General features: G+C 43.8%; 1 protein-coding gene across 1 annotated transcript; it reads right to left on the reverse strand.

The window, feature by feature from the left end:
• Positions 1-54,557: 54,557 nt before the first annotated feature.
• TM2D1 (TM2 domain containing 1) lies at positions 54,558-120,568 on the reverse strand. Its single transcript, XM_030206983.1, has 7 exons — positions 120,413-120,568; positions 114,176-114,249; positions 107,451-107,559; positions 103,209-103,300; positions 75,507-75,580; positions 64,096-64,213; positions 54,558-55,003 (listed from the first exon to the last, which is right to left on the reverse strand). The coding sequence occupies exons 1-6, from the start codon at positions 120,529-120,531 to the stop codon at positions 64,115-64,117; spliced, it is 567 nt and encodes a 188-aa protein (XP_030062843.1). The 5' UTR covers positions 120,532-120,568; the 3' UTR covers positions 54,558-55,003; positions 64,096-64,114.
• Between the last annotated feature and the right edge of the window lie 1,328 nt (positions 120,569-121,896).

The following is a 121,896-nucleotide window of genomic DNA, read 5'->3' on the forward strand; positions in this document are numbered from 1 at the left end:
TTAGAGTAATGCTGAGGCACATTGAGCACCCATGCCCTGATATGGGTCTCCGAAACATGGACCATGTTGGTGATGGGTCCGGTGCCAAGACTGTATTATGTTTTAAGCAAGTTGGGTTGAAAAATAAAAGCTTTGTATGAAGATCTATATTGAATCCTTAGTATTTATGTTCAACATGGAGGCATATTGAGAGTTTGCCTCCACAATTCGATTTTTTGGAGTGTTGGGCTTTTGTTTTGTTAATGATTAGAATAACAGCATCTTCTGGACCTCTTTGTCATGGTCTCTAACCAGACCAAGCCCTTGATGATGACCATAACTAGCCCTCTATGTCGTGATCTGTGAACGCTACCTCTGCAGCATCCTTCAGCCCCAGCTGACCAGGAGTGAGGGAGGCTAAACTCTGGAATCAGACTGCTTTTAACCCAATGCCAGACAAAAGTACCTACAATGGTCCAAATTCTAACTATGGCGCCTCAAAAATTGGTGCCGAAAAACCACACACTTTGCATGATTCTATAAAACGCATCTAAAGTTAGGCTTAGTTTATAGAATATGCTTAAAGGCCGTTCTTGCACCTAAAATTTAGGCGCACCCATTTAGGCCACCTAAAACCAGGCCTAAATACATGCACCTAAGTTGGGTGCAGATAGGATGTATTCTATAACAGTGTGCATACCTTTTAGAAACACTCATTCCACGCCCCCTTTTCGGCTGTGCACATTAGAATTGACAGACAGCACTTTATAGAATATGCCTAGAAAGTTGTGCACGTAATTTCTTATTGCTAATTAAGGCCTCTAATTGGGTATTAAGTGTCAATTATTGGCACTGATTGGCTTGTTACTCAATTAAGTCGTGCGCGCAATTTAGGGAATGTGAAAGCCCTGTCATATGGTATGGGGAAACATTTTCAACCAGAGCTATCTATCTGGGTAAATACTTATTTAGGTATTGGAGAAAGCTCATATATCAGACTCTAAAAACTCATTGTTAAATTCTGCCATTTTCAGAGTAGGGGGATAGACTAATGGTTAGAGCAGTGGGCTGAGAACCAGGGAAGCCAGGATTCAAATTCCACTAACACTTCTTGTGATCTTGGACAAATCAGTTCACCCTCCATTGCTTTAGGTACAAATATGACTCTCTGGGGACAGGGAATTACCTACTATACCTCAATCTAACCTGCCTTGATCTATTATGGAAAAGCTGTGAGCTAAATCCAATCTTTAATAAAAGTGGGGAAGGACAGTTACCCAAATAAAATGCCCTTCTCCAGTACAGCTAAAATTGCACTTCTGGTCTGCTTGTTTTTGCTATCATTTGGGGGGGGGGCATGTTATGGGCAGAGATCAGGCATTCCTAGCATGATACAATTAGCGTGTGCTAACCAGATAATGCAGGGGCCCTTTTACTAAGCCGCGTAAGCGTCTACGCGTGCCCAACGTGCGCCAAAATGGAATTGAAGCCTGACTACCGCATGGCTCCTGCGGTAATTTCATTTTTGGTGTGCATCTGATACGTGTGTCTGAAAAATATTTTTTTATTTTCGAGCGCGCATAACGGACACGCGCCAAGTGCCATTTAGCGTGTGTAGCTCATTACCACCCCGGTTACCGCGTGAGTCTTACCACTAGGTCGATGGCTGGCAATAAGGTCTCAGACCCAAAATAGACACGCGGCAATTTTCATTGTGCCATACGTCTATTTTTGTCAAAAATTTTAAAAAGGCCTTTTTTACAGGCACGCTAAAAAGTGGATCGGCGTGCACCCAAAACCCACGCCTACACTGCCGCAAGCCATTTTTCAGCGCACCTATGTAAAAGGACCCCGCAGTGTTTACATGGGAGCACCAAGCACCTCCTAAATGGGAGGCAGTAATTGCTCCTGCGTTAATCCCAGCAGGTAGTGTGTGTGCTGCATAAAAAATATATTTTTTAAAAAGTCTAAACCATACTGTGTAAAATCTAGTCAGCACACAGGAAAATCCTATGTGTAAAATTCGCCCTTTCCTTTCTGAGCACACTACCAGAACCCTCATTCCACACTCTTATCACCTCTCGCTTAGACTATTGAAGCTTGCTTCTCACAGGTCTCCCACTTTGCCATCTCTCTCCTCTTCAATCTGTTCAAAATTCTGCTGCACGACTAATATTCCGCCAGGGTCGTTAAGCTCATATTAGCCCTCTCCTCAAGTCACTTCACTGGCTTCCTATCCGTTTCCGCATACAGTTCAAACTCCTCTTATTGACCTATAAGTGCATTCACTCTGCAGCTCCTCAGTACCTCTCCACTCTCATCTCTCCCTACATTCCTTCCCGGGGAACTCCGTTCACTGGGTAAACCACTCTTATCAGCACCCTTCTCCTCCACTGCTAACTCCAGACTCCGTTCCTTTTATCTTGCTGCACCATATGCCTGGAATAGACTTCCTGAGCCGGTACGTCCAGCTCCATCTCTGGCTGTGTTCAAATCTAAGCTAAAAGCCCACCTTTTTGATGCTGCTTTTAACTCCTAACCCTTATTCACTTGTTCAGAACCCTTATCTTATTATCCTCACTTTAATATTCCCTTATCTCTGGTTTGTCCTGTTTGTCTGTCCTAATTAGATTGTAAGCTCTGTCCAGAGACTGTCTCTTCATGTTCAAGTGTACACTGCTGCATACGTCTAGTAGCGCTATAGAAATGATAAGTAGTAGTAGTCTTTGGGATTCCAGAATCTTGCTGCTCTTTGGGATTCTGCACAGAATGTTGCTACAGTGGGATTCCGGAATCTTGCTACTCTTTGAAATTCTGCACGGAATCTTGCTACTCTTTGTCCTTTTCTTTTCCCTTATTGTCCTGTCTATCCTGATTAGATTGTAAGCTCTGTCGAGCAGGGACTGTCTCTTCATGTTCAAGTGTACAGCGCTGCATACGTCTAGTAGCGCTATAGAAATGATAAGTAGTAGCAGGGCTTTTTTTGAGGGGGTACTTGGGGGTACTGAGTACCGGCACCTTTTCCAGTGTCTTCTAAAATTGACCCACGGATCACAAGGTTTAATGAAAGAGCTCAGGCTCAAGACACCAATTCTGCCTTGTCATAGATTCTGTGACTGGTTGCAGGGGGCTTGGCTATTGTGGAGTGAGTCCCTCAGTGATCACCCCACCCCTGAAGGGTGGCCTGGCATTTGAGTACCGGCACCTTTTTTGCTAGAACAATTGCGCTGAGAGTAGCTAAGCCCAGATTTCAGCGCACTTTAGTTAAAAGCCCCCCCCCCCCAATGAATTGCCCAAGCTTACAAAGAACTGTAGTGGGATTTGAACCCTGACTTCCCTCATTTGCAGCTCACTGCTCTAACCAGTCCACTATTCCGGACCCTTAAGTGCAGTGTGAGATGAGCTATGTGTGAGTCTGAAAAATGATGGCATGATAAAGTACAGAATTAGAGGAGAAGCAGTAAGGTTGGGGTGTCAGACGTAGTAAAAAAGAGGCTGCGGGGGAGGGGAGGAAAAGAGACACAGGGTGGGGGGGGAGTGGCAGAAGGAAGCTAGGGGTGCCTACATAAACCATACAGTAACACCATATTAGATCTATCTCTAGGTTAAGCATATATTATATATGCAGCTTCAGAGTGTAAAATATCACTTTATTAAGAATAATGCATTACAGATCATCTTTAGTCTCACTGGAGCTTTAGCACACAGTGGGTTGCAGGATCATTTTCTCATAAAATGCTAATAGATTTAATTTGGGGAAATAATCAGATTTTTTTTCTCTCTTTTTTCCCTGCATTTCTGTCTCTTGCTTCTTCTCTCTCTCTTCCCCATGTTCCCCCTCCCCAAAATTTTCCTCAGATTTCCATTTGGTTTCTAATTACATCAAGATTTCATTTAAGTTAATCTTTTCCACTTAGCAATCACAGCTTTTTGAATATCTCTCTTCATTACTCTCCCTCCTACAGACAATGCAAATTTATGAAGCCCTAGTTTAAAAGGTCTTTCTAGCGTAAAGCTCTGGTGAGAACTTCGGTTAACCAGCTTCTCCTTAAAGAAGAAATGTAAAGAGGCTAGAATAATTTCTTTGTTGGGGGAAAAAAAAACTGGTCCCTTTTGATACCAGGGTATAGTTGGACCATAAAACTTCAACAATATTATGCGATATGTGAGCTACTGAGAAATTTCTGACCTTGTGCTTTTACAAATGACCTTTGACATCCAAACCCCATTGTAAGAGTTTCTTCTTAATTGCAATCATCATATGCCTGATTCAAACCTTACAGTTCAGCAGATATCCCCCAGGCACAGTCAAGGAAAGGCAGAATAAGCCTATACAGGGTTGGCCCAACCATTAGGTGAGACTAGGCAGTCACCTGGGGCTGTAACTTCTAGTGAGATTCAAAGAGCAGCTGCAGTCAAAGCAAACTCAAACACACAATGGGCTCTAGCAGGGCCACCGAGAGACTGAGCCGCGCCCGGGGCAAGGCCGCAGGCAGCTCCCCCCCCCCCCCAGATCGTCACCGCCACCAGGCCCCCCCCAGGATCATCACCGCCGCCGGACTCCTCCAGGAGCCACCGCCCCACCCTCCCCGATCGCTGCTGCCGCCCGCCTTAACTATTAGGTACCTTGGCTGGCGGGGATCCCAAGGCCCCGCCAGCAAAAGAGTTCATCCTCCTTTTTCTCTCAGGTGGCGCATGAGCTGCCTGAGGGGAAAAGCAGCCTGCAGGGGAAGGCAATGTGGCAGACTGTAATGAAGAGCAGCCTGCTCTGTCTGTTCCTCCAGATCCTCCACAGCTTCCAAGAGGGGCCTGGCGCTGGAGTTTTCTCTCTCCTGCTCTTGTCAGGACATGATCACCCAGGTCCCGTCAGGAGCAGGAGAGAGGGACCCCGGCACCAGGCCCCCCTTGGAGGCCTGCGGAATTTCCCCCCCCCCCCCCCCCCCCCCCCCGGTCTTGGCAGCCCTGGGCTCTAGATAATGGTAATAGTATTCTCTCAGTTTCTCTGGATCTTTCTTCTGCCTTCAATCTTGTTGACCACTCTTTTTTACTCTCTAGGCTTTCAGACTTGGGTATCGCCGGGGCTGTTTTTGATTGGTTCTCTTCCTTTCTCATCGATCACTTATTTCAAGTCTCCTCTAGGTCTGGTACTTCTACTTCCTTTCCTCTCAGATGTGAGGTCCTTCAGGGTTCAATATTGTCACCACTTCTGTTCAATCTTTTCATTGGCCACTCTGATCCAGTCTTTTAACATTCAGTTTTTCACTTACGCCGAGGATATTTTATTCCTCTTCCCCATGTTGCCTCTCAACATTGACTACTTCCCCTTCAAAAATGCCTTTGTGCTGTGGCAAATTGGTTGAAAACTCATAATCGCAAGTTGAACCCAGACAAGACTACTGTTTCATGATACTTGGTTCCCTGGCGTAGCCAGCAGTGACTCTTTGATCTACCAGTTGTTCCAGTTTCATCTTCATTGCCTAGGTGTTTGGATAGACTTTGTTATCATTCTCTATGCAAATTTCTGAGTTACTAGTGCGTCTCTTGTTTTTTTTATAGAAATGGGTTCTGATAAAATGTATATGCACTTTAAAAGTTTTTAATGATGGATTAAGAATATTCAAAAAAGATTTGAACCAATGCTTACAATTTTCAGACACAGATGGAGGTTGGAACAATTCATATCTCCGAAAAATCAGAGTATGATGGTCCTTAATTTAAACTAAATGAAAATTACCATAAACAACACAGGAAACTGAAAAATGAAACTTTTTAGCAATTATCTTGGCACATTTCTGCTGTGTATTTCACAGTAATGGAGTGGAGGAGTAGCCTAGTGGTTAGTGCAGTGGACTTTGATCCTAGGAAGCTGAGTTCAATTCCCACTGCAGCTCCTTGTGACTCTGGGCAAGTCACTTAACCCTCCATTGCCCCTGGTACAAAAATAAGTACCTGAATATATGTAAACCGCTTTGAATCTAGTTGCAAAAACCTCAGAAAGGTGGTATATCAAGTCCCATTTCCCTTTCCCTATTTGAGATTCTAGATGCAATGTTGCTACTATTGGAGATTCTACATGGATTGTTGCTACTATTTGAGATTCTACATGGAATGTTGATATTCCACTAGCAACATTCCATGTAGAAGCCTGCCCTTGCAGATCAGCAACGCGGCTGCGCAGGTTTCTGTTTCTGTGAGTCTGACATTGTAAGGTGGTAGATGAAGATGGGTCTCTTATCGTTTATATATTTTCTATACCGTTTCTTATTGCATAAGAATCTTTTAGCTCTGAGCTGTTACTTATTCAAGTTTTTTAGGCTGTTTTAATGTAGTGAACTCTGACCCTTTTGGCAGCTGAGATAAATGTGTGAGTTTAACAGCATATGCAAATTCACCACATTAACGTGCTGTATGCTGGAGAAAGTGCTGATAGGTGTTTTAGACTTTGTTTTTGACTTTCCTTTGGTGACATCTTACCTGACCTACATATTAAGTACAGATGGTCAATAGTGTCATATTTTAAAGATGGTGTTTATATGAGCACTTGAAACGTATGACTTATTTTCTTTTTTTACTTATTTTTTAGCTTTCAACTAAGTAGGTGACACCTCTTAAAGATACCGCTGAGGCTTGTTGGCTCTTCATTCCATTTCTTATACATATTATAACTTTTATGTGGAAGCATTTTATTTTGTCTTCCAATTGATTTGGAATGATATATGGAGGGGTATTTTCCATATGACGTCTAAATCCAAATTTGGACGTTTTACTGAAAACATCCAAAAATCAAGTGGTAAATGTGACCAGTTTAGAACCTGAGCAACATCTATCTTTTTATGTGAAAAATGGTCATTTCCCAGATGTTTTTAGATGTTTTGTGCTCAGCGCATTTTTCTTTTGTGACCATTACATAAAATGTCCAAGGGAAAAACGCACAAAAACAAGCTGCTGGAACGTCTGGGGGGGGGGGGGGGGGCAGCATTCTTAGTAGATTGGCACCAGACATCCTAGCAAAGCAGTTGGGCACCCTGGGGGGGCGCTTCACTGGACTTCACATAAAAGATCCCAGGTACCATGTAAAATCAGTTTATCTTGTTGGGCAGACTGGATGGACCGTACAGGTCTTTATCTGCCGTCATTTACTATGTTACTATATGTTACTATGTACATATCTCTCCATTACCCCTTTATATTGTATGGTGAGCTCTCCAAAACCCACTAAAAACCTACTGTACCCAACTGTACACCACTACAATAGCCCTTATGTCGGCAGGTTCCGCCAGAACCGATATACTCATATCACCCCTCTCCTCAGGTCACTTCACTGGCTTCCGATCAGATACCGCATTCAATTCAAGCTTCTCCTTCTTACCTACAAATGCACTCAGTCTGCTGCCCCTCACTATCTTTCTACCCTCATCTCCCCTTACGTTCCCGCCCGTAACCTCCGTTCACAGAATAAATCCCTCCTCTCAGTACCCTTCTCCACCACCGCCAACTCCAGGCTCCGCTCATTCTGCCTTGCCTCACCCTATGCTTGGAACAACCTTCCTGAGCCCTTACGCCAAACCCCCTCCCTGCCCGTCTTCAAGTCTTTGCTTAAAGCCCACCTCTTCAATGCTGCGTTCAGCACCTAACCCTTACCGTTCGGTGAATCCAGACTGCCCCAATTTGACTGCCCCTATCGGACCGACCGTTCACTTGTCTATTAGATTGTAAGCTCTTTGAGCAGGGACTGTCTCTCTTTGTTAAATTGTACAGCGCTGCGTAACCCTAGTAGCGCTCTAGAAATGTTAAGTAGTAGTAGTAGGTGCAATCTATACGTGGGTACACTAGGTTTTTGGTGGATTTTGAACAGTTCACGCTTTCCACCACAAGTGTAACAGTTAGAGTGGATAATGGGCCTGGGTTCCCTTCTCTACAGTGCACTGTACCAACCACTAGGCTACTCCAGAGACCAGCTTGCTACTCTAATAAGACTGGCCATAACATCTGAAGCTGTTATAGAGGCTGGTATGTACTGTTTCATTCACATCTTTGGGGGGGGGGGGGGGGGGGGGAGGAAGTAATTGACCACAGGGGGAGTAAGGGAAGCCATGTTTTAATCCCTCCAATGGTCATCTGGTCATTTAGGGCACTTTTTTATGAATTAGTGGTTATTGAAACAGGTCTAGACCAAAACTGGACATTTTTACTTTGTTCCATTATGCCAGAAAAACATCTCAAGTTGTTGGCATGCCCAAATCCCGCCCCCAACACACCACTGACACGCCCCCTTGTGATTTGGACACACTGCAGATGAACTGCATAGAAAAAACGTCTTAAAATGTGTTTCAAAAATAGTGATTTGGACATTTTTGCAAGAAAAATAGCCTTCTCCCACTTTGTGCTGTTTTTTTGGACATTTTTCTTTTTTGGAAATGAGCCCCATAGTTTTTTAATTTTTAATTATATATATACATGTAAAGGACTCTGAGACCCTTTTACAAAGGCGCATAGGCACCAATGCATGTCCAAAGCGCATCAATTTTGGAACTACCTCACGGCTACCGGGAGCCCTGGGTGGTAATTCTATTTTTTACGCATATCTGATACACTCCAGGCTTATATGCTTGTACCATAACCTATACATACAAGTGTTTCTACAACCCCTGAGACGGGGGGGGGGGGGGGGGGTTATCCACCAAAACATGGTCTCGTGTCATTTCCATTTTGGTGCCAATAAAGGTTTTCTTCCTGGACAATCACCTGTGTGTGTTCTTCTTACATATACTCCCAGAGCTGATACTTCTGTTGTCTTCTCTACTTTTTTTTTTGTTGCTTTAGGATATTCATAGAGGTGTCCTCCTGCTGTTCGCTCTGTGCCATTAAACCATTTTTGTCTATGTGTTTTGTAATTTTATTCTTTATAATAGTTTCCACTATTTTGCCCAGCACCGACGTCAGGCTTACAGGTCTGTAATTTCCCAGATCACCCTTAGAACCCTTTTTAAAAATTGGCATCACATTGGCCACCCTCCAATCTTCAGGTTATCTTTCCCCCTAAACCAACCTCTCCTCCTCCCCCATTCTCTATTTCTGTGGATAACACTCTCAGCCTTCCTGTCTCATCAGCTCGTAACCTTGGGGTCATCTTTGACTCCTCCCTCTCCTTCTCTGCACGTATTCAGCAGACTGCTAAAACCTGTCATTTCTTTCTCTATAATATCACCAAAATTCGCCCTTTCCTTTCTGAGCACACTACCAGAACCCTCATCTATTGCAACTTGCTTCTCACAGGTCTCCCACTTAGCCATCTCTCTCCTCTTCAATCTGTTCAAAATTCTGCTGCATGACTAATATTCCGCCAGTGTCGTTATGCTCATATTAGCCCTCTCCTCAAGTCACTTCACTGGCTTCCTATCCGTTTCCGCATACAGTTCAAACTCCTCTTATTGACCTATAAGTGCATTCACTCTGCAGCTCCTCAGTACCTGTCCACTCTCATCTCTCCCTACATTCCTCCCCGGGAATTCCGTTCACTGGGTAAATCTGCACCCTTCTCCTCCACTGCTAACTCCAGACTCCGTTCCTTTTATCTTGCTGCACCACATGAATAGACTTCCTGAGCCGGTAGTCAAGCTCCATCTCTGGCCGTCTTCAAATCTAAGCTAAAAGCCCACCTTTTTGATGCTGCTTTTAACTCCTAACCCTTATTTTATCATCCTCACTTTAATATTCCCTTATCTCTTGTTTGTCCTGTTTGTCTGTCCTAATTAGATTGTAAGCTCTGTCGAGCAGGGACTGTCTCTTCATGTTCAAGTGTACACTGCTGCATACGTCTAGTAGCACTCTAGAAATGATAAGTAGTATTAGGTACTATCTTCAGCGATAAACAAAATTATTTTCCATGACTTGGAAGCACAGCTAGTCTGTATTTTCAATTTTATTCTAGCAGGGCACTTGATGGATCTATTTGCCTTGAAATGGCAGTAACTTTGTTGAAGGATTGAGTACTCCTTTAAGCTAATATAGCTCTTGTGGCACAGCCTCTTACTTCTTTTAATTGAATGTTTCCTTTCTCCTTGTGCTCCTCATGCTGATGAAATTGACAAGCCTCTCAATTTCACTCTTTGGCATGTCTATACCAGAATCTAATGGCTTCTGTAACACCTTTTTTTTAATCTTCACAAAAACACTTATGCTATGATTCAACCTTGAAGGTCATGACATTAGTACTGGGTTTTGTTTTGTTGTTTTTTCATTATTATTAAACAAGTCAGAATATCGTGCCTCTAGAACCATGCAGAGTAGGTCCTCCTGTTTTCTTATTTAAATATAATAAAATACAGGTGAATATTTAACAAGTTGTTAAAAAGTGCACACTTCCAATGTGACAAACTGGCGTGTTTCCCCCTTCCTCATCTGCAAACTTATGCATGTTTGTGTGGGACTGGTTTTGAAAAGACATCGTAAAATGTCTTGTTAGTGTGACTGTTACTGTGAGTCATGTGTGTGTATCTTTGTGAGTGTATGTGTTCATCTTTGTGTGTCTTTGTGAGTGTATGTGTATCTTTGTATTTGTGTGTCTTCTGTGTGTGTGTGTGTGTGTGTGTGTGTGTGTGTGTGTGTGTGTGTGTGTGTATGTATTTGTTTGCATGTGTTTCTTTGTGGTGTGGTTGTGCACTTATGTGTGTGTCTGTCTTTGTGTCTTTGTGTGTATGTTTTTTAATTAAAAATTTCCTGAATCGGTTTTTTTTAAAGCATAAATCAAAGCGATGTACAATCTAAAAATACAAACAATAATAGAAAAAGAATACCAGTAATTTATAGGATAGAGCACAAGCATACTAAATGACATTGTACACTGAACTGCACTGGACACCCTGCCCTTTCCAGGAAGTTACCCAGAATATGCTTTGGTGAAGATAAGTCTTCAAATTAACCTTAAATGTTTGAAGTGAAGGTTCAGACCTAATATTCAGGGGAAGGTAATTCCAAAGGAGAGGAGCCATAAAATAGAAGGTGCTCTTGCATGTTACCTCCCAATAAGCTTGTCTTGGACTCAGTAAAACAAGTCTATGATCATTCATGGAGCGCAGTCATCCCACAGATGTGTAGAGAATAGTTAGTTTCCCCAAATAGTCCAGAAGACCAGTATACAGTGGGGGAAATAAGTATTTGATCCCTTGCTGATTTTGTAAGTTTGCCCACTGACAAAGACATGAGCAGCCCATAATTGAAGGGTAGGTTATTGGTAACAGTGAGAGATAGCACATCACAAATTAAATCCGGAAAATCACATTGTGGAAAGTATATGAATTTATTTGCATTCTGCAGAGGGAAATAAGTATTTGATCCCCCACCAACCAGTAAGAGATCTGGCCCCTACAGACCAGGTAGATGCTCCAAATCAACTCGTTACCTGCATGACAGACAGCTGTCGGCAATGGTCACCTGTATGAAAGACACCTGTCCACAGACTCAGTGAATCAGTCAGACTCTAACCTCTACAAAATGGCCAAGAGCAAGGAGCTGTCTAAGGATGTCAGGGACAAGATCATACACCTGCACAAGGCTGGAATGGGCTACAAAACCATCAGTAAGACGCTGGGCGAGAAGGAGACAACTGTTGGTGCCATAGTAAGAAAATGGAAGAAGTACAAAATGACTGTCAATCGACAAAGATCTGGGGCTCCACGCAAAATCTCACCTCGTGGGGTATCCTTGATCATGAGGAAGGTTAGAAATCAGCCTACAACTACAAGGGGGGAACTTGTCAATGATCTCAAGGCAGCTGGGACCACTGTCACCACGAAAACCATTGGTAACACATTACGACATAACGGATTGCAATCCTGCAGTGCCCGCAAGGTCCCCCTGCTCTGGAAGGCACATGTGACGGCCCGTCTGAAGTTTGCCAGTGAACACCTGGATGATGCCGAGAGTGATTGGGAGAAGGTGCTGTGGTCAGATGAGACAAAAATTGAGCTCTTTGGCATGAACTCAACTCGCCGTGTTTGGAGGAAGAGAAATGCTGCCTATGACCCAAAGAACACCGTCCCCACTGTCAAGCATGGAGGTGGAAATGTTATGTTTTGGGGTGTTTCTCTGCTAAGGGCACAGGACTACTTCACCGCATCAATGGGAGAATGGATGGGGCCATGTACCGTACAATTCTGAGTGACAACCTCCTTCCCTCCGCCAGGGCCTTAAAAATGGGTCGTGGCTGGGTCTTCCAGCACGACAATGACCCAAAACATACAGCCAAGGCAACAAAGGAGTGGCTCAGGAAGAAGCACATTAGGGTCATGGAGTGGCCTAGCCAGTCACCAGACCTTAATCCCATTGAAAACTTATGGAGGGAGCTGAAGCTGCGAGTTGCCAAGCGACAGCCCAGAACTCTTAATGATTTAGAGATGATCTGCAAAGAGGAGTGGACCAAAATTCCTCCTGACATGTGTGCAAACCTCATCATCAACTACAGAAGACGTCTGACCGCTGTGCTTGCCAACAAGGGTTTTGCCACCAAGTATTAGGTCTTGTTTGCCAGAGGGATTAAATACTTATTTCCCTCTGCAGAATGCAAATAAATTCATATACTTTCCACAATGTGATTTTCCGGATTTAATTTGTGATGTGCTATCTCTCACTGTTACCAATAACCTACCCTTCAATTATGGGCTGCTCATGTCTTTGTCAGTGGGCAAACTTACAAAATCAGCAAGGGATCAAATACTTATTTCCCCCACTGTAAATTGCTTTGTGAGCTAAAGTAAGAATTTTGAACTGAAATCTTGAATGTAGAGGGAGACAGTATCGTTTTTTTCAGAACTGGAGTAATGCGATCTCCATGAGGGGCTGCAGTGTTTTGAAGTGTCTGCAATCTTTCTATTTCTAAATTAGGAATACCAGCATAAATAATATTACAACAATCCAACTGAGAACCAACAAATGCATGATATAAGGTGCACAACGCATTAAAATCCAGAGCACCTCTAACAGCTTTTAATTTTCCAAGGGCAAAAAAACACCCGCTTCAAGACTGAGGATATGTGACTTGATACACTTAATTTAGAATCAAGGCTAATTCCCAAATATTTAAATTGATTGACTGGCTGAATCGGGGTACCAAATAAAACAGGTATTATGGAAGGAATTGGTGCATAACCAGTAGTCTATCAAGCCGTCATCTTTTGCAGGTTTAATACTATGTGGTGTCCCTTGAGCCATGAGGATATACCACGTAAACATTTTTGAATTTGTTTGCATGCAGATTTTATGTGTGTGTGTGTGTGTGTGTATAATTCAGAGGAGGAAATGCACACATGTAAAAGGTGTCTTAAATATGTACTTTTCCAGCAAAGCTGTGCCTGCAGATAGATTACTCACATATTATATCATGGGAAACTCCAATGCCTTCTGTTTAGAAAATAGGTGCAAAAACCCACAGGTAAAAAACACATCCAGTTTTTGTTCCAAGTGTGGATGGGTTGAAAATTCCCTCTATAAATTAAGAACTACATTTGAATAACTACACTATATTGGAAGGTCTTTATTGCATGCAAAACCTGATGATTGTAATACACAATACATTCGTATTCTGTTCCCTAGAAATGCCAATAGAATAGAGGGCTTGTATCTGCCCTATTTCCCCCTATTTATATTGCCTCCCACCTTGCTGTACTGACAACCCTTGGTTAAGGTCAAACAGTAGAGTTCTTTCTGATCATTGTATTCATGACTCTTAATCTGACACCTAAATATGGCTCATCCCCCCCCCTCCTTCCCCTTTCAGAGGCCATAAAGACTGTTTTCCACATCATCTCCCAATCAGGGGAGCAGACTTGACCAGGAAATTCAGATCTTTAGCATGGAAGTGCACAGTACTGCTAGAAAACCACCTGGCTGGCTCAGAACTTTGCAGATGGCCTGTGGTCCTGACATGTCATCCATTTCTTATGTGGCAGTAGATTTTTCAATATACTAAGCTCAGTAAAAGATAAATTGTATGAGTGAAGGTTCTGATCATAAAAATTCAGTGAGTGGCACAGAGCACATCACGCTGATGTACTGATGGCACGAAGCTTTATAAAGTCAGTACAAAAACTGGGATCTGTCGGAATGGAGTTTCAGTGATAGGCTCAGGGCTGAATTTACATATAAACTAGAGAAGCAACAGTTTAGGGCCTAACATTGGAAGTCCAGGTACCTCATGCTTCACTAGCATGGAAAACTATTAAACCTACATTTTACTTCTTTCTTAAATCGATGGGAGCCTCTTAAATCTTATGGCTTAGGGGGCCACAGTAGACATAAATCCAACCCAATCGTGCTACACATGTCTTGTCACAAACTAGGAAATGGACCATGGGTACTATGACAAGCAAAATCCCACTGGAGCTTTGTCCTTTGGGCAGTTGATAAAAACAAATTCTGAAACCTGGTGGGGGGGGGGGGGGGGGGACGACTTTATTTTCTTTCTTTCCTACTTTAGTTTTAAAAAGTACTTTATTGACCCTCTTCTTGACCAAAGCCATTTACAGTGAAAAACAATATATTAATCACAATATCCAAAGTGATAATACAATACACATCCCTAAATATTATCTCCTACAATCGAAGTTGAGTTTCTCATCTCATCCGGCAATTTATTCCAGCCTAGTGCATCTGCTTGTCTAAAAGCCTTTTTACACCAAAGTTATATTTTAAAGATAGTTTTGTCAGGTATAAATTTATTTAGCTTTTAAATTAATTAGATTTTTTTTTCTTTAAAGAATGATAGCTCCCTGTATTGTGGGTTCTACTGCTGATAACCGAATGCCATAAAATCCACCATCTTTCACCAGAAAGCCTGACCTGGAGGTGATTATACAGTGGTGGAAATAAGTATTTGATCCCTTGCTGATTTTGTAAGTTTGCCCACTGACAAAGACATGAGCAGCCCATAATTGAAGGGTAGGTTATTGGTAACAGTGAGAGATAGCACATCACAAATTAAATCCGGAAAATCACATTGTGGAAAGTATATGAATTTATTTGCATTCTGCAGAGGGAAATAAGTATTTAATCCCTCTGGCAAACAAGACCTAATACTTGGTGGCAAAACCCTTGTTGGCAAGCACAGCGGTCAGACGTCTTCTGTAGTTGATGATGAGGTTTGCACACATGTCAGGAGGAATTTTGGTCCACTCCTCTTTGCAGATCATCTCTAAATCATTAAGAGTTCTGGGCTGTCGCTTGGCAACTCGCAGCTTCAGCTCCCTCCATAAGTTTTCAATGGGATTAAGGTCTGGTGACTGGCTAGGCCACTCCATGACCCTAATGTGCTTCTTCCTGAGCCACTCCTTTGTTGCCTTGGCTGTATGTTTTGGGTCATTGTCGTGCTGGAAGACCCAGCCACGACCCATTTTTAAGGCCCTGGCGGAGGGAAGGAGGTTGTCACTCAGAATTGTACGGTACATGGCCCCATCCATTCTCCCATTGATGCGGTGAAGTAGTCCTGTGCCCTTAGCAGAGAAACACCCCCAAAACATAACATTTCCACCTCCATGCTTGACAGTGGGGACGGTGTTCTTTGGGTCATAGGCAGCATTTCTCTTCCTCCAAACACGGCGAGTTGAGTTCATGCCAAAGAGCTCAATTTTTGTCTCATCTGACCACAGCACCTTCTCCCAATCACTCTCGGCATCATCCAGGTGTTCACTGGCAAACTTCAGACGGGCCGTCACATGTGCCTTCCAGAGCAGGGGGACCTTGCGGGCACTGCAGGATTGCAATCCGTTATGTCGTAATGTGTTACCAATGGTTTTCGTGGTGACAGTGGTCCCAGCTGCCTTGAGATCATTGACAAGTTCCCCCCTTGTAGTTGTAGGCTGATTTCTAACCTTCCTCATGATCAAGGATACCCCACGAGGTGAGATTTTGCGTGGAGCCCCAGATCTTTGTCGATTGACAGTCATTTTGTACTTCTTCCATTTTCTTACTATGGCACCAACAGTTGTCTCCTTCTCGCCCAGCGTCTTACTGATGGTTTTGTAGCCCATTCCAGCCTTGTGCAGGTGTATGATCTTGTCCCTGACATCCTTAGACAGCTCCTTGCTCTTGGCCATTTTGTAGAGGTTAGAGTCTGACTGATTCACTGAGTCTGTGGACAGGTGTCTTTCATACAGGTGACCATTGCCGACAGCTGTCTGTCATGCAGGTAACGAGTTGATTTGGAGCATCTACCTGGTCTGTAGGGGCCAGATCTCTTACTGGTTGGTGGGGGATCAAATACTTATTTCCCTCTGCAGAATGCAAATAAATTCATATACTTTCCACAATGTGATTTTCCGGATTTAATTTGTGATGTGCTATCTCTCACTGTTACCAATAACCTACCCTTCAATTATGGGCTGCTCATGTCTTTGTCAGTGGGCAAACTTACAAAATCAGCAAGGGATCAAATACTTATTTCCACCACTGTATGTTGGCAGAGATTATGGAACCCTTTCACTAAAGTGTGTTAAGCAGATAGTGAATACATATCCTGTTCTGGTGTGAGAAATGGGAGAGTTATGGGTGAGGAATGGGCATAGACTGAGTAGTGCATTTAGGGCCCCTTTTACAAAGCGACAGTAAGCCCAACGTGGGCTTACCGCTCGCTAAAAAGGAAGTACTGTCAGGCTACCACAGCAGCCCAGCAGTAGTTCCCACCCTGCACACCGTCATATCCAGCGCTATAAAAAATATATTTATTTTTGTAGCGCTGGTGTATACCCGGCAGTAATTGGGCAGTGTGTGCGCTGCCCAGTTACCGCCGAGTTCGTGTAGCAGCCCTTACCACCACTTCAATGGGTGGTGGGTAAGGGCTCCCCCCTAAAAATGGTCATTTCCTAAAAAAAAAAGAAAGACCTACCTTTTACCCGCTGCGGTAAAAGGGGGCCTCGGCGCGCATCAAAAACACGCGCCGACACCAGCGCAGGCCCTCTTTTGCCGCAGCTTTGTAAAAGGGGCTCTTAGCACACAATCACCACACGCTATCACTGGTGCAGGTAGCATGAATGCACTACTATTCCCCCAAGGTGCATCTGTTTTGTCAGTGTATATTCCACATAGCTGTAAATTCAAAGATCTGATTCACTTATTCATTCAGTTGTTAAACAAAATATAACGTGAATCAAAAACCACATTGATAAACCACTACTAATGTTTCTGTAGAAATCAGAGGAAAAAGCTTCATACTACCGCTGCTCCACTCGGTATGATAACCGGAATTGTTTCTAATTTTAGAGCACTACGGTGAAAAAGTAATCGTGAGCTAAAAAAAACCCTCTCTTTATTTAACTTCAAAAAGTTATCAGCAAAAGTACAGAACGATTCAAGGGTTCACTTCTCTGTATTGTGTGTAATAATGCTACTGCACCAGCTGTTACGGTACTGCTCTCATGTGGGGTGAGGTCCCGAGCACTTTTTGAGGTTAAATAAAGAGAGGTTTTTTAGCTCATGATTACTTTTTCACCGTAGCGCTCTAAAATGAGAAACAATTCTGGTTATCATACCGAGTGGAGCAACGGTCAGTGTATATTCCAGCCAGTAAAGAGATTTACTGTGCTGAGAGTGCCCCCAACAGCTAGCACACAGGTTTTGCACTTACTGGACTAGATTCAGTAAATGGTGCCACCTCCCTCAAATCTGCACGGAGTGCTGTTCTGTAAATGGCGCTCTGAGTTGGGCGCTGGTTATAGAATAGCACTTAAAGAGTGCATTTCCACACAAACTTTGGGTGCAAGGATTTCCAGAAACCTGGGGTAAATCCTGCTGCATAATTTAGGCGCTGATCCCTGGTATTTATTTTAAAAACGTATACCCCACCTAATAGTAACCCCCAGATTCTATGTAGTGTGCTGAAATCGGCGTGGATTCTATAACACCGCATGTAACTTAATTGGCTTAACAAGCTAATGAGCGTTGATATCAGCACCTAACAAGCAATAATGGGCACAAATTGGCACTGATTAGAATTTAGGCGCACAACTTGCTAAGTGTATTCTGCAATGATGTGCACCAAACTTCTAATGTGCAGAGGCAAAAAGGGGCGTGGTTATGGGCAGGGAAATGGGCGTTTTGTGGGCATTCCGAAATTTAGGCACCTAGTTATAGAATATGGCCCAGTGGACCTAAATCTGTGCGCTGGGATTTATGCCATGTTTTACTAGTGTAAGTGGATGCGCAGAGATTTAGGCACTGAAATATCAACTAAGCGTACTCTATAACTGGTGCCTAAGGTGCCGATTATAGAATACTAGTAAAAAAGGCCCGTTTCTGACACAAATGAAACGGGCGCTAGCAAGGTTTTCCATGGAGTGTGTATGTTTGAGAGAGTGTGTGTGAGAGTGACTGTGTGAGAAAGAGTGAATGTGCGAGTGTGTATGTGTGACAGAGAGAGAGTGAGACTGGGTGCAAGTGTGTCTGTGAGAGACAGAGAGTGTGTGTGATTCTCCTCTCTCCCCTGCCCCCCCCGTCAGCCACCCAGCGATTCTCCTCTCTCCCCTGCTCCTCCTCCAGTCACCCAGTGATTCTCCTCTCTCCCCTGCTCCTCCTCCAGCCACCCAGTGATTCTCCTCTCTCCCCTGCCCCCCTCCAGCCACCCAGCGATTCTCCTCTGTCCCCTGTCCCCCTCCAGCCACCCAGCGATTCTCCTTTCTCCCCTGCCCCCCCTCCAGCCACCCAGTTATTCTCATCGCTCCCCTGATTATCTCCGTTGAAGCGGCCGCGTTATTGAAAGCCCTGCCCGTCTGTAGCCTTCCCTTCGAGTTCATTCCCTCAGAGTCCAGCCCTTGCGGAAAGAGGAAATGACGTCAGAAGGCGGGACTCTGAGGGAACGAACTTGAAGGGAAGGCTGGAGACGGGCAGGGCTTTCAATGACGCGGCCGCTTCGACGGAGGTAATCAAGAGAGTGAGATGAATCGCTGGGTGGCTGGAGGGGGGGCAGGGGAGTGTGGAGAATCGCTGGGTGGCTGGAGGGGGACAGGGGATCAGTGCTGTTCGGGACGAAGTAACGTTTGTTTGCAGGTTGCTATGCAGCCTTCCCTTCCCTCCGAGGGCGGGGCAGTGAGAGCGAGTGCAATTGCCTGCGGTTGGTCCCTTCTCCTTCTGACGTCGTGAGGGCGGGGCGATTACATTCTGAAGCTAACTGTGGCAGCGTGGCAGCGAAGCCATGTAGTGTTCGTAGGGTTTGTAATTGCCCCGCCCTCGAGGGAACTCTGTGGTTTCTCTTCTGTTTCTGCAGTTCCTGTGGTCCCGCCCTTCTGCAAACAGGAAATGAGGGCGGGACCAGAGGAACGGCTGAAACACGCAGCTTCTGTACTTGCTGCACTTCAGTGTTGCCGGACGAGCAGGAGGTAAAACTTTTTAAACAGCAGCTGCCACATACGAAGGGCTGGGGCACACGCACATGACCTCCTTGCTGTCGGAGGCCACAGAGACAAAGGGAGGGAGGCGCTGGCTGGGGGAAATGGGAGGAGGGGGGCGCAGACATCAGAGGAGGGGGGGCCCGGATGACAGGGGGGTCCTGAGATGACAGGGGGGGTCCTGAGATGAGGGGGGAGGGGGTAGAGGAGGGGGGAGAACATTAATGGCAGAAGGTCATTACCTTGCTAGCACCCGTTTCATTTCAATGAGAAACGGGCTTTTTTTACTAGTATTCTATAAAGGAATAGGATAGACTTAAAATAGGCATGATATCCAGTTCCTAAAATAGGCGCCGTTTTCTGCTGTGGATGTGCTCCACCCTCCTGGGTAGATGAGCATTTAGGATTCCACATTTACTTCACCCCTCTCCTCCCATGTCTAACTACAAGCTTCACTTCACTTGTACCTTCCCTAATTGACTCTCTATGGATATGCTGCTCTTTTTATGTGTAAAGCTGCCTACTAAAAAAATTATAAAATGACGAAAGAATTGTGGATCTTGAGGACTGAGGTTGGGAACCCCTGTCCAATGGACATGAATTGTGCTATGGATGCAGCTGCCACTTGGCTTTTTCGTTCAGCATAAATTCCAGTCTCCAGAAATAGTCCCGTGGTATATAAGTACCTGTCCAAACAACTTGAAAACTGCTGGACAACAAGGGGTAGAATGGGAGAGTAAATTGCAAGTTTTTGGAGGCCACAACCACTGTGTAGTTCAAATAAAAGGTCATGCATTTGATTTGATATACCGCCTTTCTGCGGGTACAACCAAAGCGGTTTGTGGTTTACATATATATTATATGCAGCAGGGGCGTAGCCACGGGTGGGCCTGGACGGGCCCAGGCCCAGCCACTTTTGCTCCAGGCCCACTCAGCCTCTTCTGCCCGCTCTCCCCGTCCACGTGATCTTCTGCTCACTTTTACTGCCCTGAAGCGCCGTTCTCCCTCCAGCACCGGCGATTCCCATAGCCAGCCTTCTGCCAGCGCGCGTCATCGGGGCCTCTTCTCAGGCACGTCCCGCCTACTCTGCAACTTCCTGTGTCCCACCTTTGCGGAAAACAGGAAGTTGCAGAGTAGGCGGAATGCGCCTGAGAAGAGGCTCCGACGACGCGCACTGGCAGAAGGCTGGCTATGGGAATCGCTGGTTCTGGAGGGAGAACGGCGCTTCAGGTCAGTAAAAATGACCAGAACTGACCGTGTGCAGGGGGCTGTCGCGGGGGGGGGGGGGGGGTAGCAGGTGGAGAGGAAATGCGGCGGTGGCGGCAGGCGGATGGAGAGGAAATGCGGCGGCGGGCGGGCAGGGTGGGGTGGGGGGGTGGTAGCAGGTGGAGAGGAAATGTGAGGCCTGTGCCCACCCAGTCCACCTCCAGGCCCATCTAAAAATTAAACTCTGGCTACACTACTGATATGCAGGTACTTCTTCTGTCCCTAGTGGGCTCACAATTTAAGGCCCCCTTTTACAAAGCCATGTCGGGTGCAGTAATGCCAGCCGCTAGCGTAGTTCTGTAAAAAGGGGCCTAAGTTTATAGATGGGGCAACGGAGCGTTAAGTGATTTGCCCAGAGTCACAAGGAGCTGCAGTGGGAATCAAACCCACTTCCCCAGGTTCTTAGTCCCCTGCACTAACCATTAGGCTACTCTTCTGCTTTGAAGTTGAATTTCTTTTATTGGTTTTCAATACAAATATAAGCAAGAGCTCAGTGGAGTGGAGGAGTGGCCTAGTGGTTAGGGTGGTGGACTTTGGTCCTGAGGAACTGAGTTCAATTCCCACTTCAGGCACAGGCAGCTCCTTGTGACTCTGGGCAAGTCACTTAACCCTCCATTGCCCCATGTAAGCTGCATTGAGGCTGCCATGAGTGGGGAAGCACAGGGTACAAATGTAACAAAAATAAAATAGATACCATTGGAGATTCTACATGGAATGTTGCTACTAATGAGATTTTGTTGCTACTATTGGAGATTCTACATGGAATGTTGCTATTCCACTAGCAACATTCCGTGTAGAAGGCTGCGCAGGCTTCTGTTTCTGTGAGTCTGACGTCCTGCACATACGTGCAGGACGTCAGACTCACAGAAGCAGAAGCCTGCGCGGCCACTTTGGTGGAATAGCAACATTCCATGTAGAATCTCAAATAGTAGCAACAGTGGAGGAGTGGCCTAGTGGTTAGGGTGGTGGACTTTGGTCCTGAGGAACTGAGTTCAATTCCCACTTCAGGCACAGGCAGCTCCTTGTGACTCTGGGCAAGTCACTTAACCCTCCATTGCCCTATGTAAGCTGCATTGAGGCTGCCACAAGTGGGAAAGCGCAGGGTTCAAATGTAACAAAAATAAACATAACAAGCAAAATGCTACAAAGTATGGCAACACTGGAGCTCACATTTACGAAGTAGCAATCTACATCCAGAATCAAATTAAAACAAGAGGGAGGGAAAGGGGAGGGGGCTGGAGGATACAAATCAAAGCATAAAGCATGCATATGCCATAAAAGATATCAAATTTAGTACTTATCTTTGTACCGTATCAAAATAAGAGACAAGTGGTAGCCATTTTTCCCTATATGAAGCAAAACGAGAAGATTTCTTTGCGAGGTGTGATTCGAATTTGTAAATTTGGAACACTAAGTTCCACCATTCCTGGTGGGTAGCCTGATGTAAAGACTTCTACTTTTAACAACAGAATAAACAAACAGGGATGTTCAACCTCCAGTCTGCAAGGACACCAGTCCACTCAGGTTCTCAGAATATCCCTAATGAACATACATGAAAATCAAGTGGATTTGTGCCCACGTCAACAGGAAGTAGTTGACTGCTGTAGCTAAACATTTAAGAAAACAGGCCAACTGTCTTTTTTGGGAGCATGAGGCAAAATAAATAAATGCAAACCCTGCATATCTCGTGGTGTTCACCCACTTCCACATCTCTTGAATCTGGAAAAAGGAGCCGTCCACAGAAATACTTTTCTTCTGCACCAATATTCTATAAACACATTTACTTTACTTAATTAGGGCATCCCATTTCATGCTGAATCCAAATTTGAATGTGCAGCGAATGTGGACTCTCAGACACCGCCTATATCATCCTGCACTGCATTGCTGCAGGGCATGCCAGGAGCCACCGCATTTCAGCAGCCATCCTTTATTTAAAAATCCCTTTAGCATTTAACTTTATTACAGTAGGAATAGTCTAGCACTCCAAGTGACAAGGACTATTTCCCTAATTACTGTACTTAGATAATAGCATTTACCCTGGCAGTTCCAGTGCTATTCAATCAAGCAAGATTCAATAGGGGGAAAAAAAAGCTGATTTACCAAAAAAGAGATTAGCATAAGTACTCGGAGTCACATTTTATTTGCTTTTGAAGGTAACGCTATCATCCTTTGGCAGACTGGTTCCTTTTTCATACCCTTCTAATAATATGATCTCTTTTAAAAATTAATTTTAATTCTTTTAGAACAAAGAATAATGGAAAAGATGAATAAACATATAAATCTAGGGACATAGAGACTCTTAATAAACTATCTTAAGTGCTAAAACATGCTTAATGCAGGAAAAAAGGCTTATCGCAAAACGCTTTAATGCGTTTTGCAGTCATTTTCCCTTTTGCATGTGCTAACAGCGTGATTTTTTTTTGAGGGGACACATCAGGGGCAGAGAATAGGCATGAAAGTGTTATTCTGGTAATGTGCTCTTATTAGTGTGCGCAAACCGAATAACGCAGGGTTAATGCGGAAGCCCTTAGCACCTCCTAAATAGGAAGCAGTAAATGCTCCTACATTAATTATTTGCAGTTGCTGCATTCTAATGATGTTAGTGCATGACCTGCAAATAAAAAAATCAAAATTGCCCTATTTTATGGATGTGCTTCGTGCAGGAGAAAATCCCGTGTTAGCACACACTAAGCCCCTGATTCTATAAAGGTTACTGAAAATTGTGCACCAAGATTTAGGCTTGGTCCCGATTTGCACATGCAATTTAATAGGATAACAAGCCAATTAATGTCAATAATTGGCTTTTCTTCAAGAAATTATTGGCACTAATTAAATTTAATTGGATGTTATGCACGTAAAGTTAGGTGCAGGATTCGTGCCTAAACTTTACATGTGGCCTGAAAAAGGGGGCAGAAAAAAAGAAGAGATGGTCATGTGCTTTTCGGAGCAGAACAGGGGGCGTGGCTTTGAGTTACACACGTAATTACAGAATAACAGTGTTCCGTGCGTAAATTTAGGTGCAGGCATTTGCACCATATTTTCATTGGTGCAAATGGTCACACCTAAATTTAAGCATGACCATAATGCTTAAAGAGGGTTATTCTATAAACCATGCTGAACTGTATGTGTAGGTTATAGAATAACGCTTTGGCAGGTTTTTTTCTGCGCCCATTTTCTAGGCTTCATTTACTGAATCTACCCCTAAACCCATCGAGCATGGCTGTCATAAAGGGATTTTTTTTTCTATTTGTTGTATTTATGGCCATGGGCTAATGTTACCATTAGTGTGCAGCCATAGCGGGGATGGGACGACTTCCCTATGAAGAAAGACTAAGGAGGCTAGGGCTTTTCAGCTTGGAGAAGAGACGGCTGAGGGGAGACATGATAGAGGTATATAAAATAATGAGTGGAGAGGAACAGGTGGATGTGTAGCGTCTGTTCACGCTTTCCAAAAATACTAGGACTAGGGGACATGCGATGAAACTACAGTGTAGTAAATTTAAAACAAATCGGAGAAAATATTTCTTCACCCAACGCATAATTAAACTCTGGAATTCGTTGCCGGAGAACGTGGTGAAGGCGGTTAGCTTAGCAGAGTTTAAAAAGGGGTTACACGGTTTCCTAACAAACAAGTCCATAAACCACTGCTAAATGGACTTGGGAAAAATCCACAATTCCAGGAATAACGTGTATAGAATGTTTGTACGTTTGGGAAGCTTGCCAGGTGCCCTTGACCTGGATTGGCCGCTGTCGTGGACAGGATGCTGGGCTCGATGGACCCTTGGTCTTTTCCCAGTGTGGCATTACTTATGTACTTATATTTTTTTAAAAATTACCTCAGGAGCTCTTACCGCCTTCTATTTAGGAAGGGTTCCTGCATTATGACCGCACTAACCAATTAGTGCGGTGGTAATGTCAGCATGCTAGCTGATTAGTGCATCCACACGCATTCACCCCTGACACAAGTAAATAGCTTGGGCTTAGTGCACGAGTGGCAAGACAAAGGAAATATCCTACTCACTCCTCTACCTAAAGATGCAAAGAAAAATACAATTGACCTAACCAACTATATCGCCCAGTAGCATCGATCCTGCTGACACCAAACTCATGGAAGGCGCAGTGATGAAACAGCTCACTAACCACCTAAATAAACATTCAATTCTGCATGAATCTCAATCAGGATTTCGATCGAACTACAGTACCAAAACAGTATTAGTAACTTTAATGAATAAATTTAAACAAACAATTGCAACTGGCAACAACATACTTCTTCTGCAATTTGATATGTCCAGTGCCTTCGACATGGTCAACCATGGAATACTACTACACATCCTGGAATATTTTGGAGTTGGAGGCAATGTTCTTACCTGGTTTAGAGGATTCATGACAACAAGATCATACCAAGTAGCAACTAACGCGACGATATCAGCCCCATGGACTCCTGAATGTGGAGTTCCCAACGTGTAATTAAACTCTGGAATTCGTTGCCGGAGAAAGTGGTGAAGGCGGTTAGCTTAGCAGAGTTTAAAAAGGGGTTGGACGGTTTCCTAAAGGACAAGTCCATAAACCGCTACTAAACGGACTTGGAAAACTCCAAAATTCCAGGAATAACATGTATAGAATGTTTGTACGTTTGGGAAGCTTGCCAGGTGCCCTTGGCCTGGATTGGCCGCTGTCGTGGACAGGATGCTGGGCTCGATGGACCCTTGGTCTTTTCCCAGTATGGCATTACTTATGTACTTATGGATGCATTTTAGCTAAAACTTAACGCAGAAATAAACACAATGTCTTATACTCACCTCACAACATAACACAAATAAATTCTCCACCATAACCACCCCAAACTTTTCCCTTCCCGTCTCAAATACTCTAAAAAAATTCTTGGAGTCACCATTGATCGAAATCTCACACTTGAAAACCACGTGAAGAATACAACTAAGAAAATGTTCCACTCCATGTGGAAACTCAAAAGAGTTGTATCACCAATTGTATCTTTTGTACCCTGAAATGGCGATGCCATAACAGGTCTTTGTAAGCCACATTGAGCCTGCAAACAGGTGGGAAAATGTGGGATACAAGTGCAATAAATAAACTAACTAACGCAGAATGCCTTACTGTGGTCTGCATTGGGCCACTTTTGCTAGATTAGCTATGTGTTAATGCCTAGAACTAAAAGGGCCCCTAAAGAACTGATTGATTTATTTATTTGTTGCATTTGTATCCCACATTTTCCCACCTATTTGCAGGCTCAATGTGGCTTATATAATACCGTAATGGCGTTCGCCAACTCCAGTAGAGAAGCAAATACAAAGTGATGTTATGTTCGAATAAGGTTCATGTGATTACAGACACATTGTGGAATCGTAGAGAGGAAGAGTTATGTAGTGTCCATTACGAGCTTAATGTACCATGCGCTGTTTCCTAATGTATGTGTTAAACAAAATTACAGCCAATGCAGTAAACAAATAATTTTAAGAGGTTTCAACGTTAGGTTCAGAACTTAGTACAAGAACAGTGCTAGGCAGACTTCTATAGTCTGTGCCCTGAGCAGTGGCGTAGGAAGGGGGGGGGGCGGGAGGGGCGGTCCACCCCGGGTGCACGCGCTCGGGGGGTGCCGGCCCCGCTGGTTCCCTGCTCTCTGTGCCCCAGAACAGGTTACTTCCTGTTCCAGGGCAGAGAGAGCAGGGAACCAGCGGGGCCGACGCAGCTCCGAGTGACGTGCACTCGGGGCGGATCGGCCCTCCCGCAGGTAAGAATGCGGTCTGGGGGGGGGTTCGCACCATGCTGCACCCGGGGGGGGGGGGGTGCGCAGCGGCGACACGCCCCGGGTGCCATTAGCCCTCGCTACGGCACTGGCCCTGAGAATGGCAAGGACAAATCAAACTCGGCTATAAAATATCACATAATCTTGTTGGGCAGACTGGATGGACCGTACAGGTCTTTATCTGCCATCTATGTTACTAGCTTAGTAAAAAGGCCCCTTAAACCTTTGGTATCGCATTTGCTTCAGGCACATCTGTGGCTATGCGCATGGGCTGAACTCTGTGCCGCTGAATTTGTTACAAACAGTGGTTGTGGCTGAAGGAAGATGTTTAGAGTGGTTTTGGTGCTGGCTAGGAAGGTCCTTTCATTGAGCATTACTCTTCTATATACCAGGAAAAAGAACCTTTTTTGGTAACAAAACTGTAAGCGTTAGGTAATATCAGTTGAGATGGAACAATATTAGAAACCTTGGGCAGCAGCCAAAAGATCACTTTTCTTTTCTTGTTAGTTTATTTAAAAATATATATTCCACACAACCTGCAATTCTTGGCAGACTACAAATAAGACCTACAAATTCATACATTAAAACAACAAGTCAAACCATTTAAAACACCAAACAACGGGAGCAGTAAAATCCAAATCACAACCTGAAATGCAACCAGGTACATAATGGAGCAGAATGTCTAATTATCTGTAGATTGCATAGGGAATACTTTTTTTGAATGAATAAGTCTTCAGTTGTTTACAAAATGAAACCAATTGTTCTGGCTTGTGCAACTCGATCGGAAGTGTGTTCTATATGCCCATGGCATAGTTCGTATACTTTTGGCGTCACTTGAAAAGTACTAACCTGTAAATCATGGGTATTATTAGGAAAGGTATGGAAAACAGGTGTGAGGATGTTATAATGCCGTTATATCGCTCCATGGTGCGACCGCACCTTGAGTATTGTGTTCAATTCTGGTCGCCGCATCTCAAGAAAGATATAGTGGAATTGGAAAAGGTGCAGCGAAGGGCGACTAAAATGATAGCGGGGATGGGACGACTTCCCTATGAAGAAAGACTAAGGAGGCTAGGGCTTTTCAGCTTGGAGAAGAGATGGCTGAGGGGAGACATGATAGAGGTATATAAAATAATGAGTGGAGTGGAACAGGTGGATGTGTAGCGTCTGTTCACGCTTTCCAAAAATAGTAGGACTAGGGGGCATGCGATGAACTACAGTGTAGTAAATTTAAAACAAATAGGAGAAAATCTTTCTTCACCCAACACTTAATTAAGCTCTGGAATTTGTTGCCAGAGAACGTGGTGAAGGCGGTTAGCCTAGCAGAGTTTAAAAGGGGGTTAGACGGTTTCCTAAAGGACAAGTCCATAAACCACTACTAAATGGACTTGGGAAAAATCCACAATTCCAGGAATAACATGTATAGAATGTTTGTACGTTTGGGAAGCTTGCCAGGTGCCCTTGGCCTGGATTGGCCGCTGTCGTGGGCAGGATGCTGGGCTCGATGGACCCTTGGTCTTTTCCCAGTTTGGCATTACTTATGTACTTATGTAAGCTTATTGTGTGAAAAGAAGGCACATCCAATAGGCTTTTCCCGTCCGAATGCAATATTTGCAAAGGTCGATACATTTTCAGGGTTGCTGCTGTGATCAACAGCGCTTCGTTATTCAGGGACTTGTGAATCAATAAGCAAGTCCTTGAACTGAATTCACCATATCACAAGGAGCCAGTGAAGAGCAAATAGCACAGCCGTAATGCGTTCATATTTAGGACATCACGTCACTAGTCTTGCTGCTGCATTTTGAGCAACCTGCAGCACAGGTAAGACATAACTGTGCTAGAGTGGCCATCATGCACCCTTTACTTGGGTCTTTCCTGAGTGCTTACGCCATTTCTGATTTTCCATTTTCCAAATTAATGCCCATGCTCTAGTTGCCAGTAGCGTGTGGCCATTAACAAAAATTAGAGGTCCCTTCACTAAGCTATGGGAAACAGGGCCCTACGGTAGCTGTTTTTCCCATGCACCAGGGCCTTTTTTACTGCAGCGGGTAAAATACCAAAATAAATGGCTATGTGGTAAGATAACCCTTACTGCATGACCAGTGGGGAGCACTTACCGCCACCCATTGAGGTGGCGGTAAGGGCTCCTGCGGTAACCCGGCAGTAACCGGGCAGTGTGCAGCGATGCCTGATTACCGCTATGTTGGCACTGCGCTACAGAAAGAACAATTTGCGAAGCACCGGAAATGGCACATGCTGTAGCCGGAACTACCGCTGGCCCAATGCAGATTAGAGAGCGGTTAAGCCTGCATTGGGCTAACCACTGTTTTTAAAAGAAACCCTTAGTGTGTGAGCCCTTACTGCCACCTATTTTGAAAGCAGTAGGCTTGTGCACTAATCCTGTGCTGGTCAGCAAGTGGCAATGCTGATGCGCTAACTGATTAGCGCAAAAAAAGCCCACTCTCCACCCCCCAGACACTCACCCTCAGCCAAAAACTACAAAGTTTTTTTTAGTGCATAGGTAGCTCGTGCATATTTGAAACTTACTGTGGGACGCCTCAGCATACCTCTCATATTAAGCCCTTTTAAGCTGTGGTCAGCAGATGTTAGTGCTTACCACAGCTTAGTAAAAGGATCCCATAGAATTGCAACACTACATACAAAGAATTGCAATTATCAAAGTGTCTTAAGTGTCAGGACAAAAATAACATTTTCGGGTAACCTTTATGTTTATGTATTTATTCATTTTTATTTTGTTCACTTTTTGTAACTTTTTTTCTTCTCTGGGCTATATTTTTAGAATTTCTTTCTTCTCATTTGTACTAATTTTGTCTGCTTTATGTCTTTTTTTCATTTTTACATTTTTGCTTTTTGATTTGGCCATTGTGTGTTTTGTCTATTTTGTAAATTTTTTTTTTGCTTTGTTTTGTTATTTTCTTTCTCTCTTCCACCTTCATCCCAACCTTTTTTCTGTGCAGGCAGGGAGTAGCCTTCAGTTGCAATGGCTCTCCGGGATCTGCATATGCTGCAGTGGCAACAGCTTCTCCTCAGTGTGGACCAAATCCTCCACATTAGTGACAGCCTTTCCTGGCCTCTGGCAGGCCCTAATCACACATTTTAGGGAATTTCCCATCCCTAATTATACATATATGCATATATTTAACCAGATTCATCTAAGATTTTCCTTTCAGTTCCCCTTACATGTCTCTGTCAACCTCTTATCCTTGTCATAGTTGTTGCCATCATTTGGTGCCATCTTCCTCTGTACAGTTTCAACTCCAAAGCAAAGGGACTTTTCTTCCAGTTTCATCTACCTAATTCTATAGTGAGTATTCAGCCTGGAGAAAAGCCTTCATAATTAGTGGTAGAAAAAATATCACAAAATGTCGTCAGAGGTCAAACAAGCCACAGTGCCGTATCTTTCAACCTATGCGGCTTCCAATCAGGCCTGCTCTTTCTGAGACACAAACCTCATGGTTTTCAAGCTCCATGAAGATCTTGACTGCTTGTAGCAGAACCCCCAAGTGTTATTGTAAGTAGTATGTCAGCAGAGGTGGGTGTGGCTAGCAGGATGGATATTGATGTCATAGAAAATGGCTGCAAATATGAAACCACCTATTCTTGAAGTATGCTCAGCAACTAAGCATTGCCATCCCTTAATTCACGCAAGCTTCAAAAACAAAAAAAAGTGCTTTGAGCAACATATTTCTCCTCACAAACTATTAATTCTCCAAGATCCTTCAGCCGAAGAAAGGGATGAATACAAATACTGTTGCAAGCGCAGGAAATGCCAAACTTTTCTTGTAGCAAAGACAAAGATTTTAAAAGAGGGGCAAATTTTAAAATGCATAAACCTTGGATTCTCAGAGCCTGGAAGGGACAATGATATAACTGTTCCTGGGGAATAATATTCTTGCTTCGTAGAAGGAGGTGAGCCAAGATGCTTATAAGCTCTAGAGAACCTTTACCACAGGAAGCAATTTATCATAACAAGCTTGGTTGATGCTGCTCCCATACTGAACCAATTAGATTAGCCTATTTCGTCATACTTCATAACTTGGGATGATAGGTTTCCAAGCATGGTACAGTGTAGTAATTGAATTTTGATCAAACACACATGGCCCATAACCCTGTATGGATATTTAAAAGCTGTGAACTGTTCCGAAAATTTCACAGAGTCAACATCTTGCCAAAAGTACAGGATGTACTCGATGCAAGTGGGAGAGAAAGGAGGAGAGCTAGAACTTGGTACAGATGTAAACCAAATATTTTTGTTCTGTCTTTTTTTCCCCCTATTTTCCAAGAGGCTTTTGGAGAATGAAGGTGAATATTAAATCAATTTTTTTTCACAGCGCTCATGCTTTTTGAGGTACTAAATCCCTACTGTAACAAGATAATGTATTAATTTCCTTATAAAACATGATCTTAAGGTTAGAGTTTATTCCATAGAATGTTCTGTTAAGCATGCAAAGCTACAGTATAGTTTCCACTGTAAAATTTGCTAATGTGCTTTTCAGTAGGAACCAATCACAATTACTTTTTTAGTTTGCAGTTCATAGTTTGTATTTATTTGATATAGAACCCATCAACAAATATCAAAATGGTTTCAAGTCTGCTAAAAGGAAGGTATGGAAGAAAAGATGTGGGGCAGATACAGTAGGCAGCCTAGATTACAACAGAGTAAAATAAACAAAAAGTAACAAGGAAGTTACAAATAGCAGTGTAAGATACAAAAGGGAGGAAGAGATATGGGATAGAGACAAAACTGAAAAACTGGGAACAGAAGGCAGTCAGAGGTATGAGTGCTAGTTCTGTACGGTGTGGCCTGTCTGATCCAACTTTCTCTATATCCCTCCCCATCTTGTTGCCATCGGTTGTAGAATGCCGTGTCCTGCACACTCAAAAGACCGTGAGGTGGAAATGAATTGATTTCCACGTTCACCATGCAAGTTCAAAAGCCGAGGATGCTTTAACCATTAAGAAGGACCATCCCACAGGTGCCAACATAGGTGTGAAACAAATTAAGGCAAAATTCAGTGTGAGAATACACAACAGTAGGATCAGTTATAGTTTATTAAGACACATTCCCCCCCCCCCCCCCCCCATCTATACTAGTGCTTATAAAAAAAGTAAATGTAGCAATATTTAGGAGCACGTTAATAAGTGATCATTTCCCTGCAGACTGGGGCCTATTTACTAAACTATATTAGATGTTTAACATGGGTAACATAGTAATTGTCAGTGTGCAATAACTACTGGACAATGTTGGAAACAGGATGCTGGGCTTGATAGACCTTCGGTCTGTTCCAGTCTGGCAATACTTATGTACTGGATATTGATTTTGGAGGGTGTGGAGTATACCCCTGCCAGCGGTGTACCTACCTTATATGGCACCCAGATTGGAGCACAATCCCCTCCCCGGGCAGGGCGCACCTCACCCCCCTCCTCCAAGCAATGCGGTGTGCAGAGCAGGCGCGTGGCTGTCGGCTTTACTGGTCCCCTGCCCCCTCTGATGTCAACTTCCTATACGGGGCAGGGGACCAGTAGAGCCAACAACCTGCTCACCCCCCCCCTTGCTGTCAGCACCTGGGTGGACCGCCCCTCCTCCCCACTGTCCCGCCGCCCTAGGTACGCTAGAGCACCATGCCATTAAGTTGAAGGTCATAACTGTGAATTAACTGCAAATATGGCAGATAATGTGATGGTATACTTCACAGAGGATAACAAAAGCACAGAGAGGCAACGATCTGCAAACAATAATAATAATTATTATTATTAGCATTTGTATAGCGCTACCAGACGCACACAGCGCTGAACATCTGACATAAAGAGACAGTCCCTGCTCAAAAGAGCTTACAATCTAAATAATACAGACAGACAAGACAGACACGGGTGATGAAAAGTAATGGGTAATGAAGTAATAGGTGATAAAGAGTAAGGGGTGAGAAGGAAGGAAGGGACAAGGGGAGGGCAATTGAGTAGTAGCTAGGAACTAAAAGCAGCAGTAAGTAGGAAAACTCCAGGAATCAACAGAGCTGCTAAGTGTGCGAGCTTCAGGTTGCCATCTTACCACGCCCCCTTTTTTTTTAAACATTTGGCCTATTTTAGACCCTTCACTGGCCCTTGCAGGTCTGTTTCTTCTTTTTATGTCAGTAAACCTTGGCTATTCGCCTTTGTTTTGAACATACACCTTTTGGTCCATTCCTGCTTTTTTGTGTATTCATCATTCAAAATCATAGCGAGTTATAACAGTAATGCAGTAAAACAGCATTAATATATATATATATATATATATATATATATATATATATATATATATATATATATATATATATATATATATATATATATATATATGTATGTATGTATAAAGCAGACTCGTGCATTTGTTTGTTTGTCTGTGTCCAAACTCCTCCGGCCCCTGAAGAGCTATGGCCACCAAACCCGGCATGCAGACTCTATCCACTGTTGCCGAGGTCATTGTGTAGTTTGAAGCGATTAGGTTTATGGAGACACTCGGGAGGGAGAGCAATACCTCCATCCATTAAATGAATAGGCTGCAGGTCGGAAACTTCTTTCTTGCTGTTGCTAAGTGACAAACTGCTTGGGACAGGGTGAGGCTCAGAGACTGGTGGGAAGAAATTTGGACAGCAGCTATGCAGTTGTCCCTCTCTCATTCTCTAATACCCTCTTCCCTAACAATTTGAGTACAAGGGAGGTTCAGAGACTGCTGGGAATAGGGTAGGGAGAAAATATTGGGGTCAAACTGGGAAGTGTGTGTGAGCATGAATTCACTACCCCGCCAGGGGAACACTCCTCGAAAATGGTGGGAAACTGAATTTCAATATGCCCTTGAAAAGAAAGCTGTGTTTTGACAGGAAAACGGTGAAAGCCAAATGGCAGGCACTTGCTAGACTGAACGAAAAAACTAATCAAGAAAATTCACCTCAACCAATTGATCGGAAAAGAAAAGTTAGTGCTAGGTAGGGATCCAGTCTCCACATTTTCTGATTTAAGGGAGTATTAAACTCAATGTCAATGTCACCCTTTCTCACACACTCTTCAGCAAAACACACCAGCCACACTCAGCCATTCTCACACCCCCCCCACTCACACTCACCCATTCTAATATAGTACTCAGCAAAACACCTCACTTATACCAGTTCTCACACACCCCTCAGCAAAACAACCTTAATCACACACCCCAGAATAGCACACCCCCACTCGCTCACCCTTCTCTAACATACGCCCACTGACACTCACCTGTTCTCACACACCCCAGAGTAGCACACCTGCACACAAACTCACCACTCAGCAGTACACCCCCACTCACACACCACAGAATAGCACACGCCCACTCAACTCATCCGTTCTCACACACCCCTCAGCAAATACCCCCATTCATACTTATCCATTCTTACACACCTCTCAGCAGAAAACCCCCACTCAGCCATTTTCATACACCCCTCAGCACTGCCAATGTTTAAGGCTCACTTAAAGTAGAATATATTTAAAGCAGACCATAATTTTTGGGCCAGTCATACTTTGTATCATCTCTGTGATACTTTGAACCATACTTTCTAAGCCGCACTGAACCTACTCTATGTAATTATGTCATCTCTGTGATATATTGTTTCCATACCTGTATTATCTCCGTGATACTTTGTACCATACTTTGCAAGCCGCACTGAACCTGCTATCGAGCGGGAAAGAGCGGGGTATAAATGCCATAAATAAATAAATAAAAATCCCGATACTATCTGGTTTGTTTTCTATCCAGGATGGTTGAAACTACAATGGAAAATGAAATACGGCTTGCAGATCAGCAAAAAAGCAGGTTAAACTAGGAGTTGCTTCTTCTGGTACAGCTGCCACATTACTTCAAGGAGACCAAACTGCTCACTCAACTTTTAAAATGCCTCTTAACTTAGCTCATACTGAGAACTTAATTTGTTAAATAAACAAAGGAATAGGTCTAGCCAAATTATTACAACAATGTAGCTTCATTGGGATGAATGCACTATGGCTCCTAAGCATGCTCTAGAAGCAGTCAACAGAAGCCTACAAGACTTGAGAATTTGATGGGAGGAATTGTTAGTCTTTTTTGGTGACTTTCAACAAAACTTGCCTGTCATTCAAAAAGGTACAATGTACTATGAACTCAAAGCTTGCCTCAAGTCCTCCACCCTTTGGACTTCTGTGCAGCATCTAAAACTGATCAAAAATATGCAAACAAAAACGTTAGGCAACAAATCTGTTGAACTACTTTCAAAAAAGCTTCTGGAGTTCGGAGAAGGAAAAATTTGATGCTGGTGGACAAATAAGCAAATTTATGCAAACTTCAGTGGTGTACCAAGGGGGTCGGTGGGGGCGGTCTGCCCTTGTTGCATGCCGCTGGGGGGTGCTGCAGCGCGCGCCTGCTCCTCCAAGTTCGCAAAACTTCGCTTGTTCGTTGTAGCTGCCTCTGCCCCTGTTCCGGGGCAGAGGGAGCTGCAGCGGACGAACAAAGTTTAGCGAACTCGGAGGAGCAGGCACACGCCGCGGCACCCCCCCCCAGTGGCGTGCACCTGGGGGGTGTCATTTCACTGGACGAGGGGGAGGTTTCATCTAGTGGGGTGGCGCACTGCACCCGGGGGGGGGGGGGGCGCATCAGCGCTCCGCCCCGGGTGCCATCCACTGGCAAAATTGTAGAATAAATTAATAGTTTAAATGAAAAAATATTTCTAAACTTTGCAAATCATTATCAAAACCACGAATGGTTATGCAAATGAGCAATTCTAGCTGCAAAAAACAAACATCAATGCAATGATGCAATGCAATGCAATGCAATACAAAGAGTATTTGTCCATTGACACAATGCAAGATACTAATGACATTGTAAATGATCCGGTTGAATTTCTAAATTCACTGCATCCACCAGGAATGCCACCACATCAACTACATTTAAAAATTGGCCAATCATACTGCTATGAAACCTAAATGCTCCAAAGCTATGTAATGCACACATATAGCTCTTAAAACTCTAATGCCACACGCTATTGAAGCTACAATCTTGACAGGTTGTGCCAAAGGACAGCATATTTTTATACTTAAAATTTCTCTTATTCTATCTGACTATCAGATACAGTTCAAAAGACTACAGTTTCCAGTTCAACTAGCCTTTGCAATGTTGATAAATAAGGCTCAAGGTCAAACGTTAAAAGTCACAGGTGTCAACTTACAAAACCCATGTTTTTCACATGGCCAATTATATGTCGCCTGTTTACGAGTTAGCTCAAATAAGTCTTTATATATATATATATATATATATATGGTCCAAATCGAAAAACAAAAAATGTTTATCAAAATGCGCTCGAATGAGAACTTATTAAAAATTATATTAAACATATTTACTATTTATCTACTCCTGTGTGTTCAAAATACGTACTGATACAGTGTTATTACACACAAATAAACCTTGCTTTTCTCAGTTACAAAATGCTAACCTATCACTGAGCAACGCCAGTGGGGACAGCTAGTCACTTATAAAAATAGTTCAATAATAGAACCCCACAGCAATCCTACCGCATACTCACTCCTATTCACTTTTCAAAAGCCTCCAAAAATAAGTAAGCCTACATCCTTTTCAGAAGAATAGCAAATCTCATTCTCGATGAAGGACTAGAGACAAAGAGTTCCAAATTTTAGGGGCATTAATAGCAAAACCCCACTTCCAGATACCTTGGAGTTTTATCCCAGTGGGTACGTACAAACCAGCATATTGCTAAGAATGCAAATTCCCTGATGGAATGCAGGATATTAACAGACTTGCAAAATATTGAGGACCATTGTGAAATAGAACTTTAGAAATAAGACATACGGGGGTAAGGATATTTGCCTCTTAATGTGCTGTAAATAGCAAAATCATATTTATTTTTCCATAGAACACATTAGTTAAGGTCACCATGGACTGCATAATAATGAGAATCAAAGCATGCAAATTATACAAAGCACTTCATTATTATGCAAATCAAATAATGCAGTTTGTGTTGCACTCTGCAAACTGTGTAATTCATGGAACATTAATGCATCATTGAGCTGGTGTTTTTTTTAACCTCCCTGGAGCATCAAGCCACAAACTTATGGCCCAGTGCTCCAGACAAAATTCTTAAAAGGGCTGATGTCAAGTTGTTTGTGAGGAAAAGCCCTTATTTGGTAGCTTAAACTCTAGCAGTAGTACCAGGAAACTGTCACTAGGGGTCACTCAGTGCCATTTTGAACCCAGTGGTCAGGGCTCCTATCCTTAGCCATGGGTCCTTAGGTAGGGTCTTTGATGCCTTTGAGGGCATGGGGTTGGAAGCTTGGCTAGAAAGGGATCTGTCTTTGCGGTTGTAGGTCTTGACTGGAAGGCACAGAGGGGGGGTCTGTTATACTTTTGAGGAGAGTGGGAGCTTGACTGGAGGGAGGTGTACGATACATTTGGGTGGTACTTATGGAGGCGGGGAAATGTGCACATGCCTGAATACCTTGACACTAGCCCCTTTAACAATGCTGTCTGAGTATTGGGCCACACATTTGTGGCCCAGTGTTCAGGGAGGAAGAATAACACAGCTTGTGAGGTTGATCTGCAGAGTTACTAACCTTTGGTATGGCGCTATTGCAGGTTAGTGACTCCCATGGTAAATTAAGCTATGGGAAGATGCCACATTTTACTGTTTAGTAACTTGCCCTCACAATCTTCACTCTACACCTAATTGTTAACCAGTGTAAAAACTGAAAAATTGGTATAACCTGCTCTGAGGCCTTACTCTCATAACTAACCATGCAGCCATATGTTTTTATCAACTGTAAATACTGCAGCTGAATCTTAGGTAAACTATTATTCAAGCTGTTTCCGTAGAGCAGTCTAGATGTTACTAAAACATACTGCTACAGCTCGGTCACTAGTTGAAAGCTAATCTCTAATCTCTGGCACATGTGGTGTAAACTTTCTAGCCAAGGCCAAATCACCACAATAATCTGCTTTTTCACTGACAAGTCGGAATCTAATACCCCTATAATTTTAGCAAAAGGTAGATCCTTCAGAACTTCTCCTCTAATCTTAAAATCAGATGTTAACATCCTGTTTTTGTTTTTATTTTTGTTACATTTGTACCCCGCACTTTCCCACTCATGGCAGGCTCAATGCGGCTTACATATTGTATACAGGTACTTATTTGTACCTGGGGCAATGGAGGGTTAAGTGACTTGCCCAGAGTCACAAGGAGCTGCCTGTGCCTCAAGTGGGAATCAAACTCAGTTCCTCAGGACCAGAGTCCACCACCCTAGCCACTAGGCTACTCCTCCACTGTTGCTACTATTGGAGATTCTACATGGAATGTTGCTGCTATTCCACTAGCAGCATTCCATGTAGAAGTCGGCCCTTGCAGATCACCAATGTGGCCGCACAGGCTTCTGCTTCTGTGAGTCAGGACGTCAGACTCACAGAAACAGAAGCCTGCGCAGCCTTCTAGTAGAATAGCAACATTCCATGTAGAATCTCCAATAGCATCTATTTTATTTTTGTTACATTTGGACCCTGCGCTTTCCCACTCATGGCAGGCTCAATGCGGCTTACATGGGGCAATGGAGGGTTAAGTGACTTGCCCAGAGTCACAAGGAGCTGCCTGTGCCCGAAGTGGGAATTGAACTCAGTTCCTCAGGACCAAAGTCCACCACCCTAACCACTAGGCCACTAGGAGTATACCAAATAATGCCTTAGAGTGAACTTTATGATGGATTTCTAAGTAAACAGTTCTGGTATTGACTGACCTAAACTATTTCTGGCTTATTAGGATTCAGTTTTGGACATTGGGCATCTAGCTAGTCTACTAATGATTAAAAAAAAACCCAGCTTTTGCAGGGCCTCTTTCTGAACCAAGGCTATATATGCAACTAACTGTGCAAAGACAGAGCAGTGGTTGTTAAATAGATCTGAATGCATCATGATAAAGAAATTTTAGGTGCACAATACACAAAGTAAATTAGAATAAAAAATTTTAGAAAGGAGTTTTTTCTAGACCGATGATAAAACTGGAGTCCACTGGATGCTGGCACAAAGAATTTATTACATGCTGCCAAGCTGGGACGTATGGGGTCTTTTTCCTCCTTTTTAAATTGATTTGTTTGGAAATTAACATTAAATATAAGATTTACCACCATCTACACTCTTCAGCTCTATCAATTGTTAACACATAGGGGTTTTTTTCCTGGGCCATGTCCCTAAATAAAAAGTGACCACAGCGAAAACATAGACTCAGTTTTGAAAACTACAGGCCAGCTGAGTAGTCAAGCATTGAAGGACGGTTGTAGCAGATGAAATGCAAAAGAAGAAAGAAAAATTACAACTGAAAACCTAGGACAAAAGGGAGAAAGAAAGGCCCCATGCAACGACAAATCCTGAAAGAGAGATTCTTCTTAAATCTTGTCAGAAAACGAATACAGATTGTGGCAGGAAGCATTCAATTAGTTCTCTGTAAAGAAAAAGACTGATGTAGGTTCTCTGCGATTAAGCAAGGCAGGAAGTGCAGCATGAGCAGCGAGTCTAAAACAGCTTCTAGAAATGCATCTAAGCTGTGTAAGCTTGACTTACATAGACTCCGTCGGATGACATTATCCGGATGTGAAGACATGCTATCTTTCTTGCTTTCGGAGAAACATGCATTTATGCATACTAATGCCACTTTACATTGGGCCAAATTCTATAAATGGCGCCTTAAAAATCAACACTGAAAAACCATACACTTAGTGTGATTCTATAAAATATGCCTAAACTAAAGTTAGGCACAGTTTATAGAATACTAGCCGTTGAGCCTAGTCATGAATTAGTCACGTCTTCTATGTGCCCTGTTTCGTACACTAAAATACCTACTCCACCCTCACTGAATGACAGAAAAAATATATATTTTGTTGTTGCTTTCAATGTTAAATGCCTTTCCAAACATGCTAAGTACATATATTTGAGGGTTAAATGAAATGTAATGCCTCCGCCTCGATAATTCATCAACAGATGGCAGCACTGGTGCACTTCACATGTTCCCAGTACAGCCCATCTTTAACACTGTGTGATTCCCCCCCCCCCATCTTTTCCAAAACTGAAGCAATACCTCCAGGTGCATCTGTTTGTAAAGGAAGGGGGTTAGTAAAGGAAGGGGGGGTTGAAAGGCCCCCCCATGGATAGGTCGCCGCCGCCTCTCCCCCCCCGGAGTCATCGCCGCCGCCCCCTCCCCCCAGAGTCCCCTCTGCCACCCCTCCACCCGGGCCGGGTACCTGGCTTCACTATTCAAACCGCTGGAACGCAGCACACAGCTAAACATCAAACATATAAATGGCAAGAGGCGTACTCACTTGCAAATGCGCAGTAGAGACCCTCTCTGTCCCGCCCCTGCGTCAATATGTGATGACGGGGATGTGACAGAGAGGGAACCTGCGCACCTGCGAGTGAGAGAACCGCCGTCGCAACCGCTCCCCCCCCAGGGTTGCCGTTACCGCTCCCCCCACCCACCCGGAGTCGCCGCCGCCACCCACCCTCCACCCCGGGTACCTGGCTTCACTATTCAAACCGCTGGAACGCAGCACACAGCTCATCTGAGCTGCCGTCGGCCTTCCTTCTTCTCTGCGTGTGTTCCGCCCTCGTGTGACGTAACGTCGGCGAGGGCGGGACACAGGCAGGTAAGGAAGGCCAACGGCAGCTCAGATGAGCTGTGTGCTGCATTCCGGCGGTTTGAATAGTGAAGCTAGGTACCCGGGGTGGAGGGTGGGTGGCGGCGGCGACTCCGGGTGGGTGGGGGGAGCGGTAACGGCAACCCTGGGGGGGAGCGGTTGCGACGGCGGTTCTCTCACTCGCAGGTGCGCAGGTTCCCTCTCTGTCACATCCCCGTCATCACATATTGACGCAGGGGCGGGACAGAGAGGGTCTCTACTGCGCATTTGCAAGTGAGTACGCCTCTTGCCATTTATATGTTTGATGTTTAGGTGCATCCATTTAAGTCACCTAAAACCAGGCCTAAATACCTGTGGCGCAGATCAGATGTAATCTATAATAGTGCGTATAGTTTGTTTAAACACTCATTGCCATACGCATTAGAATTTATGCACACCACGTTATAGAATACCCCTAGAAAGTTGTGTGCTTAAATTCTTATTAAAACCAATTAATGCCGCTAATTGGTTAAGTACCAATTATTGCCGCTTATTGTCTTGTTAATCAGCTTTTTGAGCAGGGACTGTCCTTCTATGTTAAACTGTACAGCGCTGCGTAACCCTAGTAGTGCTTTAGAAATGTTAAATAGTAGTAGTAGTAAATAGTAATCAAGTTACATGCACAATTTGACCATGTAGCCAACTTAGCATCCACAACTTATGGCGCCATATATAGAATCTGAGTTTTAATAGACCAGAAAGATTTGAACAAAATGAATATTATTACAGATGATTAATATCGAGATTGTTGTTTTCCCAGAGTTCCGGGCATGACTCTGAAATGATTCCTCTTAGTATATTAATTCAAAAGGAGTGAAGCCTGTGAAACTGGGATTACCTTAATCAGTGGGAATTGGTTTAGAGATTCAAGTGTTTATATTGTTAAATAATTTCTGGTTTTAAAAGAGAAAAAAATGAAATCAGGTGTATTATTTCCACTAATATTGGACAATAAGTATGTTTCCAACGAAATTGACTATACACCGTCTTGAGTTTGAAGAAGCCAACCAGATGATCAATGTGGAATAATGATTCAGATAAATAATAACTGGGATAATCAGGTTAATACCACGTTTTCTTTGTTTACTGTCGCTTAATTGATCTCCTTGTCTTGTTTCACTCTCCCTATTTTTTGTGGTCTAAGTAGAGGAGTGTGGTAGCTGTGTTAGTCCACTCTTAAGGTTATCAATAGAAATCAAACAAAATAAAACATGGAAAAGAAAATAAGATGATACCTTTTTTATTGGACATAACTTAATACATTTCTTGATTAGCTTTCGAAGGTTGCCCTTCTTCGTCAGATCGGAAATAAGCAAATGTGCTAGCTGACAGTGTATATAAGTGAAAACATTCAAGCATTACTATGACAGTCTGACAGGGTGGGAGGAGGGGGGTGGGTAGGAAGTATGCATGGGGACATCAAAGCATATCATTGATATTCTAACAGGATGGGTGTGGATAGGTGAGGGGAGGGTTATCAACAGAGACATACAGCTTTATGGTTTATAATGGGCTAGGAACCCCAGGTCCTTGTTAAGTCCTTTCTGTTGGGTGTACACCCACCCTGTTAGAATATCAATGATATGCTTTGATGTCCCCATGCATACTTCCTACCCACCCCCCTCCTCCCACCCTGTCAGACTGTCATAGTAATGCTTGAATGTTTTCACTTATATACACTGTCAGCTAGCACATTTGCTTATTTCCGATCTGACGAAGAAGGGCAACCTTCGAAAGCTAATCAAGAAATGTAATAAGTTATGTCCAATAAAAAAGGTATCATCTTATTTTCTTTTCCATGTTTTATTTTGTTTGATTTCTATAGATTCTACATGAAATGTTGCTATTCCACTAGTCAGCCCTTGTAGATCACCAATGTGGCCGCGCAGGCTTCTGCTTCTGTGAGTCTGACGTCCTGCACATACGTGCAGGACGTCAGACTCACAGAAACAGAAGCCTGCGCAGCCTTCTACATGGAATGTTGCTAGTGGAATAGCAACATTCCATGTAGAGTCTCCAATAGTAGCAACATTCCATGTAGAATCTCCAATAGTAGCAACAGGACGTCAGACTCACAGAAACAGAAGCCTGCGCAGCCTTCTACATGGAATGTTGCTAGTGGAATAGCAACATTCCATGTAGAATCTCCAATAGTAGCAACATTCCATGTAGAATCTCCAATGGTATCTATTTTACTGTCATAGTAATGCTTGAATGTTTTCACTTATATACACTGTCAGCTAGCACATTTGCTTATTTCCGATCTGAGGAAGAAGGGCAACCTTCGAAAGCTAATCAAGAAATGTATTAAGTTATGTCCAATAAAAAAGGTATCATCTTATTTTCTTTTCCATGTTTTATTTTGTTTGATTTCTATTGATAACCTTTTGTGGTCTAAGAAAGAGAAAGATTGTATATAATCTATTTATCTAGTTGAGATTGTTTTCTTCTATTATTGTATTAATGTACAGTCATCTCTGTATTACTGTTTGCAAGTGACCCTTGTAAAATGAAAAATTATAAATAATTAAAAAAAAGAATCTGGGTTGATTGTGCATTAATGCAGTTATTTAGGGCCCTATTTACTAAGGTGCGCTAGCATTTTTAGCATGTGCTAAAAATAAGCGCGCACTAACCGTGTAGACGCCCATAGGAATATTATGAGCATCTACATGGTTAGTGCATGCTAATATATAGCATGCGCTAAAAACGCTAACGCACCTCTAGAGCAGCTTAGTAAACAGGGCCCTTAACATGCTAACACTGTTTAGTAAATAATATTCTAAGTCTTCAAGTAAACATTAAAAATAATTGTATTTCTGTTTTTGCAACAAAGAGGAATACAAAAATAACTAGCTCGGAATTTCTACCATGTGATCTTGTCTGACTCTTATTTTTCTGCTGTCTACTATAGTTTATCCTTGAAAAGAACTTCTCATGACACACCATTAAAATTAACGTTCTGATTAAAGGTTTTTCTTTTTCGCTCAATAAAGTGCTGAAAATCAAACAGGAGAAGAGATTGGAAGAAACATTTTAATTATAAAAGGGAAAAAAATGTCATGTTAGAATGACCTGATGGTATCAGAAATCTGATTTACTCACTCCTAGTTTTCAGAGTAACTAAAGTATGAAAATGAAGTCAGTTCTTGGACCACGTCTTCAAATGTTTCTGATAAATATTAAATTGTGAACATCCATGTTTGTGGCTCTCGAGTAGAAAATTAAAACCCCCTAGCCCATATTCAATGCATTAACAAAAACTAACTACAACAGTGTCCTTTAAGAAAATAGAAAAAATGGTATTACTACAAGATTACTACAAGAAAAATTATGTTCTTACCTGATAATATTTTTTTTCCTTTAATCATACCAGACCAGTTCAGATGCCCTCCCTGGCTAAAGTCTGTCAGAGTGTTGCTTCCTTTAGGTATCCCTGGCTGTTCCACGACACTTTAATACCATGGGATGTCCTACAGCACTGCCTACTTCATCTACTCTATTCAATCTCCTGCCGCTTGTTGTGCCAGCTCTGTGTGACTCCTGGTACTTGGCATCATGGAGTTCTTTCCCCGGATTCAGTGGTAGATCTCTATGTGCTTGAGCAAGCTCAGTATAGACCATTCCCTCCTGCTTACTTTACTGTGAGGGGGGGGGGGGGGTGGGTTGCAGTTGCCTTTGGCCAGGTAGGAACAGTGAGGTTCTGCTTATTGGCTCCAAGAGTTTGCCTGTTCGGTATTAACTGTGTTTTCTTCTAGACTTCAGAGCACCATTGCTTGGCTATTCGAACAGTCCAGGCTGCATGATACCCTTAAGGGGCAGTTCACTTGGAACTATTTTCTCTGTCTCCTTCCGCTGGTAGATGGACCCAACCCATTAGTCTGGACTGGTCTGGTATAGATGACAAGGAAAAATGTGATTCATAAGTACCAGTTAGTAGCAACATTCCATGCTACCAATCCTGGGGCAAGTAGGGGCTTCCCCCATGTCCATCTCAATAACAGAGGTGTACATGGGGGAAGCCACTGCTTGCCCCATGATTGGTAGCATGGAATGGTGCTACTAATTGGTTTTTGTCACGTACTTGTAACCTAGATTGGCCACTGTTGGAAGCAGGATACTGGGCTAGATGGACCACTGGTCTGACCCAGTATCGCTATTCTTATGTTACTGTACTGAACTCTCTTCCCTTTCTTCTTCTCCTGAATGTTTCCCACTCGTGTTAGATTCATGGTCCTATGCACCTCTCACCATGCTACCTCACTGAGCCTAGGCTTCCTGTTTACAGTAAAATGTTCATCCGCATTGTAGTTCTTCATCTGGGCCTTTTCTGCTTTACAGTACCTTCTTACCAACATAACTTCCATCTTTTCTTTCACATATCTGAACTATACCAACCTTAGGCACCCTTTTACTATAGTGAGCTAAAATCTGGGCTTAACATGTTATATCCCATGATTTTACCAAACACTAAGCCCAGATTTAATGTTCCCTCTATTTTATTTTTTATTACAAGTTAAGGGGCGCCCAAAAGTGGACTGCGCTGGTGTAGGTATGTGTTTTGGATGCACGCTGGCCCATTTCCTGAGCGCACCTGGGGAAAAAAGGGATTTTTTTTTTATTGTGCCGGAAAATGTGCGGCAAAATGAAAACCAGCACACATCCATTTCGGCCTGAGACCTTAACTCCACCCATTGACTTAGTGGTAAGGTCTCACACCCTAACCAGGTGGTAAATTACTGCCGGGTAAGCGTCCCGCGGTAGAAAATAATAAAAAATATTTTCTACCGTGTGCTCTGGGTGCATGCCAAAAATGGAATTGCCGCCGAGGCATGCAGTAGTGCCAATTTGAGGTGCATTGGATACCCATCTCCACTATCAGTTTCGTCGCCCTTCTGGCTACCTTTTCTAATTCCGCTATATCTTTTTTGAGATGTGGTGACTAACATTGAATATGCGACAACAGAAGAGTGGGTCGAAGCGCACACAACAAAAGCCATTCAAGCACGGGAGTCAGGAGTCCTTTATTAGACCTGATACAGGCTGTGTATCGGCAACAAGCAGCTGTGTCAGGGGACAACAGAATCAATATACTGAAAATAGTGAGCTAAAGGTCCATAAAATCAGCAAACCAAAGCAGGTTAAAAATGTATCCACAGAGAATCAGCGTGCGTGATAGCACTTCAGCATCCTGAAACTGGCACCAAGCAGAGCAGGATCAATCCTTTCCTGGGCAGTGACTCCTAATGTGGAGCCTAGCATCTTGTAGCTATAGTTTGGGTTTCTCTTCCCTGCATGCATCATATTAAATGTCATCTGCCATTTGGATGCCCAGTCTCATAAGATCCTCTTGCAATTTTTCACAATCCTCTTGTGTTTTGACAACTTTGAGGCATCAGCAAATTTAATCACTCCATTATTCCTGGTTCCAGATCATTTATAAATCTGTTATGACTAATAGACTGAGTGCCTTTGGAGGAGTTTGGTAAATAAATTAAAACAAACAAACCAACAGAACACTTCTGGGTGCTTTCAGAGCTAATCTGTGCATTTCCAGACTTGGTTTGACTCCGTTCTGATTTTACCTGTGCCATTCCCTTACTAACTACTTGATAAACTGCTGACTTTACCGCCTTCTATCTTACCCTATTAAAAATTGTGGTGAAAAAAGAAACCTCTTTTCATTTGTCTTGTTTGACTCTATGGGGTCCTTTTAGTAAGCTACGGGGAAAAAGGGCCCTATACTAGCATTGGGGGCTGTTTTTCTGCAGCCAGCAAAAGCCCCCCCCCCCCCAAAAAAAAACCCCCCAAATGGCCACATGGTGAGATAACTCTTACTACACGGCTATGCAGTGGGAAGCCCTTACTGCCACTCACTAATGTGGCAACAAGGGCTCCTGTGCTAACCCAGCAGTTATCACCACACAAGCCATTTCCAGGGGTTTTCTTTTTCCCCTAGAAATGGTGCACGTTTGGGGTTGGACTAATGGTAGCGGCTGCATTGGGCTGGCGGTAGTCCCCGAAGAGCGAGCAGTCTGCTCATATTGGGCTTACCACCGCTCTGTAAGGTGGAGACATTCTTTCAGAATAGGCTCCCCCTTCCCCAGAATGTTGCCCAGTTCCTAAGAAATCTAAAACCGTCTCATCCACACAATGAGACGCCAGAGCGCTGCCTGACTCTTAGGCTCTGCGCATGGAACGGGTAGCATTTCAGAAAATGCTACCCTAGAGGTTCTGGATTTGAGCTTTCTACCTAAGAGCCTAAATTTGGCTTCCAAAACTGCTCTCCTACATTTTCCTGTCATTGGTACCCACGTGTAGCAAGACAGCCGGCTCCTCCCCAGCGCATGAGGTCCACCACCTTTGCACCAGGCAGGTAAGTCACCAGGAGATCCTCACATCCACCAGCCATCCAGCTATCTATATGCCTAATGATCGAATCACCAACTATAACAGCTGTCCTAACCCTTCCCTCCTGGGTAGCACTTGAGATACATATCTTCGGTGAAAGGTATTAGCTGCAAACAAACCTTTTCCAGAGACAGGAAGGTGATAGAACTAAAGACACGAATTGAGGGCAGACTCAGGAATAAAATTAGGAAGTATTTTTTCACACAGAGGGTAGTAGATCTTGGAATGCCGTCCTGTGGGATGTGGTGGAGCGGAAAACAATGGAATTCAAAAATGCATGGGATAAACACAAAAGAATCCTGTTTAGAAGGAATGGATCCACAGAAGCTTAGCAGAGATTGGGTGGCAATTGGGAAGCAAAACTAGTGCTGGGCAGACTTCTTCGGTTTGTGCCCTGAAAATGGTAAGGACCAATGAAGGTCCATATTGAGCCTGCAAATAGGTGGGAAAATGTGGGATACAAATGCAATAAATAAATAAATATTAGCACGTCATGTGTAATGAGTTTATCTTGTTGGGCAGACTGGATGGACTATACAGGTCTTTATCTGCTGTCATCTACTATGTTACTATGTTAAAAGGCAGTGGTTCCGGCCCACACTGACCATTCAACCCTACTCTATTTTCTATCATTTAACCAGTTCTTAACCGTCAGTTGGACACCCAGTGGTGGCCCTACCATTAGGCCGAGGCAAGGGTCTCAGGCAGCACTCTCCATAGAGCAGCATTTCTCTTCTTCCGTCAACCTTCTTCCCTGCGTTTACCTTCTTTTTTTTTTTTTTTTTCCCAGAAAGCAGCAGCAGTGATTCCCACAGGCTGCCTTGCCGCCGGCACCAACCTCTTCTCCCTACTGCAGCCCACCTCAACGTAACTTCCCGTTTCCTCAGAGGTGGGACACAGTAGGGCGAAGAGGCTAGTGCTGGAAGCAGGGCAGCCTATGGGAATCACTGCCACTGCAGCGAGTATCTGCACATGGCCCCACACCCTTCAGCACCTCCAGTAGCACGGCACAGCACCAGGGACTGATCACCCGAGAGCAGTTGTAGAATGAGTCCAGGGAGGGTCATGATGAGGCTTCTCTCTGGACCTGATATAATTAGAATTATGAATGGAATTAGAAAAGGTACAGAGGAGGGTGACAAAAATGATAAAGGGGATAGGACGACTTCCCTCTGAGGAAACGCTAAAGCGACTAGGGCTCTTCAGCTTGAAGAAAAGATGGCTAAAGAGAGATATACAAAATAATCAGTAGAATGGAATAGGTAGATGTGAGTCACTTGTTTACTCTTTCCAAAAATACTAGGCCTAGGGGACACACAATGAAGCTACTAAGTAGTAAATTTAAACAAACTGGAGAAAATATTTCTTCACTCAACGTGTAATTAAATTCTAGAATTCATTGCCAGAGAATGTGGTAAAAGCAGTTAACGTAGCAGGGTTTAAAAAAAAGCTCTGGCTATCTTCCTAAAAGAAAAGTCCATAAGCCATCATTAAAACGGACTTGGGAAAATGTACTGCTTATTTGTAGGATAAGCAAGCAGCATAAAATGTATTGTACTGTTTTGGGATCTTGCCAGGTACTTGTGACCTGGATTGGCCACTGTTGGAAACAGGATACTGGGATTGATGAACCTTTGGTCTGTCCCAGTATGGCAATGCTTATGTTCTTATGTCACCTTTTGGAAAAGGAAAAAAAGAAGGTAAACTGGATTGGGGAGGGAAGTGGGGAGATACCAGACTGTGGCCGCGCAAGGGGCAGCATCTCAACCTTGCCTCGGGCAGCAGCTTGCCTTGGGCCACCCCTGCGAACACCAGTTCACTATTGTCCACAGTCAGCCACAAAACTATGTTAGGAAAACAATACACCACTTTAAATTGGACGCAGCTGAACACTTAAGATGTTTAAATAAGGAAAAAAGTAGAAGATGCAACTGTACATTGTTTAAAATTCCAACAGAACTTTGGATCTTTAGAGAATCAAACAGAAAATTAAAAAAAAGTTTTAAATTAAGTTTAACAGAACAGGAACATCAATTTTTGAATACAAAACATGCAAGGAGTCTAATGTTCTACACTCTTCCAAAAATTCATAAAATATTATATAAACCAATAGCTTCTCATAGATTTTTTTTTATTAGAACATCTATGTGTATATATAAATTGACTTACATAGGAAAGAAAGTGGTTTATAAAATTATTCTCTACTGGGGCCTATGTATTCAAATAGGTTAGTTTTGTGCATATTATTATCTGGCTTGCAAACTAATTTGTAGATCAACAACCAAATATAACAAAGTCTCTATGTGCCCCAATTTAAATAATTTCGGTGGAGGAAAGACTTTAGCAAAAAAAAAAAAAAAAATAGTGCTAGGAGTTAGAGAATAGCTAACATATAACATATCATGAGTCAGAAATCCTCCCCCATCCTTTATTATTTTGTTTTAAAAACCATTTTTATATACTATTTGATATGTATGGCACCATCTTTTTTCATTGTAAAGCTTGGGAGAGAGAGAGAAATCCAGTCAAAGTCAAGAAGGGTGAGCCAGAGATGATAAAGCAGGCAAGTCCAGGTTATTTAAATAAATTGTGGAGGAGGAGTGGCCTAGTGGTTAGGGTGGTGGACTTTGGTCCTGAGGAACTGAGTTCAATTCCCACTTCAGGCACAGGCAGCTCCTTGTGACTCTGGGCAAGTCACTTAACCCTCCATTGCCCCATGTAAGCCGCATTGAGCCTGCCATGAGTGGGAAAGCGCGGGGTACAAATGTAACAAAAATAAGAGAGATACTATTGGAGATTCTACATGGAATGTTGCTACTATTGGAGATTCTACATGGAATGTTGCTATTCCACTAGCAACATTCCATGTAGAAGCCTGCGCGGCCACATTGGTGATCTGCAAGGGCCAACTTCTACATGGAATGTTGCTAGTGGAATAGCAACATTCCATGTAGAATCTCAAATAGTAGCAACAGTGGAGGAGTGGTCTAGTGGTTATGGGCAAGTCACTTAACCCTCCATTGCCCCATGTAAGCCGCATTGAGCCTGCCACGAGTGGGAAAGCACGGGGTACAAATGTAACAAAAATAAATAAAAATACTGCACTAATCAAGAATATGTTTATACTTTCGGAAAAAATATTAGAAGAGCTATTTTGGCCGGCACCTCCTGAGGAAGCAACATTTAGTGAACGGAGCTGATGATGCCATGCAGAGTGAAGCATCTGTGTAAAAGGTAAGGGCCCTGTTTACTAAGCTGCTTTGTAGGCACACTAACCTTTTAGCGCATGATAAAAATGAGCGTGCACTGAGACACCCGTTATATTCCTGTCGGTGTCTCTACCATTAATGCATGCTAATTTCTAGCACGTGCTAAAACGTTTGCACGCCTACAACACGGCTTAGTAAATAGGGCCCTAAGCAATTCAATTATACTTCAAGTTGAATTTTAAGAAAAAACCATACATATAAAATAGTATATAAAAAATGGTTTAAAAACAAAATAATAAAGGATGGGGGAGGATTTCTGACTTCATGATGTGTTATATACAGCAGCTATGCTACAACTATAGCATTTTTTTTTTATTTTTTTTGCTGAAGTCTGTCCTCCATCTACAATAATTATTTAAATTTGGGCACATAGAGAACAGACTTTGTTATATTTAGTTTTGTGCATACCATGACAGTAATGAAGTTCACTCCTATGCCTGTCTGAGTATGATCTCAAATTTACTGTTGATGCTCACCATAGGACATGCATCATGACGAAGACAGCTTTCTTCTGGAGTTCATAAGATGTAACATGTATAGACAATGCATTAAGGTGCACTCAAAACATTTCTTTTAATCAAGGCTGATGCACCCAAAATGATAGGAAATATTTCTGTATCATTCTGCTGCATTTTCTTGGCCTACAACTGCATTTCTTGGTACTGGAGGATAGTCTCTCTCTCTCCATCTAATTCATTGAATAAGCACTTGACATCAACACCTCTATTCTCATCTAAACCAGGGTTGTCCAATCTCAGTTCTCAACGGCCAAAATCCAGTTGGGTATTCAGGATTTCCCCAATGAAATATACCATATTTTTTCGGACTATAAGACACACTTTTTTCTCCCCAAATTTGGGAGGAAAATGGGGGGGGTGTCTTATAGTCCGAAGGTAGAGATTTGGCTGGCTGGGTGGCAGGCCGCCCGCCCTCTGAGTTCGGGATCGCCCTGCCCCCGGCCCTGTCACCACTTCTCCCCTTACTCAGGCGATCTTCCCTGGTGGTCTAGTGACGTCTGGGCAGGAAAGAGCCCCCTCTTTCCTGCCCAGCGCGCTGCTCTCCATCCTCTTGTATGCAGCCTGACGGTCTCGGCGAGATTCAAAATGGCTGCCGAGACTTCAATTCTCAGCGGCCATTTTGAATCTCACCGAGACCGTCAGGCAGCAATGCATACAGGAGGATGGAGAGCAGCGCGCTGGGCAGGAAAGAGGGGGCTCTTTCCTGCCCCGACGTCACTAGACCACCAGGGAAGATCGCGTGAGTAAGGGGAGAGGTGGTGACAGGGCCGGGGGGGGGGGAAAGGAGGTAACCGTGAGGGCAATCCCGAACTTGGAGGGAGGGATTTGGACAAGACACACCGGAGCACCTAGGTTTTAGAGGAGGGAAAAAGCAAATTTTTTTTTCCTATTTCCCTCCTCTACAACCTAGGTGCATCTTATAGTAAGAAAAATACGGTACATGAAGTCTATTTGCATGCACTGCCTCTATTGTATGCAAATAGATCTCATGCATTTTCATTGGGGAAATCCTGAACATCCAACCTGGCAAGGGCCAAGGTTGGAACCCCTGATGTAAACAATGTTACCAGGAATATATTACTTTTAAAAGTTACTAGTCCCCTCCGAAGGGACACCACCTTGTAGTGGTGGAGGGGCTTCTGTGTTTCAATGACTCAAGAGGGCTATGCTGAAGGGTTACCCATATCAGACAGGCCTCTGAGGAGAAACCAGACAAAGAGTGTCCCAAACTAGGAAGAGTGGAAAGATGGTGACCTGAAGCTCGTACGCTAAACGGCTCAGCTGCCCTCTGAAGTTTTGTTTACTTGAAATTTCCACTCTGCATTTGCAGTTACCTTAACTGAGAGGAAGGGGACAATGGGGGGTCAGCCGCCGATGACCAGCGTTTTGTCCCCTGTGCAAGTGTGGGACCGCTGCGTGACGAGACTGGGTTGATGGGGAGTCCTTTGATTAGCGCCGGCGAAGGAGCGTCGATGCTCTTGGACCTGGAAACATCTTCATCGCTCCCGAGTCATTTAACCACCATGACTAAAGGAGTGGAGGAGTGAGTTAGGAGTGTATGCTGAAACGGAAGTCGTTTACAGCTAAACGCGTGTCGGTGGTGCCACTCCTAAACCCGTAACAGCTATCAGCTTGGAGTTTTTGGCTCCTGTAGAGGTTACATTGAATATCATCTGGAAGGCGCTCCAGGACCTAACGGTGGTAGTAAATTTTGTGCTGTACAAATTAATATGAAAAAGACAGTACAGCAAATGAAGTTCTACAAGAGTAGGAAACGGTTAAGATTTTGAAAATAATAGACCAGAAAAATTTGAACAAAATGAATATTACAGATATCGAGATTGTTGTTTTCCCAGAGTTCCGGGTATGACTCCTAAAGTTTCTTCCTCTGAAATGATTCCTCTTAGTATATTAATTCAAAAGGAGTGAAGCCTGTGAAACTGGGATTACCTTAATCAGTGGGAATTGGTTTAGAGATTCAAGTGTTTGTATTGTTAAATAATTTCTGGTTTTAAAAAAAAAGAGAAAAAAATGAAATCAGGTGTATTATTTCCACTAATACTGGATAATAAGTATGTTTCCAACTAAATTGACTATACAGCGTCTTGGGTTTGAAGAAGCCAACCAGACGATCAATGTGGAATAATGATTCAGATAAATAATAACTAGGGATAATCAGGTTAATACCACATTTTCTTTGTTTACTGTTTAATTGATCTCCTTGTCTTGTTTCACTCTCCCTCTTTATTTTGTGGTCTAAGAGAAAGATTGTATATAATCCACTTATCTAGTTGAGATTGTTTTCCTCTAATATTATTAAGTGACCCTTGTAAAATGAAAAATTATAAATAAATGATTTTAAAAAATGTGAATTATATTTGAAGAATATACTGATTTTTTGTATCATTTTCAACTTTGTTTAGTGGAAAAAGTAGTATAGTGTTATACCCTAACCTTACATGACCCTTATTTTAAACTGTGTTTCATATCTACTGGACTTGGCGATCGCCTTGACGGTATTATGTAAGCCACATTGAGCCTGCTAATGGGTGGGAAAATGTGGGATACAAATGTTACAAACAAATAAATAAATAAATAAAATAATGTGCCTAGTGCTTGTTATAAGTTGTATGGTTCTAGAGATGTGCTGTACTAGCAGATGTTATTGGCTGTATTTGAGTTGCCTCTGTTACCTCTCCCAACTTTCAATAAAGACTTGTACAAATTAAAAAAAAAAAACTACACACACAAACTTGTGAAATATCCCCTCCCCTCCATAAATTAACCTGCAACACCACAAACTGTAAATCCGACAGGCTATGACCCGCCTGACTCCAATGGGAAACCAATGGCACCTCTACCTGGCTCAAACACAAATGCTGAGCAATTCTATTCTTAAATCAGCTTGTTTGGCCAATATACCACTTGCCACATGGACACAATATACCATAAACAACCTGTTTTGAAGTACAATCAGTACAAGATCTTAATACAAACCATTTTTGAGTGTGAGGTATTGGGATTGATGTCGTCTCAATACATAGATAAGAATATACACATTTCCCACACTTAGAGTGACTCATCCTCTCCAATAAAGGCGCTCGATAATATCTATTTCTACCAAACAGTTATTTCAGATTAGAATTGCGAGTGTAAGCAAACAGAGGAGATTCAACCAGTGACGAATGCAGCCATAAAACTGACCAATGTCTCTGAATAATACGCTTAACCTCATGTACTCGATTAAAATAGGGCAACACACATTACCTTATAGTCCTCAACCTGTCAAGCTTGATTAAACAACCAAGCCCTATTCACATTTAATAGCTCTCTTAAAAGCTTTATTAATCACTCTGTGGGATATACCCTCTCTTTTAAAACTTTCGCTTCATACCCACAGCATGAGACACAAAAGTACTTTAAGTTGCATAGTACTACTACTTGACATTTCTAAAGTGCTACTAGGGTTACGCAGCGCTGTACAATTTAACATAGAAGGACAGTCCCTGCTCAAAGAGCTTACAATCTAAAGGACAAGTGAACAGTCAGTCAAGTAGGGGCAGTCAGATTGGGGCAGTGTACATTTCCTGAAGGGTATAAAGGTTAGGTGCAAGAACTGACCTAGAGGAATACTCTCCTTCAAATATAATTAAAAGGAAAGTATCCCTTTAGGATACTGTATTAGCATCAATTGAGCACTGGGACTATGCACTGTCTCTTGTGGAGCCCTCCCCTCATTGGGCAGTGATGCATGATGGGTATTGAGATCTGCAATTGTAAAAGTGTTTGGTGCTACTTTGAAGACTGCCATTTTGGAGTTGGTGTTATCCAAGAAGATATCTACAACTGTTCTGCAATGATGTTCATGTAACGCTTTTGTTTGTACACCTGGGAACTAAACATTTTTGACCTTTGATGCGCTTGACTCGTGGACATATGGGGCAAGTCAGACTGTGGGTGAGTGGGGGGTTGTTCTAAGGGACGGGAAAAAGTAATTTAGTATGTTATTTAAATGGTTTTATGTAACTCTGCCTTCAATTTAATCAGCAAAAACAATATCAAATATTTATTGTTTTGGGTTATTTCAGTCCTGTAATTATATTCAGCTGAAAATCATGCATTGTCTGAATATCAGTGAGATTCTGTATATCTGTACTCATTTCACTATCTGATATATACACTGTCCCGATGCAAGACATTTTCCTTTACAATTTGTCTGAAGAACCACACTGTGGGAAAAAAAACTTGAAACACTCAAATATTTAGTGAAAGCGTGACATTTACAATGCTTTAATTACATAATCATACTCCAGTAATATACACATACATTTTTTTCTAGCTGTACAGATTAGTAAATTTATATACATAAACTGCTCTGTATGAAACAGTTTTTTTTAAGACTAGAAAACTGTATAAATAAAACCCTGCTCCAGTGGTAGACAATTTAAACATCTTAAGTAGCCTAATAAAACAATTGGGGATAAGGACATTATGTTTACACACACAAAAAAAAAAAAACCCTCCTGGTCCATGTAGCATTGAATAAACCACACTTTTTCCTTCTCCAAGTTTCCAATATTAACAGTAGCACTGATTCAATTTCAATATCTTCTTTTTATATGCCTTAAAATACTGCAAAAGTTTTCACAATATAACACCTGAGAAGTAGAACGGAGGCCGACGGTTTTTTTTAAATCTTCTGTGACCCTAGAAGAGAATGGATATTAAAATTTAGAAAACTTGTATAACTAGCTTACTATCATAAGTTTGATGCCTCTGTGTCAAGGGTCTGAGAGAATGCTTATTTCCTGGCCTTTTACATCAAAGTTTGGGGATGGCATTCTAATACTATAGTTCTAAGTCATTCACTATCAAACACTGGGGCCTTTCTACTAAAGTGTGTTAGGCAGTTAACGTGTGAATTAGTGCATGCTAACTGCTACAGCACATGCATAGTAACTATTACTGCATGAAGCTGGCAGACAGCACTTGCAAAGATGCACGTTAAGAGTGTTAAGGTGGGACATTGGGAGAAAATGGGCAGGGAGAGCAAACTGCAGGTGGCACATGGCATATACCATGTGCTAACAGGCATTCGTGCAGTTAGCGAGGGTCCATTTAACCCTCTTAAAAAGGTGGCACTAAGCGCATCTGTGACATGACCATGGTACGCATGCTAATGGATATTTTAACGTAGGAACTCGAAAAACTACAAATGCCATACTGGGCATGTCCCCCCCCCCCCCCCCCCCAGTTGCTATGTTGGAGTTGCACTTACTAGACATTAATTTTTTTGTACTAAGGCAGGCATAATAACTGCAAAATCTAATGCACTTTAGTAAAAAGGACCCCACATTTCATTTTCATTTAAGTAACCTGAATAAATGTACCCTGAAAAAAAAATAGCATTCTTGAAACTACATTAATTTTTGTAGTTAAGAAATTTTTATCGCATGATTTTAAATTTGCTTCTGGGTGAGGTGGAAAAGTCACTCTTAACTCCAGGAAAGTAATAATGAAAATGCAAAATCAAGTGGTTCCCGCAAACGTTTCACAATAATGCTTGGAGCACTGCCTAAGATACAGTTCCCATGGTCTGTGCCAAACCCCATGTCAGAAAAATATATATATAATTAAAAAAGTTATTTTATATTCTTTGATAATGTATTAGTGCTATATTTTAGTGCTATCCACCACCAGGGAGTTATCTAATCTAGTTGATTTTCTTAGTTGAAATATTGCATCAGTCATTAGATAGGGTAGTTCTTACAAACTGGATCAAAGTTAGTGTCATAACTAAAAAACACACATTGTTCTTCTCTCTTTCTTGTATAATATCTGGCCTTTAAATTAGGATTTTTTTTTTAATAGTCAAGCACTACATACGACCACCTACACTTCCCCAGAACACTAAAAACTTCTTATCTGTTTAAAAAGGCATACCCTACTAACCCAACATAAATGCCTGATCTCTGCTACACAACAAAACTAAAATACGGAATGGACATAACACAATTCTTCCGTTCTACGATTCCCTTATGTGGCTGTACCACACGAACTATCTCAACATCACTCTGTATCTGAAGAGGACAGGTATAAATCAAAGTAGGGTATACACAAAAAGTAGCACATATGAGTTTATCTTGTTGGGCAGACTGGATGGACCGTGCAGGTCTTTTTCTGCCGTCATCTACTATGTTATGCTACTATCTGTTTACACCGGAGTCTGCAAACGCATCTCCGGTACTATGTAAGCCACACTGAGCCTGCAAAACAGGTGGGAAAATGTGGGATACAAATGTAACAAATAAATAAATAAATTTGACAATTGTATCACCATGATTCTTAATGCTAAATTATAGAAGAGTCTTAAATTATGCACATGTAAGTATGCACACTTACAAAATCCTGTATGTAGGTATTCCAGGGGTTAGAGTTTGGGCTGAGCAGAGGTGTGGTTGCAACATATGTCCAAGATTTTATAAAATACATGGGTAGAGACAGGGTATGTGCACATATTTACGCCATCTTCAGAGTTGGTACAAATTGTGCTTTTCAACTTGTGGACTATTGGAGTTTCTTCTAAGAGTATTATTTATAAAAGGTACATAGGCACCTATGTTGCCTTTATAAAATAAACACTTTCTTGGACTCTATAGCTCTCATTCTAGAATTATCCTCATTATGCAATACATACTGGGGGTCATTTACTGCTAATGGACACTATTGCTGGCAAATTGCATTACCTTCTGCAAGTCCCACAGAGATGAAATGAGCCCAGAGGTAGATGATGACATTAGTGTACATTATGTATATCTAAGGTAAGGGTAATTGGATTTGATATACTGCTTTTCTGTGGCACAATCAATGCAGTTTACATTTATTTTATGCAGATACTGTCTCTGTCCCTACTGGGTTCACAATCTAAGCATTGTACCTGGGGCAGTGGAGGGTTAAATGACTTGCCCAGAATCACAAGGAGCTGCAGTGGGAACTGAACCTAGTTCTTCAGTCCACCATACTAACCACTAACATAGTAAATGATAATTATACATTACTAGTCAAAAAGGCCCGTTTCTGTTTTAAAGGAAACGGGCGCTAGCAAGGTTTTCCTCAGAGTGTGTATGTGCGAGTGTGTGTGTGACAGAGAGAGAGACTGGGTGCGAGTGTGTGTGTGAGAATGAGAGTATGTGCCAGGGACCCCCCTCTCTCCCAGTTCCCCCCCCCCCTGGTATGTCTCCCATTTGCAGGGGTGTCTCCCCTCCCTCCCTTCCAGTTGCAGGGTCCCCCCATCCATCCCTTCCTCCTTTTTTCCCCAGTTGCAGGGTCCCCCCTCCCCCCTCCCAGTTGCAGTGTCTGTGTGTCTCCCCCCTCCTTTTGTCCAGTGGAAACAGTTCCTATGTTTCCTTTTTTTTTTTTGAGTGTATAGGAATGCTTTAGGGAGTGGAATCAGAGATTAGCCAATGGGCTTCCTTGCTTACCATAGACTTGCTTTGTTCACTTCCACTCCTGTCTATTGAACATCCTGCAGCATGTCATAGCAGCCAATCAGTGGCACTTCAGGAATGGCATCACTTTTATCTACTCCACTTTCCTTTTCCATGGTTCCAGGCAGGCTCAGAACGTTGGAGGTGAGAATTATTATATAGGATAAATAGGTACAAGGGACTTCAGAAGACCTAGCCCATCTTACTAAGCTAAAACCATCTGCGATAAATGTATGTCTAATCATTTTTTTTTGGGGGGGGGGGGGGGGGAGGGGGGAACACTTATGACCAAAATTGTATCACGTCCCTAAACTTGTTCCAAAGCTGCTAGAAGATTAAGTCTGATGTCTAATTTAAACCTCCCCATGCCTATTTGACAGACATCTTGTCCTATCTTCAGCAAATGTCAGAAAAAAAATAAATTACAAGCACTCTCTTAAAAACTAATTCCAGCACCCCAATCTTCTCATAATCCAATCTAAGTTCTTTAGGCAAAGTATTCCACCAATTCAGCACCATAACAGAGAACATCTTTAATCTCATCCTCAGTTCCATAACTATTGGAGCCATCAGCAAAAGATTCTGAATGGATTTCAATGTTCTGCCCGGATTGTCTCTCTGTAATCTAATCATATAAATCAGTGTTTCCCAAGTCAGTCCTGGAGTACCCCCTTTGCTAGTCAGCTTTTCAGGATATCCATAATGAATGTGCATGAGATTGATTTTCATATAAGGCCTTCATTGTATGCAAATATTTCATGCATATGCATTGACGTTTTCCTGAAAACCTGACTGGCAAGGGGGGGGGGGGGGGGGTGCTCCAGCACCAACTTGGGAAACATTGTAAAGTCAAATTCAGAATCATTTCAAAGCAAATCCAGCACCACCCCTGCAGGTTTCTTGAAAATTCTTTTCTGAGATAAACACAAATTTGAAATCATTAGTCAGCATTTGCAACTGACCAAACTTCCTTTAAATATATACATATATATTTGTAGCATTTGTATCCCACATTTTCCCACCTATTTGCAGGCTCAATGTGGCTTACAATTGTTCCGTAATGGTGATCACCAATTCCGGAAAAGAGAAATACATAGTTAAACTATGGAGGCGATAGAGTGGAATTAGGTAGTCAAATAAATAAAGCTAATTTTCGTAATAAGAAATAAAAGGTAATTAGAAAAAGTTCAATTGTAGTAGATTAGCTTGAACAATCAGGAATAAAGAGTTACATTTAAATATTTAAAAAGCAATACCTCGGGTGACAGCAAACGATTAACAGGAAAATTTAATATTCTCAAGTTCTTAGATCTGTAACGAGTTCCCAAATGCTCACACTTATGAAGAAAAACTACCTTTACTGTCTGTCTGTGGTACTTGTTGCCTGCCTGCAATGTTGCCACTTTCGGTTCTAAGTTCCCCAGGCATTTATCACAATCAACAGTTCTAAAAATGAAGATCATGTAGCATCTGAGAAACCTGCTCTGAATAGTCACACAATTGAGAAATTGGAGTTTTTCAGCATAGGTTCAACTCTGGTCACTGATTTCCAGATGTCCACCAAAGTATCATTAGACAGAACTTGTCCTGAGGGTGTGGCACTGGAGATAGTACCTTACAGCTAGAAGTAGGGATTAGGAGTTCTGATGGAATCTACTCCAATTCCCACTACTTCCAAAGAATTGGGAACCAATTTGGGAAAACCTTCCTTGGAGGGGTTTAAGGAAGTGATAGGTAAGGGTGGGGTAAGGGGACCCCCCCCCCCCGGCTTAGAGACACGCCCAATCTGGAAATGATCATGGACGATGTTATCACAGAGCTCATCAAAGCTACAGTAAGTTGGACATGTCTATCCATAGGACCAGACACTTTCCAAGCAGAGGGTGCGGAACCATTTTTTTCTTTTTCTTTCGTCCCCATAATAAAAAGTGTTTGAATACTCACAAGAAGTCTCCAAAAATGTTACACAAATCACAAGAGTAGCCAGAGTCTCTGGCCTCTCCAGCCTCCTTTGGGATCTGGAGGGGCTCCAGAGGACCATGCCCCTTTGGTTATGAACATTCAGGCCGCACACCACAGGTACTGCACACACTGTTAAGGTCTCCTGATGAGAACCCCCACCGATGTCAGGGGGTCCTCTCCTAGGTTGTCCTGGCAGTGCCCAATTCTCCACAGGCTCTACCACTTGCTTCTGCAGCCAAACACACCCAGCTCCCCTGAACATGTTTCTAATGTAGTTTGGAGGGGATTTTTGTGTTAAGGTAGCTGCACTCAAGTCAGATGTTTTTTTTCAATGACTTAACAGTGCATTCACTATTACCTGCATTATTGATATATCACACTGACTATTGTAATATATGCGGATATTCACAAACTAATTTTAAAGATCTACATTCTTTTCAAAATACAGTAGTTCAATTTTTGGGAGAAGTGAAAATATTTGAGCATGTAATACCTCTTTAAAAAAAAAATTTTTTTATCACCAATTGCCAGTATGGTTTAGAATTGAATTTAAGATTTGGATTCTAACTTAGAAGGCACTTCTTAATACCAATCCTCTCTAGCTTCACTGGTTGTGCCTTGTGTATCTAGTAGAACTTAGACTGCATGCTGGACTTAGGCTAACTATTCCATTGTCTTCTGGGGCTCGTTTGGAGTCTACATGGGACAGTGCTTTTTGATGGCTGGTGCCAGTACTTTGGAATAGGTTACCAGGTGATATCTGTTATGAACTATTTTTTAATAGATTTAACAACCTGTTGAAGGCTTCCTTTTTTTTTTTTTAATTTTGGCATACAGAGATCAGGAATCTGGGAATTTGATGGTGTCTTGTGGTACTTGAATTGCCAGGTTTTTTTTTTTTGCTTGCTTGCTATTAAAAATTGTATGTGTGAGTGTGCCATTGAATGCGATGTTTGCTTTTTTGCATAATGTAGTTCTTTGCTTTTATTACTCTTTTGGAATATGTAAACCGTCTTGATCTGTTTTTCAGCATGGTAGTATATCAAATTATAAACAAGAGGTGTGGTCATACCAAGACTTATGATGTTCTCAGTATTTGAAAAGGAATAGAGAACTCCTTAACATTCTATTTGCTTTTTTGGCAGTCACGGTACACTGAGCTGAAAATTTCAACACTGTCCACTGTGATTCCAAGCTCTTCTTTTCGGTGACAGCTAACTAAAAACCCAGCATTTTATACCTGTAGACAACTATTTTCCCCATGTGCATCACTTTGCAGGTGCCCACATTAATTTTATCTACCATTAGATGCCCAGTTTCCTGGTCTCACAAGATCCTCCTGCAAATCCACACAAACCTCTGCTATTTTAATGACTGTCCCTTTTCCACGTGGATAACTGACCATTTAGTCCTACGCTGCTTCTCGTCTTAAAGCCAGTTTCCAATCAAAAAAAAAAAAAAAGGTACTGCCTCCTATCCGATGACTTGTTTCCCCAAGGAGTCTCTCATGAAGGACTTGAAAAACAAAATACACTCACCTTTATCCACTTTTGTTTACAATGAATTCCTAAGGCGAGATCTGCCTTTTTTGAATCTATGCTAACTCTTTCCCATTTAGCCAAGTCTATCTGTATGATCAGCTGTTTTTTTTTCTTCATCAGGCTTATCAGTCTACAGGTCCTAATTATCCCTGAACCCCTTTTCAAAAATTGGTGTTACACTGGCCATTCAACCCTCAAATATTGTGGCAGTTTTAAATGACTGCTAACCTGGAGTATTGTGTTCAGTACTGGTCTCCGTATCTCAAAAAAGATATAGTAGAATTGGAAAAGGTACAGCGAAGGGCGACGAAAATGATAGTGGGGATGGGACGACTTTCCTATGAAGAGAGGCTGAGAAGGGGGCTTTTCAGCTTGGAGAAGAGACGGCTGAGGGGAGATATGATAGAAGTGTATAAAATAATGAGTGGAATGGATCGGGTGGATGTGAAGCGACTGTTCACGCTATCCAAAAATACTAGGACTAGAGGGCATGAGTTGAAGCTACAGTGTGGTAAATTTAAAACGAATCGGAGAAAATTTTTCTTCACCCAACGTGTAATTAGACTCTGGAATTCGTTGCCGGAGAACGTGGTACGGGCGGTTAGCTTGACGGAGTTTAAAAAGGGGTTAGATAGATTCCTAAAGGACAAGTCCATAGACCGCTATTAAATGGACTTGGAAAAATTCCGCATTTTTAGGTATAACTTGTCTGGAATGTTGTTACGTTTGGGGAGCGTGCCAAGTGCCCTTGACCTGGATTGGCCACTGTCGGTGACAGGATGCTGGGCTAGATGGACCTTTGGTCTTTCCCAGTATGGCACTACTTATGTACTTATGTAACCTGTTGGTAATAATCTGTAATCTATTTCATGCTTGAGCTCTTTCAGAACTCTGTAGTTAACTACCATCCAAGCTCTGGTGATTTGTTGCTCTTTAAAGCTAATCAATTTGATCTATTACTTCTTCTAGATTTACAGTGATGTACTTTAGTTGCTCCAAGTGATCACCAACAAAAGTGGTTCTGGTGTGAGTATGACTAAGACCTTCCTCAGTAAAGACCAAGGCAAAGAAGTTGCTTTTCTTCTATTAACGTATCCTCCCTGAGCACTATTTTTACCCCTTGGTCATCTAGCAGTCCAACAGATACCCTCAAAGGCTTTATGCTTCGATGTACTAGAAAGTTTTTAGTTCTTGCTCCAGCTCCATCAATCCTCTCTATTTTTTTTTTAACCTTTGTTAGATGACGTTTGAGGTGAGTTGTCCTAAACTCCTTATTGACTGCTCTTGTAAAAGAATTAATTATATACTATTAGATTCATCTTGGATTATAATCTGAATCACTTGTAAACTGCTTTGGTTGGCTTTGCCAGAATGGCGATATATCAAGTTCAATAAATACATATTCTATTATGTAGTTCCTCTGAGGCCACCCTCACCTCTTTAGCTAAAAGTGCAATTATATGTTAGATTTTCTTTAATACCTTGAAAAAAAAAAATAAAAGCAGGACACCCCCCCCCTAACAAAAAAAAAAACAAAAAAAAAAAAAGTCAACTGCCAGCAAGGATTAAGTCTGCCTCTACGGGAGTAAGGTCCAAATTCATGCATTTCAATACTTAAAGTTCTTTGTAACAAATTAAGGTGCTAATTAGCATCCGGTTAGAAAGAAGTAATTATTGCTATGACAAAACTATAGTCTCTTGGCAGGATGCTCAAATACCTCTGTTGTAATGCAGAAGAAAGCATGGGCCAAATATCAGCTGATATTAAGCTTTATATGGCTTTTTTTTCTTTTGCTAATTACAAGTATGGATAAGCCTGCTACTTAACTTTGTGCACGGACGTGATTTACTGGAGTATTCTCTGAAGGACATATGTATTACTTGCCTTTAGCAGATCTAATACCAAAAACTTCCATTATCTATAATTATAGTGAGAAAGTTTGCATTTTTTTCTATATATGTTGAACAAGTAATCACATCTGTACAATTAAAAACAAATACAATGTCTGTAATGGAGTAATCATGGGGCTATAGCACTGAGATTAGTGTCTACTTTCTTTAAAAATTTATATTCCGCTCTATCACCAGTGTTCTAGGTGGATTACATCATTCAAATGCACAGTAACAATATTTTACGTTAAAAAAAAAAACAACAAAAAAAAACTTGCACTCGCATATAAAACATTATTCCAAAACTTCCTACCTCACCTTCATTTATCTGAATTCTTAGATCTCTTTCCAATAAATCTGTTTATACTCCTCCAATCTTTACTCATCCATCTCTGAATTACTTATAAGTACATTCTCAATTTGTCAAATACTAACAATCTGGAGTAACTGTTGCAACCTGGCAGCGGACATCACCCACTTATGCGGCTGCTTACATCCTGCTTGACAACAGAACTGACAATATACCCATGTTCTTATAAACACAAATGCACATTTAATTTTTTTTTATAAAATACAAAATAAGCAGCTACATATTTGCACTGCTGTTTGGTCATCTTACTTGAACGAGTTTTGATAATCAAACCAAGATCAAACATTTAGGATATCATGGTTTAATAACAAAATCTTATCCTATATATAAACAGAATTCAATTCTGCATGTATGTATATCAATAGAAATCAAACAAAATAAAACATGGAAAAAAAATAAGATAAGTTATGTCCAATAAAAAAGGTATCATCTTATTTTCTTTTCCATGTTTTATTTTGTTTGATTTCTATTGATAACCTTAAGAGTGGACTAACACGGCTACCACACTCCTCTGCATGTATGTATAAAATTTTAAATTCTGACACTTACTGGCAAGTTTATGAGAACATTATGTTTTTTTAAATGTTTCATTGTTAATGCTCAGTCTAGTAAGTCTTGCTCCATAGTAATCTATAATATAACTAGAGCCATCTGAAGGTCCAACAATCTGGAAAGGAGAAAAAGAAATCCCATTAATATGAAGCAGAAACAGGTGACATTTTACAATTCTTTGTAATGTATTTAATCAAATTCATAAGAAACACAGTAATTTTTCTCAGAACACTGCAGGCTGATAAAGTTGCATTGTTCTTTCCCAGTAATACTTCTTGCAAACTAGCACACCGAACAAGAAATGCAGATTATGAAACTCATCTCCCAATATTTCTTATAGAAGTAGAGCAAAGTCTGACTGACGTGGAAGCCCAAGACCACTTTCAGCAGAAAGCAAGAGGTTGTTCTAATGGAAACCCCAGCATCTATAAAATGCAAAAAGGGCTACAGATAAGACAAGGCTTGTAGCTCTGACACTCTTGATCATTGAAATGCCACTAGAAATGCCATCTTTAGAGTGACGTCTTAAGGATGCCTTCTTCAGAAGTTCAAAAGGTGACAAACCCAATGCTGGCCAAACCAACTTGAGACTCCATGGAGGCATCACTGGACAAACTGGTGATGGCAAATGTTACACCTTTCAGGAAATTCACACTATCTGGGTGCAAGCCTAAGACCCTATCAAGCGACAAATAAGCTATTCTGCCATTTGAACTTTCAAGGAAGCCAAAGCTAAGTTTAAGTTCTTCCTGCAGAAATAACATCTGAGCAATAGATGTTTAAAACAGAAGAAATCCCCTCTCTGCACACCAAGCTTCAAAAACTCTCCAGACTCTTGCATAAGCTTACGAGGTAGATATTCTCATTTCTAAGAGTTATAGCTACCTCACCTGTGTAACCTTTACACCTCAGACATGCACTCTCAAGGGCCAGGCCTTAAAAAAAGAAGTGAGATTGAGTACTGGCCCCTGAAAGGCTTCTCCTAAAGAAGTTTCAGTCCCTTCTCTCACATGCAAGCAAGCAGATCTGATCTGTATACAACAGGCACCTTAAGCCAGTCCAGTATTACTAAAAAAAAAAAAAAAAACCCACCATATGGATGAGATACCACTTTTCTGAAACGTTCGGCCCAGAAGCCTTGGGGGGAAATGCATAAAACACTCATGACTGTAGCCACTTCTGTGGGAGAAAGGAACTTTTGGTTCCAACTCTGTGCCATCAAACCCATCACCAAAGTGCCCACTTGATCTGAATCATAGTGAAGGCCTTCTTCGACAACGTTCATTCTCCTGAATCCAGAGCATACCTACTCAAGAAATCCACGTCCTCACTCATATGCTGCAAACCCACAATGTGAGCTGCCTATGCCTGTAGATGGCCCTTGGCCAATGAAGGACCAAGAAGCATCTTTCATTACTGGCAGACTTCTTATTCTTTCCTGCCTGCTTATATAAGCCACTGCCATGGCACTGTCAGAAAAAAAAACAAAAAAAACCCCACGACTGCTTTGCCCTGAAGGTAATAATGGAAGAGACATTAAAAGCCCCACAAATGTTCCAAGTTTCTAAGTGGTTAACAGACCATGTCACTCAGTCATCATCCAATGTTCTTGTTACCACCCAGTCCTGACAGTGATCTTTCCAAGTCTTGCGTGTGTCATCAATAACAACCTAACTAGAAGCCTACAAGACCATGCACCAGGTTATAGGGGCTGATCCATCACCTCAGACTGGCTTTGGCTTCTGTTGTCACTGAGAGGCATCTCTCATAGCTCTGGTATAGAACTGATCGTTCAGACAGAAGTGATGACTGCAGAGGCCGAATATGCGCCCAAGCCCATGATATTAAATCTACTACTACTACTCATTTCTATAGCACTATTAGATGTATGCAGCACTGTACACATTATATGCAGGTGCTTTCTCTGTCCCTAGAGGACTCACAATCTAAGTTTTTGTACCTGAAGCAATAGACCAGAGTTACCACCACTAGCATGTAATTCCAAGCACAAGATGCATTCCTTGCTCTGAGAGCTCAGATCTGTGCCTGAAGTTTCAGCATCCTCTGATAAGGAAGGACTGCACTGCCTGAGTATCAAAACAAGCACCCAGATACTATTGCAGATGCATTCTTTTTGGATTTATAGATTTCATTAAAATGCACAGGCTTCTAAAGGTTGGACATCACAGCTATGTTGGAATAATCTGGGAGGGGGGGGGGAGGGAGGCTGGTCTCATCTTTGAATCAAGTAAGAATTCTAGATATAAGAATGCTTTGTTTTTAGGACAAACTTTACATATATTTCCCAAATTGGTTTGATAAGAGGCCCTAAGGGATTTATATTACTTTTACCATTACTCACCCAGTATCCATATACTACTTTGATGTTTTTCTTTATTTTTTAAAATTATTTCTCTCTCTTTCAAAATAGTATGATTCTTCTCTAGATTTTGTGCTAGAAGGAGTGTTCCACTTTGTATATCGCTTGCTTATATGTATGAGATTGTGTTTAAGTTGGAAATCAACCTAAAATAAAAATACCTGGTCACATGCGACAATGTAACCAAAGACTATTAACGGACATTATCTGACTCTTCTTCCCCTCTCTAACTTCCCTCCAACGCACCGACCATACATGTACCTCATTCTACTACATCACCACTTTGTATTCATTAACCATGTATTTGTTCAGACCGTAATCAGCTAACTCCGTTAACGGTTATATGTAAGCCACATTGAGCCTGCAAAAGGTGGGAAAATGTGGGATACAAATGTAACAAATAATAATAATAATAAATTTATTTCTTGCAGACAGTTTTCTTGTTTGAATTTATTTTTGAAATACAAAATAAAAAAATCTGTCTACACGCTGCTTGTTAAATAATGGATATGCAGTCCAGTCACACAAGAATTGCCAAATATATGTTAACCATTAGCTACTGTTAAAAAGTTTAGAAGACATTCTCCCACCCTCTGCCTCCAAAACCTCCTGTGCCCATGAAAGAAAAGATGAATATGTAGAATTATGCTGTGTATTTACTTGGCTGACAAGTTTGGACGCCTGCTTGGTGTTTAGAATGTTGGAATGAATTTTTGCAGCAGTCAATGCTCAGAGAGGGGAGGGAAAAAAAAAAGTTGCCAATAAAAGTCTTTCACAAGAAAAATACATGTCAAAAACATAACCAGGAGTATTTGTAATAGGGTGTGGGAGAAGGGGGGGGGGGGGGGGGGGGGGAAGACATATACTGGCTTAGTTTCACAATTTTCCTCTACATTGGGAAACTACAGTCTACATCCCACAGTGCTGGTGGGAAGTAGTGTCTGGCTCCCACGGTTTCCCTCAGGTTGGCAAGCTACAGGATGGCTCCCTGAGTAATTGAGGTTGATGGCTGTTTCCTGCTGTGCCTGGAGAGTGACAGGCTGGTTCCAATAAGCTCCCTCAGGTTTCTTCTGTTGGCTGCTTAGACCTTAAAATAGCATGTGCTGCCGTAGAAGTCACAGTGCGGACACCCTATACAACAATCTCCATGTGACCACCATGCACCTATACTTGAATATACTAGAAACCTGCCAACAACAGAATGGCTTCTAATTTTCATCAATGTTTGTGACCATCTGCATGTGATGGTATTTTACAGCGCTCATAAAAAATAAGCGACCATATGGTAAAGCTGCATATCCACTTCAGCAGAGCCTACAATGTACTGTGAAGGAAATTCCACTAATTATTTGTTGACAAAGAAAAGCCACAGGGCGTTAAAATGCCTTGTTTTCAATTGGGTCTCAAACTAAAAAAAAAAAAAAAAAAGAGACAGGTAAGGATATGCTCAGATCACACTGTCAGTGGCAGAGGTCAGTCAAACTCTATGATCTATTGTGCCCTGAAAATGGTAGATACAAATCAAGGTCAGGTATACATATAAAGTAGCGCATATGAGTTTATCTTGTTGGGCAAACTGGATGGACCGTACAGGTCTTTCTGCCGTCACCTACTATGTTACTATGTATGTTATGTATAGCAGTGCAACTAAGACTAGATCCTTCGGAGATTGACTTTTTTCTATTATGAGCTTTTCGAGATTATTTTGGAAGCAGGAGTAATATTCTGACTCCTTAATTTTAACTGTTAACTTGAATGCATTTAAACTCTATACCTCTGTCTTGAATACTGTCAAACTGGTCGTTTTCAGCTGGGTCTCTGGATCAGTAATTCAAAAATAACTTCATAAATGAGAATAGCAGCCTTGCTAAATCAGTCCAACGTCCACTGAGCCTACTGTCCTGTTTCTGACAATGATCTATTTGGGTCACAAGTACCCAAAAAATGTTGATCTACTTCTCACAGCTCATTTCCAGGGAGGAACAATGGGTCTCCCAAGTCAAGCTAATACTTTGTTTAGTGTTTAATAATTTTTATTGATGACAAAGCATAAACTCAAACAAAAGAAAAATGTAAAGCGTCGAAGATCCAAGCAGAAATTAGCATAACGGCATATGCCGTCAAACTTTTAACAACATTAATCCCAGATCTTAACCCCACCCTCTTCTCAAGAAGCCAACTCTCCCACCCCATCCCCCAAAACCCCCTCCCCTCTGTGAGTTCCCATGTAAGCAAAACAGAAAAGCGACATCCTCGGGCCTCTAACAGTCCAGGCAGGCCACTCTCAAAACACACTAGCTCACAATACATGCAGGACCATACTCCGGCCTGGGGGAGATGAAGTTTGCAGGTATGGTGACCAAATGAGTAAATATTTTCCTTTCCTCTTTGGCGAGCCTCTAGTATCTCTGGCCTCCCATACTGCCGGAAGATGGATTTGATTCCTCCAATGCCAAAATTAGGAGGATCAGAGGTAGTCCAACACGGCAGAATACACTTTCGCTCTATTAGACAGAATTTCCTAAGATGCACTCATGCCCCCCATGGTTGGAACCTTGAAAAGCTCCCAGGTCTATCCATGAGAAACTGATCGCATGATCCAATACCACCTATACCCAAAACAGAGGAAAAATAAGCCTTGCATTCAGTCCAACATTGCTGTATCAAAGGGCACCCCCAGACAGCATGGGTAAAGGAATTGTCCTAGTTAGTGCACTTCACACAACTTGGTGATGGGATTTCCCCCACCCGATACAACTGTGATTGAGCAAAATAAACCCTCAGGAGGACACAGTAGTAGCTCTCCTGGAACTAGGTGCACCTAGTAAGGGCAGAGATCCCTCGTATGATGGTAACCAAATCCCAGTCTATTAAATCACATCCTGAATCACAAGCCCACCTCTCCCATACATCTCGCAGGTCCCTAGAATGATCCAACTGCAACAGGGTACTATAGGCTGCCAAAACACTAACCTCCCTCTCAGAGATGGTATCAAAGAAAGCCCGTAATGTCACTCCTATGCGCTGCTGAAGCTTAGGCGCCACTAAGGAGGTCACATAGTGCTTAATTTGACAACAGTCAAAACAATTCCCCCATGCCACCCCTATTACTTGCTGTAGCATTTTGTAAGAAAGAAGAGTACCCTCCTCACCCAACAAATGCTCTAATTTAGTCACTCCCTGATGCTCCCTTAACTGAAAAACAATATTATCCTGACCTGGCTGAAAGGCAACATTCCCCCAAATCGGCAGCTGATCTGTCACCATAGGATCACTCCCCAGGCTCAGGATCAAAACCCACCTAACAGACTGCAAAAGGGGAAGCAACAGTACCTCTCTATACTACCTCAGAATTGGTGCTGTGCAGTAAAGATAAAAGGGAAAAGGGAGTATAATGGGCCCGTTCAATAGGATCTCCTAAACATCCAGTCCCGTAGATGACAGAGGTGACAGGACAAATTGTAAAGACTTAAATTAGGCATTCCCAATCTGCCCTGATCCCCCCCCCCCCCCAAAAGAGAGAAAAACAACTTGGGGTCTTCGATAAGTCCAACAAAATTTGGTGAATAACCAGAATATGAAGGTCCTTTCGAAGGAGATATAGTGGAAATGTTTGGAGAAGGTAAAGCTACTGAGGCAGTATCACCATACGGAAGAGGACAATACGTCCCATCAGCGACAATGGCAGATCCCTCCAGCCTTCCAAGCACCGTTGCGTTTGTCTCAACACATCCACCGCCAGTCATATGCCCAGATAAACAAAATGGGAACATGTCCATCGCAAAGGAAACGGAGAATCCCACAGGCAGCCAATCTGCTCCAAAAAAGGAACAATCTCCTATTTTTCCAGATTCAGGCGAAAACCTACATAATCCCCATATTCACACACGATTTCCAGCAAAGCCGCCAAGGAATGTTGCAGCTGAGATAGACTAGAATGTTATCCACGAAAGCTGCCACTTTAAATGGTTGAGGCCACACCCTATCCCCAGAACATCTGGGGATTCCTGTATATCATGAAGCAGGGGGTCCAAAGTTAGTATGAATAACAGCGGAGATAAAGTGCACCCCTCATGTGTACCTCATAAAATGGAGAAAAAAAAATCTCACTCTAAGCTAAGAACTTTAGTACGAGGTGAAGAATACAAGGCTCTCACCGCACACACAAAACGTCCTGAGAAACTATAGGCCTCCAGAGTAGCAAAAAGGAATTCCCATTTTACGCGAAAGCCTTTTTTTTTTGCATCAAAGCTGATCAATACAGAGGGAATATCCTCGCTCTCGATTTGTTCCAAGGATACTAATATCCTCCGAAGGTTTTTTGCTACCATGTGGCCCTTCACAAACCCCACCTGGGCATTATGACTCAAGGCAGGTAAAATCCGTGTAAGCGCGTTGGCCAAAATCTTTGCCAGGATTTTCAGTTCAACATTTAAAAAGAAATAAGCCTATAAGAACCAGGGAAAAGAAGACACTTCCCCGGTGTGGGCAAGACCACTATCCACACATTGTTTAACTCCAGCGGAACAGCCTCCGCCTCCACCATAAAATTGAAAACATTCACAAGAGGTGGCACCACCTCTTTCCCCAGAAATTTATAAAATTTCATCCAAAAACCATCCTCTCCCAGGGATTTCAATAAGGGGCCCTACTGAATCACCACGATCACCTCGTCAAGGTGAATGGGTGCATTAAACTCTCCAACTCAGAGGCCTCCAAACTAGGTAATACCTGGCCATCCAGACACAAATAGCCAGCAATCCCTTCATCTGGAGGAGAGGCATAAAGCTGTTGATAATGGTGCTGAAAAGATTCTGCAGATCTCCATGTCAGACCGGACTCTGTCCGGTTGGTGTTTTAAGTTCCAATACTTTAGTAGTTTCTTTCTGCTGAATCAAGCAGGCCCGAAATCAGTCCCCCTTATTACCAAAGTGATAGGGGTGATATTAAGTTAACGACTTAAATGCTATGTCATGAAGCAGTTCATTCAGTGCGGTCTGGGTTTCAAGAACTTGTTGTCTATGAGCCTGAGATGGGACCTCCCATAACTATGATGATTGCGCTTCAACTGGTTCTCCTCTCCATACAAGATCTCTATTGCGGGCTTGCCGAATATGACTGGCATAACTAATAATCTCCCCCCTAAGGGCTGCCTTGGCAGCATCCCAATAAATCAAGGGGTCGCACTCATATAATCCCTCCAGCATTGTAAAAGCTTCCTCAAAACCCCACATCATGACAGAATGCAAGGGGAAACACCCATCTAGAACCAGCCCCTCCCCCCCCCCCCGGGCCACAGAGGGCAGCCAATCGGCCCAAACCCACGCACGATCCGAGATCACATAGGGACCTATTTGAGCTCATGAGATCTCAGAAAAGAGAGAGACGCAGAAAAAAAAAAAAGGAGGTAGTCAATATGGGACTGGGCTGAGTGGGCCAAGAGAGGTGGGTATAATCCCTGTCAGTAGGAAAGAGCACCCGCCAGGCATCCAACAGATTCAATTGCTGACGCAGATTAGAGCAGACCGTGACTACTTATTTAATTGTTGCATTTGTACCCCACATTTTCCCACCTATTTGCAGGCTCAATGTGGCTTACAAAGTACCGTAAGGTGTTTGCCAAATCTGGTAGAGAACAGATACAAGGTTATGTTGGGTTCGAATAAGGTAGATGTATTCCAAGCTCCATTAGGGTCGAAAGGAGGGAGGTTGTATATTGTTCAGTACGGTCTTTGGTTTAGTTGTGTAGCCGGATGTGGGTATTTATGTTGGATCTGTAATGTAGGCCATTTTGAAGAGGTTGGTTTTTAGTGATTTTCTGAAGTTTAGGTGGTCGTGGATTGTTTTCACAGCTTTTGGGAGTGTGTTCCATATTTGTGCACTTATACAGGAGAAACTTGATGCATAGGTTGTTTTGTATTTGAGTCCTTTGCAAGTTGGGTAGTGAAGGTTAAGGTATGTGCGAGATGATTTGGATCTGTTTCTGGTTGGTAGGTCTATGAGATCTATCAAGTATCCTGGGACTACACCGTAGATAATTTTGTGGACAAGGGTACAGATCTTGAAGGTAATCCGTTCTTTGATTGGAAACCAGTGTAGCTTTTCACGGAGGGGTTTCGCACTTTTGAAACGTGTTTTACCAAATATCAGCCTGGCCGCTGTGTTTTGGGCGGTCTGGAGTTTTTTTTTCTGCGAGTTGTTCTTTACATCCCTTGTAGATTCCGTTGCAATAATCTGCATGGCTTAGAGCCACTGATTGTATTAGGTTTCAAAATATTTCCCTCGGGAAGCAAGGTTTTACGCATTGAGTAGAACATTTTCTTTGTTACGGAGTTTATGTGGCTTTCAAGAGTGAGGTTCCGGACGATTGTGACACCCAGTACTGTGAGGCTGTGTTCTGGAGTGGGTTTGCTCTTGTTGTGTTTAGATGAGAGGATGAGGCAATGTGTTTTTTTCGGTGTTCAGTTTCAATTGGAATGAGTTAGACCATGAGTCCATGGTGTCCAGACCTGCTTTGGATTTCATTGGTTATTTCTGACAAGTCATGTCTGAAGGGAATGTAGATTGAAACATCGTCTGCATTGATGAAAGGATTAAAGGCCTTGATTGGATAAGGACTTTGCCAGTGGGATCATCAATATGTTGAAGAGTGTTGGTGATAGTGGTGATCCTTTCTAGGATCATGGGATTTAATCAAGGTCAGGGTTCCAAACGGAGTTAAAGTCTCTACCCACAACTAAGGGGCAAGTACTATAGGTGAGCAAATGCATGGTTATTAGACTGTAAAATCCTTTATCAAAAAAGCACTGGGGGCATAAAGCTGGCACAGCACCAACTCTCTCCTCACTACTGACACCCGACTAATTACATAACGACCCTCCGGATCGAAAGCAAGCAGGACTGCCCCATCCACCACCCCTTTCTGAACGTGAGCAGCCAACCCACTGTTTTAATTTTGCGCTCTCTGAAACGGACTAGGGCCATGTCCTGCAGTAGAGCCACGTCTCCTTTATGACGCTGGAGCTCATGCAATTCCTTTGACCTCTTAATGGGTGATGCCCCCCACATTCCATGTAACTGTCTTCACAGTAGTGGGGGTAGAAGAGAGGCATGCAAAAAGGATCCATAAATAGTAAAATCAGGGAGGCTGTCCCAGCCTACAGCCTCCCCCAAATACCTTCAAACAGGCCTGCTAAAAAGACGCCCGCTTGGGCAGCTGCTCGAAATACAACATTGCTTTCCTGAAACTACGGACATTACACCCCACCCACCAAATCCCCTTCCCCCTCACTCCTAACCTCCCCAACTCTCCCCGACCTCAATAGACCCCCCCCCCCAAAGAAAATCGCAGGCCCCAAGTAGTCATGTAAAACACCTACCCCTCCAAAGAACCCCTATGAAAACCAGGGTATGGCTAAGCCCCCCCCTTCCCCACAGGAAGGACACCCTTCACGAGAAAGAGTATGTCCATTCACTGTTGCTGAACACCACGAAAAAGGGGGAAAAAAAAACACCTGGGCTTCCCCAGCCTCCATTCCCACCCCACCCGCAACCTCTCCATCTGTTCCCCCCCCACCCCAGTCAAGTCACTGAGCAGATTTCACACACACAAAAAAAGTCAAAGCCTGCATAATAATGAGGCCGCCACCACCACGCTGCACCGGTCATAAGTCAGTCCTCCCCATCCCCCAAGGTTGGGCTGAATCAGCAACACATCACAGGTCACTGGTCTCCATCACAGGTTCCTCATGTCCTCCCCAGTTCATCAATTTCTTAAAGGCTGGAATGAAGAAAAAGCAAGCAAGAAAAAGGGGTAAGGGGGGGGGGGGGGAGGAGAGGGGTCTCCCAAAATATGTTCCAGTAAGCATCCACTGACAGATTCCAAACTGCCAGTTCACGGACTCAATACTGACTGCTGGTCACCGGGAGGCACAGCTTCGAGAGTAAGATCACTCATAAAAGCTTGCGCAGTGTCCAGTGTCTCAAAAATCTGCACGCAGTTTTGATGGTGGATACATAGGCGTGCGGGATACAGCAAGGCAAAATGAATGCGGTTTGCAAAGAGTTTAGTGCATACAGGCGCAAATGCCCTGTGCTTCGCTGCCACACGCACAAGAGTAATCCTGTAAGCACAAAATTGTTTCTGTTGCAGGGGGAAAAAAAAAAAAACTTCACCTTTGTGCAGAGCCTGTAAAAAGAGTGACTTATAGGCGAATTTCAGCAGCTTATTACCACTCTCAGACGTCCGTTCGTGAACTGTAGGGACCACAATCTATGGACCCATTCCACTCTCAGGGGTCCATGGTGTGTAGGGAGGGCCAGTTCTCTGGGGTGCCAGGCTTCCATAAATCCAGAGCGTTCTGCATTTTGATGGATTCCGGGAGCCCCTCAAAGCACAGATTGCTCCTCCGGGAGAGATTCTTCATGTCCTCCAACTTGTCCTGACAGTCCTCCAGCTCCCCGGTATGAGCCTGATATTGGGCAAACTCCTGGCCCCATTCCTCCAGGGTCTCTTGAACTGGCCCCCTGTTTCTCCTCGAGTGGTTGGAAGCACTTGTCAAGCATGGCCTCCATTACCGTCACCACCTCTGCAACCCATGCTGAACTCTGTATCTGCCCTGCAGGGCTGTGAGGCGCCGCCACCTGTCACTCTCGAGCAGGGCATGTCTCAGAGGGCTGCCTTAGTTCCCATTACTGCAGAATCACGAACCACAGTTGGATATCCATCATCAATGCTGTCAGCTGGTCACTCTTGAGACAAGCGGAAGGGGAGCTGAAAAATCAGAGTTTCATTGAACAGGGCAGCAGGAGAGCACAGACTCAACGTCCTCTCTCCAGCATGGCACGTTTATAGACTTTTCCTCCAGGAACTTGGCCAAACTGTTGAATCCTACAACTCACCTTGACCGTATCTTCTGGCAAAAAATTATACAGGATTAAGAACCACTCTGAACACTTTTTTTTTTCTATAAAAATTTATAACGAAGTTAAGCAATCAAAAAAATTGAAGGTTAATGTATCAGCTTACCTGCATGGAAATGAGAATGAAATCAATAAGGCTGCCAATACCACAAAATCCTACTGTGCAGAACTTTAACATGCCTAAAAATAAAAGGAAATAAAATTTAGTTACAGAACAGTATATAACTACAGATGCCTACTTTTAAAATATTTCAATTATGTTAGCAATAAACAAATGCATACAAAGTCCATATGCGCAAAGCAATTCAGAGGACAGTAATTATTGTAGTTTGAATTTAAAAATGTATACTCTTATAGCACTATAAGATGTACAGAATGCTGCATTTGTAGGTCAAAAGTATCTACTCCCAAACAACTTATAAAATCTCAGTGGGTACCTGATGCAAGGGAAAATGAGTTCTTACCTGTTAATTTTCTTTCCATTAATCCCGAAAGATCAATCCAGAGACTTGTGGTTTGTGTCCGCCTAACAGCAGGCGAAGACAGAGGGAGAGAACTCCAGGGCTCAGTCAAATAGTACCCTGACAGCAGCCTCGCTTTCAGCATTGTCTATACCCAAGCAGTGAAAAACATGAACTAGAAGAGAGGAATCTCCTGCCTCTAAACACAAAGGAACAAGCCACAAAACCAACTGGAATAGCAACAGGTGCTCTGCTAGCACCAGGACCCATGCATGACTATGCCATGGGGTAGTTCTACATACAAAATTGCTACTCTTGTGCCCAGAGTGTCATCATCCAGGACACCACGACCTACCTACATCTGGTGAATGTTTCTTCAAGTCTACTTAATGCCTCTGCCACAATTCTCCACCTGGAGAGGAACAAGGCAGAAACAACAAAAGCTGAATCTCAACACAAAGAAGCGGGCCTCTGGATTCATCTTTCAGGACTAAAGGAAAGAAAATTAACAGGTAAGTACTATTTTCCCTTCCAGAGCATCCCTCAGATCAACCCAGAGATTGTGAGATGTTACAAAGCAGTCCTCAAGAACGGCAGGACTGAACAACCCCAGCCTGCAAGACTGCCATGCCAAAAGTCACATCCTGGAATGCTGCCACGTCCAGCCTATAATGCCTTGTAAAAGAGTGCACAGAGGCCCACGTCGCGGATCTACAAATGTCATCCACTGACACTACCTGTGCCCTTGCAGAGTATGCCTTCAGCAAGGCTGATGGGGACTTTCCCCGCCAACAGATACTCTGAAGAAATGGCCTCGTTCAGACAGCACACTATCGTCGTCTTAGCAGTCTGCTAACTCTTCTTCCGACTTGCAAACAGCACAAAAAGAGATGGTCAGATTGGAGGTTATCAATGACTTCTGGCAGATACTGCCCAAAACCGTCCAAACATCCAGGTAACGAAGTGCACAAAATGTCCTCGGGGTAATCCTACCTGCGAAAGCATGGGAGGAAAACCGGCTGGTTCAAATGGAAACCCATGACCACTTCTGAGAGAAAAGGAACGATCCAGAGTTGACTCACCTCGGTAAAGCAAAGGAATGGATCCCGACATGAAAGCACCTGGAGCTCAGAGACCCAGCTGGGCAACGCAATGGCCATGAGAAACACTGTTTGTTTTTAAATCAAGTTCTTCAAGGAAATCTGGTCCAAAAGGCTCAAACAGCAGCCTCTGGAGGTTACGCAACACCACGTTAAGCTGCCATTCTGGACAAACCGGCCAGCCTGGATGGATGGAGATGGTTAACCTCATGCAGAAAAAAAAGGCTACATCCGGGGGTGCAGCAAATGAAGCATCATGCAGTCGGCCACAAAAAATATGCCAGTGCCGCTACCTGCACCTTCAAGGAGCCCAGCGTCAGCCCCTTGTCCAGACCCGCCTACAAGAAGGCCAGGATATGAGACAGCAAGGCAGTCACAGCGACCATCCCCTGCAACCCACACCAAGAGTCGAAGGTCTACCAAACCTTCACGTATGTGATGGACATCAACTTCTTCTAGGACTGCAGCAGCGTAGTAATCACCGAGTCTGTATATCCTTTCTTCCTCAGTTTCAACCTTTCAAGAGCCAGGCTGTAAGACCAAAAGGGGGAGGGATTCTCCATGAGGTCTGGCCCCTGTTCCAGAAGCCCCCTGCCACTCAGCAACTGAAGCGGCCAATCTAGTGCCGCAAGCTGGACCAAGTCTGTGTATCAGGGCCACTGAGGCCAATCTGGCGCCACCACCACTGGGCTCAGGTGACTATCAATGCACCCCAGAAGCCTGCCGATCATTAGCCAGGGCAGAAAAGTGTAAAGCAGACCCCCTAGAGGGTCAGGGCTGCAACATGGCATCCACACCCTCTACTGCAGCCTCCTGCTAAAGAACCAGGATACCTTTACGTTGCTCTGAGTTGCCATGAGATCCATCTCCGGTACCCCACCCCCCAAACGGTCTGATCAGGCAGAATGCAGATCGAGAGGGTTCCCAATCCCTTGGATCCAGCAGCGTGTGACTGAGGAAGTCTGCTTGCATATTGAGCACCCCAGTGATATATGCCACTGAGAGCAGAGACAGGTGCCACTCTGTCCAGAGGCTGAGACAAGCGGACTCCCGCACCAGGGCAGCATTCTTTGTCCTGCCTTGCTTGTTGATATACGCCACTGCCGTCATGTTTTTGGACAAAAAACAGCCCTGCACAACAGTGGCGTAGCCACAGGTGGGCCTGGGTGGGCCAGGGCCCACCCACTTAGGGTTCAGGCCCACCCAACAGTAGCACACATTTAGTGGTAGCTGGTGGAGATCCCAAGCTATATCAGCTGAAGACTTCCACCTGATGGTAAGCCAAGATGGAAAGAAGCATTTTCTCGCCAGCTGAGATATTTCTTTGGTGCTGTTGGGGGAGAACACTTGGTGCTCACCCACTTCTTTCCTAGGCCCACCCAAAATCTGTTGTCTGGCTACGCCCCTGCTGCACAAGATCGAGAAACTCCACTAGGGCTTTCTGAACCACTTGCAATCCCAAGCAATTGATTGGTAATGACGCCTTCATTGGCGACTTGAGGCCCTGCGCAATTCTGTCCAAGCAGCGAGCCCCCCCCCCCCCCCCCCCCCCAACAGGCTGGTGTCTAATCACCACCATCTAATCCTTAAAACGGCACCCAATCCCTCTAAAGAACTTTATTTTCCAGTTATTGACTTTGCTGTCAAAACCCCTCTGTAAGGGGTCAACTAGTTCCATCTGCAGAAACTCTCAGTATTTTGTCTCAAGTTCAGGATCTTAGGAATTAATTTGTTTGTAGTTTCACCCTCCTCTCCCCCTTCACCAGTTTCACAGAGCCTAATTTCAGCGATCCCAAAGCTCTCAGGTCAAAACCCGCTACCTGTAATAGAATTCTCTTCCTGGTCATCTTTTCAGTTAAATTTCTCTTCTCTCATTGACTAAGACCATCTCTTCTTATGAGACCTACCTTCTGTTCCCTTGATCTGCTGCCCTCATCATAAGTACTACCATTCTGGGTCACACTGAAGGTCAATCAAGCCCAGCATCCTTTTTCCAACAATGGCCAAACCAGGTCACAAGTACCTGGAAAGATCCCAAGACAGTATAATATATTTTATGCTGCTTACCCACAAATAAATCAGTGGATTTTCCCCAAGTCCATTTTAACAATTAGTCTATGGATTTTTCCTTTAGGAAGCCATCCATTTTAAACCCCACTAAGTTAACTGCTTTCCCTACACTCTCTGGCAACAAATTACAGAGTTTAATTACACGTTGAGTGAAGAAATATTTTCTCCAATTCATTTTAAAATTTATTACTTTGCATGCCCCCTAGTTCTAGTATTTTTGGAAAGAGTAAAACAAGTGATTCACGTCTACCTGTTCCACTCCACTCATGTTATAGACCTCTATCATATCTCCCCCTCAGCCATCTCTTCTCCAAGCTGAAGAGCCCTAGCCGCTTTAGCCTTTCCTCATAGGGAAATCGTCCCTTCCCCTTTATCATTTTCATCGCCCTTCTCTGTACCTTTTCTAATTCAGCCATATCTTTTTTGAGATGAGGTAACAGGAATTGAACACAATAGTCAAGGTGCAGTCATACCATGGAGCGATACAAAGGAATTTTAACGTCCTCATTTTTGTTTTTCATTCTTTTCCTAATAATACCTAACATTCTATTTGCTTTCTTAGTCACCGCTGCACACTAAGCAGAGGGTTTCAATGTGTCATCAACGATAATGCCTAGATCCCTTTCCTGGTCGGTGACTTCTAATGTGGAACATTGCATTACGCAGCTATAGTTAGGGTTCCTCTTTCCCACATTAAACGTCATCTGCCATTTAGATGCCCAGTTTCACCAATCTCGTTAAGGTCCTCTTGTAATTTTTCACAATCCTCTTGCGATTTAACAACTTTGAATAACTTTGTGTCATCAGCAAATTTAATTACCTCACTAGTTAATCCCATCTTTAGACCATTTATAAATATGTTAAAAAGCAGTGGTCCCAGCACAGACCCCTGGGGAACCCCACTATCTACCCTTCTCCATTGAGAATACCAACCATTTAACCCTACTTTATCTTTTAACCAGTTTTTAATCCACAATAGGACACTACCGCCTATCCCATGACTCTCCAATTTCCTCTGGCGTCTGAGGTACTTTGTCGAACGCCTTTTGAAAATCCAGACACATAATAAATCGACCAGCTCACCTTTATCCACATGTTTGTTCACCCCTTCAAAGAAATGTAATATATTGGTAACAGTTGCAGTTCAGGGATCTTCAGCCAAAGATCCTCACAATCAATTTTAGTTTATCTTCCAGGTAGATACCAACATCTTGGAAATCTGCTACACTGCATCCTCATCTGAAGAAACCAAGTCTTGATCCCCAAATTTCCACAAATTAATCAACCTTTTTACAAATTTATGATTTCTTTCTAAGCTATCAGAGAAGGCAGTTTATCAGCAATAATCTTCTCTCTCCAATAAACTTTCGTTTTACATACTAGACAGTCCGGTTTTCAGAATCTTCATAGAACAGAAACTTATTGCATCAGTTCTTTCTAAAATATTCCCACCTGGATAAGTACTAGGTAGTCCTAGCTATTTCTCTAGATTTGACTGCTGCTTTTGACTTGGTTGATCACAATCTATAACTCACACCTCTCTTCTCTCAGTATTTCTGGGGTGGTCTTCACCTGGTTCCAATCTTTTCATTCTGATCTTATAAGGTCATTTCTTCTAAGCCTTCTGCTTCGCCACATTCGCTCCCTTGTGGTGTTCCTCAAGGATCAATACTGTCACCCCTTCTTTTCATCATATATTTTGGAGCTGTCCAACTATAACAATTTTCTGGGGTCATATCCAACGTTTTTTAGATCTAAAGCTGAGGGTTCACATCCTGGGGACTGTAGAATAAATGCTTTTGGATGTTCCCGAGGCATTTAGAGGTAGGAATAAATATGAAACACTGTTCCTCCGCAAGATGTGTTTGGTTCCCCGCAAATGTATTTTACAGTACTGGATGTCATCAGACTCCCCGGCCTACTGGCATTGGAGGAACCAGATACGTCTTTTAGTGTCGTGGGAAGCAAGGGACTCCCAGTTCTCGCCAAAAAGGAGGAAACGATTTCTTGCCATTTGGGGCCCTTATCTTCAGATCTTACACCCTCGAGGGCGCAGTTTGCTTCTCAATGAAGGATGATTCCACAAAGTTCAATAAGCAAGTGGGATATATTTCTAGTTCCTAGAGAGGGGGAGGTCTATGTCATCAATAAAAAATTATTGAATTCTAATCTATTAAATCCATTTGCTGCTCTCATCCAATCCACAAGCATTTCCTTTCATTTCTATGCAGATGACATTCTACTACTTTTCTCTACAAATTCCTCCAACTCTTCACTGGAACCATTGCAAAACTGTCTTGATTTAATTTCTAAGTGGCTATCTGGATCATAAATTGGTACTTAAGAAAACATTGTGGCCTGCTGGTTTGCAGGTGGTCTGACCACTCCCATCTGTACCCTGAATCTGTCTGGTACACCTATTTCACCAGTCATTTCGTAATTTAAGAGTCATTTTAGACTCCCATTTGACTTTCGTATCTCAAATATCGTACCTATCTAAAATTTTTTTCTTTATTATTCGTCAACTACTTTATACGCCACTATTTCAGCCAGAACACTTTCCATTCTCTAGTCCTATCCCTTCTAGTTTCAAGGCTAAACTACTGTAATATTTACCGTATTTTTCGGACTATAAGACGCACCGGACCATAAGACGCACCTAGGTTTTAGAGGAGGGAAATAGGAAAAAAAAAATTTTCCTTTTTCCCCCAAGTCTAAAACCTAGGTGCTCCGGTGCGTCTTGTCCAAATCCCTCCCTCCGAGTTAGGGATCGCCCTCCCCCCCGGCCCTGTCACCACTTCTCCCTACTCACGCGATCTTCCCTAGTGGTCTAGTGACGTCGGGGCAGGAAAGAACCCCCTCTTTCCTGCCCAGCGCGCTGCTCTCCATCCTCCTGTATGCATTGCTGCCTGACGGTCTCGGCGAGATTCAAAATGGCCGCCGAGAATTGAAGTCTCTGCGGCCATTTTGAATCTCGCCGACACCGTCAGGCTGCATACAGGAGGATGGAGAGCAGCGCGCTGGGCAGGAAAGAGGGGGCTCTTTCCTGCCCCGACGTCACTAGACCACCAGGGAAGATCGCATGAGTAGGGAGAAGTCTACCTTCGGACTATAAGACGCACCCCCCATTTTCCTCCCAAATTTGGGGGGAAAAAGTGCGTCTTATAGTCCGAAAAATACGGTACCTTGGCTGCACCCATGCTATTTTAAAGAAACTACAAACAATCCAGAACACCGCTATTAAATTGATCTGTCATTCAAAGAAATTCGATGTCACTCCCCTTTTACAGAAACTCTACTGGCTTCCCATAGACCAGCGAATTGTCTATAAAACTTCGTATACTTACTTTCAGAGCTTTTAGACTGTTTGCCTGTCTACTTAGCCTCTTTAACTATTCCCTATTTCCCAGTCCGTTTACTGCGCTCTAGCAATGATTTCCGTCTGGTCCATCCAGGGCCAAAATTTGCCCAACTGGAGTCCTCATCACTGTGCTTTTTTCTTCACTGCTCCATTCTCCTGGAACTTCATCCCCATTTTGGTCAGGGTCAAATCAACTTTCAAGAAATTCAAGACTAATAAAAATCTGTTTTTTTCATCAGGCCTACAAAACAACTTCCTCAGTTTGGGTGCACTCATTAGGCTAGCCCTGTTTACTTACCTTCCTGCTCAATTTTTTACTTGTTCAAAAAGTACAAAGACTAAGGGACAGTCGAGGAAATTACATGGAAAATACTTTTAAAACAAATAGGAGGAAATATTTTTCACTCAACGAATAGTTAGGCTCTGGAACTCTTTGCCGGAGGTGGCAACAGCCGTTAGTGTATCTGGGTTTAAAAAAAGGTTTGGACAAATTCATGGAGGAAAAGTCCATAGTCTGCTATTGAGACGGACATGGGAAGCAACTGCTTACCCTGGGATTTGTAGTAGGGAGTTTTACTACGATTTGAGTTTCTGCCAGGTACTTTTGACCTGGCTTGGCCCCTGTTTGGAAAACAGGATATTGGGCTAAATGGACCATTAGTCTGACCCAGTATGGCTACTCTTATGTTCTCCCTCTTCCCTTTGCATCCCTTACCCTTTCTGTCCCTATTTGTTTACCTGTTTTATGATTGTTTAGTTATCTCTGCTTATATGGAATGAATGTCGAGTAGCTTTCCTATTTTATAATGGAATTCTTTTCCGTTCTTTTGATTTTATAGCATTATTGTATATCACTCAGGTCTGCCAGTTTGTATGAGTGGTATATTAAATTTTAACAAATACATTCAAGGTTGCAGCCATGAAGCCCAATACCTGCACGTAATCCCAAGCTCTTGGAGACACCATCAGAAGACCGACCTTCCCTACCCGCACATCAAACAGTGCCCCCCCCCCCCCCCCCCCCGAGATACTCAAGGGTTTGTGAGAGTTGCATCTTGTTATTTGGAGGTTGACCACCCAGCCCAAGGTATAAAGCAGAGAGAGACTACCCAGAGCGTAACACGCTCTCTCCTCCTCCAAAGACACCCGAATGAGTCAGTCGTCGAGGTAGGCCGCTACCACCACCATCACCTTGGAAAATGTTCAAGGCGCTGTTGCCAAGCCAAACGGCACGGCCTGAAAAGGAGTCCAGCTCAACTCCAATATGGACAGCACAATAGCAGGTAGAAAGGAGAGATTTTGAGGGGGAGACAGGGAGAGGGGAAGGGACCTGGCCTCACTAGGTATACCACGAGCCAGCACCAACCAATTCAACCCCACTATTCAACTATACCCCCAAAGGTGGCCAGGAGTCCAGGTCAATCCAGAGCTGCCAGGGTATGTCCGTCCACCTGCTAGATAGAGAGAATACTGAAAGCGAGGCTGCTGCCAGGGTCCTATATGGATGAGCTCTCTATCTCCACCTGCTGGTAGACAAATACAAGTCTGGTTTGATCTGAGGGCTGCTACGGAATGGGTTATAAAGAGACTTACAGGCTTACAAATATCCTACAATTCACTTGCTTATAAATATTTGGACCAAACACTAGAAATGCAGAGAAATAGCTACATAGAAATGGACATTTTTCCTCCATTCTCCAGTACAAAATAGCCGAGACCCATTCAAAGCTTACTAGCCATTGTTTTAAAAACCTGGCAGACAAAGCTCTCTCTGTAGTGGGACAGAGACCACTATCCATCAAACTGCATTAGAAGGTCTATCATACAGTCACCAATTGCTTAAACCTTGAAAAAAAACTTTCATGGTTGTATTTTACAACTGGATTCTGCCACACTGTTTTGTTCAGGGTTGTGGAGTTGGTACACCAAACCTTCGTCTGACTCCTATTTTTCTACTATGACTCCTACTATAGATAGTACATTTAAGAGAAGTTTTTGTACATGCATATCCTGTGTTTCTGTAATCAATTAGGACCAAGATCACAAAATATTTGTAATCTGAACAAAGAATCTAAACAACAACAAAAAGTATAAAATTATACATTTACTGTTCTAAGTTTTTATTTTGAAGCTGGAATTGGATTTGAACTTGGTATAGTTTTACTGACTACAATTCTACCCAAAATTGCTCAACTGACTTCATAACCCTGGTTTAGATGTGGGGCATACAAGGAGCCTTCTGTTACTGTAGTAATGATCAGCAAAGGGGGGAAAAAAAAAAATCTTACAGCAGATTTTTCATCAGTAAAACTACCTTATTTTATTTATTTAAAAAAAAAGACATATATATAGCCCACTTACACCTAAGCAGCTCACGATTAAAAAAAAAAAAAACCCCACACAATAATAAAATGAACAAGGCATAAAAGTTTGAAACTTGCCCCTGATGGGAAACTGGAATCAAAAATCCAGGTCCTATTACAAACCAGTATGTAAATAAGAATGTCTGCATACTCAGAAAAATTCTTCTCTCTTCTGCATTACAGATGACATTAAGCAAAACTCAGCTGTTCTGACTGTATCCTGGTGGGATCACTTACTGCCCCTCTCTTTAGAGAAACTTTCTGAAAATTCATCTCTTGCTTTCACCCTCTGTTCTTGTTATGGTTGGATCATACACGCAATCCCTGTTAATTTTATTTTCAGCATAAAGATCTTTACACAGTGTGGTTCAGCTACTTCTTAGCCATCAGTGAGCAATGAAATGTGAAACATATGGTAAGTGGATTTTTACTTCCGATTACATACCAAGTGGTTAAGATCTGGAATAGTGTACCAGTTGGTGTTAGGTCCAAGTCAGACCATATGAGTTTTTGTAGGAAATTAAAGCTCCTCTTAAAATGTTAGAAAAAAAAAAAAAAAAGATATTTTTTTTACAATTTGTTTTTAATTCTTGTTTTCCTAGTGATTGACTAGCTCTTTTATTTCTAACCACAATGAACCTGTAATGGGAATGGTGGCATACAAGCACTATATTGTATTATAAATAACACTAAGTTGAATGCCAGTGCAAGGCATGCGTACCATCATCATGTTTCCTGAATGCCAAAACTAAAAACTTAAAATGGGGAGTTTCACACTAGCTGTAATCTGACCAAACTGTGGAAGACAAATACAAAAAAAAAAAAAAAAAAAAGTTAAAATAGTCCACCCTGGTAACTACCAGTTTCTGAACTGGCAGCATCAAGTTTGCAAAGGACAAAAGTGATCTTAATCTGCCAAACTAGTCAGATAAGAGTATAGTGGCCTAGTGGTGGACTTTGGTCCTGGGGAACTGAGGAACTAAGTTCGATTCCCACTTCAGGCACAGGCAGCTCCTTGTGACTCTGGGCAAGTCACTTAAGCCGCCATTGCCCCATGAGGCTGCCATGAGTGGGAAAGCGCGGGGTACAAATGTAACAAAAATAAAATAGATACTATTGGAGATTCTACATGGAATGTTGTTATTCCAGTAGTAACATTCCATGTACAAGGCTGTGCAGGCTTCTGTTTCTGTGAGTCTGACGTCCTGCACGTACGTGTAGGACGTCAGACTCACAGAAGCAGAAGCCTGCGCGGCCACATTGGTGATCTGCAAGGGCCGACTTCTACATGGAATGTTGCTAGTGGAATAGCAACATTCCATGTAGAATCTCAAATAGTAGCAACAGTGGAGGAGTGGCCTAGTGGTTAGGGTGGTGGACTTTGGTCCTGGGGAACTGAGGAACTGAGTTTGATTCCCACTTCAGGCCCAGGCAGCTCCTTGTGACTCTGGGCAAGTCACTTAACCCTCCACTGCCCCATGTAAGCCGCATTGAGCCTGCCATGAGTGGGAAAGCGTGGGGTACAAATGTAACAAAAAAAAACAACAACAACACACAATATACACCTAGTTTGTGAATGTATAATCAGAGAAGAATCAAATTTAACTCCTAAACAAACCATGTCAGAAACGTGTCCTGGAGTCAAAATGAAGCACTTGGGGGTGGAAGAGAGGAAAGTAGGAGGACAATTTAGAATAGAGCAGAGGAGCGCTGCTATGTTAGCTCCAGACCCTTTTTTCTCCTTTGTCCCGGGAGCCATCTGTTGTCATCAAGGACAGGATGGGAGAGGGCTTGAGCTCAAACTTTCCTAGACCACAGCCATAACTCCTGAGTGATTTGTGGAGGAGAGGATGTAAATGCAAAGAAGTGAGGGGGCGTGGGGAGGGAGGGAAGAGGAAGAGTATGAATTCCAGGTGAACGCCGTCTCCTCCCATTCTCCCTAAAATCAATAGTGCAAACTTGGGATCCTTCTTGGGATTCATATTGCCATGCGTTGTGCAGCTGGTATGAGCAGACCAGGCCTAAGGTTGTGGCAATAGGGAGGATAAAAACAGCCTGAATCCTTGTCTATAAACAAGGAGAGGGGGAAGGCAGGAGCTGAAAGAAGATAGAGAGCTGATGGATAGGGCCTGATGATACACAAAAGCCAGGACAGCATGACAGCTAGAGGCAGGGAGGGTGTATGAAACAAAGCCAGAGACAGTGCTGGGTTCGGACAGAGGGTATGGAGAGTATGTCTAAGATAGTACCAGAGATGAAGGTGGTGTTTGGGGGGGGGGGGGGGGGGGGGAGGGGAGATGATAGAAGCAGAGATGTTGGAAGACGGAGAAAGTGCAAGTACGTACATGACACAAATGGAGTAGCTGCGTTGACATAAGTTTGAGGAAAAAATGTTCCTTTGTTTTTTGTTTGGGGGGGGGGGGGGGGGGGGGGGAGGAGGAAGATGTGACAAGTCAAGGAATGGATTACATAGGAACAGAGAAAAATCAAAACCATATGGCCTATCCAGTCTGCCCATCTATGCCATCTACTATTCCTTCCTCTCCCTTAGAGATCCTCGGTACCTGGCCCAAGCTTTCTTGAATTCAGATAGTTTTTTTACCACCTCAACCAGGAGTGATCTGTGGAAATCAGCATTTAGCAGAGGTAGTCAATATTCTCTCTAACAACAAAGCGCGAGCGGAGACTCACTGTTAAACTAGTGCACCCTGGTTTAAAAAGGAGTGGATTTTGTCTAAATGAGAGCTACAAAAAACTAGAGCATATCAAATGAAGGTAGTCTATGAAAATGCAAAAACATTACAGGATTCAGTAACAAGTTTAAAAAAAAAAAAAAAAAAAAAAAGTTTTCTGGCAAAAGATAGCAGAAATCCTTACTAGTTCAGCTTTTTTCTCTCTTCCCTGAGAATTACTCCCAAGTTAAGACAATTCTCAGGAAGATTGCCCAACAGCAGAGGAGTTGGCAGATATTTTGTCGCTAAGGTAGAAACATTTTGTGCAACATTAGAGAATCTCTCTCTAGAGCTGCTCGCCTTGGGACCGGAGAAGGGGCCTGCCTCTGTCCTGCAGCACACCACACACTAATGGGGAATCTGGGGTTTCTGGATGGATCCTGTCATCACAGCACTGTGGATGGTGCATCTGGGTATAATACTACATTATTACATGCATTAATTTTTTGTGCATACTATCAGAGAGCTATTTTTTGGCATGGTGGTTTCTAACTATGACAGCAGAAATTGAATTTTTGCCTTTGGATATGGAATATTTTGGACACAGATGGATTTTATATTGAAGTTTAAGGTTTTTATATGCACATGCATAATTCTTCACACAGGAGAGTAAATGATAAAAATTATGTATAGAGGTCTGCACTAAGACATCGCTCCATTTGACCAATTAGTGATCTATACAAATAATTGATATCTTTTCTTACTAAACATTATTGGATTGATGAGCGTTCCATTATTTTTTTTTTTTTTTAACAGATAAAACTTTTGTCCTGCATTTTGATTTCATATCTGTGACTGATTACAGAACTTCTGCAAAGATCATGTCATACCCTATCTGGAGAAATTGCATTGGTTCCCAGCAATGCAGCAGGTTCAATGCAAATTAGGTTGCATTCTTTGTTAGTCGTCGGAGGAAAACTTCAAATATTTATGTAGTATTTTGAGTACTGAATTCATCAGTAAACTTGCAATCTAACAGAACACAAAGTTTATTTGTGCCCTCAGTGAGCAAAATTAGACTTAAAGTGCAAGCGAATATGCTTACTGTAGCCTGGCCCATAGCAACATAAACAGACAAAAATATAGGCAGATAAAGATCATATGGCTTATCCAGTCTGCCCATCCATGTCATCTTCTCTCCCTAATACTCCCTTAGGGATCCTATGTACTTGTTCCAAGCTTTCTTGAATTAGATACTGTTTTTGTCTCTACCACTTCCACCAGGTGGCCGTTCCACCAATTCACCACTCTTTCCATGAAGAAGCATTTCCACAGGTTACTTCAGAGTCTATCCCTTTCACCTTCAACCTATGCCCCCTCATTCCAAAGCTTCCTTTCACTTGAAAGGATTTGCCTCCTGTGCATTTATGCTGCACAGGTATTTACATCTCCCCTCTCCCACATTTCTTCCAAGTATACATATTGAGATCTTTGTCTGTCCCCTTACGCTTTATGTCAAAGACCACTGACCATTTTAGTAGCTGCCCTATGGACCGATGCCATCCTGTTTATATCTTTTTGAAGGTGCGGTCTCCAGAATACAATATTCTAAATGAGGCCTCAGTCTTATACAGGGGCATCATCACCTCCTTTTTCCTACTGGCCGTTCCTCCCGCTATGCACCCAAGCATCTTTCTAGCTTTCGCCGTCGTCTTTTTGACTTACTTGGCCCTCTTAAGATCATCACATACAATCACAACCAAGTCCCACCCTTCTTTCGTGAACATAGTTTCTTCAACCCCTAAACTGTACTGTTCCCTCAGAATTTTGCAGCCCAAATGCATTACCCCACATTTTTTGCATTAAATCTTAGCTGTCAAATTCCAGACCACTCTACTAGTTTCACTAAGTCCTTCCTCAGGAGCAAGATGGCCGCCAGGTAGGAGGCTCCGTGTTGAGCTCCGGAGGTCCTAAGATTAGGACTTACCAGCGCTGTTCAGCGCTATCCTGGACCGTCCTAGATCGAACCGGAACGGACCGAGAGGAAGCACTGCGAAGAGCTCCGCTGAGAACCGATCGAAGGGTCGGTTCCCAGTGTCTCGCAATCGCAGCGTGAACCCCAGGACAGTAGCCAAGGAGGGAATCGCTCACGGAGTCAGCGCCTCCTACTGCCTCGTGTCGCTGTACGGATCGGCGTGGCTGTATCAGCGCACAGGCAGGCAGGAGGTCGAGAGCAGCGGTGGCGGGGCAATCGAAGCTGTGCGGCCCAGGACCGCGCGTCCACGTGGCAGCCGTCTCGTTCCGCTGCCTGGTGACCGGCACAGCGTGGGAGTTTGAGCGTGTTCCAGCCCGCTTGTTCCAGTCCATTGGCTCCAGCGTATTCCAGCCCGCCTGATCCAGCCAGCGTGTTCCAGCTCGTTCCAGTTCTCCTGAGCCCAGCTTGTTCCAGCCCGCCTGATCCTTCCAGTCTATCGGCTCCAGTGTGTTCCAGTCCGCCTGATTCAGCTTCTTCCGGCTTGCCCCTGTCCACCGGATCCAGCGTGTCCAGCTAGTTTCAGCTGCCGATCCAGCCTTCCCCTTGCTGTCCATCGGCTCCAGTGTGTTTCAGCCTGCCTGACCCAGCCTCTCCTTGCTTACTCCAATTCTTCTGCTCCAGCGTGTTCCACCTCGTTCCAGTCTTCCTGATCCCAGCTCGTTCCAGTCTTCCTGATCCCAGCTTGTCCGTCTGCTCATCCTGACACAGTTCATCTGTTCCTGCTTGTTCCAGCTTGTCCATCTGTACCTGCCTGTTCCGGCTTGTTCCTGCTTGCTTCAGCTTGTTCCGGCTTGCTCCAATCCATCTGACTGTTAACACATCGAGTAACCTGCCTGCCTGCTTGCGAGCCTCTCAGCCATTGACTTACCTACCTGCCTGCTAGCTTATCAGCCATTGACTTATCTAATCGCCAACCCAAAACCTAGCTTCAAGCCCTATCTATCTGCTTAACACCTCAGTCATTACATAGTCACCCATTAACACCTGTTAACTGCTTAACACCTCAGTCACTATATTGTCACCTGTTACACCTCAGTCACCACCTATGGCCCCTGTCCATGTTCTCTTCCTTGCCCTGTCCCTTCCTAATCTCCTTTCCCCCCCACTCCCACTGTCTACCATTAGAACTACTCGCTGCCCTCCCACCCTGCCCGCCACCGCAATACCCTATTCACCTCCATCCCTCACCTTACCATCCCTCTTGTCCCCCTCCTTCCTGGCTCTCAACCTTCGGCACTTCCTTCCTGCCATTAACCCATCCCCTTTCCTCCTCAGTACACCCCGTCTTCGTCGCCTTCGTCGCCCAACCTCCCCCACCCTCCTCCGCACTCTCTTGCTCCTCCTCCTGCTATCCGCGGGAGACATTAACCCTAATCCAGGTCCCCCTCACCTGTCCCCGTCCTATCCTTGCGAACGATCCCGGGATGTCTCCAATCTCGTCTCTATTCCCCTCCTTCCCCCCTCCTCCCTCCCCTTCTCATGCGCCTTGTGGAATGCCCACTCAGTCTGCAACAAACTGCCTCTCACCCACGATCTCTTTATCTCTCGCTCCCTTCAACTGCTCGCCCTAACCGAAACCTGGCTCTCCCCGGAAGACTCTGCCTCCGTTGCAGCCCTCTGCCATGGAGGCTATCTCTTCTCCCACACGCCCCGCCCAATTGGCCGCGGCGGAGGCGTTGGGCTACTACTCTCACCCTCCTGTAGTTTCCAACCCCTCCACCTACCGCAGTCTCACTGCTTCTCATCCTTTGAAGCCCATTCCATCCGGCTATTCTACCCGCTACCACTCAGAGTGGCAGTCATTTACCGCCCCCCTGATAAATCCTTCCCTTCCTTCCTTACCGACTTTGATGCTTGGCTCTCTGTCTTTCTTGACCCCTCATCTCCGTCCCTCATTCTCGGAGACTTTAACGTACATGCTGATGACCTATCCGACCCCCATGCTTCTAAGTTCCTCACCCTAACATCCTCCTTCAACCTCCAGCTGTGCTCCACCACCCCTACTCATCGTGACGGCCATTGTCTTGACCTCGTCCTCTCCTCCTCCAGCTCACCCTCCAATTTCCACGTCTCAGCTCTTCCTCTCTCCGACCATCACCTGATCACATTCACACTTCTTCACCCCCCCCCTCCACCCCGTCCAACTTTAACCACCACCTCCAGGAACCTCCAGGCTATTGACCCCTCCACCTTATCATCTACTATCTCTAATCTCCTCCCCTCCATCATGTCCTCCGAAACTGTCGACAAAGCGGTCTCCGCCTACAATACCGCTCTCTCCTCTGCTTTGAACACCCTTGCGCCATCCATCTCCCGTCCCACAAAGCGCACCAATCCCCAGCCCTGGCTGACTCCTTGCATCCGTTACCTTCGCTCCTGCACCCGATCCGCTGAGCGCCTCTGGAGGAAATCTCGTACCCTTCCAGACTTCCTCCACTACAAATTCATGCTATCCTCCCTCCACTCCTCCCTATTCCGTGCAAAACAGGACTATTACACCCAATTGACCAATTCTCTCAGCTCCAACCCTCGTCGTCTCTTCACCACCCTTAACTCCCTCCTAAAAGTGCCCCCCGCTCCTACTCCCCCTTCTCTCTCTCCTCAATCACTGGCCGACTATTTCCGCGACAAAGTGCAAAAGATCAACCTTGAGTTCACGACCAAGCCACCACCTCCTCTTCACCCTTTAACCCTCTCCATCAACCAACCTACCCAGGTCTCTTTCTCCTCTTTTCCTGAGATCACCGAGGATGAAACTTCCCGCCTTCTTTCCTCCTCGAAATGCACCACCTGTTCCTCTGATCCCATCCCCACCAACCTACTCAACACCATCTCCCATACTGTCACCCCCGCCATCTGTCGCATCCTCAACCTCTCTTTCTCCACTGCAACTGTCCCTGACACCTTCAAGCACGCCGTTGTCACACCTCTCCTCAAAAAACCTTCACTTGACCCTACCTGCCCCTCCAACTACCGCCCCATCTCTCTTTTACCCTTCCTTTCCAAAATACTTGAGCGCGCTGTTCACAGCCGCTGCCTTGACTTTCTCTCCTCTCATGCCATCCTCGATCCACTTCAATCCGGCTTTCGCCCTCTGCACTCGACAGAAACAGCACTCTCTAAAGTTTGCAACGACCTGCTCCTGGCCAAATCCAGAGGTCACTACTCCATCCTCATCCTCCTCGATCTTTCCGCTGCGTTTGACACTGTCAACCATGATTTACTTCTTGCCATGCTGTCCTCTTTTGGGTTCCAAGGCCCTGTCCTCTCCTGGTTCTCCTCTTATCTCTCCCACCGCACCTTCAGGGTACACTCCCATGGATCTTCCTCCACTCCCATCCCACTATCTGTTGGAGTTCCCCAGGGATCTGTCCTTGGACCCCTTCTCTTCTCAATCTACACCTCTTCCCTGGGCTCGCTGATCTCGTCTCATGGTTTTCAGTATCATCTTTATGCTGATGACACCCAGCTATACCTCTCCACACCTGACATCACCGTGGAGACCCAGGCCAAGGTATCGGCCTGTTTATCCGACATTGCGGCATGGATGTCCAACCGCCACCTGAAGCTGAACATGTCCAAGACCGAGCTCCTCGTCTTTCCTCCTAAACCCACTTCTCCTCTTCCTCCACTCTCTATCTCTGTTGATAACACCCCTATCCTCCCTGTCCCATCTGCCCGCAACCTCGGAGTCATTTTCGACTCCTCCCTCTCCTTCTCTGCGCATATCCAACAGACTGCCAAGACCTGTCGCTTCTTCCTCTTCAACATCAGCAAAATTCGCCCTTTCCTCTCTGAGCACACCACCAGAACTCTCGTCCACGCTCTCATTACCTCTCGCCTTGATTACTGCAACTTACTCCTCACCGGCCTCCCACTCAGCCATCTATCCCCCCTTCATTCAGTTCAGAACGCTGCTGCACGTCTTATATTCCGCCAAAACCGATATACTCATATCACCCCTCTCCTCAAATCACTTCACTGGCTTCCGATCAGTTATCGCATACAATTCAAGCTCCTCCTCCTTACCTACAAATGCACTCAGTCCGCGGCTCCTCACTACCTCTCCACCCTCATCTCCCCCTATGTTCCCGCCCGTAACCTCCGCTCACAGGACAAAGCCCTTCTCTCAGTACCCTTCTCCACCACTGCCAACTCCAGACTCCGCCCATTCTGCCTTGCCTCACCCCATGCCTGGAACAATCTTCCTTCACCCATACGCCATGCCCCTTCCCTACCCATCTTCAAATCTCTGCTTAAAGCTCACCTCTTCAATGCTGCCTTCGGCGCCTAACCACTCGAGATATATAAAATACCCCAATCTATCCACCCTATCAGACTAACTGTTCACTCGTCCTCTAGATTGTTCACTTGTCTTTAGATTGTTTTCTTGTCTTTTAGATTGTAAGCTCTTTGAGCAGGGACTGTCCTATGTTTAAATTGTACAGCGCTGCGTAACCCTAGTAGCGCTTTAGAAATGCTAGTTAGTAGTAGTAGTAGTAGTTATCCACACCATCAGGGGTGTCTAACCTATTGCAATATCGCCTACAAAAATGTTAAGGCGTGAGGCACACCACTGGTAACATCCTTTTTCCTCAGAATGAGCTCCATTTACCACTACTCTCTGTCGCCTTCTACTCAACCAGTTCCTATGCCAGTCACTTACTTTACGGACCATGTTTTGGCACATTCTACCTGTTCCACTGAGTACACAGACATATGCAGAAACATTTCTTCTCAGGCATTTGGCAGTATGTTTGTGTTTTACAGGTTTTCTGAGGTTGATTCTGGAAGAATTTATAGGAATATAAATTGTTTTTAGATTACACATGTCTAAGATTTTGGTATATGGCATCTGTTTATTATGAATTGGTGATGGGGTTTATTTTTAGATGAGGTAGAAAGGCTGTTTAGCGTTATTTAATATGAATGTCTGTAAGCCACATAGAACTAGTGGATATAATGGCATATAAATATAGAATAAATTATAAATAAGCTGTGGTCAGAACTCAATGGTGTTTAGGATGAAATGTTGGCAGATGCCATTCGGTCTTCTACAGAAATGCACAACTCAGTAACATACCTTGGGGGGAAGTGTCAAAATATTTCTGTGATAGTGGCTGGCGATTCTGAGTTCACTGCCAATGGATATGCCTTGTCTACTTCACAAAATTGTACAACATAGACCATGGCAGTCATACCCCAGAAGCTTGAGAATTTTGTGGGTCATTATAGAGTGAGTGGAAAACTATTACTGAATGAGTGTCATGGTTGTCTGCATTTTGGCAGCTGGAAGGAATGCCTTGTATTTGACGAATTACAAGGTGTATCTTTTTGAAGTCAATGGTCTGGAGAGGGTCTAGCATTTTCTCTTATTGTCCGAGAAACTCCAGATTCTCTTTTCATGGTTACTATGTAAAATTTCCAATTGGCATTTATGTATCTACGTATGTCACTTTGAACATTTTTGGTGCAGGCATTCAAATGAATAAATTGAACTGAATACATAGAGACTGCTGAGCCGCATGCTGTTTGTTGAGTATTAGTCAATTCTTAAGATACAAGGATGTAAAACAGGCTTGTCAATTACAGGCCACTGAGACTACCTAACAATTTCTGAAAACTGCGTGCTGATTTGAGGCCAAATGGAAATATACTTGGCTCGACTAGGCAGGACTGAAGACATCAAGAGCTCTATTCGGACCAAATGGAAATATACTTGGCTCGACTAGGCAGGACTGAAGACATCAAGAGCTCTATTCGGACCAAACGGACTGGGTTGCAGTTAGCGATGCATTGTAATATTCATCAACACTCCTTTGAGGACTTGAGATGTGTGGTGCGTCAATCTATGTATCAAACTAAAAGAGGTGGAGATTATCAGAAGTTTCTGCTACAATGTGAGCAAAAATGGATATTTAGATTGCATTCCCTGCACCCGACAGGTTTAAATCATCGGGTTGAGTGGAGTCACTTTTTTTTAGAGCTTTCCTATTGGTGTTCTGACTTGACAGCGTCTGACGTCAGATTTTTTATAAAGCAGCCATTTTGATCTGTCTCTGAGTCAATAGGAGAGTGTAACATTTTGAGCTGACTTCTCTTCCAAGTATGTGTGTGATTTTTATGATTTTCTAAGTAATGATTCAACTGTAGTGCTTTCTTTAATGTGAATATTTCTTCCTTAGTGCGTTAGAGGCCCTGAAGCAGCCTTGCGAAATGCTGGCCATCGTCGGCCCCGCACTTGTGGAGAGAGAAGAATTCAGCGCTTTACGCGATCTGTGAAGCACTCACCATTAAGATAAGTGTGGTGTTTATTTAATAATGAGAGTACTAGAGTAAAAGTTTACCTATACAAATCAAGCAAAATTAATTAAATTTAAACAGTTTAAGCAGTAGCGGTTTTTTGTGCCTATGATGAAAGCAGGGTCCTTTTGACCCGACGTAGCTTCTTCAGATCAATTCAAGACCTGGAAGCTTTTTGAGGCTTTTTCCGCTATTGAGGTATATGATTTGTTATCAATAGTCATTTTTCTTTGACAGCAGTTCTTATTGTGTGTTTAATTAATAGCAACATAAATCTCAATCTAGTCTTGTATCCCATTTACACCTCACAGTCCAAAGTAGGTAACAGTTAAGCGACCAGAACAATCCTCTAGGAGAACAAAAGAAAAACAAAAAAGGAACTATTCTTCAAAACAAAACAAATGTCCAAAACAAAATAGTCTTAATCTTTCTCCTAAAGATCAAGTAGACCCGAGAAGAAAAAAATATATACCAGCAAATTCTTTCCACTGTCTGGAGGCTTGAAAAGCAAAGGTCAATTCAAGTAACGTTAATCTTTTCTTCCCTTTAGACAAGGAAAATTAGAAGACCATATTATTAGTATTTCTGGTCCTCACAGAAGCAGCAAATTGGAAATAGACATACAAATAATCTGGTGCTAGACTACACATAACCTTGAAGAGAAAACAGGCCAGTTTGAAAAGGACTCTGGCTTCAATTGGTACCCAGTGCAATTTTGCATAAAAAGATGAAATGCTATCAAATTCGGCATTAACTTCAGAAATTTCTATGGTCTGTCCCCTAAAAATGGCAAGGACAAATCAAACTCGGGTAGACATATAAAGTATCACATACCACGTATAATGAACTTATCTTGTTGGGCAGACTGGAAGAACCGTACAGGTCTCTCTGTCGTCATTTACTATGTTACTATGATAAACGCATTCAAAGTAAATTGGCTGTGACAGCAGTACCGCAACAGCAGCCGCTAGCATAGCTTTGTAAAAGGGGGAGAATAATTTGTGCCCAATGAATGTGACACCCAAGTGATGTAACACTATCTATATATATAAAAGGCAACCCCAACGTTCTGAAGCCTCCACGGAAGTTGAGGCGCCCGAGATATCCGGTGTGCCCTGGAATGTCTGCACCGCCCTCGCGTCAAAACGTCATGACGTCGAGGGCGGAGCTATGACACTCAAGGCCCGAAAGTGAATGATACATACCTGTAGCAGGTGTTCTCCGAGGACAGCAGGCTGATTGTTCTCACGACTGGGTGACGTCCGCGGCAGCCCCCACCAACCGGAAGAAGCTTCGCGGGCGGTCCGCACGCAGGGCACGCCCACCGCGCATGCGCGGCCGTCCTCCCGCCCGTGCGCGACCGTTCCCGCCAGTTGAATGACAAGCAAAAGATGAAAACGCAACTCCAAAGGGGAGGAGGGAGGGTAGGTGAGAACAATCAGCCTGCTGTCCTCGGAGAACACCTGCTACAGGTATGTATCATTCACTTTCTCCGAGGACAAGCAGGCTGCTTGTTCTCACGACTGGGGTATCCCTAGCTCTCAGGCTCACTCAAAACAAGAACCCAGGTCAATTGAACCTCGCAACGGCGAGGGTACAACAGAAAATTGACCTACGAAGAACAACTAACTGAGAGTGCAGCCTGACCAGAATAAATTCGGGTCCTGGAGGGTGGAGTTGGATTTACAGCCCAAACAGATTCTGCAGCACCGACTGCCCGAACCGACTGTCGTGTCGGGTATCCTGCTGGAGGCAGTAATGTGATGTGAATGTGTGGACAGATGACCACGTCGCAGCCTTGCAGATCTCTTCAATAGTGGCTGACTTCAAGTGGGCCACTGACGCTGCCATGGCTCTAACACTATGAGCCGTGACATGACCCTCAAGAGCCAGCCCAGCCTGGGCGTAAGTGAAGGAAATGCAATCTGCTAGCCAATTGGAGATGGTGCGTTTCCCGACAGCGACCCCTAGCCTGTTAAGGTCGAAAGAAAAACAATTGGGCGGACTGTCTGTGGGGCTGTGTCCGCTCCAAGTAGAAGGCCAATGCTCTCTTGCAGTCCAATGTGTGCAACTGACGTTCAGCAGGGCGGGTATGCGGCCTGGGGAAGAATGTTGGCAAGACAATTGACTGGTTAAGATGGAACTCCGACACCACCTTCGGCAGGAACTTTGGGTGGGTGCGGAGCACTACTCTGTTGTGATGAAATTTGGTATATGGAACATGAGCTACTAGGGCTTGAAGCTCACTGACCCTACGAGCTGAAGTAACTGCCACCAAGAAAATGACCTTCCAGGTCAAGTACTTCAGATGGCAGGTATTCAGTGGCTCAAAAGGAGGTTTCATCAGCTGGGTGAGGACGACGTTGAGATCCCATGACACTGTAGGAGGCTTGATAGGGGGCTTTGACAAGAGCAAGCCTCTCATGAATCGAACGACTAAAGGCTCTCCAGAGATGGCTTTACCTTCCACACGATAATGGTAAGCACTAATCGCACTAAGGTGATTCCTTACTGAGTTGGTCTTGAGGCCAGACTCTGATAAGTGCAGAAGGTATTCAAGCAGGTTCTGTGCAGGGCAAGAACTCTCACACCATACGACAAACCTCCTCCACTTGAAAAAGCAACTCTTTTTAGTGGAATCCTTCCTAGAGGCAAGCAAGACACGGGAGACACCCTCAGACAGACCCAACGCAGTGAAGTCTACGCCCTCAACATCCAGGCCGTGAGAGCCAGGGACTGAAGGTTGGGGTGCAGCAACGCTCCATCGTTCTGCGAAATGAGAGTCGGAAAACACTCCAATCTCCACGGTTCTTCTGAGGACAACTCCAGAAGAAGATGGAACCAGATCTGACGGGGCCAAAAGGGCGCTATCAGAATCATGGTGCCGTGGTCGTGCTTGAGCTTCAGTAAGGTCTTCCCCACCAAAGGTATGGGAGGATAAGCATACAGGAGGCCGGTCCCCCAATGAAGGAGAAAGGCATCCGATGCTAGCCTGCCGTGTGCCTGTAGTCTGGAACAGAACAGAGGCAGCTTGTGGTTGGTCTGAGAGGCGAAAAGGTCCACCGAGGGGGTGCCCCACTCTCGGAAGATCTTGCATACCACTCTGGAATGAAGCGACCACTCGTGCGGTTGCATGACTCTGCTCAGTCTGTCGGCCAGACTGTTGTTTACACCTGCCAGGTATGTGGCTTGGAGGAGCATGCCGAACCGGCAAGCCCAACGCCACATCCCGACGGCTTCCTGACACAAGGGGCGAGATCCGGTGCCCCCCTGCTTGTTGGTGTAATACATTGCAACCTGATTGTCTGTCCGAATTTGGATAATTTGGTAGGACAGCCGATCTCTGAAAGCCTTCAGTGCGTTCCAGATCGCTCGGAGCTCCAGGAGGTTGATCTGCAGATGCTTTTCCTGGAGGGACCACAGACCCTGGGTGTGAAGCCCATCGACATGAGCTCCCCACCCCAGGCGAGATGCATCCGTCGTCAGCACTTTCATGGGCTGCGGAATTTGGAATGGACGTCCCAGGGTCAAATTGGTCCGAATGGTCCACCAGAGCAGTGAAGTGCGGCAACTGGTGGAGAGGCGGATGACATCTTCTAGATTCCCGGTGGCTTGAAACCACTGGGAAGCTAGGGTCCATTGAGCAGATCTCATGCGAAGACGAGCCATGGGAGTCACATGAACTGTGGAGGCCATATGACCCAGGAGTCTCAACATCTGCCGAGCTGTGACCTGCTGAGACGCTCTGGTCTGCAAAGCCAGGGACAGAAGGTTGTTGGCCCTCGCTTCGGGAAGGAAGGCCTGAGCCGTCTGGGTATTCAGCAGAGCTCCTATGAATTCCAGCGACTGGGTTGGCTGGAGATGGGACTTTGGGTAATTTATCACAAACCCCAGCAGCTCCAGGAGTTGAATAGTGCACTGCATGGACCGGAGAGCTCCTGCCTCCGAGGTGTTCTTGACCAGCCAATCGTCGAGATATGGGAACACGTGCACTCCCAGCTTGCGTAGATACGCCGCTACCACCACGAGGCACTTTGTAAACACCCGTGGGGCAGAGGCGAGCCCAAAGGGCAGCACACAATACTGAAAGTGCCGTGCGCCCAGGCGAAATCTGAGATACTGTCTGTGAGCTGGCAGTATCGGGATGTGAGTGTATGCGTCCTTTAAATCCAGGGAACATAGCCAATCGTTTTTCTGAATCATTGGCAGAAGGGTGCCCAAGGAAAGCATCCTGAACTTTTCTTTGACCAGGAATTTGTTCAGGCCTCTTAGGTCTAGGATGGGACGCATCCCCCCTGTTTTCTTTTCCACAAGGAAGTACCTGGAATAGAATCCCTGCCCTTCCTGCCCGGGTGGTACGGGCTCGACCGCATTGGCGCTGAGAAGGGCGGAGAGTTCCTCTGCAAGTACCTGCTTGTGATGGGAGCTGAAGGATTGAGCTTCCGGAGGACAATTTGGTGGCAGGGAGGCCAAATTCAGGGCGTATCCGCACCGCACTATTTGGAGAACCCACTGGTCGGAGGTTATGAGAGGCCACCTTTGGTGAAAAAATTTTAACCTCCCCCCGACCGGCAGACCGTCCGGTACGGACACTTTGAGGGCGGCTATGTTCCCGTGGATCCAGTCAAAAGCCCGTCCCCGGCTTTTGTTGTGGAGGCGCAGGGGGCTGCTTAGGCGCACGCTGTTGACGAGAACGAGCGCGCTGGGGCTGTCCCTGTGCCTGACGAGGCCTTCGGGCCGGCTGGGTGTACCTACGCTTTGCAAAAGAATAGGGCACAGCCTGCCGGGCCCGGGAAAAACGTCCACCTGCTGAGGTGGATGCTGAAGGCGCCCGGTGGGAGAGCTTGTCGAGGGCGGTTTCCCGCTGATGCAGTTGGTCCACCAGCTGCTCGACCTTCTCACCAAAATATTATCCCCCCGGCAAGGGACGTCGGCCAGTCTCTGCTGGGTGCGGTTGTCCAGGTCAGAGGCACACAGCCATGAGAGCCTGCGCATCACTATACCTTGGGCCGCAGCACGAGATGCCACGTCACAGGTGTCATAGATACCCCTGGACAGGAACTTTCTGCACGCCTTCAGCTGCCTGACCACCTCCTGATAAGGCCTGGACTGCTCCGGCGGGAGCTTATCGACCAGGTCCGCCAGTTGTTTCACATTGTTCCGCATGTGGATGCTCGTATAGAGCTGGTATGACTGGATGCGGGTCACGAGCATGGAGGATTGGTAGGCCTTCCTCCCAAACGAGTCCAGAGTGCAAGACTCCCGCCCCGGGGGCACCGAGGCGGTATCCCTCGAACTCCATGCCCTCTTGAGAGCAGAATCCACGACCGCCGAGTCATGGGGCAATTGGGGCCGCATTAACTCTGGGTCCGAATGGATTCTGTACTGGGACTCTGCTTTCTTGGGAATGATGGGATTAGATAGCAGTCTCATCCAGTTCCGAAGCAGTGTCTCCTTGAGGACATTGTGCAACGGCACCGTGGAGGACTCTCTAGGTGGTGATAGATAGTCGAGGACCTCGAGCATCTCAGCCCTCGGCTCATCCACAGAGACCACGGGGAAGGGAATGCAAATAGACATGTCCCGTACAAAGGAGGCAAAGGAGAGGCTCTCAGGGGGCGCGAGCTTCCTCTCTGGTGAAGGCGTGGGGTCCGAGGGAAGACCCGCAGACTCCTCTGAGGAGAAATATCTGGGGTCCTCCTCTTCCCCCCACGAGGCCTCTTCCTCGGTATCGGACATGAGCTCATGTAGCTGAGTCCTTAACCGGGCCCGGCTCGACGTCGAGGCACCGAGGCCTCGGTGTCGTCGAGCGGTGGACTCCCGCGCCGGCGGGGACGAAGCTCCCTCCATCGACGTCGACGGGGACTCCACCTGCGTGGCGGTCGAGACCGGCGTCGCAAGCGGCGGCGGTGTCGACGACCTCGGCACCGGGCTAGAGCTCGCCGGCGCCACAGTCAACGCTGGCGCATCAGCCCTTCCAGGATCCCCGGAAGGATGGCTCGGAGGCACTCGTCCAGGCCCGCTGCCGGGAAAGACGGGGGGGCCGGTAGAGGAGTCGGTGCCGGAAGCTGCTCGGGTCCAGGAGACTGCACCGAAGTGCTGGGACCCTGACGTGTCGGTACCTCCACTACCGAGGGGGACCTTTCCTCTCGACGCGGACGTTTCGGCGTCGACTCCTCTCCGGTACCGAGGGCTGGATGCATGGAAGGCGACCGATGACGGTGCTTTTTAGATTTCTTGCGGTGCCCGTCATCGGTGCCAGGTGGCATGGAGGAGGAGGAGGTCGATCCCCCTCGGTCCCGAGGAACCGGGTCAGACAGGGTTCGGTCCCAAGGGCCATGGGCCGAGGGAGTGACCGGGGCCGATTGCCCACGCGGCCTCTCACCCCTACCCTCGCCGGAGGACCGGCGGGCCCTGTGCTCCTGGGGTCGATGCCATCGGTGCCGATTTCTCGGGCATCGATACCGGTACCGAAGAACCGGCCGTCGATACCGATGCCGTCGAGGGGCCGGCGCAAGTTCCAAAAAGACTGTCCCGCAGAACTTGCCTCGCAACCTGAGTCCGTTTCCGGAGACCAAGACACAGAGAACACGACTTGATATTGTGCTCTGGCCCGAGGCACTGGAGGCACCAAGCGTGGGTGTCGGTCTGCGAGATCGGCCGGCCGCACCGACCACACTTCTTAAATCAACTCGGGACCTTCGAGGACATCGACGGAAAAATCGCGTCGGCGAAGTTAAAGTCGTCGATGGTGGCGGTAATCACACCTCGAAAAAGTAATTGACCGCGCGGCCACAAGGCCGCAGCGCGACGCCCCCACTCGAAAACGAGGGAAAAATAGAGCGCGTGCTCTCCCTTTTTTTTTTTTAAAAAGAAATTCGGAGCGCGCGGCAATCAAAACTAAACGAAAAATAAACAAAATTCGCGTAAACGCGACGGTTTTCCGGGGCTGACGAAGAGAGAGCGGCAGTAGCACGACTCTCTCCAGGCGTGGAAAAGAAAGGACTGGCGGGAACGGTCGCGCACGGGCGGGAGGACGGCCGCGCATGCGCGGTGGGCGTGCCCTGCGTGCGGACCGCCCGCAAAGCTTCTTCCGGTTGGTGGGGGCTGCCGCGGACATCACCCAGTCGTGAGAACAAGCAGCCTGCTTGTCCTCGGAGAAACTGAAACGCCACAGGCACGGCCACGGAGGCGCAGCAAACAAACAAAAAAAAAAAACCAAAACCCTACCCACACACAGCGACGCCAACACCGAACAAGGCAAGTAGCTCGGAGGGAGGGGGCCCCTTGCTAGCGCCCGTTTCATTGCCCTCAGAAACGGGCATTTATTCAAAGTTTTGTATAAAGTCAAAACCAGGCAGTGATAGGTTGATAAGTTTTCATACATAAGTTAAAGCAATTCAGCATCTATAACCCAAACTAAAATAAAGACTCAGTCCTTACCTAAAGCTGGATATCCGAGATAAAATCTATCTGCGCCCAACCATCCAAGGAACAGAGAGAGTGCCACAGCCACTTTGTAGGAATAGCCATTTCTGCATTAAAAACAAGCTATACATTACTAAAACAGTAAAGATGCTCTTCTTTGGTTTATATTATTCAGCCTTGTATACCCTGTAAAGGTCAACTGTTTGAATGCATATAAATCATTACGTTTTGCAGCTCAGGAAGAACACTCCATTTTTGATACTGTGTGCAACCAGGGGTGGTTGCAGACAGAAGCGTAGAATATGATGTAGATAACGACTATAGGACCCATGTAGTGTGCCCAGTTTGCTTTCTCACGCAGTATTATAGATCTTACCAGGTTATCAATAGAAATCAAACAAAATAAAACAAGATGATACCTTTTTTATTGGACATAACTTAATACATTTCTTGATTAGCTTTCGAAGGTTGCCCTTCTTCGTCAGATCGGAAATAAGCAAATGTGGTAGCAGATAGTATATATATAAGAGAAACATCAAAGCATTACTTTGACAGTCTGACAGAGTGGGAGGGTGGGGGTATGCATGGGGACATCAAAGCATTTCATTGATATTCTAAACAGGATGGGTGTTGGTAGGTGAGAGGAGGGTAATAAACAGATCTTACCAGGAAAGGCTCCTGCCTGTTTGAATTGCTTGTGCCCGGACATCCACCGATTTTCAGTGGTGCTTAACCAGGCAGCGAGGCAAAAGAGCTCCTTAAAGGGCAACCTACTAAACAGTCTTCGATGCAGAAACCACCACTTGGTGGCAGAGCCAGAGTCCTCTGCAGACACTGCCTTTGTAGACATGCTAATCATATTAGGTGTCACTGCAATCTGATTACCAATTCCACTCTGCCTCCTTCAACCACCACCTGCTGGAACCATTTGAGCACTGCCTACTGCAATTCTGAGTACTAAGTTGGATACCTCAAATGCCTGTTTAAAGCAGCATTCCACATTTCTGTCTTGGGGTTTCTCAGTTTTGTTCTGCCTTCTACTAGAACTGTTGTACATGGGAGAATGTTGTAACTAAGGCATCCACCTTGTGCAGACAGTATATCTAATATATTGCATAGTTAGTACCATCCCTCCTTCACCATCTTCTTAATGGTAGGATAGAATGCAAATGCTTTTCCAGGTCTATGGATTCCCTACCTTAGTACTCAGAAATCTTCAACTCTCATAACATGAGATATCAGATCCTGGATCTCAGCAGTCTTCTTCCTTTCTGTTGTCCACCTCCTCCTCCTCCAGTTTCTAACTACTACCTGAACCAGTTCAAGGCCAGAACTATGAAAAGCAAAGACGCCAACTCTGCAATGCTCTTGAGGCTCCTGGTTTGAATCCACAATGGGCCATGTGGGTGCCAGTTCAGTCTACAGGCTGAGATGCAAGGCTCCAAGGCCGGTCCTCCTGAACAAGTTCTGGGGAGCACACTTCTGGAGGCAGGACCATCCCTTTTACAGAGATAGTTGCCTGATTAGACTGCTGTACCTATAACTGGGGGGGGGGGGGGGGGGGGGGGGGAATCCCTGAACGGGGTCGTCGCACTCCTGCAAGTTTGTTGTAGGCTGCATCTGCACTGGGGGACACTCAGTACTATAGCTGGGGTTATACTAGAGGCAGAAATAAGTCTGCCACACAACTCCATCTCTGGATGCCATTCCCACTACAATAGCATCTTCTACCTACAGCTCCTACCACTGTGGAACATTGAGATCGCAAACTTCAACTGAGCCTACAGCATCATTGTGGGAGGGGCTTTCCTATCCCTCACCCCATAAGCTTTATGTAAGCAACAAGCAGCCCTGAGAAAAGGCAGCTACAAACAGCTTTCTATGCAGGAAGGCTTCAAACTTTGCATTCTCAGACGTTTTGGGCAGGGGAGGCAACATTGGCTCTAAGGGTCACTTTCACAGAAGTCCTATAATCCCATCTGAGGCTGCCTATTCTATATTGATCTAGATTATCTCCACTATTACAGACAAAATACTGATTGCTCTCCCAAATAGGTCATCTTGCTACACCAGGCTATCAGTCTACTCTGTCGCCAGTTGCTGGTGGTAAAGCATAACCCATACATTAGAACAGGGAGAGAGAGAGAAATTTAAGATTGCTCCAAAACATGGTGGTCCTAGGGATTCAAATCAATTACTGAAAAGTACTTTAAAGATTTTCCAAAATGACATCTTCCAAGTAAAATTTAACTGGAATATAATCATTATAGCTCATCCAGGGCACTTCTAGAAAACCATATAGTAGAAATTAAAGATACAATATTTCTAATCAGTTAGCATATATTTCTAAGCATTTGATTTAGTTTAACTTTCACACACATTCCCATAAATCGGCCTCAAAGTTGTAAATACCTTATTCATAATAATTTTGAAATGAACTGCAAGTTTATACTAGTAGTATAAAAAAAGATGTGTGCCTAACAATGCTTCCTTTGTTCCTGTATAGTTTTAAAGAGCGAGCCTGAAAAAGGTTGAAGAAAGTTTATTTGTATTTTTAAAAAGTTAAGTTTATTTCCAGTCTGCTGTAAAAGCCACGATATGCAGCACAAACACACCCCATAGCATTACCAGGCAATATCTCAATGGGGCTCCCCCACTGGCAACCAAATGAAACAACAGAAATATTAACCATTTTAATGTTGTATGAACTCTCATAAATGCAGTCCCAGCTTAAAATTAAAGGTCTATACTTTGTGCTTTGGTTGCATATTTATTGAGCATGGGAGAAAGTCTGAAGGCACAACTGCTGCATCCCACTGCTTTACTTATTGCATATGAACATTAGCTCTATGGTATACTCTCAGAAAAATTCCCTTCCATTGGTCATAACCGAAAAGTATCAGTCCATACCCCAGTGGTAGGCCAGTACTGAATTTAACAATCACGAAAAGTGTGCACTAAATTGTTAGTGTTCTGATTATCACTAGTGGCTATCAAAGCCAATGAGCCAAATTACATTTTTTTTTTTGCACAACAGAAAATGAGTTGTGATGGGAAAACTGCATGTTATATAAGGGAGTTTTGTATGTTCCTACATCCCCAGTAACTGATAAAAAAAATTGATTGGGCTGTTTATGCAAAGTCTCTTTCCATATGATTGGTAACACACACTTCATAGACTAGGTTTGTTACTTGAACCAGGACAGTCCACACAAGACAGCAAATATTGCTATATGAAGCATATGAAGGAAACTGAAAAGTCTGCAATAAGGAGAAAATCATTCAGCTGAGTTATTGCACATAACTGGCAGATGCACACAGCCAGTAGCTTCCATCTCCTCCGGCCAAATATGATGTTGGTAGAATGCTGGTGAACCTATGATGTGATTTGCCTCAGGTGCAGTAATCACCACAGCCCAGAACAACTAGTCTCTGATACCTTCCACTATCACCACCAAGTCTGTCTCTCTTGTTCAATCTCCCCCTTAGTGTAAAGTATTAACTGGGAGACAATCTGAAAAACCTTCCCTCTCAAGCCTCTCCTTGTTCCCAACATCATCCTCTTGCAACCCTCCCTGTCCATCCTCCACTCACTGCCACCAGATAGCTGGCACTCCTCCACTTGCTGCATCCCCAAACGTAAGTGTTAATCCCCCCCACCCCCTTCCTCACTGCGAAAAAGGCTTCCTTGCCCTTTTCCCCCTCAAAATTAAGGAGGGAAACTACCTGTGGATCTGCAAGTCAAAATGATTTGACTCTGTATTTGGGTGAACAGTATACACTGGGAGCACTCTCTTCCCCTCTCAGATGGTGGTGGGTTTTGACTGTGCATTTCCCCGACGGAACCCTATAGAAGACTAGAGCAAGTCTTAACAAAAGGTTTTCTGCAGATGCCTTAGCCACCAAAACAGAGGCTCTCATTCAGTTGATACTGCACTGCTCCCAACAAGTAGTGGCTTTTGAAGAGATCTGAGACTGAAGCAGAGCGAGTTCCTGAAATGTGAGGCTCATACTTTATATAAGTATCTACAGTGGTACTACACTCAACATTCCTTTCATGCCTCAACAGATCAGTTATTCTACAAAAAGGTGCCACCAGCTTCTTTGCTACCCTTCTGAAAGCTTTTTTTTAAATTTTATTAAAAGGTATTCTGACATCTCAATATGCAGAGAATGCTGTATCAGGTGTTTTTATGTAAAGCTGGGACATTAAGGTTAAATACCTAAAATGCATTTCTTAATAAATATCTTACTTACACATTGCGACAAGTTATGGGTTTGTAAAATCCAACTTCTTTCCCAGTGAAAAGCGTTTCATTTCCACTGTAATCCTTACAGGTAATGTTAGGTGCTGGAAGACACGGAGCTAAGAACACAAAGGTTAGGTACTATGATTAAAATATTTAATCTTCATTACAAAAATGTTTTTTTTAATGTTTAAACTGTTTTATTGACGATTATCACAATACAGATTAACTTAGAACATTCATATAACATTGCTTGATATACAAAACAGCATTCTTACAGCTTATTCAACATCGCCAAACACTTTTCTTCCCCATTTTTCTCCCCCCCCCCTCTGAACAATTACTTGTCAAGTGCTAATATTAGATGTTAAATGGCTTCTATTCCTAATATCATACACTTTAAGTACCTCGTTAGGTGCAATAGTGCTTATCACAAAATATCAGAAAACTAAACATCCAAGCTCTAGAGCACTGCCAAGCTTTAGCCATATACATCTCACTCAACCCCTTCAACCCCCCACCCAATACCTCCCCCCCCTTGCAAGCAGGATTCCCCTCTGAACTAAATTTACCACTCCAGGCTACCCATACTCTCCATTATTCCACTATTTATCAGACATTAACAAGCAGACTACGTCTCCTTGGACTGAGAATTTGCAGGTATGGTGTCCAGATCTGTAGAAAGCGTACTCTGCGCTTAGGCGATTGTTTTGAGTCCCTAGCCTCCCAAGAGGCCAGGAGATGCACCTGATTGCGCCAATGCCAATAAGCTGGCCCTTCCGATGAGACCCAGTACTGCATAATGCATTTCCGAGCTACCAAGCTCAGCTTCCTACATAACATTATAGCTGGGGCACCTAATGGAGCAAACGCTCTTGGTTGGTCCAACAGAAGCTGCCTCTCCGTTCCTTGAATTCTATTCCCCAATCGAATCAAAAACCCTCTTACCCTCTGCCAGAACATACGCACCTTGGGGCATTGCCATAATGCATGATATAATGAGCTGGGACCCCCTCCACATTTAGAGCACCCCGAGTTGTCCGGCCCCAACATATGAGCCAGTTGTGCTTTAGACATATACCCCCGAAGGACCACTCTATAACCACACTCCCTCAGCCACTCATCTGTTACCAATGCCCGGATGCCTTTCAAGGTAGCTGACACATCCCATGTTGCCAGTGAGGTCCCAAGATCTTGTTCCCATTTACGCTTAAGATCAACATATTGCCTCTGGGACCTACGCCTAACCAGTGCCCCATACAATGCTGATACAGATTGCTTCTCCATCTGCAACTCCTCAAAGAAGACCCTTAGCAGTTCCCCCATCCGCCCCCTCAGGGGTACCTGGCTCAAAGATTTCATATAGTGTCGGACCTGTGCATAAGCAAATCTATTGCCCCAAGCCGAACCCACTTTGTCTTGAAGCGCGTCAAATGTTATCATTTCCCCATTTTCCAATAACAGGTGTTCCAATCTTGTGATGCCCAGCCCTTGCCATCTGCCAAATGTCGGGTTGTCTATCCCTGCTTCAAAAACAGGGTTACCTACGATTGGGATTTGATCTGTAACGTGTGGTTGGCCCCCCATTTGCCGCATCCACCACTGCCACGCCTCCCGAAGGGGCTGTAGTATTATACTTTTTTTAAATTTAGAAGGGAGCCGACTGCGAGGTAAATGGAGCAATGCTAATATATCATATGGAGCAAAAAAGGCTTCCTCCAAGTCCATAGGTGTATAATACTGCGTGGTGTTCACCAGATCTCCTAGGTGACGCAACAAACACGCCTGATTATATAGGAACACATCCGGGACACCCATTCCACCCTGTCTCCAGCTCCCTATTAACATATTTTGGCTAACTTTGGGCTTTTTGCCTGCCCAGCAAAATCGACTAAAAAGACGCATCATCCGTTTCAAATCAGTCCGTGTTAGGCGTATGGGTAAGGTTTGAAGGACGTACAACCAGCGCGGAAACAGCACCATTTGGACTAAATGTATCCGTCCCATTAGTGACAGTGGAAGACTCATCCAAGAGTCCAATTTAGCTTTAGTATGTTCCAGTAAGATTTTAACATTCAACTGATATAAATCTGAAGTATTCATTGTGAGTCGGATTCCTAGATATTTAAAAGACTCTCTAGCCCATCTCAATGGAAATTCAGGATCCCAGTCCCTCTGGTTCACCTCTGGCGAAGCCAGAGCTTCTGACTTATCTAGATTGATTCGAAAACCTGAGTAGTCTCCATATTCACGAAAGGTTTCCAATAACGTGTCTAAGGATTCCCTTGGGTTTGTGAGATGTACCAAAATGTCATCCGCAAATGCTGCGATCTTAAACATGTGGGTCCCTAAACCGACACCCCGGATCAAAGGGTTTGCCATGATATCTCTGATAAGGGGATCTAAAACTAAAACAAAGAGGAGAGGGGACAAGGGGCACCCCTGCCTTGTGCCTCTTCTGATACAGAAGCTTTCCGATTCCATCCCGTTCACTCTCAAGGTGGCACATGGGTTGGCATATAAAGCGTGAATTGCCTCAACAAATCTCCCTGAAAATCCATAATGTTCCAGCGTATCAAAAAGGAACTTCCAGTGAACCTTATCAAAGGCCTTTTCCGCATCGAAGCTGATCAACAACGATGCTACCTTCGCCTGCGAGCTGTGCTCTAGTGATGTCAATATTGCTCTCAAGTTTTTACTCACTGCTCTTCCTCCCACAAAGCCCACCTGACTTTCGTGAATCAACCGAGGGAGCAACCTCACCAATCTATTAGCCAAGATTTTTGCCAACAGCTTGGTATCATAATTTAATAGGGAAATAGGCCGGTACGATGTCGGCTCCAGAGGGTCCCTCCCCGGCTTCAACAAGACTATTATTTGAGCCCTATTCAAATCAGGGGGTAACCTCTGTCTCTCTATCAGCTGGTTCAAGAATCTAGTAATTGCGGGTATAACTCCTCCTTCCATCAATTTATAAAATTCTCCTCTTAAACCATCAGGTCCCGGGGCTTTCAATCGCGGGTTGCGGGCTATAACCATACTAACTTCGTCCTCAGTGATTAATTGGTTAAGACTGTCCAACTCTTGTATTGTAAGCTTTGGTAAAACTAAATTTTCTAAGTACATCTGATTTAATAGGCCATCTTCCTCTGGGGAAGCGTACAGCCCTTGATAAAAGGTCCGAAAAGTCTCACAGATTGCTTTGTCTGATGTGTGGAGCCCTCCCCCCCTTTGCCTCAGTGCCAGAATGTTCTTAGTCCCTCCCCGGGGGGTAATTATTTTTGACATCAATTTGCCTGTTTTATTACCATGTTTATAAAGCATATATCGATAGTAAAGCTGTGACTTATGTGCCCTCTCTTGCAAAAGTTCATTTAAGGCGGTTTGAAGCTCTAACACTTGTTGTTTATCACCTATCGCATGTGTCTCCCCATATCTCTTCCGTGCCTTACAAAGTTGGTTACTTAAACGCAAGATCTTTCTGTCTCGTGCCTTCCTCACAAAGTGTGTGTGACTTATAACTTCGCCTCTAAGAACCGCCTTAGCCGCTTCCCAAAACAAAACTGGATCCTCTATATGCTCTTGATTATGAGTGCTGTACTCCGCCCAGCTAGCTTGTAATCGGCCTTTAAGCACTGGATCTGAGCTAAACTCCAGGGGAAATTGCCATTTATGTTCCTGTTGGGTCGTACCGCTTGGTATCCATTCTATCTTAACCCAGGCATGGTCCGACACCATATACGGTCCTATCTCCGCTGTTGTCACTTCCCCAAACATCTGGCGCGATGTCAGAATATAGTCAATTCTCGACTGAGTTGAGTGGGCACGTGACAGATGTGTGTAGTCTCTCACCTGGGTGCAGCACCCGCCACACATCAACCAGGCCCAACATCTGGCTCAACTGCAAGAGGCCTCTATTATTATAACATGAAGAGGCCGTCTCCGGAGCTGATCTGTCCAGAGAGGGGTCCCAAGCTGCATTAAAATCGCCCCCCATCACTATAGCTGCATGTGGTTGCCTGAGCAGAAAATTAATCAAAGTTTGGTAAAACTTCCGATCATATCTATTTGGAGCATAAACATTACAGATTAGCAGCCTCTGTCGCCCAACTACCACTTCCAATATAACATAGCGGCCTTCAGTATCAATCAGAAGTGGATTAATTATAGAGGCTATGCCTTTTCTAATTAATATCGCTACTCCTCCCTTTTTGCCTTGTGCATTTGCTGCTATACAATCCCCAACCCACCAGGTGCTGAGCTTGGCATGTTCAATCTGGTTCAGATGCGTCTCCTGTAAAAGTGCTATGTCTGCTTTTTGCCTGTTTAATTGTTGTAAAATCTTAGAGCGTTTTATTGGCGAATTAACTCCGCCTACATTCCATGTTATTATTCTTACTATTCTTGGATTTGAAAGTGTATGACTATATCTGTAGATGTCCACTTTTGTAATCCAGGGGGACATCCCAGCCTCTGCCCCCCCCTAACTTGCATCTCCCCTTTATCAGCATCACTATTATGTTCTGCCCACGCTTCCATCAGAGCCCGTTTTCTATTTAGTGCTTGTACCCTGCTTGCATCCCTCCTCCCTCCCCCCACCCCCTCCTCCCGCCCCTCCCCCGCCCCCCCAATCCTGTTCCCCTTATTCTCAGGTCCACCAATTAGGACCATGACTTCCTTACGTCTCTCCCTCCCCCCTCCGCATTAAACAGTGTTACATTAAACATAACATTCATTGTCAAACTGGTCAGACACTTACAGGGTCTCACCCCTCTTACCAGGGGTTCGAACCGTTTCACCCATTGGCCATGTCTTCTATACAGTGTCTTATTCAACAGCAAGAAAATTCAAAGGGAAAGTCTAACTCACAAACCATAAAACCTTAACCTTCCAACTGCAGCCATCTTGCCAAGCCTTTCTGCAACGGTAATTGGTCCATCTTTGTACTTGGCTGGGAGTTTGCTGTATTGTCATATATTGACCAGTCAGGTTTCCTCTGACCCCTCCTTATAACAGTACTCACTGCTCTCAGAGTGTTCGCTTCTTTATTCTATTCAGCTTGCATCTGAAGATGTTGTTCCCATCTGCTGTAAAAATTCTTTAGCCGCCCCTGCCGTCTCATATGTCTTGGTGATGCCATTATGCGTAATCCGCAGTTTGGCAGGGTATTGTAGTGCAAATCTTATTTTCTTTTGGAATAGCGTTGAGCAAACCTCCGAAAACTGTCGCCTTCGTGCTGCTACCCCTGCTGAATAATCTTGGAAGCATCTTACTGGGATTCCATCATATTCCAATGCTTTTCCGGTTCTAAGCAGCTGCATCACCTCTTGTTTTTGCGCATAGTTCAAAAATCGCAGAATTACCACTCTTGGTTTATTAGTACCAGTCATTTTCATCCCTATGCAGTGAGCCCGTTCTATCTGTATTGGCCCCGAGGCTTCTGGGAATTGTAGTTCATTAGTAAACCAGCGTGCCAAAAAAACCTCCAAGCCCCGTTCGGGTATCGTTTCTGGCAGGCCCACCACACAGATATTATTTCTCCTGGACCTGTTTTCCAGGTCTTCAATCTTTTCCTCCATCGCCTGCAGCTTTTTTTGAGTTATCTCCTGTACTGTCTCCACCTCCGTTACTCTGTCCTCAATTTCACTCACACGTGCTTGAAAACCTGCACAGTCTCGAGAGAGATCCGTGAGCTGTTCTTTTACCTTTTCCAGGTTAGTATTTATGGGGGAGAGCCGGCGATCCAACATATCCTCTAACACTGAGGACATTTCTGACGTTATTTCGGCGATCCAGGCCGATGATACTGTCGGGCCCGGCGGGCTTGCGGGCGGCGCCATCTTGTCTTCTGCTCCTCTACCACGGAGCTTATCTTTATGCTGATTTTTAGCCGCCATCGCGCCGCCAGTACTTTTAAAATGTTCACTGCCGGCCGCTCCAGCGTTTCAGGCTGCGGCGAAATTCTATTTTAAGTCGCGGTTTGTGAGCTGATCGTGCGGAGGGGGGATTGAAGCCGGAGAGATCTTTTTTCTTCAACCCCTCGCGGTCATGACATCACCGGAAGTCCTACAAAAATGTTTTTTAAACACAAGATAAAACCCACCCACCATTCCTCATTCCTATTTTGAGAACATACATTTATGAGTGGAGGAGTGGCCTAGTGGTTAGGGTGGTGGACTTTGGTCCTGGGGAACTGAGTTCGATTCCCACTTCAGGCACAGGCAGCTCCTTGTGACTCTGGGCAAGTCACTTAACCCTCCATTGCCCCAGGTACAAATAAGTACTTGTACATAATACGTAAACCGCATTGAGCCTGCCATGAGTGGGAAAGCGTGGGGTACAAATGTAACAAAAATTAAAAAAAAATATGAAAAAGTTCCGTTTCTTGGTAACCTTGTGCCACAACAAAAATTTAGACAAATTTTATGGATCAATATATGGATCTCTTAAGTTTGTAGGAAACTGAATAAAAGTCTCACACAGTACCAAATTTAACTGTCTACTTCAGCATAATGTAATACTTTTTGGCTGCTTTGTCAAACCCAACTTATCCTGCATATTACTAGCCCAGGCTTCCATTAAAAAAAAAAACAAAAAAAAACTCAGCACACCCGTTTGCAGCCAGAATCTAATGAAAACAAGCCTCCATGGTATACATAGCAGGTGTGATTTCCAAACTGTCTCAAAATCAACATCAGACATTCCTCTGATATACCAACTTACAGTAAGACTTACCATAGGCTGTAGAGTTTGTGCATCCAAGTGGCTCTTGTGTCATATTGTTTATTTCAGGATCTTCACAAATATATGTTAAAACAGTCAAGAAAGCTTGCTCAAAAAACTGGTACACACTAGCTGGTTAGTGAGCTCTGGTACATAGGACTACCAATTCACAGAGGTGTATTTTCAAAGCACAGACTTACAAAGTTCTATAACCACCTATGGAACTTTGTAAGTCTAAGTGCTTTGAAAAAGAGCCCCATAATGAACTGGAAATTACAGTTGATTGCTTACATTTAAATAGACCAATCATCCCAAAGGCCCAGAGTGATTTAACTAATTTTGATCAAGAGTATAATAAAAATATTCATAATTATTCAATCAATACCCAAGGAAAAAAAATAAAATACTTAAAAGAAACAGAAAAATTGTCCAATATAACTAAGCTTTACTAGAGCAGCCCAAATCTCGTACTCTATTCCCAAGTAAAGTGCCTTAGGTCAAGTATTTCCAAGGACAGACTACAAAGGGAAACACATGAATGAGTGCACTACAGTCTAAAAGCAAAAAGATGAGTGCATTACAATCTATAATTTTTTTAACAGAGGTAAAAAGCAAAAAGTTGTGACAAGACTTCAGTTTATGGCATGGAATATATTTTCTAAGTTTAATGACTAGATAACACCTTGAAGTTTAAAATAATAAGTATTGGGCGCTGACACACATTGGCAGTCAGTAAAAACAAATACAACCACACATCACACAGTCCAAGATAAATGCTGCAGAATTCAGCCTAGGAATAATCATTAACCAATGCCCTGTCTGTATTGACTTGTCATTTCACCGAGACTTTTCACTGGCTGTCTCCTCTCCCTCCCCGGTTTTTTTTCTCACACACATTTGTATTCCACATTGCTCTAGAATCCAGGAAAGAAAGTATATCAACAAGACCTCAAATAAATTAAACTAATTATATAATCAGGGCTTCTCATATAATCAGAGGTTAGCCTACCAAAAAACTTAAATAATTAAAAACACTTGGACAGACCAGGAATGAAGACCTACTCTTGAATACCTAATATTTATAAAATGTGTTTATTGCTTAGAAAGAATGAGAATATGTCGTTGGCGAACAGGAACAAAGATCTTTGTATTGCCATCTCTTCTCTTTACTGATATACTTTCCAATTCAGTCAGAAAATTTGTAATAAGCACTTTACACTTCTCCAGAGTTATATATTCCATGGCCTTTCGACATACCATAGCTATAAGAAATCCTGCTACATAAGGGCTTAAAATGTTGTGCGATAAGACAGTGATCCCAAACGTGTGTGGAGGGAATTGGCATTTAAAATTTCCTCTGAAAAGAACGTTGGATATATAGACTTAACTCTTTATATCAGATTGGATTAAATTCATGTATTGAATAGAAATTTTATTAAAGATATTTTTCATTTTGATTGAAGAGTGTAGTCCATCAGAGAATTCATTTACAACTAGAAGAGTATGTTATTCCATCAATGTCAGTGTGGCACAAAATGACTGCCACATCTTTAAACCTATGACAACTGTTTTTACTACACCTCTCATTGGTTAAGTCTGGTATATACTGCCCTTTAGATGCCCAGCTGCCATATTTGAACTTGTGTGAAGGTCACTATTGAATCCTGGAACCTGTGTTTTGTTTAAAGACAAGAAAATTATATCCGAGATATGAATTAAGGTTGAATTTTGTTTCTCTTTTGTCCTAGCGTGTCTGAAGCTCATTACCCCCGAAGCAGCAGGATTAGGCATTGTGAAATGGTGGCCATCTAATTCTGAGGCTTCTTCCTCCATTTTCAAAAGGAATGAGTTTACACCATAAAATTATTGGGTAATATTAATTGAACATACAGATTTGGTGAAGCTACTTTTTTTTTTTTTGCGATTATTTCACTTCACCCCTTTCAATTTGTGGTTTTGCCCCTTACAACTCACCATAGTTTGGTTTTCGAACTTGACCAATGTAAACCATTGTGATTTATTAGACTTGAAAGACGGTATATCAAAAACTGTAAATACATATATACAAAATATTCAAATTGTGATTATCAGCTGAAATTTTAGTGTGTGTAGGAATCTGCAACAATCCATGCTAGCAGAATCCTTCACCCCCAGTCACACATGCAGAACATGGAAGACCCTCACTTGATACAAAATGGGAGACAAAAAAAAACATGCATAGAAAACAAACTGCCATGGAGACACCCCACTTGCCTGCCAAAAAGTCAGTACAATAGTGCTAAAGAAAAAGAGGAATTGTCTCCTGTACTCTGCTAAATACAGAAAAGATGTGCATTTCTCAAAGTTGACACATTCCAATCCTTCAAAATTATCAAAAAGGACAAAAAAAATATCTGGGCATTTAATTCTTCCTAATTGGTCTGGTCCCAGTTCCCCCTCCCCCTTACCTTGTGTCAGTCTTTTCCTGGTTTGCCTTTCCATTCCTTCTCTCTCCTCTGGTCCTTCCTTTCTTTCTCTACATCTGTCTGCCACTGATCTATCCTTTTTATGCTTTCTGGGTTCCCCCCCCCCCACACACACACTTTTCTCTGTGTTTATATCTGCACATTTGATTTCACCCTTATTCTTCCTCTCACCTTCTAGTCCTTAGTCCTCTTTTCCCATCTCCCTCTAGCCCCTTTCCAGTAATCCCACTGCAACCTTTGTCTCTCTCCTTCCCCGATCTCCTATCATTTCATCCCATCCTTCACCCACTCCCATATTTTCATCCTCTGTATGAAAACTCTTAGCCCTAACTTACCCTCCACTGCCTCTTGTATAGAAAAAGAATGGAAAACTACAGAAGGCTTGTAAAAAGCTGAGAGAATGACCTTACAAAGGAATGTGCTGATCAGTGGAAGGCTGAACAGTGCAGAAACAAGAGAAAAACAAACCTTACCTTAAGAACAGATAATGTCTGGGGTCTGCTGATTTGTAGATAGAGCAAAGGGCAAGGGAAAGATAAATAGCTGAGAATAGCTTAAGTTAGAGACATGTTGTGTATATAAGAAAGATAGAAAACAGTGTTTGCAAGCAACTTCATCTCTGTGCTTGATGCATACTTGCTTCCTATGTAACATGATTACATAGCACTGTCATAATAGTGACAGTTGAATAAAAAGAAAAATTTTTACTGTATCTTTTGTATGCTTATTATTATTTTATCCAATTGAACTCACAATTTGAACACTCTCGACTCACCTCCATTCCTGTCTCTCCTTCCTCTCTTTTTAACTCCATTTCCACCCTCACTCAACTCCCTTCAAAAACCCATACCCAGTACCCCCATTCCTTTTCAATGCTATTCATCCTCTTTCCAGACTTCCAGGTCACTCATGTCTCAACCTCATACACCCTCACTCATTCTCTCAAACCATCAACACACTCCCACTCATATCTACCAATTGCCAATTCCTCACTATCCCCACCTTCTGCTACAGAAATAAGTAGTAGTATAACCCATCCCCTCTCATCTGAGTTCTCTTCCTTCCACACCCCCTCCAGTCCAGCATCTTTCCCCTCTCCCCCCCCCCCCCCATTGGCATCTCTGTCACTCTACACCCTTCCCTGCATTCTGGTATATTTTACTCTTCCTTTCCTCCACCCCCACAGTCCAATATCTGTCAGCATTCCCTTCTCCTTGGCAGTCCTCCAACATTACTGTGGGCTGCTGACAGCATCAACAAAAGGAAAACAAGCTGCCTTGGCCATCCCCAAAAGTGTTCCCTGTATCCTGCCTCATCTGACAGAGCTTTGTGTCCACATAGGTGGGACACAGCAGAAGGAATGCTTCTTGGACATCCGAGGCAGCTTGTTTTCCTTGCTGACGATGCCAGTGGTCCAACGGAACATTGGAGGACCGATAAGGGGGAAGAGGGAGAAGGGCAAGAGAAACATCAGACTATGTGGGACAGGGAGGAAGAGGCAGAAATGCATGGCAGTACATAAGGCATCCTGTTCTGCTCATTCTCCCCACTCCCAAATTACATAGTTATTGAAAATGGGGTGGCACTTGCCACACTGTAGCGACACCTATGATATCGAAGAAATTTAGGTCTCCCAATACTGTGTTGCTAACAAAAGGCTTCTGTTTCCTCATTCTGGCCAGGAAACTGTAGTACACCCTTACAACTACAGTCTTCTCCATCTCACATCAATTACAGCAGTCTAAATGCATCTGATCAACTTCAGCCTTTATGAAAACTTCTATATTGAGATATTCTCTCATATGCATATTCATTAGGGGTATCCTGAAAACCTAACTGGCTGGGTGTGTCCCGAGAAATGAGTTGAAGACACCTGCTTTAAAATAATAGCTCTCTCACCTTTGCACAACAGGATTGTAAACGTCTCAAATCACCATTTCACACGAACACTAGTAGACTGTGTCCCGCCTTCTACTCTCTAAACACAGAATTTCCAAATAAACCAGCATACATATCCTGCTCACTCCCACTGCATGCATTATTTGTAGAGTTGCTTTTCATCACATAATAAATTGGAACTCAAAACTTCAAGATCTTGCATGCGATGGGGTAAAACCTAGGACTGAACACTGATGGGCAAATCTGGAACCAGCTGGCATTCCAACCATAGTACGGAAACATCAAGATCAGTTTGCAAACCCACAACACTTTCTCACTCACCACTGCTTCTCCCCATAATTAAAAAGCTCAACAGTGTGATGTGCTATGAGCTTTTCCCCATTTTGGCCAAAATTCTATGTATGACACCGAAAAAAAAATAAGAACTATTCTATAAGTGGAACTGCAAATTGGGTGCCGTTTAGAATAGCACCAGGATCCATATCCAACTTGTGAGAATTTACACCAACTGAAACCTGGTGTAAATCCCCATGCCTACATTAGGCGCGGATCTGGCATATTCTGTATAGTATGTGGAAATTCTTGGAATGTCCATGACCCACACCCCTTTTTTAGAGCTTTGCACTAGAACTAATGCACCCATCTTTACAGATCACATCTAGCAAGATATGTGCATAAGTTCTAATTGTTGCCAATTAGCATCCAATTATCAGTACTAATTGGTTTGTTATTCAATTAACTTGTGCATGGAAATTCACATGCACCCAAATTTCTGCATACAATTTTGAGTATCATATGTAGAATCCGGGGGGTTGTATGTAATGGGAAAAGGACATCAGGCTAAAAATGTACCTTACCAGCTAAAAGTGCTGGTTCTTTTTAGTTTTAGGCTAATATTAGAACTGCACTTTCCTTTACTTTTTGTTATAAAAGAAAAAAAAACACTTATGAAACAAAGAGGAGGACAGGTAAGTAAAAGATGACACCATTCTCACTTTAAGTTACATGAATCATTTACAAATAAATCACTGCTTCCAGGAGACAATCAACCTCATATCAAAATCTGCACTGAAAAAGTGTTAAACATCTAATGCTGATTTTTATTTCCACTCCAGTTTTTACCTTACTTCCAATGTAATAAACCAATTATATGCAAAAAAAAGTGATTTCATACCACAGAAATTAAAAACAAAAAAAAAAATCTTATGCTGATTTTTATTTCCACTCTAGTTTTTACTTTATTTCCAATCTAATAAATTATATGAAAAAAAGGGTGAATATTTCATACCAACACAGAAGTAAAAGATACAGCACTAAACCTTTAATTTTAACGTTCAAGGCAAGTAACTTTATCTCTGTTTTAACTAAGGATAGCTTCTGGTCCAGGGACCACCTCAAACTAGGGCACCTCAGCTCAGGGCTCCTTTCTTTGAACATCCCTGTCCCAAGCATCCATACTTTGGGCCCGAGCACAGGGAGGTCCATGACCATAAACCCCCCAAACGTTGGCACCTAAGTTCAAAACCAGGACAGGCCAAAATGTGTCCAGCCTGGACTGGATAACTTGGCATCTCTGCAACTACAGAACACACTCCAACCTACCAGGCCGCATACACGAAAGAGACTACAACAGTACAGCCCCACCGGGTAGAGAAAAACCATTGATTAACTCAGCCACTGTCTATCAGCCCAGCAGTCCCACGAGAAAACGGGAGGGACGAGTTCCACCACCTCACTCGACCCAAGAGAAGGAGCTGCGGTAGGATCTGCTTATCTGAATCTACCCGGCAGCCTAAGATAGGCAGAGAAGCAACATCTCAGCTGAGCGGAGAAACAAACAGCAGAACGATGAGACTCAGCTCATGGGAAAGTGTAAGAAGGATATTGACCCAGACGCAGTTCGTCGCATTTTATCATTACTTCAGCACCGGCCTCGGCCTCACACATCGAGAAAATCCAGAAACAGCTAAACAATTTAAAACCCCAGCTCCGACAAGGCGCCATATTGGCCGCCGCTGTGTACCACGTGATCCACGTTTCCTTTAAGAAACATTTATTTCACCACCGAAGGGGAGGGACGAGGACGACAGATTGCCACGCCCCCTCTCAGAACAACAACATTACCTGTCTTTTCTAGTTCTTGCCGTAAAAGGGGGGCGGGATTTGATATATGGCTGTCAAAACAAAAAAAAATGCATAATGAAACTAGTCAGAAAGGATTGATATTGTAGTAAATGAAGCATACTGCAGTTAAAACAACAACATGTACACTCCAGCAGGGTCGCTAGAAGGAAGTGAGGTTGTAATCTACTGGGCTACTTGGAAAACTATTATAGTTTTAGTTGCAAATTACTGTATGTAGCCCATTTTTAAGATGGCTCATGCTGGTTGTTGTGTAAGCCTTTATAATAAATAGCTTTAGGAAGTGGAGGGTGTTCCTGGGTAGAATGCATCACTTTTTTCCTGCCAGTTATATACATAAACATACAAAAAGTTATAAACATTACACCTTAGAAAAACTGCAAACATAGCAAAGTCATAGTTATTAGGATTTATTTACTAAGGGGGTGGGGCTGGGGGGCATAGCCTGAAGTGAACTTACACCTTATACACATAATATTCCATTTGTGGATAAAAAAGGATGCTGGTATGTACATATGCTTGGGAAATTCATATATATTTAATAAAACAGAAGAATATCACCAATAGTAGCAATGAGCGTTTTTCTCAACATTTACACATTTGGTAGCACAGTGTTCTGGCCAGAAATTTTTCGCAGCCTGGTGGCATATAAAGGAGTAGCTCGGTGAGGATGGAGGGCTGCAAGTTAATTATGATTAAATCATTAATTAATAATTCAGCACGATTTAAAAAAATAATCATGTTGCTGCATTTCTTGTCTCTATAGGCAGTCGGTGGCTCAGCTGTTTGGGGAGGCTAAAGTGGCTGGGGCTGGGGAAGGGGGTAGTGGGGCCCCAAGTCCTTAATTGTCTGGCAACATGTAGAAAGAAAGATCAGCAAAATAATTGTAGATCCTATATAATAATTCTCACCACCAACATTCTAACGTGTGACTGCCTGTGTCCGTGGCTCCTGGAGTTGCTGAGCTAGTCTCCGTAGCCAGGCTGACATCACTCACAGCTGATTCCCAGGCAGGGGGAGGAGTAGGCCCCCTGCCTGGGAATCAGCTGTGAGTGCGCCGAGCAAGTGGCAGGGAGCGGCGCATCAAAAAATGACAAGCACGGCACCGCAGACAGCCATCAGACAACCCCCCCCCCCCGGTGCATCAACCCCCCCCTTGGCGCATCACCCAAGCCCCCACCCTCGGCACATCAACCCCCCCCAGCTGCCATTGGTAATGCTGTCCGG

The sequence above is a fragment of the Microcaecilia unicolor genome, chromosome 6, assembly GCF_901765095.1.
Source record: "Microcaecilia unicolor chromosome 6, aMicUni1.1, whole genome shotgun sequence".
Classification (NCBI taxonomy): Eukaryota; Metazoa; Chordata; class Amphibia; order Gymnophiona; family Siphonopidae; genus Microcaecilia; species Microcaecilia unicolor.

Bases quoted from the DNA above. Each gene is read 5' to 3' on its own strand.
- TM2D1 (XM_030206983.1), bottom strand. From the start codon at position 120,531: ATGGCGCCTTGTCGGAGCTGGGGTTTTAAATTGTTTAGCTGTTTCTGG. The intron at 75,581-103,208 runs GTAAGGACTGAG...TTTTATTTTTAG, and splicing joins TCTCGGATATCCAGCTTTAG to GCATGTTAAAGTTCTGCACA. The intron at 64,214-75,506 runs GTAAGCTGATAC...TCTCCTTTCCAG, and splicing joins TCATTCTCATTTCCATGCAG to ATTGTTGGACCTTCAGATGG.